Here is a 144,179-nt window from a genome sequence, read left to right on the forward strand (position 1 = left end):
ATGAGTCATCCCTCTAAACGATCGTGTGTGTGCTCACGTATGTGAGAGAAGGGGTGTGTGGAGGCAGCTTATTTCTTATGAGATCACCAAAATTTCTGATCTTGGTTTCTTGAGCAGCAACACTATCGCTCAACCCCCACACCTTCTCCCCGGTACCTCATCGGTCCTGAAAAACACACACACACACACACGTCATCCTATGGAACACGGTCAGTCAGAGGTGCTTGAAGGGTAGGGGGTCTTCCCGTCTCAAATCCGTGTTCTGTCTCTTTAAAAGCATCAGAGGGAGAGAGCACTGGTCAGCGGTACCCAGACTGGAGCTCCCCCACCAGGCCAGAGGAGAAGTGTAACAGGGCAGGGGAAGAGAAAGACAGAGAGAGATGGGTTTGGTGCAAGGACAGAGAAGGCGACTGAGAGAGAAGGAGCGTGCAGGATTTTACAGCTGCTACAGTGGAGAAGGTCTCAGCTCCAGTGAGCCAGACAGACAGCTTAGCAGCTGCAGTGCTGAGGGCAGTCCCGGGCTGTGGGGTGTGATCACTTTAAGGTGTCATCGGCGTTTTTGAACATGAGGATGGCGTTGTAGATCTTGAGTGCTGGGCCCAGTTTGACGCTCATGATCTTGACGATGTCGGCCTGCGTCAGCAGAAGGAACGCCTCCCCGTCAATCATCTGCAGGAGAGAGGGGGGTGGGTCCGGCGTGCGCACCATGCTCACAGGAAATCTGGGCTCCAGAGCATCCCCACCCCCTCCCCTCAGGGCCGTGTGTTCAAACAAGAAGCACGCCCTTCAAAGTGGGGGGGGAGACGCACAGTTGCGGACGTGTGAGCATGGCCAGCAAGGTGGCTCTTGGGATGGATTAGCTAGGGATGCTACAAGCACGGGACATATGATCCTGCCTCCTTCTCAGTGAAAAGCCTAGCTCCCTCCCCAGCCCCATCACACTAGGAGGCTGGTAAGTGGCAATGGAAAATGGTGCCACAGCAGGTAAAAATGCAGGCCATCTACTGGACAGGCTGGGATGCTTCTAGCAACCAAAGCACCCTGAGTCAGCCGGCCCCAGCAGCTCTGAATGAGTGTCCGAGTGATTCTCTCTGCCAACGAGTCCGGGTCAGACGCGCTCTGTGTGGGGGTCAAAATCTTTGCAACCACTGCAACACAGCCTGGGTTTGGGACTCCGGCTAGGCACGTAATCCCCAGTAACAGAGATACAGCAACAGGAACTGGGGGCGGGAGGGGTGTGGACCTGGGACTAAGCAGACCCATCGGCCTTTTGGGAGAAGGCTGCAGCACTGCCTACAGCGCAGCTCTGCTTCTGCTCCCCCACGGACCCCTTGGAGCTCTCCTACCCCAAGCCCCCCACTCACAGGGGACCGGACTTGTCCCATACATGGAGTGTCACCGTATCTATCTTTTGACTATATCTGGATGGATCCATGAGGTGCCTTATGTGCACAATAGACAGACAGACGTCCGAGGTCACTATCAGTGGGTTCTGCTGTCATTGCCACAGGTGCTATCCCAAACAAGTGCTCTCAAGGACTGTTGCTTTAGCAGCAAAAGGGCAGAGTCCCAGAGGCTGGTGGCAGGAAACCATGTAGGCAGCCTGTTCCCCCATCCCCCTCCAACTGCAAATGGGCTTCCTTTGCTCCCCTCACCCATGCACTGAGCCCTATTCCCCCTACCTCATCCTTGAAGAGTTTGGCTTGGTCCTCGCAACCCGTTAGCGTCTGAACAAAGCTGAAGACCTTTGGAAGAGCCAAGAATGGAAACACAGCATCAGGGAATTAGCCTGCCTGAAATCCCACCGCCAGAGCTCCCTTTTCAGGGTCGAAGAGGACATGCCACAGAGCTGGGAGTCTCTGGAATTCTGTATGCCTGGCTGCTCCAGCCAAGATCTGCTGCTTTCTGTATAAGCCATGGGTCGAACGGGATGCAAAGAGCCTTTTATTCTACCATACTTGAGTGCAGATGCCTGCTGTCCAGAAAGGTGACACAGGTCATCAGGTACCTCACAAATACACTCACCAAACAATGGGCCCTGGAGCATTTGTGGCGGAGGCCTTAGATCTCTGACAACAGAGTGCAGTGCGAGGCAGCGTGGCGGGAGTGTCCGAGAGTGGCTGGATGGGGGAGTACAGCAGTGTTTGTCAGAAGCAGCAGGTGTTAATAAGGAGCTCAGATAGAACTGTGGGTAGGGAGGGGTTCGGATTGACTCTTGTCTCTTTCTCTGCTAATTTGAGGTTTACGTTTCAACTTTAAGTTAAGCTACCCACGAAAGTTTATGCCCAAATAAATCTGTTAGTCTTTAAGGTGTCACCAGACTCCTTGTTGTTTTTGTAGATACAGACTAACATGGCTACCCCCTGATACTCAACTTTAAGTTGCCACTTGCCAAAAAAATAAAAAAGAAACGGATTTATTGGAAAATGTGTAATAAAATAAATAAGTAAATAGCTGGCTGCTGGCTATGTCCTTGCACAGCCTCAAGCGACAGTGCCAGCCAAGCTGGAAACTGCTAATCACATGAGAAGAGTGGTACCCCTCAATCAGACCAGTGGCTGGGATGAGTGGGGGCACCGAGACCAAGTCCATGAGATGCGTGGTTCACAGGGAGCAGAGAGCTGGGAGGAATCGGAGAGGCTGTGGAACCTGTACAGCTCCCACTAGCATCCCTCGCTGATTCCCCCTGGGGGAAAGGACACCCTCGCTGTTTCCTAACCCTGACATGAACCACAGCGTGTGAGCATGCCAGGGAGGGCATGTGCACACAATGAGCCACGTGCACTGGGGGATTTGCACATGTGCCTTTGGAAATCTTGTTCTACATTTTTCTCTGCTTTACCAGCCCTCTCTGAAACCCCCTCACCTCATCAATGGTCCACTTGGCCACAGTAGCTGCTGTGATGCCAGCCACCCCTGGCAGGAGTTTGCAGTGTTGCTCCCAGCAGAGGGACAGGGAGCGGTCAGGGTGAGCAGATAAGGCCGACATGAAGAGGGACTGGTGCATATTGTCCGAGGAAATAGCTGGCAAAGAAATTCAAAACGTTACTCAAGGCGGAGGGCCAAGGAAATCCAGTCTCATCCTGAAGGCCCTGCAATGCCTGAAAGAAGGGCTGAGGAGGCATGGGGGCTGAAGGCAGAAGCTGGAGGGGTTTCAGGTATCAGATAGGAACAGTTTGTGCTGTGCTAACTATTGCTAAACAGACGGCATTCTTCTCCAATATTGCGGAACCTCAACTGTGTCAGAATAAAGGGATAAGATCAAGATTTCTATCGTGATGGTGTCTTTCTTATTAGAGAGACAAAGTGGGTGAGGTAATATCTTTTATTGGACCAACTTCTGTTGGTGAAAGAAACACATTTTTGAGCTTACACAGAGCTCTTCTTCAGGGCTCAAAAATGTGTTTCTTTCACCAGCAGAAGTTGGTTCAATAAAAGATATTACCTCACCCACTTTGTCTCTCTAATATCCTGAGACCAGTATGGCTACAGTAACACTGCAAATCTCTTTATCATGACATGATTGACGATATGCTGTATCAGAGAAAAAAAATTGTCTATTAGCAATAGTTAATGCAGAATAAAATGCACTTATTTAACTTGATCGTGTCTCTCTATTACAATAGGTACATATATTTTATAAGTACATATATAAGGACAATTATATATATCTCCTTACTTGGGATACCATAAACTGAGAAGAATTTAAAGATCTGATTTAAGTCTCACTGTTTCTGCTGTTTGTTTACCTTTTGCATTTCATTTACAGTAGATTTAGGCTGTGACACTAGACTGGTCAGTTTCACTTTCTGTTTATAGATGGTATCACTTTCTGCTTCTTTTGCCCTACCCACTGGCTGTTGTGTTGTAGGTTCCCAGTGCTATGAGGCAGGGGCATGTTTACATTCAAAAAGCCTGATTTCATGAATTTTTTTGTTGTTAATTATGAAAACACTTCTGTTCAACAGTCCACCCACCAACTTTCATTTCAAACCAAAGCTGAATTTCAGGCCAAACTCTGTCCCTTTAATTTTTTTACCAAGGCTGGTCTCTTCCGTCACTAAATGAGTTTAGTAAGGACTTTCCTGAGTTCATCATCAGTGATCTCATTTGTTTCACTCATTCAGAATTCTGGAGGAGGGCTCTAGGCATGGCCATTATCAGATCAGCTCTTGCTGTAAAAGCTGCTATTGTCCCCTAGTGGCCACTCAGCCGCTCATTCCGCTCACAGTGATAATGCACAAAGGGGTGGCATGGAATTAGCTTTCAGATTGTGGCATGAAAGATTAAAAACCATTCCAATACATTTGGCTATACTGATCACATGCTGAAGTATCAGCAAACCCTCTGGTGGTAAGAGGGGGGATTGCAGGGCAGAAAGAGGGAAAGAAAAGAGCTGAACTGGGGATATATTCTAGGGTGACCAGATCACACAGGTGAAATATCGGGACGCGGGGAGCGGAGCAAAAGAAAAAAAAGCGGCCGCCGGAGCTCCATGCCCTGCCCCCCGCCCACCAGCTTGCCTCTGCTCCGTCTCCACCTCCCCCCTCCCTCCAGCGCTTGCGCTGCCATACAGCTGATCAGCGCAAGCCTGGGAGGGAGGGGGGAGGAGGAAGAATGTAGCGTGCTTGGGGAAGAGGCGGGGCCAGGGCGGGGATTTGGGGAGGGATCCAATGGGGGAAGAATGGGGCGGGGAGGGCGCGAGCCCCCTCCGGGCTCCGCTCCGCCTGTGAGCAGAGGCAAAATATCGGGACAATTCGCGTCCTGACTGAAGGTAGATCGGGACGCAGGACAAATAAGCAAATATCAGGACAGTCCCAATCAAATCGGGACGTCTGGTCACCCTCATATATTCAAAGATGCCAGTAAGCATTCATGCCAGCCAGCTACAGTGAAGGGGCACCGCTACAGGGTGGGGGGTTGCAGTTTACAATCAGTATATATGCAGCAGGGGGCAGACCCTGCCCCAGCATAGCAGCAGCAGAGAGGAATCTGTTCTGCTGTGAGCTGAGGCATAGCTTGTGGGTCGTGGAGCTCAGCTCTCCAGGGGCTCCCACCCTAGTCGCAGGGCTTTGAGACCAGGGAAGAAACAGGGACAGGGCTGGTGGATCTGCAGAGTGGCCTGGGAGAGGCAGCTCCTCTCCCCTGCAGAGAAGTCCAGCACTAAGTCTTAGCTTGGCGCTGTCTGTAGCACGGCTTTCCCAGAAAGCACACGCTGCACAAGGGACATCTCCTGTGACAGTACACAGCCCAGAATATTAATACTCAAAGCTTCCTTTAGATCCATAAGCTTTAATAACACTCTGCCTTTTATCTAATGGTCTCCAGTTCTGGAGGGTGGGGGGGAAGGGGTATTAAGAAGCCCAATGACAATGTGTAAGGCTGCGAGGCTGTCACGGAGGTCGCGGAAGTCACGGATTCCATGACTTCCTGTGACCTCCGTGATTTCTGCAGCTGCATCGGCCAGTGCAGTTGACCCCAGGGCCACCTGAGCAGCAGTCCCAGGGGTGGCTCCAGAGGCAACGGCCCCATGGGCGGACGGAGGCAATCAGCCTCCGCCGCCAGAGTAGCGGCGCCCCGGGAACCCCCCCAGAGCAGCAGCGCCCTAGGAGCAGGTAAGATTTAGTCAGGGGTATTTTTAGTAAAAGTCATGGACAGGTCAGGGGCCATGCATTTTTGTTTATTGTCCTTGATCACTCCATGACTTTTACTAAAAATGCCCCTGACTAAATCTTAGCCTTAACAATGTGGACCTCAACATTCAAGCTGGGCATTATGTGGGGATGAAAGACAGGCTGAGGACAGGGGTTTTATAGTCAGACCTAAATATTAAACAACTTTAATTGGAAAGATGAAGGAGAGAGAGAAATTACGCAGGCTGGTACTTTAGGGCTGGGAGAGTCACTTCCCATCCCAAACATCCCTGGGGACAAGCTGGCAGCTGTGCACGTTTGACTGGAAGAGTTCACAGCCCAGTCTGCATGTGTCTCACGTGTTTCAGTAAAGCTGGGTCCAGCTTGAGGCCCCAGTGCAGCAAAGCCCGTAAGCGCGTGCACTACAAACGTGTGCTTAAATCCCGCCTGCGTCGGCTCTCGCGGGCGGCGCATGGGGAAGTTATGGTACCTTTAATTTCGGAGGTCAGATAAGACAGTCACAAGGGTCTCTCCTGCCCTTAACGTCTGTGCGTCTCCGAAGCGTGTGCTTACGAGATTTGCTGAGTCAGGGCCTTCATGGGCCCCACTATGGGGAGCCCAGCCTCTGTACAACATCCAGTCACATTACAGGGGCCAGATCCTCCATTGGTGGAAATCAGGGTAGCCCCACTGAAGTCATGGGCAGCTATGTCCATTTACACCTGAGGACCTGGCCCCACATCTTGATCTTCACTTTGGTCTCTATTTCCAATCCCAGGGCAGTTTAGCCAAGGCAGACCAGCAAGGCCACACCCACGGGTTCAGCACAGGATCCTTCCCAGTCTCTCTCCTACTGATTTGGAGTGAACGTACTGCCTGGGCAACAAGCGCCTGGTTGACAGCCCTGCAGAGCGAGGCTTTCTGCATCCGCAGAACAGGGATAGCAGGAGCAGCACCAGTGGCAGCATCTCCAGACTGCTTTGCCAATGTGCCTCGTTCAGCCCTGCCGTCCGGGCTCTAGCCATAAGGATGGCTCATTCTTTGGCCTCTCAGCTGAGATTAAGCGAACTGTACTGGATTTGGTGGTGGTGGTGGTGATGCAACCTGCCCACCAGGAAATAGACCAACGCTCACCAACTCATTGCACAGAGGCCACCAAAGAGCCTTCAGCGTTGGGGCTTGCTGCTGACCTGGGCCAGGTCCAATCTAGTGATATTGGGGTCAAAATCTTTCTATCCCCTTCCCAAGCCCTTGGGCCACCCTGACCCTCCTCCCTCCATGAAAAGACAGCAGCGTGGGGAAAAGGTGCTTACTTTGGAAGTCTTCTTGCTGGATCTTCCGATACTTTGGAGGTCGCCCTCTAGAGAGATGAGAGAGGATTTATTTGCAAGCTGTCCGCTTTACCGTTTCAGAGGTGCTGTAGGAACCAGCATGTTTTCATTAACTGCACCGCCTGTCGGCACAGCGAGGACTGCACTGTCAAATGACCAAGAGAGGTAACAATCCCTTAGCAGGGATTGAACCAAGGACCTCTAAGGCTACGTCTACACTTGTAACACTAATGGTTATATGTGCCTTGTAGTGCCATAACCCCCCTATTGTCCACATCTGAAGCAGGTTCCTGAAGGACAGTGTAGTACAGGAAATCTAATGGGGAGTCTGGGTACATACATGACAGTGCTGTGGCATGGCCCCAGACCTGTTCCACAGCCCATTGTGGACATGGACAAGGGGTGTGTACCAAGTCCACCAGCCCCATTCCCACCATGCATTGATACCTTTACTGCTTCACCCTTACCCAAATCTAAAGTTCCCTAACCCTCCGTTGCCAGCGGTAGTAGCAACCTGCGCTGAGCTCTTACAATCAGTTCTCCCATGAACTGTATTAATCAGCACCGGCAAACATGGCTTATGCTCCAAGAGCTGCTGTATGGTCTGCAGAAGACACGCGGGTGCTGATCAATGTGTGGTCAGAGTACACCGCCCTCCACAACTTCACCCGGATCAGCAGGAACACACACCTCTACCAGGAGTTTCATGGAGGCAGCATTCACCAGACTCCATCCCAGTGCCAGAAGCACATGAAGCCCCTCAGGCTCCTGTACTGAAGGGTGAAGGACTCCAACAATTGCTCTGGGAGAGGCCCTAGCAGCACATGACTCTGCTATGATGAGCCAGACCGGGCGCTATCTGGGTCTGTGAGTAGTGATCCTGAAGTGAATCATGACCCCTCCTCAGCCCTGCTCATCTCATCAGATAACGGGAAGCTGATGAGGGGCAAGGCAACGAGGCAGCAGGGACCATGGGGGAAGACCCAGAGACCTGGAGGAACAGGAGTGTGTGATTCTGCACCTTGACCCCTGAGCAGCCTGTGTGGGACCCCGAGCCATGGTAGGAACCAGAATCTGAGGCTGGTAAGTTACAATAAATCCCCACACTCCCTAGAAATATCCCCTCTTGCTCCAGAAACACATGCCTGAAGGCAGCCCTCCCACCCATCTGCCATGAACCAGTGTAAAGCATGTCAGGGGAGCTATAACAGATTATTAACAAGCAGTCACTGTGCCCCGTGTCTGTGCATTTCTCAGCCAGCACTCTGAACAGCGATAGTCCCTGGGCCACGTGGACTGATGGGGAAGGGAGGGAGGGAACAGAACAGTTTTATGACATTTATGATTACTCAAAGACCCCCAAAACACCCCTTCCCTCCCTCTTTCCTTCTCCTTGCAAACGGGTGCCATGCAGAAGGGGGTAGTTGGTGGCTTGGGTGGTGGCCCGCCTAGGTCCAGGAAGGGAAAAGGAACCATTTGTCTGTCCGAGGAAAGTCAAAGCAGTTCATTCCCTTGTCCACTGCAAATATTTATTACTATTCCCAGTCCCTGCTGCTGGTCTCTCCCTATGCAAAGTCTCTCTGAAGTAGCCAGGAGAAGCATGGGTGCGTGAAACATCTGTTCTGGTGGTTCCACAAACTCAGCACCCTGTCCCTTAGCAGTGGAGAGGCGACTGGCGTGCAGTCTTAATCCTAAAGTTTAGGGAAGAATATACACTTGGGACTGTTTCTTTGCAACTTTCAATGGTGTTTGCTGGACACAGGGGCCGGACTTGCCAGCAAGGTGAGAAGGTTAGGGGTTGGATGGATGTTTTCTGTGGTTCTCTGTTCCTCTTCCATGGGAGCTCAATCTGCTAGCTGAGAATACAGTCAGTCAATTGCCTCCCAGACCTTTAAGCATAATTCAGAAAAATTCTGGTGTAGCAGAAATTCAAGGTGGTTCTTCAGATTTAATGGCAGGACAAATGTGCTTGGTCCACCTTCGTAGCTCACCAGACCCCTACATTCAGCAATATGTAGAGGAGTGACCATTAACAGAAGCATCTCTCAGTCACAGATGGCCAGGTGTCCTCCACTAGAAAGCCACTTCTCTCTTTTCCATTCCAGTGTCTTGAATGCTGCTAAGTTCTCCAGATGATAGTTGCTTATTTCTTCTTTAATGGCTGGCCAAGAACGTAACACCTGAAAGGAACTGAACCCCACCCAGACCAGCCCCTTGTTGCACTGTCAATTTGAACAACAGTACTGCAGGTATCTTACCATTTCTGCCCTCAGCTCCTTCCTCGTGGGCTGCAAACGCTGTCTGATGGAAGGGGGCTGTGACAGTAGCGTTCCTGGGATCCTGACAAGTATCAATATTGTGGCCTTCGGCAGCAGAGTTACATGATGTGGGGGGATTCTGGAGGCTCCTTCGAAAGGAGAAATGAAATGGGACGCTGGCCTTGTCTTCAATGTCCCAGGATTCCATAGGGAACCTGTTCTGGCAGGAAGGCAGGAGCAGCAGAGGAGGACCCTGGAGGACCTGCTCATTGGCACTGACAGAAGGTGTCAGGAGCACTTTGAGTTTTTAGTGCAAGGGAGGAAGAGGGCTCTTAGGCGGGAGGAGGCACTGACAAATCAGTTCATGGAGCGGGAGCAGTGCCCAGGGAGAAGAGGACCACACACTCATGCAGCCACTGGTACAACCGGTGGGGGAAAGCTTTTGGGGCCTGCCTGCCACCATGGCTGCTGCTGGACACGTAACACAACATCCTCCACTGGCACCCAAACCCCCTCACAGAGGAACCCCAAGAGCATGCAGAGGAGGAAACATGAGCCTGCTCCAGTCCCTGTAGCTCAGCCTGTGTTCAGTCCCCCAACCCCATGCAGGAGACATCCCTGTTTGTCCCCCCGCATGATATTCCGCAGCTGTTCCCTCCTTGTCAGGGGGAGGGAAAGGAGACGTCCACAGATGCTGCTGTTTGCCCACTTTCAGGAGATTTTACCTATTTCTGGTTAATTTGTTCCTGTTACAAACTGTTTTAACCCTACATTAGATGTAGGTATGCAAGCAAAAGTTACTGTTCACGTCACTCATGTATGCACCTTGCTTTTCAAGTACGATCAAACATGATATTTCCCACATGTCAGGGATGGGTCAGCAGGATTCACAGCACATGACTCATGACTTCTTTAAATGTGTGGTGCCAAAGACATACAATGAATGCTGTCCCCGCCACTCTCTCCCCACCCCCCCCAGCCATGTATTTTCTAATGTTAAAACAAAACAAAACAAACAACCACAACACGGTTCAAGGGCAATGAGCTAAGCTGTCCAAAGCACCAGAATGAAAACCAGAAGAGAAGTTAACAGCCATAAAAGGTGTTTTAGTTAGTGATTTAATAGACAATGCAAAAGGAAATGAACAGTGAAGATACAGGATACTGAACAGAGCTTTTACCACCCTCCAACAAATCGTCACCACTGGCAGCCATGTGTGTATTCGTGCATAGCACTGGATAAGCACTGTGAAGAAGGAATGTGTGAAGCCCCTCCCGAAACCGCTATAGAACTGTTTTCAAATTACTTTAACAATGCTTAATTACTCCCCATAAAGCACTGGGACATAGAACAAAACATTGCTCAATGATTACACTCTCTGCAGCCAGGGCCGGCTCCAGCATTTCTGCTGCCCCAAGCAAAAAAAAAAAAAAGCCGCGATCGGCAGCGGCAGTTCAGCGGCAGATCCTTCGCTCCTAGAGGGAGTGAGGGACCTGCCGCCCCCGAATTGCCGCAGGTGCCACCCCTCTCCCTTGGCCGCCCCAAGCACCTGCTTGTTAAGCTGGTGCCTGGAGCCGGCCCTGTCTGCAGCACAAAACCAGAGCCAGAAGTGTTAACCTTGAGGGCCCTCACCTGTACAGGCTTTGTAGTCCACTCCCAATAATAGATGAGGAGGTGTCAATTCCAGGAGAGGAAAAGCTGCTTTTGTAATGAGCCAGCCACTCCCAGTCCCTATTCAAGCCCAGATTAATGGTGTTAAATTTACAAATTCCTGATGTTTCTGTGGTGTGAGAAACGCCAACCCAGGAACCAATCCCTGTAGCAAACCTCGTTGCCTACTCTGTCCCCATATCTACTCTGGCGACACCATCATAGGACCCAACCACATCAGCCACACCATCAAGGGCTCATTCACCTGCACATCCACTAATGTTATATATGCCATCATTTGCCAGCAATGCCCCTTTGCCATGTACATTGGCCAAACCGGACAGTCCCTCCGCAAAAGAATAAATGGACACAAATCAGACATCAGGAATGGTAACATACAAAAGCCAGTAAGTGAACATTTCAATCTCCCTGGTCATTCTATTACAGATTTAAAAGTCATTATCATTGAACAAAAAAACTTCAGAAACAGACTTCAAAGAGAAACAGCAGAACTAAAATTCATTTGCAAATTTAACACCATTAATCTGGGCTTGAATAGGGACTGGGAGTGGCTGGCTCATTACAGAAGCAGCTTTTCCTCTCCTGAAATTGACACCTCCTCATAGAATCATAGAATATCAGGGTTTGAAGGGACCTCAGGAGGTCATCTAGTCCAACCCCCTGCTCAAAGCAGGGCAAATCCCCAGACAGATTTTTACCCCAGATCCTGAAATGGCCCCCTCAAGGATTGAACTTACAACCCTGGGTTTAGCAGGCCAATGCTCAAATCACAGAACTATCCCTCCCCCCCTTACCGTGCCATCTATTATTGGGAGTGGACTACATCCACCCTGATTGAATTGGCCCTGTCAACACTGGTTCTCCACTTGCGAAGTAATTCCCTGCTCTCCATGTGTCAGTATATAATGCCTGCATCTGTAACTTTCACTCTATGCATCTGAAGAAGTGAGGTTTTTACCCACGAAAGCTTATGCCCAAATAAATCTGTTAGTCTTTAAGGTGCCACCAGACTCCTTGTTGCTTTTGTAGATACGGACTAACACGGCTACCCCCTGATACTTTGTACAGGCTTTGTAAGCCAGATCTGTCCTGTGTCCACTTGTTCTGGAAGTATTCCCCTTTGGCCTCACATGTTATGCTAGGCACAGCACTCCACAATAATGCAAACTGTGTTGGCTTCATTGGCATCCAGACAGATTTGCAGGCATCGCCAACAAGCTTTCAGCTGCCCAAGGGTGCACTCCACCATCATTCTGCAGCTACTCAGTCTATAGTTGAATTCCCTTTTTCTTGGATTGGCAACGTTGGGGTATAGCTTTCTGAGACACATTAGAAGCAGGTACATGAGGAATGTGGGGAAAGAACCACATTGTTTCAGGAGAATAGAGTCCCTTCTTCTCCCCGTGGTACAATTCCGACCTCCAGAGCATCCTTGTGTCGTGAACCTTTCCTGTGAGTCCAACGTTGGTCTTCCACTAAGCCTTGGAGAATTGTGAATGGTAACCTTTATGGTTCACGTATTCACTGACCCTTTTTGGTGGTCAAAGAATTGGGATGGCTCTTGCACATTTCAGAAACCTCCTCCTCTGAAATCCCACTATAATTTCAGGGACTTTGGTTATGGCAACTGCCTGTGTGTAGATTACAGTATTGCTATCTTGGCAAACCTGTAAAATCACCACCCTGACAGTTGCCTTCCCAACTCCAGACTGTTTTGCAACTGAACGGTAGCTGGCAGATGTCGTCAGCTTACAAAAGGGCAATAGCGACCCGCTTCTCTATTGGTATGGTTTTCCAAAAATGAGAGATCTGGCAGTGGAAGGTGGGTGCGAGCTGCTTATACAACTCTATGAAGCTCTGCCTCTTCATTCAGAAGTTCTGCAGCCACTGGTCAGCTATATGTCTGACAATTTTGTTCTTTATTATAGTTTCAACCAGTTTGCCCAGTACTGAAGTCAAGCTTACTGGCCTGTAATTGCCGGGATCAACTCTGGAGCCCTTTTTAAAAATTGGCATCACATTAGCTATCCTCCAGTCATTTGGTACAGAAGCTGATTTAAATGATAGGTTACAAACAACAGTTAATAGTTCTGAAATTTCACATCTGAGTTCCTTCAGAACTCTTGGGTGAATACCATCTGGTCATGGTGACTTATTACTGGTTAGTTTATCCATTTGTTCCAAAACCTCCTCTAATGACACCTCAATCTGGGACAGTTCCTCAGATTTGTCACCTAAAAAGAACGGCTCAGGTTTGGGAATCTCCTTCACATCCTCAACCGTGAAGACCAATGCAAAGAATTAATTTAGTCTCTCCGTAATGGCTTTATCATCCTTGAGTTCTTCTTTAGCAGCTCGATCGTCCAGTGGCCCCATGGGTTGTTTAGCAGGTTTCCTGCTTCTGATGTACTGAAAAAAAACTTTTTGCTATTACTTTTTGAGTCTTTGGCTAGCTGTTCTTTACAATTTTTTTTGGCCTTCCTAATTATATTTTTACACTTCATCTGAAATTAAATGCTACAGTTTTGGGTCACTGTGGGTGTTTTCCCCGCCACAGGGATGTTAAATTTAATTATATTATGGTCACTATTACCAAACGGTCCAGCTATATTCACGTCTTGGACTTGATCCTGTGCTCCACTTAAGACTAAATCAAGAATTGCCTCTCCTCTTGTGGGTTCCAGGACAAGCTGCTCCAAGAAGCAGTCATTTAAGGTGTCAAGAAACTTTATCTCTGCATCCCATCCTGAGGTGACATGCACCCAGTCAATATGGGGATAGTAGTAATGGGGGATTTCAACTGAGTTTTTTATTTTAATAGCCTCTCTAAATTCCCTGAGCATTTCATAGTCACTATCACCATCCTGGTCAGGTGCTCAGTAATCAGGGGCGGCTCTAGGCACCAGCAAAGCAAGCACGTGCTTGGGGCAGCCCATTTGCAGGGGCAGCAGGGATCCAGCATGGGAGCTGAGAACCAACAGGGGGTCCTGGGAGCTGTAGTTCCTTGGTTAGCTCCCTGCCTATAGGGCCAGCCCCGGAGCAGGGAAAGAACTACATTTCCCAGCATTCCCTTGGAAACAACCAACAGGAAAGAGGGGGAGGAAGTGAGGTAGCTGAGACCTCATGCTCCAGCCTGCTGTGAATGGAGAGCTGCGCTGTGAGTAGGGATACTATATTTTAACATTCAAAAAATAGGACGCTCCACAGGGAGGGAGGGTAGCCCCACCCTGCCCCCATCCACTCCCTCTGACTGCCCCCCACAGAAACCCCAACCCATCCAACCCCCCTGCTCCCTGTCTCCCTCTGCCCCTAACTGCCCCTTGGGACCCCACCCCCTATCTAAGCCTCCCTTCTCCTTGTCCCCAACTGCCCCCTCCTGAGACCGCCCCCCCAACTTCCGCCCTAGGACCCCACCCCCTACCTGTCCCCTGACAAACCCCCGGGACTCCCATGCCTATCCAACCACTGCCTGTCCTCTGACTGCCTCCCCAACCCCCTGACCCATCTAACCCCCCCCTCCCTGTCTGCCCCCCTGAACCTCCACCCCATCCAACCCCGCAGCCCCCTTACCGTGCCACTCAGACCAGTGTGTCTGGCTCTGCGCAGCACCAGACACACTGCTGCGTACATGCTGCTGTGTTTCCCCGCGGAGCCACCCCCCCTCCCCCAGCACCTGCCTTCCAGATTTGAACACCTCAAAATTCAGGAGTGCTCAAGCTCAGTTTGGGTGGCTGTTACTTCATTTCTCCCAGATCAAATATACTGATCCACTGTAACTTGCTGTAGGAAAAGTAGGATAAAATTGAACAAGAAATGCTTCCCAGTGGTTATTAGGACTGGAATTGCTATTTTCAACAGCCATTGCCTTTTTTGTTTGTTTGTTTGTTTGTTTAAAAGGAAGACAGTGATATTGCATTGGCAAATTCCCCATAGAAAGAAAGAGTGAAACAAAAGAATAATAAAGGCACCTCAACTTTTCCTCATTTATGTAGGACAGTCTTATAATATGCATCCAGATATCCTCCAATCACACAAGCTGAAAATTGTTCCACTTTACTGCAGTTCTGTAACCATATGGGAACCAATCCTGTCTGTGTTCTGTGCACATCTAAAATTCCTGCTGAATGACCTGCCGTGGGAGCGAGTTACCAGTGACCCAGGGCTGTGGCGGAAGGAGGGTGCAGTTGGGGGGGGAGAGAGCCCAGGGCTGGGGCGGCAGGAGATGTGTGTGGGGGGCAATGGTGGGGGGGAATGAGGGAGCCCAGAGCTGGGGCGGTGGGGGTGGGGGGAGGGAGAACCCAGGGCTGGAGCAGCAGGGGGGTGCGGCAAGGAGCCCAGGGCTGGGACGGGAGGCAGCCAAAATTTTTTTTTGCTTGGGGCGGCAAAAAACCTAGAGCCGGCCTTGTCAGTAATATATCCCTACTGTTATATTCTTATTATTCGAGCATGGAGTTATTATCCAGAGAGATTCTATGGTACAGTTTGGTTCAGGCAGGTGGTCATTCTCTGTTGGTCAGCCACAGAGCAGGACGAAGTCCCACTAAGTCAGGGCATCACACAGACGCTCCTCTGTGCGAGGCTGTCTGCTCCGCTGGGCCAGGCTTCTTTCCCGCGCTCTCCCTACCTCCCGTGATGTCGGGATTTCTTTCGCTGAGAGAAGCCGATCAGGTTCCTTTTGCGGGCCGAGGCCTCAGTGTCTGAGAGATCGGCCTTCAGCCTCCCCTGGTTCTTCTCTGCCAAGGGGCACCCTGAGAGGCAGTAGTGAGCCGTGAATCTCCCCGTCACATGTCCGGAGCCATCACAGCCTGGTGTTGGGCACTTCCTGGAGAACAGAGGGGAAGCGGAGAGTTACACTCGGAAGAGACACTTTAAATGGGTACCAGCCCTGGAGAGAGATTGGCAGGGGACAAGACAGGAGCCCTGCTGCTGCCCATGCTGCTCATTACCCTATCTCTGCCCCACCAAACAGCCTCAGCCCTGGGCACTCAGAGAGTACTTGATGGATAGGAAGGACAAAGTTCCCTGCACAAATCTCACAGGACTCCAGTCACATGGGCGTGCTGCTTAACCAACAATTCCCCTGTAGCCTGCACAGGCTGAAATACCCCCCATGCCCCATTAACAGCATCACTCTTCCCATGGGAATACCCTGGCACTGCATGGCACTTGCTGAACAGGTCACAGGCACCAGGGGTCATACTATCTCTACTCCCCACTACCCAGATGACTCCTTAGGCCCCAAAGCCCGGGGAGTGACGAGGAGCGAGGTCTCAGGGGATCGGTTAACAGGCTGGGGCTAGAGAAATCCTCAGGGGCCAGAAGATCTGAGTTTCTCATGACTTGTGGCTTTGCAGCATACATCTCCCACTGCTCTGGTTTTATGCTGCAATGCAGGGGCCTGGCTCCTATCATTCCCGATTCAATGTGATCCTCTTAGAAGTCCCAGGAGAATGGGCCAGAAAAGCATTTGGAAGGGCATGGGGAAGTTTATGGCTACATCTCATTAAACCTACAGTGCTTTATAGCGCTCACTGATTTCAGCTTCTAAACAGAGGGCTAAGCTCCCCCAGTGATGCCCTGTCTCATCAGCCATGCCACAGATACGGTATGGTTGCCTGGCAGGGTGCAGGACCATGAGGCTACCACTGGAGGGATTCCTGGTGCACACGGGGCTTTGCCACTGTGCGTGAGCTTCCGGCAGCAGAGGGGGCAGGTCCAGAGCAGGGATTACACACCCAGGGGGGGGCGTTAATTTAGCACATGCTACCCCTGCTCCCTGCAGCTACAGGGTCTCCCTGCTCTCGCTTCTCCGGGCCCGGGGGGAGGAGAGAAGGGGTTGCCTTAGGTGGAAGGAGTCTGAGGGGTCAGGTTGATCTGTGGGCTGGGGTGTGTGAGCCCAGGGGACCCATAGCCAGGTGGGGGCTTCTGAGCGGTGGGAGGCTCCACGGGGCAAAGGTCAGCAGCCGCACAGGACTGGAGAGGCCCCATTTGCTGCCCCCACCACCCACTGCCAACCCAGCTGGGCTGCAGCCTCCTTCAGCAGCAGAACAGGAGGCCTGGACTGACCCCTGCGCTGCCTGTGGGGACTCACCTGTGGTGAAAGCTGTACTTGGAGCCTTTGGTATGAGGGATGCTCTTGCAGCCCAAGGTCGGGCAGCCCCCATGGGCAGAAGCGGCTGGTTCCTTTGGCCCTAGAGCAAATGAGAGATGTGGTCATGGGTTCGGAGCCACAACAACCCACCTGCTACCTCAGGCTAGCAACGAAGCTGCCGGGTGCCGGCACTTCCCACCACAGGTGATTGGTGAACACGCTGATTTTAGAGACTGCTGGCTCTGCAAGTTGGAGTGCTCCTCTGGAACTCCAGTCAGGGCTTTCTCTGCTTCTGGCCACCAGCCTGCTGCTGAGACAGATCCCAGGCCTCACAGCCCCAGTGCTGACAGTACTTTGAACCCCCGTTTGGGCCCAATCCTTCGCTCCCTCCTCTCCTGGAATTCGCGCCGAGCTCAGGGAGCTGTGCCCAGGGTCTGCCCCAGAGCACGCGGGGAGCAGATCTGCTGACTGTGAAGGTGCCATTTCAGCAGAGTCACTTTGCAAACCATCCCACAGCCTAATGCTGGGAATCACCATATACCTGGGATTGCATCAGAAAAGGAAAGCGGAAGCGGTTCCATGGAAGAACCACCAGAGGTTGTTACTGCTACTGGCGGTAAGAATAAAAACCTGCTGGGATCAGCGCAGGGACCAGTACACACCGAGGGCTTGATCCTGCTTCCATTGGAGGTCCAAATTCTGCTCTCACTGACACTGGTATAAAGCTGGAGTAAGTCCATTGACTTCAATGGCAACACTGCAGATTCGGTCCATTGACAAAATGCCCACTGCCGTAACAGGGCAGTGCGGGGCGATGAGATTTGCCGTGTGGAGTGCCGATGCCAGCTCCCATTGAGAGAGGTGCACAGTGGGTGCAGTTGGAGTCTGTTCGGATACCAGCACCGCTCTGTTAGGGAGTGGGTATTCCTGCATGCTCATGGTGTCAGTGTGCTCACTGGCCTGGGGGGCAGTGACAGCACAGGGTTGCTATAGGTTCTAGTACTTACTGGCCAGGTGATGTCAGAGCAAACACTCCCAGGGTGAGGCCTCGGGCACAGCGCTGGCAGGATGGGCCTGCAGTGACAGCACTGGCATTGGCACCGGTACTTACTGAGAGGAGGCTGCAGCGGGTGTCCAGTTTTCGAGCACCATCCCACAGGGTGGATATCCGGATGATCCGCATCGATCCAGAAATCGTAGACGTGACTCCAGCCATCAAAATGGACCTGAGGAGACGAGGTGACAGGTCACTGCTTAACTGTCACAGTCCCCCTCTAATGAGTATTAAACCCACATGGGCTTCTTGGCAGGGTGGGATTAAAACAGAGGCATTGGAGGTCTGTGCTTCGGGCCCCAGCTCCTGGAGTCATGTGAGAATATCAGAATCTCAGCTTTCATTTCTAGCCCCATGGATGATGAAACTGTGACCCAGTGTAACAGATGCACACCAGAGTCTGCAGACAGCCTGAAACAATCACTCCAAGAGGTGTGAACTTCCCCCATTCATCCTAAACTTGCTGCCACACCAAGGAGGGATGGGAGCAGAGTCATAGAGGTCTTCATGTGGCAGTGCCTTAATTTGGGTCTGCTCCTAGGAAGAGAAAAGCCTGAGATTCCCTACGGGGGTGGGCAAGTGGGCTGGCTGGCTGGCACACACACACACGTATTTTGCACTCAAATCTTTCCATCAGTCACTATAAGATGGAGGTAGGCAGGAGGAGCAAGCTACAGGGGCAGTTAAGCAGAAAGCGGGAAACCCACCTTTATCCGGTAATCCTCCACGTCTTCCACACTGGCCACGCGGATGAGGGAGGGAGTCCGCCTGTCCACCGCCTCCAGCTTCATGTTCACCAGAAAGCTGTGGGGCGGCCGCTGGGGCAGAGAATGCAGAGGGTCAGAGGGCAGCCCACAAGCTCCTATTTCCTTCACTATCACTCGGGCAGTAGTCCGAGCAGGTTTTTTTTTTTTGCTTGAGGTGGCAAAAATGGTAGAGCGGCCCTGGGAGCAGGATTAAGCCAATGAGAGGTCCAGATCAATGCTGTGCTGATGCATGATGAAAACACTTTGCTCGGCGTGAGGGGCCTTTTGGGCTGGTTGGATGCTGCTATTGTCTGTCTGAAAGCAGCTTTCAGTGCATTGTGGTTATCTCCCATCACCCCTGGTCCTAACAAACCAGACTGACAATCTGGTTTCCTGGTATCACGCCCCAAAGCCCAGGAGAGAGGAATTCTACACAGCTGCTGTTTCCTTCCCCCACGCAGGGGGTGGCACTGCCCAGCAATGATGGCTAGGGACAATATGTGGCAATGGTTTCTGTGGCTCAACCCACCAGGCAAACCCCGCAAGGCACAGGCAGTTTTCAAATACGAGATCTGGAGCGTGAATTCAAATCCTGTGTCTGCAGGGGGCATGGGCCCAGCACCCCTGCTTTAATGGCCCATGCCAGCCCTGCTGAGACTCTATCTGAGGGAGTAGCTATGTCAGATGCCACTTTAAAGACCCACATGGGAATAGCGGTGTCTCCAGAGGCCCAGTGCTCACCAGCCCGTGACTGCACTGGCAGAGCCAGCGGCAGGGCCAGGCACCGGCACTCACCACTTTAAAGGCCCAAGCTGGCACTGCAGATGCTCCAGTTTCCATCAGGTATTTTTCCCAGTTGAAGCTGTCAGGGTCAGGATAGTCTGGACAGGAAAACAATGGACATATTGAGTGGCTTCTCCTCTGGGGGGTGTCCCACAATTCCCTGCTCCCCCACAGGACTAATGCAGCATTTGATTTGCACTGGGACCGGAGGGAACTCTGGAAACTCCTGGATGTGTATTAATTCCTTCCAGAGCCAGTGCAACCCATTAGGCGACCTAGGCGGTCGCCTAGGACACTAGCATTTGGGGGGGCGGCATTTCGGGTCCTTTGGCGGCGACCGGATCTTTGGCCGCCCCGGGCGTCGTCGGCATTTAGGCGGAGGGAGCTGGGGCAGGGGGGTGCCGGGAGGGCCGCCTGCAGCAAGTAACGGGGGGGGGGGGGGCAGCACGCAGGGGAACTCCCTGCCCCAGCTCACCCCTGCTCTGCCTCCTCCCCTGAGCATACCGCCCCGCTCTGCTTCTCTCCCTCCCAGGTTTGCGGCGCCAAATAGCTGATTGGCGCCGCAAGCCTGGGAGGCGGGAGAAGTGGAGCAGCGACAGCGTGCTCGGGGAGGAGGCAGAGCAGAGGTGAGCTGGGGCGGGGAGCTGCCGCACGGCTCCCCGGGCCAGGGGGAGCTGCCGCGGGGGGGGAGCACCTTAGGGTGGGGGGCGGAGACCTGCCACAGAGCTCGGGGGTGGGGGCGCAAGGTGGAAGTTTCACCTAGGGCGTGAAACATCTTGTACCCACCCTGATTCCTTCTGCGCCCCAAAGTCCACTCCTGGGAGGAGACGTATTAGTGAGTGACACCTGGGCCAGCATCCGACAGTTTGGGCTCTCCCTTAACTCACTGGCTAGCCTGACAGAACCAGCACACTGCACATGGACGACCACAGCTAAATCCAGAGCATCCCCTTCCCCTTAACATTGGCTCCCGCTGGCTGTGGCATGAGAGTAAAACATGGTGTTTTGAGAACACTTTAACCTGTCTGGTCATTCTATGACAGATCTGCGGGTGGCTATCTTAAAACAGAAAAACTTCAAAAACAGACTCCAACGAGAGACTGCTGAGCTGGAATTGATATGCAAACTAGACACAATCAACAAAGGATTGAATAAGGACTGGGAATGGCTGAGCCATTACAAACATTGAATCTATCTCCCCTTGTAAGTATTCTCACACTTGCTTCTTATCAAACTGTCTGTACTGAGCTATCTTGATTATCACTTCAAAAGTTTTTTTCTCTTAATTGGCCTCTCAGAGTTGGTAAGACAACTCCCACCTGTTCATGCTCTCTGTATGTGTGTATATATTTCTCCTCAATATATGTTTCACTCTATATGCATCTGAAGAAGTGGGTTGTAGCCCACGAAAGCTTATGCTCTAATAAATTTGTTAGTCTCTAAGGTGCCACAAGTACTCCTGTTCTTTTTGAGGATACAGACTAACACGGCTGCTACCCTGAAACCTCTAGTGGTAGTTCTCATTATAGTACTTCGGTACAGGAAATGTCTGTTGGACTACACTACCCAGAATCCTTAGCAAGGAACTGGGAGTGTTCTGTGTTAGGAAAGTGAGAAATAACACATGAGGGAGTGCTGGCAACAACCTCAAGGTCTGTCCTTATTTAAAAAAACTCCCATGGGTAAAATCCGGAGTTCCTTATTACTCAAGCAAAACTCCTCCCGCCTTCAGCTAAGTCAGGGTGTTAGCGCATGGTCCCAAGTGTGTTCAATATACCACAGTGGGAGTTCTCTAGGGTTCAGCTCACGGAAGCCAGACTGGGATACCGACTCGGGCTGCGTACTCACCTTGAGGAGGTGTGAGGGGTTTCCCGTGCGCTTGACACCAGCCGACGGGGTGGATGTACGGACTGCTGGGGTCGCACCTGCAGCACACACATACACGTTCATAGGGGATGCAGGTACAGTCACACCCAGGGCATGCACATGATCTCTCCATGGTAGTGCACAGGACCTCAGAGCCAGGGCAGGTGTCCTGCCAAAGGGATGGCACCAGCTGGGACAGCACAGCACATTGGTGGCTGGAGCACAGCCTAATAGCCATGTGCCAACCTAAGCATTCTACAACACAGTCTGTGGCTGCCCTCCTCCTCACCAGAGAGGAGTGGCCCCTGTGACAGCAAGTCCTGGCAGGGTCAGTGCTACAACATGTGGGGCCCCAAATTTCCGAGAGGGAAATCAACTAAGCCCTGAATTTCACAATGGGCCTGTCTGCAAGTCAGATCTCGCTACTCCTATGGACCCACTGCTGGGAGAGGCAAAGGAGTGAATTATTCCCTGCCCCTTTACTACTGGAGAGGAAGACAGGGCCAGCCCGTGAAGTTTCAGAGGGAGGTGATCCATGGGGCTAAGTAGTGTGTGGGGCTTGAGGCCAGTCCTGGATCGTTTACTCAGATCCCCGTGGAGCACAGCACACTGGAACCTACAGTCTCCACAGGTCCCACCTCTGTATTACAGACAAGGGTGGCGGAAATCTATTTCATTGTCTATTCTGTAAGGGCAGCTCCTAGCCCCCTAGAATAGGCCTCAGCTGGACAAAATTTGAGCACTGTTGGCCTGAAGCTCTGCAGAGAAACACAACCCAAACCTTCGAAAAACTGAGTTTTTTAAAATGAAGGACAGCAACCTTTCCTTCTCCCAGAGACAGGGCATGAACAGACTACACCCTTGTTAAAGGGGCCATGCCCTGGACATCTTCTGGATAAGAGAGGAGAGGTGGGCGTAATGGCTGAACATTCCCTCTCAGTGCTTTGAAACAAAGAAATTGGTGTAATCATAAGAACATAAGAATGGCCCTACTGGGTCAGGCCAATAGTCCATCTGGCCCAGTATCCCGTCTTTTGACAGCGATCGGTGCCAGATGCTTCAAAGGGAGTGAACAGAACATGGCAATTATCGATTGATGCGTCCCCTCTCATCCAGTCCCAGCTTCTGGCAGTCAGAGATTTAGGGACACCCAGAGCATGGGGTCATGTCCGTGACCTTCCTGGCTAATAGCTCTTGATGGACCTATCCTCCATGAACTTATCTAGTTCTTTTTTGAACCCTCCTGTGCTTTTTGGCCTTCACAACATCCCCCGGCAATGAGTTCCTCAGATTGACTATGCATTGTGTGAAGAAATACTTCCTTATGTTTGTTTTAAACCTGCTGCCTATTAATTTCCTTTGGTGACCCCTAGTTTGTGTGTTATGAGAAGGAATAAATAACACTTCCTTATTTACTTTCTCCACACCATTTATGATTTTATAGACTTCTATCACATCCCCCCCTTAGTAATCTCTTTTCTAAACTGAAAAGTCCCAGTCTTATTAATCTTTCCTCATGTGGAAGCTGTTCCATACCCCTAATCATTTTAGTTGTCCTTCTCTGTTCCTTTTCCAATTCCAATATATCTTTTTTGAGATGAGGCGACCAGAACTGCACGCAGTATTCAAGGTGTGGGCGTACCATGGATTTATATAGTGGCATCATATTTTCTGTCTTATTATCTATCCCTTTCCTAATGGCTCCTAACATTGTTAGCTTTCCTGAGTTGTAACAGCTGTTTTAGACCCCACCATTTTATATTTATAGTTGGGATTATGTTTTCCAGTGTGCACCGTTTTGTACTTATTAACATTGAATTTCATCTGCCTTTTTTGTTGCCCAGTAACCCAATTTTGTGATTCTTTGCAGTCAGCTTTAGATTTAACTAATTTGGGTAATTTTGTATTGTCCGCACATTTTGCCACCTCACTGTTTACCCCTTTTTTCAGATAATTTATGAATATGTTGAACAGCACTAGTCCCAGTACTGATCTTTGGGGGAACCTGCTATTGACCCCTCTCCACTGTGAAAACTGACCATTTATTCCTACTCTTTGTTTCCTGTCTTTTAACCAGTTATTGACCCATGAAAGGACCTTCCCTCTTATCCCATGACTGCTTACTTTGCTTAAGAGCATTTGGTGTGGGACCTTATTAAAGGCTTTCTGAAAGTCCAAGTATATTATATCCACTGAATCACCCTTGCTCACATGTTTGTTGACTCCCTCAAAGAATTCTAATAGACTGGTGAAGCATGATTTCCCTTTACAAAAGCTATGTTGACTCTTCCCCAGCCTACTGTGTTCATCTATGTGTGTGATAATTCTGTTCTTTCCTATAGATTCAACCAATTTGCCTGGTACTGAAGTTAGACTTATTATCCTAACATTGCCAGGATCGCCTTTTGAGCCTTTTTTTTTTTTTTTTTAATGAGCATTACATTAGCTATCCTCCAGTCATCCGGTACAGAGGCTGATTTAAATGATAGGTTACATACCACAGTTAGTAATTCTGCAATTTCATATTTGAGTTCCTTCAGAACACTTGGATGAATACCATCTGGTCCTGGTGACTCATTAGTGTTTGATTTAATCAATTTGTTCCAAAACTTCCTCTACTGACACCTCAATCTGGGACAATGCCTCAGATTTGTTACCTAAAAGAATGGCTCAGGTATGGGACTCTCCCTCACATCCTCTGCAGTGAAGACGGATGCAAAGAATTCATTTAGCTTCTCCACAATGGCCTTGTCTTCCTTGAGTGCTCCTTTAGCACCTCGATCATCCAGTGGCCCCATTCTTTGTTTGGCAGAGTTCCTGCTTCTGATGTACTTAAAAAAAATTGCTGTTAGTTTTTGTATCTTTTGTTAGTTGCCCTTCAAATTATTTTTTGGCCTTCCTAATTATGTTCGTACACTTGACTTGCCAGAGTTTATGCTCCTTTCTATTTTCCTAAATAGGATTTGACTTCCAATTTTTAAAGGATGTCTTTTTCGTCTCTAACTGCCTCTTCTACTGTGTTGTTTAGCCATGGGGCACTTTTATGGTCCTCGTACTGTTTGTTTGTCTTTTAATTTGGGTATATATTTAGTTGGTGCCTCTAGTATGGTGTTTTTAAATAATTTCATGCCGCTTGCAGGCATTTCACTCATGATTATTTCTTTTAATTAGCTTCCTTCTTTTTGCGTAGTTCCCCTTTTTCAAGTTAAATGCTACTGTGGTTGTATAGGGACTGGGAGTGGCTGGCTCACTACAAAAGCAATTTTCCCTTTCTGGGTATTGACACCTCCTCATCAATTATTGGGAGTGGACCACATCCACCCTGACTGAACTGACCTTGTTCACACTGGTTCTCCACTTGTAAGGTAACTCCCTTCTCTTCATGTGTCAGTATATTTATGCCTGTATCTGTAATTTTCACTCCATGCATCTGAAGAAGTGGGTTTTTTACCCACAATGGCTTATGCCCAAATAAATCTGTTAGTCTTTAAGGTGCCACCGGACTCCTCATTGCTACTGTGGTTGGTTTCTTTGGTATTCTGCCCCTATCAAGGATGTTAAATTTAATTACATTACAGTCACTATTACTGTGTGGTTCCGCTACCTTCACCTCTTGGACCAGATCGTGTGCACCACTTAGGACTAAATCAAGAATTGCCTCTCCCCTTGTGGGTTCCCGGACTAGTTGCTCCAAGAAGCAGTCATTTATGGTGTCTAGAGATTTTATCTCTGCAACCTGTCCTGAGGGGACGTGTATCCAATCAATATGGGATAGTTGAAATCCCCATCATTATTGGGTTTTCTGCTTTGGTAGCCTCTCTAATCTCCCTGAGCATTTCAGTCACAGTCACCACACTGGTCAGATGGTCAGTGATTCCCACTGCTATACGCATTATGTATTTCTATCCATAGAGATTCTATGGGACCGTTTGAATCGTTTAAGATTTTTACTATATGTAACTCTGTGCTTTCACATACAGTGCCACTCCCCCACCAGCGCAACCTACGCTGTTATTCCTATATATTTTGCACATTTCTATACATTTTGAACCCTGGTATTGTTGTGTCCCATAGATATTCATCATTCCACCAAGTTTCTGTGATGCTGCCACTCTCCAGGAGTGTGGTGAGAGGGTTAGAGACTGCTGGTTATGAGGTTGGACTTGGAGATTCTGCATTTGTAGCAGAGTTTAACTGTGCAGAATTAATCCACAAGGGGCCTGAGTTCAGCTGCAAATTTTGGCTCGAGGTGTGAACTTTCTCAAAGTTCAGATGGGCTCAGAACCAGGGTTTGGTTCAGGCCTGTCTTTAGAGTTATTTTAATAAGAGACATAGAATCATGGACTAAAAGGGACTGCAGTGGGGAACGAGAACACTTAGGCCTGCTTGGACCCTTTAAGGTTTGACATTTCCTCATGCTTGCAGGAAGAAATTCACTTCCTCAGGACAGTACCAGACAATTGGCCCAGACAAGTGCATTATCCACATCCCGGGAAGCATCCAGTATCAGTCACTGCAGGAGGCAGCACGGTGAGGCAGTGCTGGAAGGTCATGCCTGTGTTCTTACCAGTAGTCATAAGTATCATCCCAGTTGTCAAAGTGCACCAAAAAACGATTGTCCACCACGTCCGTCACCGTGGCAACGCATATCAAGGAAGGGTTCATGCGGTCCACGGCTTCTAGTTTTGTGCCCACCTGGAATCCCGTGGGAACGGCATTCTGGGGAAAGAAGAGAAACAGGGTAGGTGCGTCTGGGCACCAATCAGTTTGCTCTTATGGCTATGTCCCCACCATGCCCTGAGCAGCTGCTGGCCGGCACCATATGGAACACTTGAGCAGTAACCCTGTGCCCTTCATTTGAGGGGCTCGACGTGCTTTTAACATTAGTGAATTTAGCCTCACAGCACCCCGGGAAGCAGGCACAGGTATGGAAACTGAGGCACAGGACATTTACATGACGTGGCTTAGGTTGCAGGGCAAGTTGCTCACAGATCTGGGAAGATACAGATGAATCAAGACTGCCAGGCCCCTGCTAGATACTGCGGTCCCAGACAAGAACAGCTTCCCTTAGAATTAGGATCTATAATGTCACTTGTTTCCACTGTTGCTTTCCAATCTCTAGCAACAATCTTTATTACTAAGGGTTGACATGAGGAAAGACAGTGGTAGTATTCTCATCCTAAATCTCCCTCACCTGCACTCCCCTCCCACCTGGTCCACAATTCCTGCACTCCCCTCTTATCGCACCCACCTGGTCCGGTCTTCTCAGATATAACATTTACATAAAACCCTGTGTCATAAATACTGCACTGACAGAGCTGAGTGAGAAATCATTGTGATAATCACACACCATTTGTTGGTATTGAATTTATCAGTGAGACAACAATGGATTGTTATTATTTATTGTTTAAGAGCTGATAAGGTTTTTTTCCAAACATTTTGAAAATGTCAAATGTCAAAAAGTATATTTTGTTCAGGGTTCTTTGTAAAAATATTCCAGGTCTCACCCCCCCACACACCTCTTTCTCTCCCTTTTCCGTTCCATTTTGCCTCTGAAAAAAGGAGAGAACATGGAAGAAAGAGGGAGAAAGGAGGATACAGGTGAAAAACGGACCTTTTTTTGGTTTAAAAAAAAAATCTAGAACATTTTCTTTAAAAAAGAAAAATTTTCCTGGAAATATTTTTAAACAAATACTTTTGACCAGCTCTGTCTTGGCTACATCTACATTTATGGCGGCAGATAGAGTACAGGCACTGCATGTCCAGCTAGCATGGGTATAAGTAGCAGTGTAGGCGGTGAGGGACGGATTAGGTGAGTCAAGTGGAGTAAGCGCGCTACATGCCTGAACCCCCTGGTATAAATCCTACACAGTTCTCTACACACTCAGGCAGTGCCTCCCATGTCTACACTGCTGCCTCCTACCCTGCCAGAGCCTTTCCCCACTGCTGGAGCCTTTCACTGCAGCATGTAGCTACACACGTAATGCCTGTACTCCACGCGGCACCTTAAGTGTAGACACAGGCTGTATTAGAGATGGGTCCAAACAAAGCTCCCTTACCTGAACAACCCCCAACATTGGTGACACAGTCACTAACTTACAGTGTTCTTTGTGTGCACGGTGCATGAACAGGCCAATCCTGTTCTCTGTGGGTCGACCCCCATTTCAGGAGCAGCATTACGATTGGGGGGGGATTGGAGGGATGTTGGGAGGAAGGGGCCAAAGCAAATGCATGTGAACGTAGAGGCGTTCGCTTGGAAGGAGGAAGAAGAGGATCTGCCACTCACATTGTTTGGGGTCACAAAGAGGTGCCTGGGAGCTGCCTGAGCCTTCGTTATCCTCAGATAGTTCGTCCAGGTGAACTCCTCCTCCTTGTAACCTAAACACCCTCAGGAAAAGAAAAGACAGAAACAAACGTACAGAGAGAGCAGCAGCTTCTCCACAGGCCAGCAGGACCCGCAAGGACAGGTGTGGTGCCTTTGTGCTGTGCTTCAAAACACTGCATAGGCGTCAGACTGGGGAGCCAACATCTGGCCACTGCCTCCTGCCCAGCATCTACCCTTCTACCATCCTGCAGCCATCCTCACTCCCGAATGGGTGCACATGGCAGTGTAGTGGTTGTGGCACCTCCTATACTCAGAATGGGGAATGCTGCAGTACTGGTACTAGCCACAGGGGCAAAGGGCGACAAGCAGTCTTAACGCCCATTGGTCTGTGTGCTCAGCCCCTCGCCGGGTCAGACCCTACACATCTGCTTTTCAGTGCTGTCCACCATACTCCTGCTTGGGACCGTGACACCTGGGACTGAAAGGCTCAGCACCTGAGCAGGATTCGAACCCAGACCTCCAGAGGGGACAGACGTTCTGTGCCATGCCCTCCCACATGGGAGAATCTGACTCCTCCCCCGGTAGCAACTCTGTCTCCTCTTCTCCCCACAGGCCTCCACCCTTGGCTTGAGCACTGATGAAGACATAACCAGCCTTCTCCTGCTCTCAAGGGTCCCACATGCTCCACGCATCCTGACTGCCAGCACACAAGGGGAAGGCCCATCTGGAGCAGCACCCACAGTCCTGAGGTCACTGACCTCTTACCTTTGGGGGGCTGCAGTTTGTGCCCCGTCTCCTCAGACCAGCCGGCAGGATGAATGTTGGGGGAGTCGGCGTTCAGCCAGAAATCATGGCATTCGGAGTAGCCGTCAAAGTGCAGGCGCATCCGATAACCACACACCTGCAGCGAGGAGGGGAAGGGAACTGAAGGATGAGCACGCCCCCAGCTGCACTGCCCCATGTGGGCTCTAACTCTCTTCAAGCAACATGTGCCTAAGAAGTCTGTCCAGCAGCCCACGCACAAGCACCATCACTTACCTCCTTGATAGCTTGCTGAGAAGGCCGGGGAGCCATATTGACACGCTGGTGTCAGGAATCAGGAAATGCATTTGAAGTCTGGGAGATCTGTGCGTTTAACATAGGAACAGGGCAGGCACTGAGCCACTGGCCCCAGTACTTCTACTCTCAGCAACAGCTACAGAAAGATTCCGACTTTACTGCCGGTCTTTCTTGTCAGGGCACAGGGTGAAACGGTGACGCAGTCAGCCCTGGTGTGGATCCAGGGTTATAAAGACCTCACAGCAGTAGTTTCCCCCACCTCCTTCTCCCAAGCGTTTTGCACGAGGTTGTTGCCCTGGCAAAAATATGCCAGCAGCAAGAAACAAACAAAACGGCTGCTTTGTGGAATTTCTCACCTTGAAGGAGGACTGAGTAGACTTCAACTGCTGGCCCATGAGCACTGTAGGTCACAGACTGTGCACCTTACACGAATGTAGTGCAGATGGAAGGGTCTGGCATGACAGCCTAGAGACTGAAGGCCTCTGTTTATCCACAGAACGGGTGCAGATCGGACAGTGGAAGAACAAGCTCCTACTCACTGCCCCACCAACGTGGCTCAGACTGTCCAAGAGTGATCAAATCAAGGGGCCGTAGAGTACTTCCATCTCCATGGTGTATTCACTCCTGGGTTCCTCTGATGACCGTGCTAACATGGCCGCCAACCGAGATGGTGATTCTGCAACGTGGCCACCTGTCCTCTACCAACCCCCCGACACCCTCAACTCACTTGACCTACACCGCCAAACCACCAGCGCATTTCACAACCAGCAGCTTGGCCAGGCGACGTCTGGGTGACTGCCAGCCAGCCCTGGGTTTGAACGGATAGCCTAATGGTGAGACCCATGAGTGGTCTCCTGAGCCACCTCCTGCACAGCATTTCCTTTCTCCCCCTGGAAACCCCTCACACAACATGGCTGTGAGCACACGTGGGGAAAGGGCAGCGGAGGAGCTGGGAAAGGCAGGCAGGAGCTGTCGGCCTGTAGCTGCAGCTGCACAGGAGGACACAGAATGGCAGTGTCACACTGAAGACCATCAGAGGAGGGAGGTTCTGGAACAGCCTCCCAGTAGGAGGAATGGGGACAAACCACGCAACTAGTGTCAAGTTGGAGCTCGATGTGTTTATCAACAGGATCACGTGACCGGGTTCCCTGCAATAGCAGGAGACTGGACTTGACGAGCCAGGAGGTTCCTTTCAGTCCCACGTCTTACCTCAGCCACAGTCAGGATGAAGTACATCGAAGGGTGCTGGGGATCGATCCCCTCCAGCTTCATCCCCACCTTGAAGCCATTCTTGTGCTGGGCAACTGACTGGTACTGAAAACGAGAGAGAAACAGACCTGCTCCAATCACTCATCACAGCCCGTTGGAGGACAGAGTCCTGGGGTTAACCAGTGGGTTTTTTTGTTTTTTTAAAGCCATTCTCTGTTTTCTGTGGTTTGTTTCTCTCATTGCCGATAGGACAGGAAACATGACAGCACTGGCTTGCCATGCATGCTCCCCTGAGCGCTCTCTATTGCCCAGCCTAGGGATGAGCCTCCCCTAAGTACGGGGGTGTTTGCAGCTGGAATTGTGGGCTCATCTCTTGACCAGACAAGGGCAGGAGAGAGCGGTTCATAGAGTGAATTAGACTCACGTTTTCCCAGCCAGCGGGCAGCTGGCGAAGGTCGGGGTGGGGCAAAATCAAGGGGATGGAGGAGAAGGGCATTGACAGGGCCATCACTCTATAGCAGTGGTTCTCAAACTTTTGTACTGGTGACCCCTTTCACACAGCAAGCCTCTGAGTGCGACCCCCCCCTTATAAATTAAAAACACTTTTTTATATATTTAACACTATTATAAATGCTGGCTGCAAAGCTGGGTTTGGGGTGGAGGTTGACAGCTTGTGACCCCCCATGTAATAACCACACGACCCCCTGAAGGGTCCCGAACACCCAGGTTGAGAACCCCTGATCTATAGGGCATTTACTGAGCAAACAGACTTCAAGTGGGGGGCAAAGGTCACAAAGGGGAGGGCTAGAGCAACGCTGGAGAGCGGCGGAAGAAGACAATTGGTTACCCCAGGACGAAGGATTGGGCATTGCCCACAGCTAGGAAAACAGGAACGAGATGGAGAGGAGATGAGAAGAGAAAAAAAGAAAGGAGAAGAAGAGGAATCGGAAAAGAAAATCCCAACTCACTTCTTGGAACAGATTTAAAGGGGCAGTGATGGCTTTCTGCTCCTCCAGGTAGGATGCCCAGGACCAGCCTTCTTTCTTCTCCTCGCTGGAACCTGAGCTTGGCAGAAACGCACACACAAGCCACTCAGAGATGCGGCTGAAGATCTGGTTAGTTTCCTTTGGAACCGACCCTTGAGCTGGTCCAGGCAAGGAGAAAAGCAGACCAGCTCCCACCACCTCACCCCAGCGTGCAGTGCGCAGGGTCCTTCACCAGCCTCCAACCACTTTCACCCGCGTTCGGAGATGTGGGAAGGCAGAGGTGGGCTGCCCAGTGAGTGATGCACCTTGACGAAAACGGCTGTATCCTGCTCTCCGTGACCTGCTCCCATCCCCAGTGACCTCAGGCACCGCCCTCCAGGTGTAACACTGGGCCAAAGCCCTGTCTGTCCATCTGTTCAGCTGGAAGCCATCTCCCATGCAGACCAGACCCAGGCCAGTATTCTTTCTATCCCTCTACATGGTGTCACTGCCTATAGTGGGGGCCCAGGGTCATGCAATAAAAGAATCCTACTGAATACAGCGCAGAAAACCCTGAGGAGAACCCAGATACATTCTGAGCCAGCCAGCATCGACGGCTGAGACATTCAAAGCCTCCAGTAGGAAAGAAATGCTCAAGTCCCATTCCTTTTAATCCAAGCAAAGGTTCAGGAACAGCTGTAAAAACAAGAGGGAGTCCCCAAAGCAGCCAGAGACAGGCCAGCTCCATTAGCACAGGGACTAACCAATTGACAAGGCTGAGTGTGAGCTGCTGCATTTGTACTGGTATGTACCTATCTGAGATGTTTATCTGGCTCCCCTCACTGTAGAACCTGAGCACCTTGCAATTTTTAACATATTAAAGACCCCTGGGAAGAAGGCAAGTGCTACTAGCCCCATTGCACAATGGGGGAACTGAGGCACAGAAAAACTAATTGACTTGCCCAAGGTCACAGGAAGTCTATGGCAAAAAAGGGATTGAACCCAGGTCTATCTAACCACTGACCCAGCACCCTAACCCCTGGGCCATCCATCCTCTCTTCACCTGGGGAGATCTCTGGTGGGAAAGGGGCTATAGGAACCCAAATCTTAATCCTATCAGTAGATGCATTCAGAGACCGGACACGGGACTAGACGAATCTTGGGTCTGAACCAATCTGGCAGCTCCTATGGCTAATCATCCATGCGATACAAGGTAACATCATTTCATCAGGGGGATTCAGGTGGCATCATGAGCTACAGGAATGCCCCCGTGCCCCTGGGATGTTGTCAGCCGGATGGTGAGCAGGTCACTTAGCTGACTTTTACCCGCCTGTAGCTGCTGCTGCATGGGAAGCAACGACCAGAGCCCTGCCACACCCCTTACCGTGCTGGTTCATGCTCCACTCTTCACTCTCCGTGTTGCTGATGGTGGGGTCTCCCCCCGAGTTCTTTCTCTCTTCCTGCTTCTCCTCCTAACCACGAGAGTACAGAGAACGGATGTCAGTCACTCACCACCCTTGTAATGTCTCAGACCTTCTTTGATTATGATGCCGCTCAAGAATTTTTGGGTACCCAAATCCAAGAAACGGACAGCCAAGAGGATCTGGCTTGTGAGTAGACCGAAGCTGTCGGAGAGGGATTTGGGAGTGGATTTGAAAGGACCTCACTAAAGATGGATTTATTGTGAGCGGTGCCGTCTTATTTTTTCGGCCAGCGGGTGCTTTATGCCCCAGAACGCAGCATCTGGATCACTGAGGCAGATGCGCTCTGGTTTGTAAGTGTAGTTTCTCAGTGTTTCATGCTCACGAGGCCAGGCTTCTCGCAGAGCTCAGGGCTGGGGGTTGAAGTGTTCAGCATCCACCATCGTGGCTCAGTTTTCAAAAGTGCTCAGCACCCAACGTCCATCCAGGCGCTGAGACCTCTGAAAATGTGGCCCAAGACGTCTACAGGACTCGAGGGTCAGTCCCTTTGGATGTCTATTTACCCCTCTCTCTTTCTGCTCTTTGGAGTTAAGTTGTCAGTTTCTGATTAATACTTGGACATATAATGGATATTGCACTGACAATTATAAACAAAAAAGGGGACACACACACACACACACACACACAAGGCCAGGGTACCCTAGCCTCTCCACTGACAAATATCTGTGTGTGATCTTGTCCCGTCCGTGCCGGCCGTCTCCCCTACCATTTGCTCTGATTCATATTCCTCCTCCTCCGAAGGGCTCTGGTAATCCTTTCTTTTCCGTTTTTTCACCTGCTTGAGGATTTCGGTGGCGTTAGTGCTGCCGGCAGAGTTCTCCACTATGACAGACCTGCAGGGGAGAAGGGACCGTAATGCCCATCAGCAGAGAGGAGCCCCACAGCACATTGGCAAGAGATGGGATGTCAGCAAACTTGGTTCGAAGGGGCCTGGCAGGGAGGGAGGTTGTGTGGCCAACACCAGTCTGAAAAGCAACTGCCTTTTCAATCCCTCCTCCAGTGCCTATACACCTGCACACACATGCACAAACATATATGCACACACGCACACACACGCACTGTTCCTCGTGATTAAAATGAGCAATCTGCCAAGAACGTGTGTCTTCATGTGGTCAAAATTAAGAGATGAGCCAAAATCCTGCATCCAAGTATCCTCGAACGCTGGGGTATCTGAAATCCAAATCTGAATCCAGATCCAAATAGACTGATCTTTATAATGGTCTGGACCAAATGCCTGGATCCAAGCAACCCAGAATGACAGGGCACTGGAGATCCAGATCTATATGTGGTGGTCTGCCCTCATCTGTGAGCTGGGAAATCAGATGAGGGAAAACGTGTCCTTTGGGGACCAAGGTGAGGTCGCCTTTTCCTGGGGAAGCTTCTCATAGCGCCAGGCGCAGCCCACTCCTGCACTGAGACCACAAACAATCTGAGTGACAGCTTGGCCCCGCAGAAATCAATAGCAAAACCTGCCCTGACTTCAGTGGGCTCAGGGGCATCCTGCGTGTTTGCTTGAAGAATAACCTGCCCACAGGAAAAAGAGAGGGGTCTCCCAGCCCACGCAGACACACGCCTGTATCCCCCTCTCCTCTAGAGAACAAAGGCTGGTCTGAGAAAGACAAGGTTTGGCTCAGCACATTTCCCCCTGAAGGTGCAGGTTCTTCTTCCCCCACCTGAAGCAGCGTCTCCTTTACCTTTCCTTGAACTGCCGATGACAGTGTTCGCTGCAGAACCCCCTGCCCTCCCGGGCCCCCTCCGACACATGTCTCCGGCCACAGGTATCGCAGTGGCACATGCTCTCTGCTGTCGGCAGCTTGGGCTGCTCAGGCACATCTGCGTCAGGAGAAAGTGAAAGGGACATGAACTCCAACGGGCGAGAGCCGCCGGGGCAGGAGAACAGCACAAGTCAGAAGACACCTGCCTCCCATATGGCTCGAGGGTGGACGTAGGCACCACACACATACCCCAGGGAGGCTGAAGCTCTCTTTCAGCCCTACCTTGGGGCAGGATTGAGGGAGGCACTTTGGAAGCAGGCCCTGTGGTCAGCAGGGTCCAGTGTACAGTTGCTGGGCTGGGCTTGGACAGGATGGACCGTCTCACTCCTTGACAAGAAGATCGTGTGGAGAAAGCCTCATGGAAACTCTGCCTGAAATGATGCATTGGTTCCAGCCGGCCACTGGGGTTTTGGGACAGGGCAACATGTCTGTTGAGCTACTGGCCCTCCAGAAGGAGCCTTCTGGATTTCCCACTAGGGAAAGCCAAACACCCGTCTATAGGGGCAGGAGTGGGGATCTTTCTGGAAGGGTTGGGGAGACAGAGCTGCAGTGGCTCCAGAGCCCATTGTGACTTAGCCCACCCCCACCCTCCCTTTAGGGTCTGAGATCACTTCAGAGGAGAGGCACCAGCAGAAACCCACCCTCCCCATGGCCCAGTGTGACAGAGATATTAACACCACAACTGCCATGAATACCGTTTCCAAATGCTTAAAGACATCGGAGCCAAAGAGAGCCAGTGCAAGCTAGTGGGACTCCCTCGAAAGCTCCCAAGCCCTGGGCGCACCCACCAAGTCACAGGTAAGAGTAAGTGCCGGCTCTTCCCAGCACACTGCAAGTCATGGTGTCCAGTAGGTCGCCTAGAGCCAAAATCGTGCCAAGCTAGCATCCTTACCCTGAGCAGCAGCTGGATTGTCTCTGCTGGTGGGCGCCACCTCCAACTCCCCATCTCTCTCCGCATGACCCTCCTTTAGGGGCTCCACAGGGGGGATCTTATCAGCACTCACCACTTTCAGCGTCCCATATTCATTTATCCGAAACTGGGTTATTAACGTAAACACAAAAGGGAAGAAAGATAAAAGCGTAACCCACTGGGGAGTGTGCGACAGGTCCCCCTTTGGCCCCACCCACAAGGGACAGGAGTCTGGGACAGCCCCACCTAGGAACTCTTAGCTCAAGTTGTAGCAGCTTGTGATTTTTAGATGTGAAGGTTCCTAGTTCAATCCCCGGTGTGTCAGCCAAGTTGGCAGCCATCACAAAAACATAAGGCAAGAAGGACTAATGGACTCAGACATAACATTGTTGACCCGTCTCCCCCATGAAGGTCAACCCTTCCCCTGGTGCTGGACATGCCAGGTCAGCCCTACCAGGTGAGAGAGGGGCAAAGAACAGGATGGGGATATGGGAGCTGTGGGGTCTCCACCCAGCCCTTTAACTGACCCGCTGTTCAATCTCAGGGAAAGCTTTTCACTGCCATGGAGAGGGCAGGGTTTGGCCTGGCGGCTGACATAGCAGGGAGGGGCAGAGTGCTGTCTGGAGGCTGGAACTGCCCGGAGGAGGCAGGGTACTGGATGAGGTAGTGGAGGGGATGGGGTACACTGGTTATTGTAACAGTCTAGGCACCGCAGCTGTGTGTTGTGCATGGATCACTAGCACTAAGCTACCGAGCCAGCCCCAGTGGGTGCTTAGCATAAACACCAGCCGAACTACCTCTAAAGATAGTCCTGATCGGATACGTTTAGGGCCAGCCTTTCAATGGTGGATGCCATGGTTTGGCCTGCAAAAGTGTACATGCACTGGCACCACATCTGTGCTCTGAAAGGCCACTGGGCCATGCAAAGCCACTGAGGTCTGCTCCTTCAGCGCGTGCAGATACCTGTTTGTGGGCACACCTGCAGCATCCTCCATCCAAAGGCTGGCTAGGGAGTTAAAGGGCTCCCTCTCATTCTCTGCTAATGAGGAACAGGCTCAGAAGGTAGAATCCTAATGATGAACCTGGAGGGCAGGAGCCCAAGAAGACGCTCTTACTGCCCTCGTAGGAAAGCAGCTGCATAACCTGCCAGTTCCTAATTCTCCGTGGACGCGCCCAGCCAGGGTTAAGGGTGCTAGTGTACAGGGGTCTGGCTCCCCCCACCCCACTTACTCTTAAGTTGCTGCCAGGCAGAGTGGCCATGCCATCTTTCCACTCCAGTACCCGGACGGTGTTGCAGGTTTGCACCCCGCTGATCTGGGGGATGACGGTCGCCGTGATCGGCTCATTCCCTGCCCCCCTCTCCAGTCTCTCGGCACCTGCGCTTCTCTGCTGCTCCCGGGGAAATCGCTGGATCTCTAAGGTGCTGGCGGGGAGGCTGATGGTGGCGGTGTTTGCTGGAGAAGGGTGAAAAGGTAAAGAGGGACAAACACTTCATATACATGCAGCAGGCACAGGGTGGGGCAGCAGCCAATACAGCACAAGGGGGTGAGGGATGCCAGGCACACGGTCTGCGCTCACTCTGTTCGCACACCCGACTCTTAGGTTTGCGCCAGGGGTTTCCTTGAAAGGTGTCAATCCGCCGGGTCTGACCTGCCTTACAGCAGCAGCTACTTGTTCTGTGTCCTGCAGAATCAAGTCCCAATTCTGAGCTCAATACACCTCAATGGGAGGGGTGGGGGGGAGGGAGCTGCATGCCACCTCTGCAGCCCCCTGTTGAATTCTGGAGGGACACAGGGCAGGAGCTGCAATGGGAGAAGAGCAGAGAGGAGAGGAGGACTGAGGCCAGGTGGGAGAAGGGAGGAGAGGGGCTGAGCACTGAACTGTTCATTGGGTTCCAGTTAGGAATAACTACAGGAATAACAGGGCCTGATTCTCCTTCACACTCACACTCTGGACCTGAATGCGGGTGCCAGTTACAGCTACACCTGGAAAGCCAGCACAGTGTAAAGGGCCACAGTGCAAATGAGAATCAGGCCCAGGACATTTTAAACTTCATCTACACCAGTTAGAACCAGCTGGATGAGCACCGTGCCTCTGTCCCCTCCAGACCTCTGAGTCTGCTCAGCTCCCCCATGAGGGCCAAGGCTGAGGCTGCGCCCCCAGAAAGGTGTCCGACTCCCTGGGCTTTGGAGCTCAATGGGCCCAGGCCTGTGCCTGAACAGCTGCAATGGTTGGGAACAGCAAATTACATCCCTAGCTAGTGACAAAACAGCAGCTGCTCCTCACAGCCAAAGGTCTGGTCATAGCAACCCAGGTTTTGGTTCCTTCATGGCAGGACTGCGGCAATGGAAGCCACCCGGAGGGCCAGATTCCCTGCTCTGCCCCAGCTGCTCTGCATTGCTCAGATGGTGGAAAGTGACCGTATTCAGGCTGGAGGCAGCCAGTGGAGAATTCCTCCTGCGCAGGGTAACCTGTGCAGGTGTAAAGCTGGCAGAAGTGGTGCAGCCACCTCCAGCAAAAGGGGATGGAGGTAGCATGCTGCGGGCCATAGAATCATAGAAATGTAGGACTGAAGGGACCTTGAGCGGTCATCTAGTCCAGGCCCCTGCACTGAGGCAGAACTAAGTATTATCTAGACCATTCGTGACAGGTGCTTGTCTAACCTGCTCTTAAAAACCTCCAATTACAGCGATTCCACAATCTCCCTAGACAATTTGTTCTAGTGCTTAACTACCCTGAGAGTTAGGAAGTTTTCCTAATGTCTAACCTAGATCTCCTTTGCTGCAATTTAAGCCCATTATTTCTTGTGCTGTCCTCAGTGAATAAAGAGCACAATTTATCACCCTCTTCTTTATAACAACTTTTTACATACTTGAAGACTGTTATGTCCCCACTCTGTATTCCATCCTCCAGAAAAAAGAAACCACATTTTTTCAATCTTTCCTCGTAGGTCATGTTTTCTAGCCCTTTACTCATTTTTGTTGCTCTCCTCTAGACTTTTTCCAATTTGTCCACCTTTTTCCTGAAGTGTGTCATGCAGAACTGGACACAAGTGCTGAGTAGAGCAGAAAAATTACTTCTAGTGTCTTACTTCCAACACGCCTGCTAATACATCCCAGAATGATGTTTGCTTTCTTTGCAACAGTGTCACACCTTTGATTCGTATTTAGCTTTCTTTTTTTACATCATTTTGTATAAGTGCAACTGATTGTTCTTTCCTAAGTGGAGTACTTTGCATTTGTCCTTATTGAATTTCATCCTATTTATTTCAGACCATTACTCCAGTTTGTCAAGATCATTTTGAATTCTAATCCTGTCTTTCAAAGTGCTTGCAGCTTGGTATGATCTACAAACTTTATAAGTATTCTCCCTATGCCATTATCCAAATAATTTAGAAAGATATTGAATAGAACTGGACCCAGAACAGATCCTGGAGGGACCTCACTCAATATGGACTGTGAACCTCTGATAACTACTCTCTGAGTACGCTTTTCCAACCAGTTGTGGACCCACCTTATAACCCGTTTGTCTAGGCTACGTTTCCCTAGTCTGTTTATGAGAAGGTCATGTGAGAGACAGTACCAAAAGCCTTACTAAAGACAAGATATATCACATCTACCACTTCTCCTCTATCCACAAGGCTTGTTACCCTGTAAAAGAAGGATGTTATGTTGGTTTGACATGATTTGTTCTTGACAAATCCATGTTGACTGTTAGTTGTTATCACCTTATTATCTTCCAGGTGCTTACAAATTGATTGTTTGATTCTTTGCTCCATTATCTTACTGGGTACTGAAGTTAAGCTGACTGGTCTATAATTCCTTGGGTTGTCCTTATTCCCCTCTTTACAGATAGGAATATATTTGCCCTTTTACAGTCCTCTGGGATCTCTCCCATCCTCCACAAGTTCTCAAAGATAACTGCTAATGGCTCAGCGATCTCTTCAGCCAGTTCCTTAAGTATTCCAGGATTTTGTCAGGTCCTACCGACTTGAAGACATCTAACTGTCCAAGTCATTCTTAACTTGCTCTTTCTCTATTTTAGCACCAAATCCTACCCCGATGTTCATTGTCCAATCACAGCTAACAGTGTTGGTGAAAAACAAACAAAAAAGACATCGAACGCTTTGGCCATTGCGGTATTTTCTGTTATCGCTTTTCCCTCCCTCATTGAGTAATGGGCCTACTGCGTCCTTGGTCTTCCTCTTATTTCTCAGAGGTTTGTGAAATATATTTGTACGGTGGAGCAGAGGTCTCCTGCATCTCTCCTTCACTGGGGTGAGTTAGAGCAAGCCTTCAGCTGCTCTAACATCTACCAGGGCTTCCAGGAGGCTCTTCCCTGCCTCTCCATTTCGTGCAGGCAAAGCTTGGGCTGCACATTCAGCCCAGCAGCTGTAGCTGGCCCAGAATGCAATGGCCCAGCTGCTAAGTCAAAGTCTGTGAGAACGCCCCACTGCTCTGTGCCCCGTCCTGGCTCCCTGGTCCTCATCTTGAAACCCCTCAATAGGCTCCATGCCAGCTTCCTACTAGAAACCCTCACCCGGTCTTTCTGCTCCACTCCAAAGTACTGCAATCAACAGGCATCCGGCTACTACCTGCGCCCAGGACATACATTGACAGGGATGAGCAGAGCTGCCGATCGTCCTGACTGGCTGGTGGGTGTTAGCAGCATGTGGGAACCATGCTGGATCATCCTCCACCAGGTGCTAGTTAACATCTACTTTACCCCTGGGAACTGTGCTGGGAACCACTTTGACGCAGGAGTCCTGGGAGAAGCACCAGCTCTCCAATGGCCGGGAACGTCTCCAAGGAGGCACAAGTCACCCCCTTGGCCAGGAGACAGAGAAAACCTAAGGAAGCACCTCAAAACCCTTCCTAGCAGGGGTCACTCTCAGGGCTTATGCTGCACAGCTGGGTACAGGAAGGACGGAGATGTAGGGGAGGAAGTGAAAGAAAGACGGGATGAGAGTGAGAGTTAAAGGGGAGGGAGAGAGTGTGCGAAGGGGCTGGGGGGGGGGGGGAGGATATGGCCTAGATAACTGAGCTGTAGAATTATGTGCCCCCGTATCCAAGGGCTCTGATCCCCCGTGGTAGCCCTGACAGTGAACCCTAGGTGCTGTTATCCTGCCAGCACCCTGAGATGCGGGGACAGGCCTGGCCTCAGTTTCCCTGGCTTGTGGTGTATCCATTGGATGGATCAACACAAGATCTTAAACAAGACTAACACTTACAGCACAAGCCTGCCCAGAATGCCATCCCGGCCCCAAGCCCTGCTGCATGTTCCATGGGGGAGAATCTGCTATGCAAATATTTCCTACAGTTTACAAGCCTATTATTGTAAGTTGCCTTCCCCTCCCATGGCTGGTCCAATAGAGGATAACAGCCTACTGCTGCTATCTAATGGGGGTGCTCTCGAGGCTCAAGTGATAGAGCTCTGTCCCAGAGGAGGGGATGACTCCATGAATGGAGGAAACATCCCAAGCTATTTGGAGAAAGGAAGGATAGTTCCATGGTTAAGGCACTAGTCTAGGTCTTGGGAGACCTGAGTTCAAGTCCCAGCTCCACCACAGACTTCCTGAGTGGCCTTAGGCAAATCACTTAGTCTCTCTGTGCCACAGCTGCCTTTCTGTGAAATGGGGATAATGGCACTGCCCTGCCTCACAGGAGCGTTGTGAGGATGAACACATTCAAGATCATGAGGTGCTCCAACACTGTGGTGATGGAGGCTGTCTAAGGTACCACTGATAACTACTCAACCGCTGGTGTCTGGAACACATACCTGGGATGATGAAGGCAGTTGCGGGCAGGTGTGCGTTCTGCACTGTGTTCTCATTGGCGACCAGATGGACGCTGACCTCCCCGGTGGTATTCCCCTTGGTGCTTCTCATGACCTCCATTTCCGCTCTGCCATCCATCACCCCCGTTGGGCAGGTGGCATAAACCTGGAATCCAACCAGCAGGCATGGAGGCCAGTTAGAGCCTGAGTGGTATGAACTCAGGGAAGTAACAAAGACAGAAGGAGCTGGAACAGAAGTCAGTCTGACGAACAGCGTGAGAACACTAACTATGGGTGGGTCATAGTGCCACCAGTCCCACTCTCCCCCAGCAGGAGCTCACACGACAGACAACAGCATGAAAGTCATGACTTTTCCTCAACCATCGCTCAATATATTGTAGCCGAGGCCCTGCTGTCAGACCAGGAGAGGACACGGCTTTTCCTGGCATTAGGGACAACTTATTTTAAACAACTTGATTCTTTTAATTAATATTCTTTTGAATGGTTAGGAAGACTGAACTTTGCTACGATGCCTGATTTAAACCAGAGTCCACAAACAGTCCCTAATCCTGGGCTATATTCCCTCTAAGCTGTGGGGACGCGCAGCAGGCTATCACAGGCCACGCAGGCGGGGAGAGGCATTTCTCCTCCGATGTCAGTCCTGGAGCTGCCACAGCCAGGGAGATGCACCTCTCCCCTGGCCCTGGCTCCAGGCTGCTGCAGTGAGAGAGGCCTGGGGGAGTCCTCTCTCCCCACTGTAGCCCTGGGACAGCCTGCATCCCAAACCCCTCATCCCCAGCCCCACCCCAGAGCCCACACTCCCAGCTGGAGCCCTCACCCCCTGCATCCCAACCCTCTGCCCCAGCCCTGAGCCCCCTCTTGCACCCTGAACCCCTCATCCCCAGCTCCATCCCAGAGCCCACGCCCCTAGCCAGAGCCTGAAGCCCCCGAACCTCAACCCTCTGCCCCAGCCCTGAGCCCCCCCCCCCACACTCCAAACCCCTTGACCCCACCCCTGCCACACATCACCTCCATATTGGTGCACATAACAACATTCATTCCGCACATGGATGTAAAAAATTAGAGGGAACATTGGTCCTGGGAGAGAGGCCTGTATTTCAGTGACACTATCAAGTTTCTGACTGGTCCAGCAAGATCAGGCTTATTTAGTTTAAGAATTTCAGAGAGGATGACAGACAGGGAGGGTGATATTAGCCAAAGGCTGCATGCCAGTCAGGTCTCATCTACAAAATGGCGATAATAATAGGCCAGGAGTATGGGGAGGGTAAACTAATTAGTGTAATTAAAGAATGTTCCTATTCAAATGAAAGGTGCAATGGAAATGCGAAGATAAAATAATAAAGAGTAGGAATAGTGTAAGGGAACAGAGATCTGCAACAGGTCATGATCTAGAAAGCAGGGATTCCACAGAGCAGAAGTGTGTCAGAGCAGAAACAGACACGGGTCAGTGGCAACATTTTATTAACATGATGCTCTGTTAACTAAGGCCTTGTCTATCTTACAAAAGGTTTGCCAGTATAGCTATACTGGTATAGCAATACCAGCAAAAAAAACCAAAACAAAACAAAAAACCCTAGTGTAGATAAAGCTTGTACAGGCAAAAGAATTATTTCTTTTGTACAGCTTAAATCAGTTCCGCAAATGGGTGAGGTAACACAGCATCAACACTGGCACTGTACCGATAAAACAGTGCCAGCAGATGGCATATGTCATTAGGGGAGGTGGTTTTCGGCCACTGAGAGGAAAGGTTTTATCGACAGGACTCAAAATTGAGTGTGGACTCATGTAGAGATGTGCCAAAATAAGGCATGTTTACTGGGAACGCTTTCTAGCACACAGCAGACCTGAAAAAGCTAGTCCAGCAAAAGAATTTTTCTGCCAGTATAACCTAGGGAGTATCCCAGCATGGCTATATAAATTAGGGCGGTGATTTTTTCCAAGTTATGCCAGAGAAATTCACTAGTATAGACCAGGCCTAAGAACGGAAAAGATACCCACTGTCGGGTCATCCAACTCATAACGATGACCTGGAAATTGTGCTGAGATTAGGGAACATCAGTTCAGGGATGGGGCACCTGAGAAAGCGAAGACAGGACAAGGCTGCCTGTTTTCACACTTGGTTACCGGGGGTGCTTCAGATTCCCTTAGAAGGCGCGTCAGATCACAGCTGTTCAGAGCTGGACTCAGGAGGACATTTGCACTATATAACAGTTACAACTTCACTGAACTTACCACATCATGAACATCTTCCTCTTTGCCAGTAGAGGATGCTCTTTATATTAACAAACTGTATACACAAACATAAATGGATACATTTATCTCATTACACTGAACTCTCATACCAACTTTCTTCCTATAATGGATTTGAACAATCTCAGTTAACAATATAGCCTTGCCACTATGAGCCAACTTTACTATGGGAGCTCTGGGTTCAGATCCCACCGCTCACACCACATTACATCTACAAAATATGCTATAGAGCTCAAAAGAAGGTGGGGGCTTAATGTAAAAATTATTCAGTGAGGTTCTCTGGCCTATGCCATACAGGAAGTCAGGCCAGATGATCACAACAGAATCTTCCAGCCTTTAAAAAAAAAAAAAATCTATGAACAGCTGAATTCTGGAACCTATTTGCAGAACATAACAACAACTTCACTAACATAAAAGCTTCTGAACAATAATGCATAGTCTTGTGTGCCAGCAGGTGGTTTTTGTATGTTAACTAGCTGTGTATCTTTTATATGCAACAGCAACGCACCTGATTCTTTGCAGAACAAGTGGCCCTTGCAGCAAGGCAATACAGCCAGATGTTGGCAAGTTAACGCCACTGCAGGGCTTGGGATTTTATTTTATCTCGTTTCCCAAGGTTTGAAGGTGTATTTGTGACAGTTGCAAGAAGAATGTAAAAGATAAGACTGGACGGCGCACTCTTTTATCCCTTTAAACTGAAGATTTGCTCTCGGAGTGAGGAAGGAGAATATCCAGCTTCCGATCCTCTGTCCGTTCACGTATCCGGGCAGAGTTCCTCTGGGCGGCGTCCACTGGCTCCCTTGACACCTTTGAGGAGCAGTGGGCGCTGTCCGGGGTTCTCTGCTCGGTGTCCCCGTCCGGTTCCCTTCCCTTCTTTTGACCCTTTGACCGCACTCCTGTCCCTGTTTTTCCATTAGTTGTCCCCCGTAATCATTTGGGTTTTAGGCCCTGTGGGTCCTCCCCTTAGGCTGGGGGGGGGGGATCCTTTAGCAGTGGGCAGGCTTTGCCCACCCACTTCCCGGAACCCAATATGTACAAGGATGCAGCTCAGTTCCTGGATCAAAACATACAGTCCCCACCCAATGGAAGATAAAGCTTCTAAAGACGCTCCTGGAGAAAATATTTAATGGGCACGATCAAGCACCAGGGGCCAGATTTTACAAAAACTCCTAAGTGAGTTAGGCACCCAACTCCCATTGAATGTCAATGGGAGTTAGGCACCTACCTGCTTAGGTGCTTTTGTAAACCCCACTGGGCACCTATCTGCGTCATCAGGCAACTTTGTGAATCTGTCCCCAGATCAGCTACTTAGGTTTTGTGACTGGGATGGGTTTTACAAAACCTAATCCAGATCCACTATTTTTAATGGCTGTGAAAGGTCTGAGGTTTCTTTATTACTATTATTGAAACAATCGCCCTGGAGGAGAGTCGGGTCACCAAACCACAACAAAATCTTATGCTAGTGCAGGAGAAGTCCAAGGGAAAAGGACTACAAACAGAAAGCAAAATAGACCAGTCTAGTTTCAGTATCCATAGGGTGACCAGATGTCCTGATTTTATAGGGACAGTCCCGATATTTGGGTCTTTTTCTTATATAGGCTCCTATTACCCCCCACCCCCATCCCGATTTTTCATACTTGTTGTCTGGTCACCCTAAGTATCCAAGCCAAGCAACATACAGGCCACAGGAGTGCAACTCACCTCACCCCAGTGCAGAGGGCCAGCATGTACATAAAAAAAAAAAAAAAAAGATTTTGTAAGTAATATTATCGTGAGAAATATCTTACAAAACCGTGACGGGCTGCAGTGGGACTGAAGTGATGCATGGACATTGGCTGGCTCGCTGCAGGGGGTGTATTTTGCCCTCAACAAACAGTACTCATTTTGATTAGGAACTCTCATCATTAATATTTTTCCCTTTTAAACACCTAATAATAAATTTAGATTTAGATTTTATTTCCCCCCCAAAAAAATCATTAAAATAGAGTTCAAGTTGTATCAGTCCATGTGTTTCTTGTTATGATGGCAAAATTATAAATAAAAGATACGAAAGTCAGAACACGTGGAGTGAAAGTTCTGCAAACAACCATCCCAACTGTTGCTTTTCCCCCAACCCACGCCACTCGCCTAATAGGGACACAGATCTACAGCAAATGTGCAGCTAAATCTTGAGATTACAAAAAGCTCAGGTGACACTCAACACCTTCCTAGATTTTGGGGGGGTGGGGGGGATATAAAATCCAGGAGGACAGGACAGGATAGGCTGGGAGACAAAGTCACTTCGCACCTAAGAGAGGGTCATTACAGCCAATTTGTAAAACTGGGGTTCAGTGGTTTCTGTAAATCCCCAGTTAATGGAGTCATGTGAATATACAGTAGAACCTCAGAGTTACAAACACCAGAGTTATGAACGGACCAGTTAACCACACACCCCATTTGGAACTGAAAGTATGCAGTCAGGCAGCAGCAAAGACCAAAAAACAAATACTATATAGTACTGTGTTAAACTACAAAAGAAAAAAAAAAGGGAAAGCAGCATTTTTCTTCTGCATAATAAAGCTTCAGAGCTGTATTAAGTCAATGTTCAGTTGCAAACTTTTGACAGAACCACCATAACATTTTGTTAAGAGTTACGAACAACCTCCATTCGTTCCCGAGGTGTTCATAACTCTGAGGCTGTACTGTATGACAATCTCAGCTTTCATTTCAAAATAAAAGTTTCCAACGGTGGTGAAGAAAAGCTGGAAAATCATGGACCCTAAAGGCTCAAAAACCCCTATATTAACTTATTTTTAAATGTCTCCTGATTTCTGAATGCTTGCAAAATTCCGAGCAATGCAGCCTTATCGCTAGCCACATCTCTTCATTTAGCTCAATTGACTGCAAATGAGTTCTCCACACCCACATCACCATGTGGGCCATGAGGGTAAAGAGAACAGGAGTACTTGTGGCACCTTAGAGACTAACAAATTTATTAAAGCATAAGCTTTCGTGGGCTACAGCTACATATATGCATCCGAAGAATAAATTTGTTAGTCTCTAAGGTGCCACAAGTACTCCTGTTCTTTTTGCGCATACAGACTAACACGGCTGCTACTCTGAAACATGAGGGTAAAGGTACGTCTCAGGCCTGTTTCCAATGCATGGGATCTTAATCCCATCTGGAAGGATGGGGGAAGTAGATAATGTGGGGTGTACAGCCGGAACGTAGAAGGCAGATGAAGCAGACAGGTTGCTCAGGCTGCCAGTGCAAGGTGAATGGAAAGAGTGTGTTTTGGTGCTGTATAAATGGTGTGATCTGTCACAAATGGCCTGGAAAGATGGATGGTTGGGCTGATATGAGACCAGTGAGAAATGGCACTTGGATCCAGCTGTATCATATGAGAAGGAAGGATTTGTGGTCTCTACTGGAAATGCACAGGAGGTTATGCCAGGGCTGCAAGTGATCGCCAGGACAACTCTCCATCTTAGCTGTCAGTTTGCATTTTCATACCTGCGTCAAGTGGAGCTGGAAATGTACTTATAGTGCATGAAAGCTGAGATTAGCACTGATGTGCAGTGGGTGACCATCCAAATTCATCAGCGAAGGCCCCACTTCAGCCAGGTATTTAAATACCTGCCTCACTTTGTGTTGCCAACACGTGTGATTTTATTGTGCAATTGGGGCTTTTCTTAGAGACCCGGCTCCTGGAGCCAGGTGACTCCAGGACAGTCTCAGCTTTCGGGTTTTTTTAAAGGGAGTTTCTGGCCTCATGATTGTGAAGAAAATGTGACTCCTAAAGACTCAGATCCTGAAAGGCAAATATAAAGAACCCAGCTTTTTTTTTTTTTTTTTTTTTTTTTTAATAATCTCATGATTTTGGGGGCCTGGATCATGATTTTTGAACACTTGGGGTTGACAAGCCCACTTTAAAAATGTGAGTAGCAGCAATTATTTCAATGGGGTGACTCATGCGTAAAGTTAGACACCTACAAGTCACTTGCTGGTTCAAGGACTAAGCGTGCACGTGGCAGAGTTGTTTTTGTTCAGCGTTTCATAGCAAATAGCTCGATAATAAACCACACAATCCTCCACCCAAAAATAACTGAAGCACCCACATTTGGGCTGAAATCATAGAATCATAGGACTGGCAGGGACCTTGAGAGGTCATCTAGTCCAGTCCCCTGCACTCATGGCAGGTCTAAGTATTATCTAGACCATCCCTGACAGGTGTTTGACAGGCCTCATTGGCTTCAGCAGAGCCAGGATTTCACACTGCATGTGTTTAAACCAAGCCATATTAGATAAAACGTGTCCCCAAATAAGGCAGAAGATGTTTCCAAAACCAAAAGAGCTCTCCCATCTCCATCTCTAATTCAAGGGCCCCAGCTGACTTACATTTAGGTAACAATTTAAATAAACTTTTCTAGAGCCTCAGATAGGGTGTGAAGAGTGAAATATCAGGACACACTGGTGGAGGGGGGAGAGAAGCAGACAGACACACACACACAGGTGCACAGCCCCGACCGGAGCCAGATGCACACTGGTCCGCCTGGCCCTGTGCTACCAGCGTGCCCCTTCCTGTTGAGGGTGGGCCCATGCTGCGCCACACAGCTCCCCTGCCCAGCGCCCCCTGGATCCACTATGCCCAGAGCCCCCCTACAACCCTTCCACCACAAATGCACCGTGCTGTGCACACACACCCTGCCCAGCGCCCCCCTGCCCACAGCTGCCCAGCACCCCACACAGAACCCCCCACTCGCTAGTTTCCCAATACAGACAGATTTCCCCTCCCTCCCTTCCTTCCTCCCTCCCACTGCCCTTCCCCACAGCTCCACCACCACAACTACACAATGCCCCACACTGCGCAGTGCCCTGACTCACACAGATCTCCCCCACTGCCCAGCACCCCGCAACAGGCCCCCACTGTCTAGCACCCCAAAACACACAAACCTCCCCCACTGCCCAGTGCCCTCCACACCCTCACAGCTCAGCGCCCCACACACACACCTCCCAGACACTCACTCCATCACACCCTGCCCCCTTCCCTGGCCACACTAACCAGCCCTGCTGGGAGGTCTGAGGGTGAGAGCGGTGAGGGGAGTCTCCAGAGCGGGGCTTGCAGGCGCCAGCAGCACACAGAACCCCCCCACCCCCACCCTAAGAGCCAGAGGGACCTGCCGGGGCCGAGGTGGGAAGTCCTGGTGGTGCTCACCTGGGACGGCTCCTGTCCCGGGAAGCATCTGGCAGGCTAGTCACTCTGGCTCCTAGGGTCGCGGGGCAGGGTGGGTGTGGGGGCGGAGGGCTCTCTGCCCGCTCCTGGCGCCTGCAAGCCCTACCCCTGCAGCATGTGGCGCTCCTGCCGGCAAGCGGGCGCCAGGAGCTGCCCCAGGAAGCGGTGAGCGGTGGCGCCACGGCTGCGGTCCAGACGGTCCCCGATATTGGGACAAAGGGCGTCCCGACCAATGTAAGGTCGGGACGCGGGACACATCCCCTAAAATCAGGACTGTCCCGATAATATCAGGAGTACTTGTGGCACCTTAGAGACTAACAAATTTATTAGAGCATAAGCTTTCGTGGACTACAGCCCACTTCTTCGGATGCATAGAAGTGGGCTGTAGTCCACGAAAGCTTATGCTCTAATAAATTTGTTAGTCTCTAAGGTGCCACAAGTACTCCTGTTCTTCTTTTTGCGGATACAGACTAACACGGCTGTTACTCTGAAACCGATAATATCAGGATGTCTGGTCACCCTAGCCTCAGAGCAATGGGCATTTCTCCAAATCACCTTTAAAATAGCCCACTGAAGCCAACTGTTTTCAAATACAGGCACTCAGCCCCCTGCAGTGCTAACCCGGCAGCAGGAAGTACCTGCAAAAGTGGAAGTGACTCTAAAGAAATGTGAAAATGACTTTGAGTTTTACTCTCTAAACTGAAATAAATGCAGGAAGCAAACAAACAATTACAAATAAATTAGGTTTTCAAAATTCTTCCCCATTTAGTAACATAAGGACTGGAATTATTAGCGCCATTGGTCACAGTATTGTTTACAAACACACGGTTTTCACAGGGACCGTGACTTTTAATCTCAAAGACTAACACATTTCTCATGACGGATGTTTGTTTGTTTGAGGTGGAAAGTGGCATTCTGAGGAAGGCGGCAGGGCCAGTGGGAACAGCAAGAGGCTTACAGAGGAACGCAAGTGACAACAGAAAGACCCAACCCCATAGAAACACTTACTTTAGTATAATGCTCACTGCTGTTACTCCAATACTCCGCATGGTGTGAAGCCAACAGGACTGTCTGTTCCTGCGAGCAGCTGTGCAATCAGGCCTTTAGGGAACCCATCATGTGTATTAGTCAGGACTAGTGATTCCAAAGGAACTACTTGTGGGTGGCTGGATTGGGGGGAGGGGGAGGATCCTGCTTTCACTGAAGCCAGTGGCAAAACATAAATTAAATGGGTGCAGGATTGGGCCCTAAACCCTTGATTATTATAGAAGTTCCACTTTGATTCAGTACTATTAACCATGATGCGTTGTTGTTACTAAGCTCATTGAGCTGAGGGGATGCGACATATTATAGGCGATTATTTTGCACTGTATTTCTCTGAGGTTTGCACTATAAGATGCACAGAAAATGGAAGGTCTTTTGTTTTTGTTTTTAAACTTTCCACATCATTGCTAAAGCTTTGCACAGAACAGGCAGGGTTTTCAAAAACATGGATTCTTTGTTTCTGACGATCCTACATACAGCACATGCAGGGAGTGCATGAACTCTGGCTCTTTGGATCACACAGGTGGCATTTGCTTTCCCCTCAGGTCAGCCATGGATTTGCTGACCCCACATAGCCCCCATGAAGATTAGAGCTCCCCCAATTGGTACTGAGTGTTTGTCCTCCAAATGTTGTGGGAAAGCACAGACAATCTGACAGACAAACAGAAAGCCAATCCAGGAAGAACCACCAGAATAACAATTAGCACTACACCTCTTAAATCATGGGACTAATGTAAACTACAGGTACTCCTATCTTGACCACTCAAGAGACCAAGAAACCATGGTTGGTGGAATGAGGAAACCTGCTAAGGAACCAGCGTTGGGCCTGATGTTACCATAAGAGTGAGTGAAAGATAGGGGGAAAAATTTCCATGAAAGTTTTCACCTCCAAAGGTTTCCATTTTTCATTAAAAAAAAAAAAAAAGTTGAAATAAATTTTCCACTGAGCTTTAGTTACTCCAGTACCTTGGCCAATTGCTAGCTGCAGGGTTCTCCCAGTAAATATCTGTATTGTTGATACACGGACTGGCCCAAATTCTGTCATAATTCACACACCCCCAGCCACAGTGAAGTCTGGGGAAAATTTGCAATGTACAAATGTATCCATGAAATGTCTTGTTGCTTAGAGCCTTGGGGAGGACGAAGTGAAATAGCCAACCCAGGAGAACAGCAAGTACCGAAGTGCTTTGTGGAAGTGCTAGAAGCAGCCATTTTGCTGAGAAGAAATGCTACTTATGACCCAGCCTGAGACCAAAAATTAATTTCCAATTGGGGTTAATAGTGAATCATCAGGAATAAAGCTCTGCAGAAAGTGTGAACTCTTTGTATAGCTACCACAGTGTCACAGGCATGCCTGCACCCGTTGTGCCCCCTACTGGCCAAGTGGGGCACTGCAGGTACACCTTACCCTAATTTCCTCCTACTAGGTGGGCCCCCTCAACCCCATACAGGTGGGAGCTGGTGGCACGGCTTAGCCCCAGCTAAAAAGTAACCCCTTCCAGGATAACAAGAGTCCTGTTCAGCCCTCTGGGCTCCCTTTACGCCTCTCTACCCTGGGACAGAGTGCTGACCCCCGGTTGCTTCCATCATCCACTTCCTCTGCATCTTCCAGGTCCTGCTTCTGGGCATGACCCAGGTACCCATCTTGCTCCCTGTGGTTCCTCCTGCTAACTTCTCTGCCCTTTGATGAGGCCCAGGTATTTATCCATCTGCCACCTGACCCCAGTTTGTCCTGCCCCCTTAGGCCAGGAGGCAGCTAATTATGGCTGATTGAACAAGCTGGCTAGCCCAAGGCCTCCTCACCCTTGAAGACACAGGCTACCCGGTCCGACAGGGCTATTGCCAGCCCCACACTTTCAAACAAATCAAGAATCTGGCTGCAAAAAAATGATAAGATTGTCTTAGAAATCATGAGGTTTCTTTTCATTTGCCTCCTGATTCCTGAGTCTTGAGGGTGCTCTTTGGTGACATTTTACTCCATAACCATGAGGGCTAGAACCCGCCATTGTTTTAAATGGAAGCTGAGATTATCACATAATCAGTTGCCTCCAGGAGCTGGGGCTTTATGAAAAGCACCAAACAGCATGAGATTCATGATAAAATTGCAAGGATTGGCAACACATGGTTGTTGAGATGGAGCTGGTTAGGAGCTGGTTCACGGTAACTTCCACCGTTTTCCTGCACTGCCACGGCCAGATTGCTGAGGAACAGGGTCCACTCACAAAAATGCACCAGCAGTTGCAGATCCTGCAGCTTCGTATACAAACTGGCAGCTTAGACCTTGAGACACCCCTTTGCATACGCAGATGCCCAATGGCAGTAATTGCATGGTTGTGTGTAATCATGCGAGTGCAGGTGGATCTCTGGCTTCTCTCTGCCCTATCAAATCTGGCCCTGAGTTTCACAAGTGTGGAATTTACTTCCTCTTTGGATCAGACATGGATTTGCTAATCTTGGGGCTCCCACCAAACCCCCTCTGTTTTCCCCAGGCTTTTAGGGAAGGGGAGGGCTGGAGTGTGTTGGGTTTATTTCTGTCGTCCTCGTTATATTTACATCTCAAAGTACTGGACTGTTATTTGCATTGTATATTTTAAATGTATCTAATGGCGGGCCAGAGCACAGGACCCTGTGGAAGACAGACAGGCAGAAAGACGGCTACCTTCAGCACTAGCTTCAGAAGTGCCACTAATGAAACAAATGCATGAACAAAACAAACAAATCCAGTAAATTCTGGGTCAGAAACATTTCTTACCCAGTGGACTTCCTAGCACGACATCTCTGGAAGGGAATTTGGCATCACGGCTTGAACTCAGACTTGTAGCTCTATAGACACAAACTTCTGTACCGTCTGAGCTAAAAGACCCGGCTATGCTAGCTGTAGCAGACTCAATGTGGGTAAGCCACTAACAGGGACAGAGCGCCATGCTGAGCTAGCCTGGGTTACTTCTACATACTCATGAGCTGTGCAAACTGTGGGTTAAGTTTTTAGTGTAACTGATGTAATATTCCAGTGGGTCACCCTGGCCTACTGATCTGGGGTATCCTACAGGGGCACACCCCAGCTTATGAACATCAACAACTCTGTTTTTTACTTTTTAATTGATCTCACCTCTGCCAAGATGCTCACTGTTTGGGGGAATTCTTAACATCCCAGTGCAGGCTGCATGACACAGACAGGGCTGCTGTTTGGCTCATGTGTTTTTCTGACAACAAGCTCATCCACTTGCAATAAGAGTCACTTTAGGGACTGGTCTAAAAGTTGGTTGTAGGGGAGCTCACTGCTACTGCAGTCTCAGCATCTCCCTGCAGGAGTTGCTGTATGGAGCAGGGCAGGAGTACTGGTTGTGAGTAAGCTTGCAGCTACTCCAGATTCAGCCTCTGCCAGCAGGAGGCGCTGTAGCACACAGCACAGGTCACAGTCATTCTGCAGGGTACTTTGCCAAAAAAGTACACATTCCACTGACATGGAATTAAAACATACACCTACTCACTGGGTAGATGCATCAAAGGGGATGGGAAACACGGTCCACAAATATTCCAAAAAATGTTCACATTTTCCAGGGTTCACCCATTATTTTTCTATTAAACAGCTGAGAAATAAATCCAAATTCTGCCCTAAAATCACGGCCCCTTTTCCTGCAGCCTGGGCTATGCCTTCGCAGGATGGATGAAGATGAAGGCTGAACTGGTTTCCTGGATTCCGCGTGGCACTTGTTGTGTCACTTGGACTGTGCAGTGCCACGGCGTTCAAGCACCGTACAGTGGGGTTTCACACAAGATTTGAAAACCGCCAGTAAAGAGGAAAATGGCAACGCTGTACAGCAGCACTGGAGGGACTCTTTGGCCACTCCTGCCTCAGAGCATCCCTGAGGAATCACTACAGGGGCACAGGACACAGGGAAGCTCCCGTTCTGGCCTCTCCCAGCAGCAGTGACTGAAGGGAACAATGCAGGAAGGCAAAGTGTATTGGTTCTCCAGTTCCAGCGTCTTCCTGCAGGAGTCACTATTTGGAATAAGGCAGGAGCATCAATTGACTGTGCAAACTACTACTCCCGTGGTCCCAAAACCCACAACAGAAGTCACCATAGGGAATTGGGGAGAAGCAAGGAGCCCACAATTTCATAGACCCCCCAGCCTCTCCCAGCAGGAGTCACTGTGAGGAACAGTTTGGATACCTGGCAGACTTACATTGCCCATATAACCACAGGAGGAAATGGTGCAGGAGCACTCCCATAACAAACAATACACCCTGACATATGCTTTTTTTTTTTTTTAATGCACTTGTATCATATCCCCCCCATGCTTGGTGTAATGGTTTGTGCAAGAAAAAATACCTTTATTACACATAAATGTCAGTCATAAAATGGTCCAAAGCAAGCTCTATACTCCACCTTCTGATTTACTAGGGGCTCCATGTCTGATATTTTATAATAATAGTTGTGTGATCCACTGTGAAGCACATCTCTGACTCTGTTCTAATCTAGGCTCACTCCTTCAGAAGGAAGGGCTCTCCATTTATTCACAGCAAATGTCTAGCCCACCAGAATCTTCAGTACATACACAGACATATTTCCCCCCCTGCCTTTCACAAATATATAGCCTGCCAGGCACACATTTCCAAGGATGCTAGCACACCAGCCTTTCACCCCGCCCCTCTCCTGCCAGCCAGCTGAGAATCAAAATGTGAGCAAGTGCAACAATCTTTTTACACACTGAACCTGTCCCTCCATATTAACGGCACTTAGACAAAATACCAAGTTGGGGGGTGGGGACCAAAAATGTTATGAATCCTCTGCTACAACAGGGGAGAAAAAAATCCAAGTCTGACTGCCCAGAACTGACCTTTCCCACTCTTGAAAGAGCTTATAGTAACACACCTCCTTCCCAATAAACAACCTTGGGACCTTTCATGAAGGACCTACACACGCTGCTGCTGATCTAGTGCCTGGATGCAGCCACATGCCACCTGATTTGCAGAGTTGTTCCTAGAGAATCTTCACTTCAAGAATCTCCATCAAAAAATAAACAAGGGGGGGTCATTCCTTGCCCCCTCCCCCGTTGCTCAGCCTGGTGCTCTCAGCCTTGCCTGCATTTGCCCCCACATCTAGGCTCTTGGGCTAGCACCAGGGCTGCCCATCAGCCCTTCATTCCGAAAAGCCTTTAATATTTTTTTAAACATCAAAATGGCGGAATTCCCTCTCTCTCTTTTAAAAAAAAATTCTCTTGCACAAACAGAAATTCCTCTAATTTGGGGAGTGAAAATTGCACGAAGGAGAAAGTTTGCAAAAATGACCCATTTTCTCCCCTCCGAGCTCATCGCAAACCTTCCCCTGTCCTCTCTCCCTCCCCCTCCTGCCTCGCTTCCTTTCAAAAACTCTTCAACTCATTCGCCTATTTTGGGGGGAGGGAAGGGGGCTAAAGAGAGAAACCCTCCCTCAGTTTAAACATGGAATAGAAAAAGCATCCCGGGGTTGCAAGCACTTGCATTGTCCCTGCCAACCCCCCTTTGCCTCCTGATTTCCTCTGCTCTTCAGTTGTTCTATTGCTCTGCCCATTGCAAAGGGAAAAATAAAATAAAAATCTAGAGAATTTGGTTCCCAGAAGCTACAGTACCAAAAAATAAACCAAAAGGCTGGTAAGAAGAGCTAGTTGCAAAGGCAGGCAAGTGCAATTTTCAAAGCAATGCGTTGCATGCAAACCGGGCGCACAGGTGGGCAGCGCACGGCGCAGACCCTTTCCGGGGTGCATTTTGATGATTTAAAGAGGTTTATAAATTACTTTCTTATCTGATTCCTTACCTACAATAATCAGCCTGTGGTCACTGAATGCTGAGCCTGCGGGAACCTGGGCTGCTGCGCGCCTGCGCACACGGGGGGGCGGGGCCGCCTGCCCTGCAGAAATGCACTGGCTAAGAAATTGACAAGCAAAGCATATTTAATATACAGCGAGCGAGCGAGAGCGGGGTGGGCTGGGGGGAGGGAGACGTGTGTTATCCACGCTGCAATCCCCGTTTTATATAAATATATAATTAAACCAGCTATTAACCCCTCCGAGGCTGCTGTGCAGCAGGGTTTCTCTGCCAGGGGGGCTGCTGTCCCCTGCACATCCATATTTCAATGGTTTTCTTGTTGGGGTTTTTTAAAGATCAGGGTTAAATTTAGAACTAATTCATGAATTAGTTAATTAGAATTATAAATGCATCAGCTCCATCCCCCCTTCTTCTTTTTTAAGTGAATGTTTCATATAAAAGGTACCCGAGCCTCTGGCTGTTTGCTCTGTGATCGGCAGCGGTGTATTTTGTGATGCTATTGAGCGTGATAGTTTGCAACAAGGAGACAGGAGAGTCAAATATGCTGCCTAAAACGTGCAGGTTTTTATAGCCAGGAGCCTATGTAGCCTGCATTTAACATAACCCCACCCAAACCCATTCTGGATCCATCACAACAGCCCTACTGGGTCAGACCAATGACCCATCTCGCTGATGTCCTGTTTTCTGACAGTGGCCAGTGCTAGACAGATGTTTCAGAGGGCCTGAACAGAACAGGACAATTATCCACTCAGCCATCCCCTGTTGTCCAGTCCCAGCTTCTGGCTTTCAGAGGTTTAGGGATACCCCGAGCATAAAGTTGCATCCCTGACCATCTAGGTTAATTGATCCTACATGAATGTATCTAGTTCTTTTTTGAACCCAGTTATACTTTTGATCTTCAATCTATTTGGTTTCTGATAGACATGGGAGGGCTATCTCATATGGACTGCTCTTCCATGGCAAAGTAGAAAGTACCATCTAGATAAGGGGTGGGCAAACTTTTTGGTCTGAGGGCCACATCTGGGTATGGAAATTGTGTGGCAAGCCCTGAATGCTCATGAAATTGGGGGTTGGGGTGCAGGAGGGGGTGAGGGCTCTGGCTGGGGGTGCAGACTCTGGGGTGGGGCTGGGGATGAGGGATTGGGGGATGCAGGAGGGTGCTCTGGTCTGGGACCGAAGGGTTCTGAGGGTGGGAGGGGGATCAGGGCTGGGGCAGGAAGTTGGGGTGCAGGAGTGGACTGGGGTGCAGGCTCTAGGCAGCACTTACCTCAAGCAGCTCCCGGAAGCAGCGGCATGTCCCCCCTCCGGTTCCTATGCAGAGGTGCAGCCAGGTGGCTCTGCGCACTGCCCTATCTGCAGGTGCCACCCCTGCAGCTCCCATTGGCCCTGGTTCCCCGCCAATGAGAGCTGCAGGGGCAGTGCTTGGGGCAGGGGCAGCATGCGAAGCCCCCTGGCTGCCCCTATGCATAGGAGCCGGAGTGGGGACATGCTGCAGCTTCTGGGAGCTGCACAGAGCCACAGCATGCACGGAGCAGGGCAAACCCCTGACCACGCTCCTTGGCTGGAGCACCAGAGCAGAGCAAGCCCCAGACCTCGTCTGAAGGGCCGGAGGCGGCCCCCGGGCTGTAGTTTGCCTACCCCTGATCTAGATGTATCCAGCAAGCCACCACTTGGTGAACTCCATTATATTAACTAATCTGATGGCAATGGACGGTAGGATTTCTAACTCTTCTAGAACCCTTTGGAAGCTGCAGGGAACTTGTGAGGGGCGCCTGGGTGGTGAGCACCAGCCACAGAGGTTAGCCACTGAAAAAGGGGATTGGGTTTATAAATATTTATCTGCATTTTAAGTGTGACTGACAGTCATACATTGACTGTGCGTATGTGTCTTGTACATCAGGTATCTGGGGGGGTCACGGTTTGCTCTTAGATACACCAGGCAAAGCTCATTGAAGCTAGTGGGGTTAGACTGACATATCTAAGAGCAAAGTTTGGCCCCTTGAATTGGATGGCAAGTGGAGATGACTGTCCAGAATCCCGTCCCATCTTTTGAAAAGAATAAATGTCCAGAGTGGGAAAGTAAACGCTGTCCTGGCTGGCTTCTTGCTCGAGTCCATGCTAGCAGGCAGCAATCCTGGCCCCAGAGGAACATATTAAAAAAAAGCTTGCCTAACTAGTTGATAGGAGCATAGGACATGGGGGGACTTTCTCTCTCTGAGCGAAGTGTGACATGCAGCCAATGTCACATTTGCATCCAGGGCGGTGAGGTCACCACTGAAGTTCTGTTGTTTTCAAAACAATGCCCATGCCGACTCCCCGGGCTGTGAGTGACTGGCCAACAGCCGCCTTGGGTGGAAGGGGAAGAAAGATGTCTCCAATTGTCACAGCGAGTAAAGAGCTCCGACCATTTGAACTGCAAGGATTGCTGCGTTCAAGCATCGCACGCGCTCTGCCCTGACCGTGCCCTCTGTATAACAGCGACCATGCTTATTGGTACATGCTGCAGAATCATCATGGATGGGATCCTGGAGTTCTTGCTAGGAATGGGCTTGGTACAGGGGCGGTGGAGCGTCTGAGAGAGAGAGGCAGCCTCTGGGCTTGACAGGCTTGGCGTCCATCGCACCAAACAGCCCTTCCCTGTGTTCTTCTGCAGTCCCGTCTGCTTCCCCGCCCCTTCGGAAGCAGTGGTAGAGTGAAATGCACGAACCCCTATAGCTTATGTAGGGCAGGAACATCAGGGGCGAGGCTGAAAGGCAGCGATGAAGGAAATGCAAATCCGCAGCTGCCCCCTGCCCGAATCCGGTCTGCACTGAAAGCGGAGTGTAATCAGAATAGCAAGAGGCTAAGTAGGTTTACACGGCAAACGAGAAAGCGATTCGACCGTTAATTTTGCGGCTGGCTTTTCACTAAATAGACTCCGGTGCGGAGGTTAATCTCCATGGCCACGTTAGCAAATTCTCCAGATTTTTCAGATAATTTGGTAGATTTAAATTTAAGCAGGCAGAATTTTAACTCTCCCGGTTGCCATAACAACGCAATACGTTTATTCTTCGACGCGGCCGTGTCAATTTTTAATCACATCACATTATTTTGGAATGTGATTGCATCGGTTTAGAACTTTGGTTGCTATAACAACTGTGCAGATAAAAATACATATGAAATCCAGTTTACATTTGGGTTTGGATCAGGGATTTCCCCCCCCCCCCCCCTTGAACCGAGGTCAGGGGAATATTCGGAAAATTAGAGTGAAATGGCGAGATTATCTCTCCACAGAAACATAACGCACACACACACACACACTAATCACTGGCGATCTCAGACTTTTAACATCCGTTTGAATATTCCAACATGAATGCTTAAGCGGTTGTCCTGTATTAATAATATCCTTTACATACGAATTTAAAAGACACTATTCCCTAATAAGCATGGTTACCGTAAAAAAAAAGCCTGTTAGTTTTACTCATTTAGTGACGTGGTTTGTTTTAAACTGAAGTGGGGGAAACTGGAAGCACTGGGAAAGTGTTTTAAAATCAAATCAACCTGTCAAAAATCATTGACTGTTGTACTCTGCTTGTGTAAGAGAAAATATCAACCTCCTCTCTCAATCTGGAATGGATCTTATTTGGGGTATCTTGGGAACTTAGACAAAGGCAGCAACCAAGATTTTTGTTTTGTTTTTTAGATCTTGTGTTTGGAGAAGGTAGGGGTCTTTAAATAATAGGAATATGTTGCACAGTAGTCGTCAAAAACGGTAAACAAAATGTTAGGGTGCATAAGGAGTGAGATGAAAAATATATGACTGAAAATATTATAATGGTGTATATATAAATCAATGGTGCATCCTTACCTAGAATAATGTGTTCAGTCTTGGGCACCCACTCTAATATTAGATAGATACTCCCATTTTTACACCCCTCCAACACCGTTTGTTTTGAAATTAGTAACAAAGAATCAAATTTTTCAAAATGTTTACATTAATGAAAATGTCAACTAATTCTATTGTTGGTTAAAAAAAATGCATGGTGGGGGCTTTTCACCACAAATTGTCCTAGTGTTTCAGATATTGTAATCAAAATTTTGACATTTTAATTTTTTATTCACACCTAAGAGAAGAATGAGTGGAGACACAATAACAGTCTTCAAATACGTAAAAGGTTGCTAAAAAGAGGACAGCGATCAGTTGTTCTCCATCCACCAATGGTAGGGCAAAAAGCAATTTGCTTAATTTGCAGCAAGGGAGATTTAGGTCAGATATTAGGGAAAACATTCTAACTATAGGGCTAGCTAAGCACTGAAATAGGCTTCCAAGGGAGGTTGTGGAATTCCCGTCATTGTAGATTTTTAAGAACACATTAGATAAACATCTGCCAGGGTTGGTTTGGGCACACTTAATCCTACCTCAGCTTGGGCAGGGATGGACTAAATGACCTCTTAAGGTCTCTTCCAGTCCTAACTTGCTGTGAGGTATTAGGAGTCCAGAAATGGAAGATAACAATTATGAGAGACATGAAGAGACTTTCATATGAAGAAAGACTGAAAAAATAGGGACAGTTTAATGTAGTCAGGAAACAATTAAGAAGGGGCATTATGGAGATATATAGACCAACAAAATGCTAGAGAGAAGGTGAATAAGACACTCCTGTTTACCCTTTCCTATAATACAGGAAGAAGGCAAAGCACATTAAAAATAAAATTTAAAATTGAGGGAAAAAAATACTACACAACACCTAGTTAACCTGTGGAACTCATTGCCACAAGGCATCAAAGCCGAGGATTCTGTGGGATTCACAAAAGGATTAGCTCAAAGCTAGCACATGTACATCTACGTGAGCTGGAAATTACACCTTTATTGCAGAACATAACAGCAAAACTCAGATCCAGTAACCTAGATATATTCATCCACCAAGGGACATCCTAGTGACAGGATCCCTCTGCTAAAAAATTGTCACTGCCTTCATGCTTACCTAAAAGCCATTGGGGAACAGCATTGAGTGGTAAGGACTGTGACCCATTTTTGTACCAAAATGGAATGCAATTAACCAGTTTCCCTGTGTTCTTTAACAATGTGTTACAAAAATATCAAAACCCAGGCTTATGTGCTTTGCTTTTTTTTCCCTTTTGCCCTGTGTGCAATAGCATGGAGAGATTCCCTCTTTCATGTACTTGCACAGACTCCACAGCGGGTCTGCTCTGCCTGCCTTGCTGCTGCTGAAAGACCTGGCTGAAACTGATGTGCTTGAAAGTCACTGTAAAGGACAAGGAACAAACACATCTTCCTAGCTGCCAAGCCATGAAGCTTCTGCATTGATCATGCAGCTCTCTAGTGCTGGACATTTGGTTGGTATAGGTCTCACCTACTTAAGCAAAGCTATATGAAGTAATCACGGAGTTCTGTATGCTTCATACACTGCAAGTGTCCCTGTGACAAATAAAATATTTACTTTTTGAATCTCCTAAGACTCGGGCTCAAATGTGACTTAGTTGAAGAAGTGGGTGGGCAAAAGGGCTTGAAGAACACAATGTTTTCTCTCTAAGTCACCAGTTTAAATCCAGCCCAGGTCACAGTAACTGAAAGTCATTCCTATCTGATGGTGACCTGTGTTGTCAGTGCAGTTCCTCTTGGACAGGTGCATTACAGAAAGCAGCAACTCAAGGGGATAGAGAGTAAGATGGAGACTATCTTATTGCCCTTATATAAATCCATGGTACACCCACATCTTTAATACTGCGTACAGATGTGGTCTCCTCATCTCAAAAAAGATATACTGGCATTAGAAAAGGGTCAGAGAAGGGCAACTAAAATGATTAGGGGTTTGGAACGGGTCCCATTAAAGAGGCTAGGACTTTTCAGCTTAGTCTCCTCTTTTCCAAGGGAGTGGATGATAGAGGTATATAAAATCATGAGTGATGTGGAGAAAGTGAATAAGGAAAAAGTTATTTACTTGTTCCCATAATATAAGAACTAGGGGTCACCAAATGAAATTAATGGGCAGCAGGTTTAAAACAAATAAAAGGAAGTTCTTCACAGAGTGCACAATGTGGAACTTCTTGCCTGAGGAGGTTGTGAAGGCTAGGACTATAACAGGGTATAAAAGAGAACTGGATAAATTCATGGAGGTTAAATCCATTAATGGCTATTAGCCAGGATGGGTAAGGAATGGTGTCCCTAGCCTCTGTCTGTCAGAGGGTGGAGATGGATGGCAGGAGAGAGATCACTTGATCATAACCTGTTAGGTTCACTCCCTCTGGGGCACCTGGCATTGGCCACTGTCAGTAGACAGGATACTGGGCTGGACGGACCTTTGGTCTAACCCAGTAGGGCCATTCTTATGTTCTTTTGTTCATTGGGCACTCAGGTTGGCAGCTGAATGGGAAAAGACGGAATGGGCCATGGACATTGAACTTCAGATGTGGTCACTCCAGGTCTAGGCTGAAGCCAACAGACCATATTGCTTCTGTTTCCTATGCTGGGGCTGTCAAGCTGACATCTTGGAGCAGCTCTCCAATCACTTCAAAATTTTAAAATAAACATACCAAAAAAATCCTGGGGGAGATTGGGTGGGATGAGTCTGTTCAGCTTAACTCCCTCGTGAGAGGAATTTGGGGCTTGACTTGCGAAGTGCTGAGCATGCTGGTCCCGATCCAGCACATGCTTTAACTTCCAGCGCTCGAGCATTATGGGATTGCTCACAGCACTGTGCAGGAGCAAGACCTTGGTTGGTACCATTATAAAACACTGACACCAATTACTTAGGCAGAACTGGACATCCTCCTGGGAAAGACCCCAGACTGGAGTAGTAGGGCCCAAGGCGCTTTGGCAGACCTGTCTGGGAGACCAGGCCTGGCACAGAGACCAGCACTGAAGTGCCTTAGCAGAACAAGAGAGAGGAAGCTTGCACTGTCTTCCCCCATGCTGGGCCAAATCCTGCTCCATTGAAGTTGGTGGCAACATTCCCACTCACTTCAAGGAGAGCAGAACCAAGCCCTTGGCTCTGGTAATCCTGTCAGTCTTGCATCCCCAGGAGCACAGAATCACACAGCTCCTCCTACACACCCCAAACATCTTCATCTGTTCATAAAAAGTACAAGAGACCCAGTTCAGGGATTTTGATGAACTAATCAGAGCTGATCATTGGAGTTGGCTTAATGCACTCAGGGCTTTAAATAGGCTCTTCCTCTTCCTTCCCCCACCCCCCCCTTCTTTCAGTGTCACAGGGGGAAATTATTTGTAGCAATGGCTGTTTGTTCTGCCAGCTTTACTATACTGGGGGATTCATATGTAGCTTCAACTCACGGAGAAAGAGTCGACTCAATCACTTTGAGAGAAGCTGACTCATGGATAGAGACAGAACATTCCACCCTCACTGCTAGCAAGACGTGCAAAAAGCATCATGTTCCTTGAATGCAGTTTACTGTGACCGATCATGATTTCAGACACTTAAGAACAGGAAGCACTGAGGCCTCACTAGGCCTAGTGAATACATCACAGGACCCAGGAGACCTGAGGTCTAGTCCTTGCTCTACCACTGGCCTGCTGGATTACCTTGGCCAAGTTACTTCACCTCGGTAAGTGCTTGTTTCCCCATCTTTAAAATAGAGATAATCATTCTGACCCCCGTGGAAAATGCCTTGAGATTTACTGATCAAAAACAGTATATAAGATTTCTAGGGGCTTTTGCTTGTTTACACACACACACACACACACACACACACACACTCTCTCTCTCTCTCTCTCTCGACCAGTCTGCAAACAGTCAGGGCAATGTTTAGTAAGAATTCCTCTGGGATGGACCATGACATTAACTTCAGTGCTTTCTTCTGTTATTGACATGGATGTAACACAGAATTATAGAGCGTGTTTTAATTTAACATGATGACCCCAAACAGGACCTGAGCCTGCTGACACTGAAGACAAGGGCACAAATTTCATTGACTGAAGTGGGAGTGGGATGGGGCCCTCAGATCCTTCTGAATGGCTAAGGACTGACTGTACAGTAGGGGATATTTTCACAAGACGCAAAACTAAATATAATATTCATATTTACAATTTGGTTGCCCTCCAGCCACCCTCTGAAGAGACAAATTGTTTTCATCCTTATTCCAAGGCTCTGTTTCAATCATATTTCATTTCTCAGCTTACCTGAGCCTTGGAAAACTTCTTAAAATGTTGGTAAATACAACGAAGGTTAGCCTTTTAATGGGTTTTTAAGAACATTGCATTTGCCTCTAGACATTCATATGATAGTCATTGCAGTGTCTAAGCAGCTGTACATAGTGATGTGATCATGGTGGACAGACGTCAGTTATATTTGGGACAGAAGGGCTAAAAAATTGTTGACTAGAGCCACTCAAACATGCTAAGCCTAGTTCTCTCTGGCCTTGTCTCACCAGGAAAACAGGCATGTTCTTACCTCATGCTAGCTAACATGAGATGCTAAAATCCTAGCAAAGACCAGGATGTTGTAGTTTAAACACAAGGAAAACCCTAGACTCCCCCACAGTCCTTATTTCCACCTGCTAACACATGGTAAGAACACACCCTCTCTATGTAGATTGTCCAACTGCTATGGACACAGCCATTGATCTATCAGACACAAAGCTGCTGGTCAGTTACTACCCCAGAGCCACAGAGAGCACTGTGTGGGATAGCTTTCCTTCTTCTCTTCTCTCTGGGGGCAGCAGCATGCCCTGTGCGTTCATTCCTCCCCTCTGGTGGACACTTGTTTGATCACTCCTCCTGTTAGCCACCAAGTCTGGGACTCCATTCCAATCAGCTGCTCACATGTGGTTTCCCTTCTGCCCACAAGCTGCTGGGAGACAGCGGGAGATGTGACCTATGGTGAAATGTTGGTGGCACGGGCAAAGCGTAAAACTGAACATTTCACCTCCCAAGTGTTGGCCTTTGCCATGCTCCCACCCTCTCCCCGCAGCCAGTCACTTCCTCTCTTGCTAGAGAAAGAGGGATGGCATGGAGCTGTACGAGAGGTGAAGCAATGTGATTCTGGTCTGGAGTGGGACTCAAGAGCCCTAGGTTCTATTCCTGGCTCTGCCACTGACTCACTAGGTGACATTTCCCACCAGCTGCCTCAGTTTCCCCAGATGTAAAATGAGGATGATGCTACTGACCTCTACTGGAAAGCACTTTGAGAACTATGGACGAAAAAGCGCTAGCTAAGAGTCAAGTATATTACTGAGTCATCTCACTCTGTACCTCAATTTCCCCATCTGTAAAACAGGGATAACAATACTTCCTTTGCAAAGCACTGAGATATATGAATAAAAAGTTATACACAAGAGACATTACAAAATCTCTTCCCTCTTGGGCATCAATATGGTGGAATATGATGTCCAAAATCTTTACACATTGCAATTACACTGTCAACCCAAGAGGAAGCAGTCTTCCATTACCAACTAACAGATCCAGGCTACATGTTGTATTAGGCTCTTTCAAATTGCTTTGTTCTAAATTTCCTGCATGGGCCGTTGATGTTTCCCTAGTTTAGTTCAGAAGGGGAGCAGTGAGAGCTGGGCAAACACAATACTAGCAGTAACTATCATTATCAGGTAACTATAAATCTGTAAGTCTTTACTCCTGGGGGAATTCTGTGCCACCAGACAGGTGCAGAATTCATGTCCCCCTACAGATTTTTTTTTCATCTGTAGAATATAGATTCTGCAGAAGCACTGCAGTTACACCTTTCACCCACCAGGGGCTGCTGTGGTGCCAGAAGAGAGGGCAACCAGCCAGGTGAGGCACGGGACAGACAGAGCAGGGCACATGGGGCTGCTGGGCGGGTCACAGAGTGGGGTGTGGGCTCCGGAGCTAGTGAGGTGACAGCATTGAGCCAGGGACTGAATGGGAGGTGGGGTGCAGGGTCACATGGGGACAGGGCATAGGGGGGTGCAGGGACATATGGGGAGGGGGAGAGGGGCTGCAGGGACACATGGGGATGGGGCAGATGTGCCTGACTGAATGGGAGAGGCTGGGGTCAGCTAGGGTCTGCATGGGGGAAGCTCCGTAACAGTCCCCCCAATAAAACAACCACCCCTAACCTGTTCCATACTTCTCCCACCCATACCCAAAAACCCTCCAGGTTAATTTCCAAGCTCCTTCCCTCTCCCTCAGCTCCTCTGTTATCCCGACTCCCCCAAGCCTTTGCACTGCTTCTGAAGGGTATGGGAAATTTGCTTCAGTATTAAATGAATTACTGAAAGTTATGTATTAATACACCTAGTAAGGAATCTGTCAAAAAAAATTCCTGAGAGGTTTTTTTTTTGGTCTGTATTGTTACAAACATACTTGCTGACAGGTATTTTGAAATACATTACCAAAATAACTGAAACTGGCATGATTATACTGTGATATTCTGACAAATAAAATATGCAGAATTTCCCATTGAGCACAGAATTTTAATTTGTGGTGCAAAATTCCCCTAGGAGTATGCAAGTGAATATTGCCCCCACACTCATTGAGCAATTTTTCACTGGGTTCATTGCTCAGCACACTTGGGAGTGACTATTTCTCTTCATTTTGACATTACACAGTGTCGTTGATGAGTCTGAAATACGCAGAAGACTGAGGAACACAAATGTAGCACAGAAGATTATGTTGTACTGTTTTTTCACCTTACATCACATCTTTATACAACCACCTCATTTTCAGTAGCAAAAAAACTGCCCGGCTAGGAATTCAATAATGCAAAATTATATCAGAGCACAACTCAACCAGTCTGGTGCAATTATATGTTGTAACTACTACACCAATTGGATGAGACACGATCCTATTGCATTCCTACCTGGTCAATAGTGCGTGCATGCGCACACACAATTCTACTCTCCCTTTCATAGGAGAAATCAGAATTGCATGCATCTGAGGCCAGAATTGGGATACTAATGTGTCTTACTACATTTGCCCCACCCCTCGCCAGAAGTCTTCACTCACCCAGCACACTTACGATCATCTTTTCACTTGCTCAGAATTTTCCAATAACTAATTTTGGGCTGAAATCCTCTGTGCTTGAGTCCTGCCCCAAGGCAAATGTTTGAGAAATGTTTAAGACTATTTCATGAAGTCATTAAAAATTTCCTATTGCAAATAATTATTTACATTACAGTAGCACTTTCCATGAATAGATGATGATGCAGTCCTTGGCCTGAAGAGAGACATACATATAACCGAATAATGGCTGCATTTCAAAACCTTGCGTGTAAGTGGACCGAGTTATGGAGTAGATCCATAAAAGCCATAGACATCTTCATACGTCCATTGTATACACACAACCCATCCACAATGCATCAACCACACGCTACCTTTTGGATAATACATACTGTTCTGATTGCTATGGTTGACTGCCTCTTAGATAGGTCAGTGCACCTAGCTTGTTTACACAAGATTGTTTACAAACAAAAGCAGTGCAAACTGATTTCAGTTTTAAAGGGTATTGTTAGGCTTAACCTCTTATTTTACTGGATTAAGCTAAATCCAAATGAGCCATGCAACTGAAATGAGTGTCCACACACAAACTTGCACCCCTTCAACCTAATCGATTTAAGCAAACATCTTTAGTTAAAACAATGCAAATGTGCGTGTAGACATGGCCTTCTTTAAGAGTTAAGAACTGCTAGCTCTGCTCTGCTCATTTTTATTTATTTCCCTCTCTTCAAATAAAAAGAGAAAAGTTTGTGATTGCAATGTTAACAGGTATAATAAAAAAAAAAAATCACAAGTCAGGCAATGGAAAAGTTCCCACAGCACGATTAACTCATAGCACTACACACAGTAATATTCATCCTCTGGTTTTCCCTCTCAATGTGCAGCTTAATATATTGCTGTTATTAAATATACACCATAAACCAGACAGGAAATGCAACATGGTTAAATTGGCTTTGAAGTGGGAGCCTGACCTTTCGTGATGCTCAATGTATTGTAATTTCAACTGCACCCATGCCATTTTATTACCATAACTTCCCCCCAAGGACATCCTGAATGTAAGGACTTCTGACTTTTGAGTGCTTCTAGACCACTGAGCCAAATTCCCACTTTTTCATCTTTAGCTCTTTGATTTATAAGCATGCAGAGATTTCATGAATGTTGGCAATGCCAGCCCAATAACAATTGGACTTTGGAGAAGCAGAAGCTGGAAACAGTTCAACAAAAAGCTACTCTGTGTATGAAATATTAATTCAAGTAGGTACCTCACACACATCCCGTCTCCATTCGGGATTCAAGGACACTTGCAAGGACTGGGTAACAGCTGACTTCCATTCAGAAATGAAGTCTTCATATGCAAAGTTGGTAGATGGGTCTTTTTTCACAAACCGTTTATATATTTCTGTCCATTAGATTTTCAAGCTACTCCCTGTTCCATTCCAGTTGTAATACCAGAGCTTCATGTTCCCTGTGTGAAATACTTCGATGTATGCAAAATACGAAGCTACAGCAGCATATCTAGATGTTTTTAAAAAAACTGATTTGTAATAAATGTACCAATATGGTAGAGTTATAATGTAAACAGCACTTTAAAACAGTAGACATTTGCTTTAGAGTAGCAGAATTCGCTCTGGCCCAGTACATCTTCCTGCAGAACATCCAACTAGTCATTGTTCAGCTTGGTGGTAACCCAGCAGCACGCTCAGGCCGCCATATGCTTCATAAGTCAATTCACCAGTGTGCGCCTAGAGCAGGATATTATTCAGGCTGGCACAGATCGTTGATCTCTTCCACAGCCTTAATTTGACATACTACCCATCCATCCATAGTGGAACTTTTAGGACTTGTAAATAATTCCAAAACACTCCAATACATTAGGGTGGTACTTGGTTAAGAGGGGCCTTCTTGCAGTAGGCACTGCACACATGTAAAAAAGAAACCCTGCCCCAAAGAGCTTACAAAGCATTTATATTATTCTTACACCCAAAATGACTACAAGTCTTTAATACACAGCTGAAAATCAGGATTGGAAGCTCCCTGTAATGGGGTTGGCTCCTGTCTCTCGGGAGCACACCCTTTCTCTGGTCAATAGTGCCTGCACACACAGTTCTTTTTCACAGGGCGGCACGCACCTCTTGTCGACAGCCCCCTTGTCTCAGTTGGGTGTGAGCTTGCTTTTGTTTTTTGGTCATATATCATAGAATCAAAGAACTGGAAGGGACCTTGAGAGATCATCTAGTCCAGTCCCCTGCACTCAAGACATGACTAAGTATAATCCAGCCCATCTGCGACAGGTGTTTGTTCAACCTGCTCTTAAAAATACCCAATTATGGAGATTCCACAACCATGAGCGCACCCCTCCCCCCAGCTGATGTTCTTTGGCAGGTTTTCAGCAGCTCCGGCTTCCAGCCAAGCCCCCCTCCACTGTCCCTGCTTCTGGTGTATACAGTACAAGTTCTTATTACAGCCCTGGTATGGGGCCATAGCTCTAAGACTTCTCCCAGAGGCACTGCCTTCAAGCACCCAGCTAGGGCCCATCTTGGTAATCGCAGCTGGTGTTATTTCAGCAGGCCTCCCTTGGCTCAGTTTGCAACCAGACCAGCAGGACCTATCTGGGTAGCCTCGCTGGCCTGGCCAGGTTCTGTGCCCAGTCCCTTTGGGCCTCAGCCTGCATGCACTGACCTTCCGCTGGTCCTGCTGCTCTTCCCACCAGCCAGGCACCGGGTTTTCAGCAGACTTCCCTGGGCTTCAGTCCTACTTGCAGTGAGCTCTCCAGTCAGCTGTCCATGGTATTGTGGCTCTTCCCACCAGCCAGTCACCTGGTCTTCACTCCTCAAGCTCCACACAGCAACTGAGCTCCCAGCTCTCCGCTGCTTACCTTATATAGGGCCTTTCTGGACCACATCAATCTCTCCAGCAGCATGACTGGCTGTTCCTCTGCAGCCACTCTAGGCTGCCTGGAGGACTTCTTGCTGCTCTTATTCTGGGTCAGGATGAGGCAGGGCTGTAAGGCCCCCAGCAAAGGGACTCTGGACCTAGTCCACTGTGCCACACTCCCAATCAGGTTTGTGCCTTACTATATACAATTAACTCGTCTTGATTAGAGAGCACTCTAGGACAAGTTTCACCAGTTCGGGAGGGAGGGCAGGGGAAGGAGAGGAGATAGCCTCAGGTGTAGAAACGTAAGGTTGATTTAATGCGTTTCCCCCTCCATGCATTTGCCTGCACCAGCATTATAGCACCTGACAAATAGGGTTTACCCAAAACAACATTCTTTAAAACTCGTGAACTCACATTTATCTTGTTTGGAGGCAAGGTGAAATTTGAGCACTTGCTTAAAATCTGTGCTACCACTATGGTATAGCTCTAGTTATCTTCCCATGAAGATTTCCTGGAAAAGCAAAACGTGTGACAACCTACTGAAGATGGCCCTCAAACAGAATTTATAATTATAAGAATCATTTCTAGGAAAACTCATTTAATTGGGTTACCAGTAATGTTAAAAGCAAGCAGCTTGAAGTATTTTATTTTCTTAACTTTTTTTAGGCAGTTGTAAGCCTTAGAGCCTGAAGAATTCTTCTGTTTATTTACAGAACAAGATACAAAAAGTAGCAGCTTCCCCACTACATTTCCTTCTATCTATCTACATCGTATATGGTAAAATTCAGTCTCTTGAGCTAGGCTCTCTGTAGAGATAAATACAGATGGTGAAGGTAGTGAACAGCCACCTCCATTTTGCACAAGCCACTAAAGAGGCATATGCTGTTGAGAATGGTCAGTAACCAAGGTAAGAAGTGAGAGGTTGGCTGTTTGATCAATTACTAAGACCAAGTTGCAGTGGTCTCAGGCAGACATTCCAAAGAATAATTGCAAGAGCAAACTGCTAACAGCATCTGGCTGGTGCCTATACTAAAACAAGAGATTAAAAATAATATTGCCTTAATACCTAAATGCAATGGACAAAATGTAAAAGGCAGGCTGGTGACATTTTAGCCACTTTTACAATTGACAAAGAAAGCCTGGCTTTTTGTTCGCAAAAAATCAGGAATTTTAAGGCTATTTTGCTGAAGGACATCTTGGCAATACAGAAAGAATATCATGACCCTAACAACCTATGTGAAGGGTCAGAGAAGGAAGTATTCATTCTTTACCAAAGATCTCTCTTCTCCCAAATGCTAAGTACTAAAGTTCTATAGCTAAAAATTTGAATATTCTCCAGTTGCCATAGCGTTGCAAAATAAATGTAATATCACCTTTGAGAAAAAGCCTTTTACAAATGCAACAATTGCTACCTCCAGCACGTGAGAAGCATGGAACTACTACATCCCTCCAGACTTACCCATTAGCATTAACAATGTAATGTTTGTGTTAGGCTTATGTAGCTATTTCAACATGAAGAACCAGTGTTAAACAAGTATCAGGGGGTAGCCGGTGCCACTAGACTCGTTGTCAGTGTTAAACAAGGCTTTCAATATACTCTCAGACAACCCAATTCTACAGGTGAGCTGTGTTTACATAACAAAAATCGAAAGAGCCCTCCCATTTAGCATCTGGATACCCTGGTTATGGGGCAATGGAGGGAGGCAGGAGCTATAGAAATACCTAAATCCAAAGATCACTGAATTTATAGTCTCCCTCAGGTGGCCTGCAATACCAGTAACAACTTAAACAGCAAGCACCATGGGATTTTTTTAAATACTAAAAAGTTCATAGGAAGATAGGACTGGAAGGGACCTCCTCGGTCATCAAGTCCAGGGTCCCTGGCTATTGCAGGCAACCTCAATTGGTTAATCTGGGAGATCTACAATATTTTAAATTCAATTTTGTTTCATTCATGAGGGTTATTCTCTCCTGACTATCCCAACAGAGAAACAGTGGGAGATGATACCATGAGATTTCAACCTAGAAACAGCATATTTCAAGTGTTTGTTAATGAACTGTACTTGCAACTCACGTTTCCTTAGTCGCGTGAATTCCAAATACATCAAAGCTAAGACAACCCTTCAAAAAAAGGGGCATAGATTTCTGCTATTTGATCATCCTCACTAAACTTCTGAAGTCCAAATACACATGAAAAAATCACATCTTTTCTGGCATCTATTAGAGGGGAAAATCTATCCTAATCAGTGACCAAAAACTTGCTCTAAGACTCTAATTACAATACTATAGCACAATTCACATTTAGCTATGAGGTGACAATTTCAGTAGGAATAAGAAATTTCCACTAAGTTAAAATAGAGAAAGGACACCAGCATAACTTTATGCAGTAACATAAGGTCACATATCAAGGCCTTCACAGCATACTGGAACTAAATTCTATGGCAAGGACTCTGGATTCTACACAATTCAGAAGGGAAGTTCCACAGCAGCTTCACGGATATTAAAAAATGGAAAGTTTAACTGAATTAAATATAAATACAGTACTATAGCCTTTGGATTATTCTTTGATATCACATTTAACCTCATGGTTCTCATGCTGTGAGATTTGTGTTCATACTAAGGGTGCATAAGCGGAGTTGAATTTCATGGGAAATTAGGGTTGGCAGCTAGATGGCTGCGGGGGATGTGTGGGAGTGTTTGTGGGACAAGCACATTACGTGGATGTTTCTGCTAAAATATCGAACTGTTAAAGTTCAAGTGTGTGTGTTGTTTTCAGGGTCTACCACGAACACCCAGGTGTCAGGCTGTTGGCAGACAAAGGACTTATGTACACAGACAATCTAAGCAATGTGCTGATAGTCTGAGGGTAGCTGCAGTGGCTAGTGCAATGATAGGAATGCTAGCATACAGCACCCATTAACATTTTTAAGACTTTCTAGTAAAGATGCCCCATCTCTCCAATATTCTCCTTACAACCAAAAGGAGGAAAAACACACGCTCATTACAAGTTGAGATCATGGAACAATTCTGTGAGAGGGATGTGAATGTGGCAGCAAATTCTGCTGTATCCCAAAGTAACTTGGGGTACTGCTTACAGCCAAATTGAACTTAACACTTTTCCCGCAACGTCTGAAATTCCAAAATAATTTAGTACTAAATAATGGGTCAGTAGATGTACCTCTGCCTCAGACTGACTAGTCTGCTACCTCTGCCAAAGGCAACATTATACTAGAACAGGGGTTCTCAATTCCCCCCATCCCCACTTAAATTTGAGTTATGCTCAGCCCCTTACAAAATGAGCCTTTCCAATGTTATCTAGATGGAACTTTGGCCATGGTTTCCACTAAAAGGGCAGTCCTTTGATCCTGCTGTCTAACTGTGCACATAGGCTGACAAGTGTTTCCCAAATGCGGCCCCTAGAGGCTTTTCTTGAGGCCACAGCATCCTGGGCAGCGATTGGGGGGTGGAACTAGCACTCCTCCCCCAGGGCTGCCAGTAGGGGCTGGTCCCTGACCCCTTCTGGAGCCACAAACACTGTAGGAGCAGGCACACAGTATGAGTTCCCCCCTTCCCGGGGGTGGTGGGGCACAGGCTTCATCCCTGGGGTGATGGGCAGCAGGATCCTTCCCCCAGCTGCAGGGCTTTGGGTTCTGGCCCCAAGGATGTGGCCCTTGGCTCACCCCCCACACATCATCCCTGGCCCCCACTGGCTCCCCAGATTGTGAAGTGGAACCCCAGGCTCCAGCCCTGGTCTCACCCACCCCATCTCCTGCTGCTTCCTTTAGCCCATTGTCCCTAGCACGTCTGCTGTGAAACATGATATTAAATATACAAATAGTCACTTTTAACAGTAGCAGACTTACTAACTAGCAAGTCTTAAAAAAGCAACCAAAAAACAAAACATGCAAAGCACCATACTTGTGTTTCTACTCTGTTTTAAGTCCAATAAAGAACAGAGACAAATGTACATTTTTATTACTGAGTCTGCAAAAAAAACCCTACATAAATAAATTACAATGATTTGGACATGTATATGTGCATGTTTGTTTTTCCTAAAGTAAATTAAGTATTTTAGGAAAAACAGTCAGAGCAGCCACCAGGAAGAGTTGGTGGCCACACTGAGGTCACCCAAAAATTTGTTGAGAACACCCATGGGCTAGGAAACCTTTTAAAAGCAAATCCTTAACCAGAAAGGTCCATAGATTTCAGAGCAATCTCTCTCATTTTCAGCAGCAAATAATGCTAGCAAGCACTGCAAACTGATGTTCCTGGTTGCAATACCATTAACTGAAACTTGGTCCAGCCACCCCATCATTGTGACCCTGTGAGCAAGGAGGCTCAACACCCCCTTGAAAGTCTCATGCCTCAGCTGAGACTCAATGTACTAGAAGAAATAATTTGCCTCACTGACATACACTGGTGTCTTACTAAAGAATGGAAATACTATTTCAAGACTGATCAAGCAAATGGTTTTGTTTAAGGGATATACTTTCAACCAGGCTGAAATCCACCTTGTTTGCAGGTGTCGCTTATGCCTACAAAATAAACACCAGGGACAGATACACAGATGCAAGATGCACCCACATAAGGGAAGCTTTCTGAATGCTTATACCTGCCCACAATTAAAATATTCTCAATCAAGGAATTTAGAGACCAAATGTTACACTGGTGTAAGATCAATACTATGTGTAATAAACTAAAGTATTTCCTACCACATCTCATTTGTTTTATCAAGAGACCTGATGAGTTCTCTACACAGCAAGTATCTACCCCAGAAGAAGCCACAATTTGTCATGGAGGTGGATCCAACACAATATAGCCAGAAAAGAATTAAGCTATACTATAATAAAAGCACAAGAGTTTGAGTCACTGATTTAATTTTATACAAGTAAAACTACACATTGTATAAAGATTACAAGGCAGTTCTAATGTTTGCTATTGCATGTTACAAAAATCAATTTAGCTATAAAGGGGGCTTTTGGGATGGATTCTACTCCACAATTTAAGTGAATTGGCAACTCTGGTTTAGCAAAGCCTTCTGTTAAGACTAGAACTCTAGCTCCAATACATTAAGATCCCATAGGTTTAGATTCATACACAAAAGGATTGTGGTTCTCATATTTTGAAGCGAAGTGGGTGTTAAATGAATCATAGGGGAAGGAAGGCAGCTTTACTCAGTTTTACATACCCAATAGGTAAATATTTAGAGGCCTGCAAACAATACAAGACACTAATGACATGGACCACATCCAGAAAGACACCATTGTGTCTGAGAATTGGAGTGTCTCCTGGAATTCAAGCAAACTAAAAAAAGTCACATTACTTCCATTATGTGAACTTGGTTACTTATGATTGTAGGCAATACTGCATCATGTCAAGCTACAAAATAGTAGTACCTTTATTAGCTTTTTAATACAATCATTATGGGAAAGGAGAAAAGAAGAAATTTTTGGCAAGCTGAATTAAGATACAGCACAACTGAAGTGCTCCAAATTGAGTTTATTGCTGGTCTGAAATTTGCCTAGTTTTATGTTAACCATATGTCCAGTTCACATTCTGCTTCCACAAATTAAGATAGCCACATCATCTATACTGACCTGTTCAACAAGGCTGTCTGTCATGCCTCTGGGTAGCAAGCCATAACCCATTAAACTACTAAAGTCCATAATTTTAAAACAGTGAAAAAATTAGGAAAAATAATGTTCTCAAAATGCCTGAACTTAAACCTCATACTCAAGAGTATTTTTAATATAAAAAACCACTTTCCACCCAACAGCAGATAAGTTATTCCTGCTGAAATGCTATAAAATTAAAAGTTTAGCTTAATCTCTACAAAAGGGGGGCTTTTTCCTGCTTTGTACATTACTGTACAACCTCATCTTTTCATCAAATTTGGATACGAATCAAATCTTTATGCCTCATTACTTGGTTCTCAGGCCATTCCCTTCTGCAAGAGAAGAAACCAACTTCTTAAGTACTAACATAAAAGATTAATGGCCTGGCAAGTAGGAAAATGTTCCATAATAGTGTGCAAAGTAAGAGGAGAGTTCTAGTCTTAATCTCTTGAACTAGATCTTGACCGTGAGCGAGATTTTGAGCGAGACCTGGAGCGGGACCTTGATGCAGCTCTTTTGGGCGGTGACTCAGAGCGAGCCTTGGCAGGTGGTTGCTGCTGTGGTGATTTGGAACGAGACCTACTCCTTGACCTGGATTTAGACTTAGCCTCTCCTTTACCATTCTCTTTGGGAGAGCGAGACATGGACCTAGACCTGCTGCGAGACTTCTCAGATTTCTCCTTGGATCTGCTGCGGGAGCCCCGGTCAGACTTGGGTTTAGATTTGCTCTTTGATCTAGACTTCCTGCTTTTAGATCTGGAACGTGAACGATCTTTGCTTCGTGACCTGGATTTAGATCTTTAAAAGAACACAATCTTTATTCAACATGAACTGATAGGTACCCATGACAGTTCTATATACAAACAGTTACCAACTAAAGGTAATAATTGATGGATTAACAAAAAGCACCATTAAACACACAAATTACTCACCGCGAGCGGCTTTTTGAGGCACTACGGGATCTGCTGCGGCTACTCCTACGACTTCTGCTTCGTGACCTTCTTCTAGATCGTGACCTGGTGACATTTCAAAAAGTATCTGTGACATTCTATACCAATTGGAGATTATTTTTTTTTAGCCTGGTATGTCCTGCTCCCCCCTTACTTTAGCACAGCCAAAGTGTCTTACAATGAAGAATTTTTAGCAACAGGAGTGGCCATACCAGAGCAGATCATTGGTCCATCTAGGTCCAGAATACCATCTGTCAGTAGCCTATACTTGATGTTTCAGAGGAAGGTGAAACGTCCTCCCCATAATGCACCTGGTCAACTATGCAATGTTACATCATGGAAAAACATTCCTTCCAGACCCCTGGGAGTCATCTTATCCCTGAAGTATCAACAAATTATAAAGGTAATGATTACTCTTAACGTTAAGAGTACATATAATAGGCCCTCTCTCATTAGAGCTAATAGTCTTTGCCATAAAGCTCAAGAGTTTCAAAGTTACCTTGACCTGCTGCCGGAGTAAGATCGCCTATGGCTTGTCCGTGGCTTGTCTTCAACCAGCCTGATTTTCCTGCCATTTATCTCTGTGCCATCCAATTTGTCCAGAGCACGCTTCATGTCAGAGTAAGACCGGAATTCAATTACCCCTTCATTTGTGCGTTCTTTGTGAGCATCAGCATAGGTTACCTCACCAGCTTGCCTCATGAAATCCTTAGAAAGCAGATGAAGAGTTACATAACCATTTCACGTTTATGCAGTGCAACCAGGACATTGTAAGTCAAATCTGAAGAGATGCAAAGAACTAACAGTGTCAACAGCCACGCCTGAATACATTTCAAAACATTTCTGCTAAATAACAAAGAACATTCAAATTAAAATGAAATCTTGTATTGCTTTCTGCTAGTCGCAAGTGGCTCTATTAAGAGATTTCACATTAATACATACTTTCAAATCCTGCCAACTACAACGACTGGAAAGGTTTTCAACAATCAGTCTGTATTCTGTACGAACAGGTGGTCCATATTTATCTCTTCCTGATTGTCTCCGACTGCTATATCCACCGCCTCCACCACCCCCACCTTTATTGTGCAAAGAAAGAAAGTTAGATTGTCTCATAATGTGAAGGCAGCTAAATGTTCTGAAAAAGTTAGTTAAACACAGATTATATTTACTGCAATAGGACTTTATCTTTCTAAACCTCCAACAAAGATGCAATTTTGCCATGATCTATATTAATGGCAAATCAAACAGACTAAAATCCTACAAGTCTGTGCTCCTAAGATCTGTTAGAGAGTGACTGCTCCTTTATTAGATTTACCTTGCTAAGTTTTATTTTACAGAACATTGTAAAATATAAAACTTAACTGATTACATGCATTTCTACATTTTACAAAAACGTTTACTAGTTACGCTAAGTACTTACATCACAGTATGAGGTTTTTGGTGGTTGGCCACAAAACACGCAAGGTAACAGTCACCTAGTTCAGTTTAACCAGTTTTGTCTAACCCTTGGAATCCTCACCATCACCCTGCGTCTAATGGCAAAAGGCTGCTGTCGTCATGGCTTCCGGTAAGGTCAGCCAAAGGGTCATAGGGCAAGGGTCACACAATGTATGGAAAAGCCATGGCCAATCAGGAAAGGCAGTCATCTTAGCCTCAGTGGACACAGCCTCAGCCCCACTGGTCACTTTTAAATTGAAACATCAAGGACTTGTTAAAAAGTTTGAATTGGACATGCAACAATTTTAAACAACATACATTTGAATTTTTAAAAACTTGTAAAAGACAGACTCCCACCCACCCAATAACACAAGCATCTAGAGCAGTGATACTCAGACTGAGGCTCGGGAGCCACAAGTGGCTCTTAATGTGTCTCTTGCAGCTGTTTGCAGCACATGATATTAAAACACCGTGATTTCATTAGCAGCCAATCTGGATACTTTTTCTATGTTTTAAACGAATTGTAGTTGTTAAAAATAATGATACTTGGTCAGTCACTTTGCTGAGAGAATAATATATATACATAAAAACTAAAGATTTCCCATCATACTATTTAAATATGAATAGTACTATAGTAAATGAAACAATGAATTCACACTACTGTGGCTCTTTTGGGTAATGCTGATCACTAATTTGGCTCCTGAACCACTGAGGTCTGAGTATCACTGATCTAGAGTTTACTCAAAGATGTATCACACTTACTACTCTTAAATTGCAATACCATGCCAATTAAGCTATAGTCAGCTGAATTACTCATGCTGTATAGCAAGAACTACACAAAATGAGTTTTTCCCTTTTTACGATACTTCCCACATTTCCTACAATCTGTCTCAAGTAAACCCTTCCCCTCCCCCACCACTAAGTTCTGTGTATTCAATTGAAAAACATTACAGTTCACAGCTGAGCGCTTCTACCATGCCCAGATACGTAATTTTTCACTTAAAAGCTTCCAAATATTTAAGTTAATAGAACCAATCTCTTCTAATGAAGAGCAGGGAATCCTTACTAGATTAAGACTACACTTAAGCTTTGCAAATAAAATTGTCCCCCTAGTCTGCTTCATATGCAATTACAGGTACCAATGAGTGCAGTTCTATTCTAGGGTATCTAAAGCGCAAGGCGTGTGCTAGCAAAGAGGCTTGTAAAGCAAAGCTTGGCAGGTCACCCTGCAGCCAACGTTGCACAAGGTGTTCCCCTAATAGCCAAGCACACCATGCCTGGTGAGATGGTCAGTGCCATCCCTCCCACACCCCAGGGGACCGGTCCCACGCACCCAACAGCCCTCTGCAGAAGGGATACGCGGCCAATGCAGCAGTGGCTGGCCGAACACCGCCCCCCCGCGCGCCAAGGCTAAGAGCCGGGGCATGGAGCTGTACTCACTGCGGCTGCTGTAGCTGTACCCGTCCCTGTCCCGGCGGGGGCCCCGGGCGTGCTCCACTATCACCCGCTCCCCGCACAGGTCTTTGCCGTTCAGCTCGTAAACGGCATCGTCGGCGTCGCGGGAGTCCTCGAACTCCACGAACCCGTAGCTGCGGGGTCAGAGATCGGCCGTCAGGGAGCGAGGCCCGGTCGCCACGGCGCACCGCCCCCACGGAAACTAACCAGCCCCGGGGCTGCGCGCGGCGGGACAATGGAGCCAGCCCCGCCGCAGCGCCCCCGCTCCCCGCCGCCGCCATTTTGAACGCGGCGCCACGCGGCAGCCGCGGGCCCCACCACCGGCCTCCGAAGGGCCTGGCCATTGCCCCCTCCCCGCCAGGGGCCTGCTCAGGACGGGGCCGCGCTCTGCCCCCAAGCCCTCCCCGCCGACCCGCCTGCCCAGGGCGCCCCCGCCGCCTCACCCGTTCTTGAGATCGACCTCGAGCAGGCGGCCATAGCCGCTAAAGAAGCGCTGGATGTCCTTCTCCCGGACGTGGTAGCTGAGGCGCCCGATGTAGACGCGCGGCATCTCCGCAGGGCAGAGGGGAGGCAGGACGAGGAGAGCTCGCTGCTGTGGGGCCCGCACCGTCCCAGAAGCGCGGCCTGCTCCACAGCACAATGGCGCCCGCCGCCCGCGCACGCTTTTATATCGGGGGCGGGGCGTAGACCACTACGTCACCACGGAAAACGTGCTGTGCGCCGAGGCGCGTCCGGAGGGGGGGAGAAAGGAAGCGCTTTCCCTCTGCACATGCGCCTAGCTCTTGCACATTTTCCATAGCTCGGGGAGCGAGTCTTCTGCGCATCGTTTCCCCGCGCAGACCGAGCGCTGTTCCTATGCGCATGCGCAGAGCTCTTCCCTCAGCCCAGATTGGGGTGGGGCTGCAGTGGCAGTGCCTGTAAAGCGCGCGCCGTTCTCCCTATGACAGGCTGCGTCCGCAACCGCGGGGCGCGCGCCGTTCTCCCTATGACAGGCTGCGTCCGCACTTCAAACGCTACAGCGCTGTAGCTGATGTGCTTCCATGTAGACACTCACTACAGCAATGAGTGGGGTTCTCCCATCCCTGTAAGTAATCCACCTCCCTGGTGCCAGGGCTACACTACAAAGTTAGGTAGATGGAAGCCGCCTTGCATCGACTTAGGGGGGGCACGTGTCCACACTTAAATTTGTCTCCCCTCACTGTAAGTGCCCTGTTATGTCGACATAGTAACATCAGGGCCCTGAGTGGCTTTGAGCCATGGTCAGTGATGGATTGAGGTTGACTAAGCAAAAGTGTAGACACCAGTTATCTATATCTACCCTAACAGTCCTCCGGCAGCTGTCTTCTCACGCATTTTACTCAGCTCCCAAGGCACTGACTGATTCAGATTCCCTGACTCTTTCCTCCCCACTGGGGCATTGCTGCTCTCACTACACTTCCTTAAATAATTTCCTGTGCTCTCCCATTGACCTATAATCCACTGCCCCAACTGATCAATAACCTACCCTCAACTGCACCATAACCAACTACCCATCCCAACTGTCACCCCTGCTACACAGCAGCTGCTTACCCAACCTCAAATGCCTACCCTTAAGTTTCTGAGTCCCAACTGTCATTCTCAACTGCTTGATCTTAATTGTCACTTTTAGCTGCTACAGAAATGGCTGGAATCCCATATTCTGCACCTTCTCGTGTTTATTACATACAGCCCAAAGTTCACTGCTCCAAGTAGCTTATAGAAAAGATGAGAAGATCTTATGCGAAGGCACAAGAGTGCAATTTATGGGAGCTTTTCCCACGCTTTCTGCTGATCTGCTGCGTGGACCATGGGCAAGTCAGCTTTCTGCGTCTTAGTTTCCACATCTAAAATGGTGATGATAATAAATACCTACCTCACAAGGATGTTGTGAGATTAAATACATTAATAGTTGTTATGCCCTGAGCAACTATGGTGATGAGAGCCATAAAACAATCTAGGTAGAAGTACATTTTTTCCTGTGCCCCCCATTATCAGATACAGGAGAAGAGGGTGATTTTTCACTGCATGTGGTACTGGGGTGAACCAAAAATTCTTGTGAGGTTTGAAGGAATCTTCTAGGCTTTCTTTACAGGGACAGCCATTTATTAAAATTGCAAATTCATTAGAGCAGGGACCTCATTTTTAATTTGTCTGTAAAGCACCTACCAGCTCTGGGTGCTATTGGGCTCCTGTTGTGTTAGGTGCTGTACAAACACAAAAGTAGTCATTGTGCCTGCCCCGAAGAACGTAGAGTTATCACATTCCCTCTCCCAATTTCCCCTTATCATCTAGTTGAAATAACAACAACATCCTTCTCCCAATATAATAACCCCAGTACATCAGCCTTCCTTCCTCTTCCCAGCAGTGTTGTCTCATAATACCAAGTGTCACTGTTATTGCCTCATGTCTGTCTGCCTCCGTGTTCCAAAAATTCAATAAAGAAAGAGAAACACATGCCCTTTTTCCAGAAAAATTTAAAATATTGAAAAAACCCACAACCTATTTGCTCCTCTGCTGAGATTTACTAGTTTTATCCACATGAAATGTAAGCCTCATATGCTTCTAATTCTTCCTTATGACTCTCCTGGGAGCATTAACAACACAAATATAACCAACTAGAGGCTCCAACAATTGCCTTCAAATCTTCACAGTGCTCAGTTAATCTGTACCAAACTAATTGCTGAGCTTGTTTTGGAGAGGCAGAAATCTCCAAGACTAAATTTTTCTGATTCAAGAAAGTGCCTGATTAGTATACTCTAATAATGCAGCATCTGAACCATCCCACTCCCACTTAATGGAAAATTTAGCATCGGGAGATTTTATCAATGCTTTGAATATTTTTCACTCTGTTGTAGAAAGATTTGTGACTATGCAGATCTGTCTGTTAGCATAAAGGCTTGTTGTCTTTTTTCATACATTGTCACTTGGAATCATATTTATTTATGGCATAATTTAGCCACCAACCTAGTAGGGGGAGCTGTGCAGTCACTTATAGAGAACTCTGAGAGGCACAATCTATTTCCAGACCATCCAGCACTCAGGGAGACTGCACATGATGCCCTGTGCCATCCTGCAGCCCTTTGAAGTTTAACGAGTTTCATTAGATTACCAAATCAGCCTTAGAATGGACATGTATTTAGATGTCTAGCTGGATCATGTGCTACAGTACTCCACAGCGCTCCTCAAAGTCCTTACATATAGTATTCTACATAATAGTGTGGCTCTTGGGAGAATTCACCCCTGTGCAGCAAACACTATGTATCAGCTTAATTTGCACAAAGTAGCAACCAAGGGACTATGTGGTCTGGCCTTGTGTCAGGTCAGCTCTGCATCCTCAGTACTGCTTTTCCCCTGCCCCCACCACTCGGGTTGCTAGGTGTCCGGTTTTCAACCGAAACGCCTGGTCGAAAAGGGACCCCAGCAGCTCCGATCAGCACTGGTCCATTAAAAGTCTGGTTGGCGTGGGGCTGGCAGGTTCCCTACCTGGCTCTGTGCGGCTCCCTGGAAGTGGTGACAAGTCCCTCAGCTCCTAGACAGAGTGATGGCCATGGAGCTGCCCCCCACCCTGCCCCAAGTGCTGGCTCTGCATCTCCCATTGGCCAGGAACCGCAGCCAATGGGAGCTGTGGGGGTGGCACCTGCGGACTGAGGCAGCACACAGAGCTGCCTGCCATGACTACGCCTTTGTCTAGGAGCAGAGGGACATATCACCACTTGTGGGGTGCCACCTGAGGTGAATGCTGCCCAGAGCCTGAACCCCAAAACCCCTCCCATACCCCAACTCCCTACCCCAGCCCTGAGCCCCCTCCTGCACTCAAACTCCCTCCCGGAGCCCATACCCCCTCTCACGCCCCAACCCCCTGCTCCAAGCCCCCTCCAGCACCCAAACTCCCTCCCACAGCCTGCAACCCTCACCCCAACCCCAGCCCTGAGCCCCCTCCTAAACCCAAACTCTCTCCCGGATCCTGCAACCCAAACTCCCTCCAGCACCCCAACCCTCTTTCCCAGCTTGGAAACCCCTCCTGCACTCCAAACCCCTTGGCCCCAGCCTGGAGCCCCCTCCTGCATCCCAAACCCCTCATATCTGATCCCACCCCAGAGCCCACACCCCCAGCTGATGCCATCACCCCCTCCCACATCTCAACTCCCTGTCCCAGCCCGGTAAAAATAAGCCAGTGAGGGAGGGGGGTGGAGTGAGTGGGGGGGGGGAGCCTCGGAGAAGGAGCAGGGCAGGGGCAGGGCCTTGGGGAAGGGGTGGAGTGGGGTACTGGTGTTTGGCTTTGTGCAATTAGAAAGTTGGCAACCCTATCCCCTGCACACACCCAGAGTAAGTGACCTTCCAGAGCAATTGGAGGGGGACAATTTTAGAAGCGGGCTGGAGGAGGGGAGCACACCAAGGCGAGAAGTGGTATGACCAGAGCAATCGTGTGTTCTGGCAATTCTGCTCCCTGCACTGGCTCATCAGCAGCCCTAAGGGCTTTCCTGGTATAGTTTTGAAAATGAACTGTTCCCCAGCAACCCCAGAATATGGGAGGTGCAAGCTGCCTCCCCTCCCCTACTGCACCATCACAGGGATGTATCTGTCCCTATATATGGAGACGGAGGGGAATGAATACATGAGATCTAGTGGCAGCTGAAGTGGCAGCATCTCCTCACTCATTAGAAGCATGAGAAATGAGGCACGGAGTAGTGGCAGATAATTGTTCAGGAAAATCCTCATTCTAACGTTTATTGGGCAGCACAAATTTGGACCTTGCTCATTTGCAGTAATTGAAGTCTTTAGCAGCTCAGGAAACAAAATAAACAGAAGCTCATCAAAATAACCCAAAACACAAGCTGGCACAGTGGACCTTCTAGGTAGAGCATCTTGTCAGAGGCTCAAATAACCAAAAAGGCAGAGTCCTATTTAAACTTGAATTTTTAAAAAGCATCCATGGACATGTTTGTGATCTCTCTTATACCAATGTAAATAAGGAATAACTGTACTGAAATCAATGGAATTGTGCTGATGTGAGGCCCTGTTACTCTAATGCTGTTACTGCAATAAAGTTCTTTCCAAGTAGTAGATGATTCCCTCCAAGCATGCACAACTAAGGTAATGGAGTTCTCCCACTCTTATCCCCAAGTGTCATGGTCTTTTGTCTTATGTCTGTGCACAGTCATATAGGTATCATGTCTGGACAGCAAGCTATCAAATAATTTCTGTTGGTCAGAAAAGGGAATTGGGCAAAGTATTATTATTACTATTTATTATTTGTACTGTGGTAATAGCTTGTAGGAGCCCCAGACCAGGGACCCATTGTGCTAGGCAACTTATAAAAACAGAACAAAAAGATGGTCCCTGCCCCATAGAGTTTACAGTCTACAGAAATTCTATTTAAGTCATTCATGTTCTCTTTTAGATCTCTACCTTCAGCAAGCAGATCATCATGTATAACAACTATCTGAAGTAAAGGGTGCATTCACACATCAGTTTTAATGAGGTTGTAACCCAACCCATAACATGGTTTCACCTCATAAGATCCATTTCACCAGCTATACCCAATAAGAGGGGATGGCTCACTGGTTTCAACATCTGAATTAAAATTTAGGAATGTTTATCTGAAATTGTCTGTGGCGGTGCCTAGAGCATAGAAAAGGCACATTCTAAAGCTAAAAGGAGACAGTTCAATTAAATACCTCCTGCTGTAGCTTCCATAGGCCCCAGTTCAAGAAAGCACTTAAACATGTACTTAAAGTTAAGCCTTAGAATGGAAAGTTAAGCATTCGCTCAAAGCCTTTCCTGAATGTGAATGCTCTCAGGATCACAGACTCAGATTTTAAAACCAGAAGGGACCCATCATGATCATCTAGTCTGACTTCCTGCATATCGCAGACCACAGAACCTCACCCAGCCATTCCTGTAACAGACCCTTAATCTCTGGCTGAGTTACTGAAATCCTCAATTCTTGATTTAAAGATTAAGTTACAGAAAATCCACCATTTACTCTAGTTCAAACCTTTGGCAAAGGAGGTAAAAAAAAATCACCAGGGTCTCTGCCAATCTGACCTGGGAGAAAATTCCTTCCTGATCCCAAACATGGTGATCAGTTAGACCCTGAGCATGTGGGCAAGATCCACCAGCCAGACACATGAGGAAAATTCTCTGTAGTAACTCAGAGCCCTCTCCACCCATCTAGTGTCTCATCTCTGGCTGTAGGAGATATTTGCTAGTGCCAGTCGCAGATGAGCTATATTCCATTGTAGGCAATCTCATCATGCCATCCACTCCATAAACTTATCAAACTCAGTCTTGAAACAAGTTAGGTTTTTTCCCTCACTACTCCCTTTGGAAGGCTGTTTAAAATCTTCACTTCTCTCATGGCTAGAAACCTTTGTCTAATTTCAAGCCTAAACTTATTGATGACCAGTTTATATCCATTTGTTCTTGTGCCAACAGTGGTCCTTAACTTAAATAACTCCTTTTCCTTCCTGGTGTTTATTCCTCTGATATATTTATAGAGAGCTATCGTATCTCTCCTCAGCCTTCGTTTTGTTAGGTTAAACAAGCCAACCTCTTTGAGTATCCTCTCGTAAGGCAGGTTTTCCATTCCTTGGATCATCCTAGTAGCCCTTCTCTGCACCTGTTCCAGTTTGAATTCATCTGTCTTAAACATGGGAGACCAGAATTGCACACAATATTCCAGATGAGGTCTCACCAGTCTCTTGTATAATGGTAGTAACACCTCCTGTCTCTACTGGAAATACCTCACCTGACGCATTCTACGACTGTATTAGCCTTTTCGCAGCTGCATCACATTGGCAGCTCATAGTCAACCTGTGATTGACCAATACATCCAGGTCTTTCTCCTCCTCTGTCACTTCCAACTGTTTCATCCCCAGCTTATAGCAAAAATTCTTGTTGTTAGACCCTAAGTGCATGACCTTGCACTTTGCACTATTAAATTTCATCCTCTTTCTATTACTCCAGTTTTTAAGGTCATCCAAATCTTCTTGTATGATATTCTGGTCCTCCTCCATATTGGCAATACCTCCCGACTTCATGTCATCTGCAAATTTTATTAGCACACTCCCACTTTTTGTGCCAAGATCATTACTGAATGTGAAAATGTTAAATAAAACTGGTCCCAAGACCAGTCAATGAGGAAATCTACTAGTAATCTCCCTCCATCCTGACAGCACACCTTTCAATATGACCAACTGTAGTCTCTCCTTTAATTAGTTCCCTAACCATCTTTGAATTCTCATATTAATCCCCATCGTCTCCAATTTAACTAATAATTTCCCACATGGAACTGTATCAGATACCTTACTGATATCCAGTAATGCAAGCATGCAAGTATACAGTAATCAATGCAAGGAAATACAAGGTGCATTTCCTTTAGAAAATCAGTTATCTTCTCAAAAAAGAGAGCAGGCTGGTCTGACACGATTTACCTTTTGTAAAACCATGCTGTATTTTATCCCAATTACCATTCAATTTTACATCTTTAACTACTTTCTCTTTCAAAATCTGTCCTAAACCTTTCATACAATTGAGTGCCTAATGGGTTTGTAGTTTCCCAGATCATTTGTTTTCCTTTTTAAATATAGGTACTACATTTGCAAGTCTCGTCTCATAGGGTACAACCCCTGAGTTTACAGAGTCATTAAAAATCCTAATATTGGTGTTGCAAGTCTTGTCTCATAGGGTACAACCCCTGAGTTTACAGAGTCATTAAAAATCCTAATATTGGTGTTGCAATTTCATGTGCCAGTTCTTTTAATATTCTTGGATGAAGATTATCCAGGGCCCTCTCACTTGTTCCCACTAAGATACTTGAATTTGACTTCCTCCTCAGATGTGATGATTTCTACCTTCATATCCTTCTTCCCATTAGCCATCCTGCCACTGTTCACAAGCTCCTCATTACTCTTACTAAAAACTGAGGGAAAGTATTTGTTCAGTTGTTGGGACACACTTAAATTATCTTTAATCTCCACCCCATCCTCAGTATTTAATGGTCCCACATTTTCTTTACCTGTTTTCTTTTTAGTTATATAGCTAAAGAACATGTTACAAGTGGTTTTAAATTTATTTGCAATGTTCAGCTCTGCTTGGCTTTTGCCAGTTCTCACTTTATCCCTACACTTTCTGACCTCCAAGAGGTAGCTTTCCTTGCTGATCCGTCCCATCTTCCATTCCATGTAGACTTTCTGCTTTCTCTTAATAACCTATTTAAGATGCTTGTTCATCCAGTTTGATCTGCAACCCTTCTCTTGTGAATTTTTCCCCTTGCTTGGGATGCAGGCTTCAGATAGTTTCCGCAACTTCAATGTAAAGTCATTCCAAGCCTCCTCCACATTCAGATCTTTGAGTTCTTCAGTCCAGTCCATTTCCCTAATTAATTCCCTTAATTTTTTTTTGAAGTTTCCCCTTTGAAAATTAAGGACCCAACTTATTTTTGTTTATCCTTCCATTTAGCTTAAATTGAATTAACTCATGATCAGAGCAATAATTATCACTCCCCACACTCCCAGACCTGACTGTGATTCCTTTACGGGATTCCTTGCTTTCTTCAGAAAGATCTCTGCAGGCTAGCTACAGGATCTCTGGTGAGTAAGGATGCTCATTTCAGTCTCTGAAGAATTATAAGCCCCTGCCATATAGAATTTCCTTCCAGATTTCCACAAGAAGATGAATTCTGAATGGAAAAGACGCTCTGGCCATGAGCTCTCTGAGCTATCAGCTGCTGTTTATGTCTTCTCTTTCTGGCTTGGTTTTTGGGAGGATGTCCCAGAAGATTCTTTTGAAAGAAAGAAAAAACAATGGTCCATTAAGGTAATGGTCCATAACTGTATTGGCAGTAAGTGAACACAGACAATTACAATACTTTCCAGCCTATTTTTGTGCCCGCAAAAAGGGGCACTGGGTCCTGTGAAATAATATTGGGATATTCAGGACCAGATCCTTGTCTCTGTCAGGACAGTGACAGTTATAACACATCTGGAAGTAAACAAATAAAAGAGAAGAGAGGCCAAGGAGGGAAAAGATAGAGCAAGCAGCAGATCAGTAGTCTTGTTATGCTTGTCTTAAGCATGATAATTTCAATCGGTGGCAAACTAAAGCAGATAAACCGAAGTCACCTCTCCTGTGATATGACTGACAGATTAAACAGATCTCACCACCCAAAGGAGAAGCATTCATGGCCACCAAAAGGAGGATCATAGAGAAGAGGAGAGAAGAGGGAGAGGGAGGGCAGAACAACACGGAAAATGCTTTTTGTGGGTCAGGCTATCAGCTAGGGAAGAACAAGTCGGAGATCAGCACTGATCGAACCTGTCCTGAGCATGGTCTTCAGCCCTCTGGGCTGTTTGTGTGTCCACCCACCCCCATTAGTAATAACCATGCTTTGCTCTCCTTCAGCACCTTCCAGCACGAGATCTCAAGCACTTTGCCACCATCAATAATGAAGCTCAGAGAGGCTGATTGATTTGCTCGAGATCACAGAGCTAGGAATAGAACCGAGAGGCCTCATTCTCAGTTAATATAAGTGCACGTCAGCCAGGGAGGGTTAAGGTGGCTTTAAGCTACCTTTGAACTCCCCTTATTCTGGGGTCATGCCGGAGCCTGCTTGGCCCTCAGCGTTAGAACAGCCTCAGGGCTTCTCTAACATATACTCTGCTTCCTATAGTCCCCTATAGACCCTGGGAAACAGACAGTAGCTGTAGAGCAGTGGATTCTGGCCACATCTCAGACATATCCCTGGTCTGTCCCACTGCTTTTACACCTGTCTCATTCCCTTGACTTTGATGGAGTTACTCCTGGTTTACCCTGGTGCAAGTAAAATTGGAATCAGCCCCCATGAATCAATAGCCCTTTTCCAGGGGGACATGTGTGTCTCCCCGTGGGGAATGCCACAGAGAATTACACCAGCACATTAGTTAGTTATATAACCCTAGCTGCCATTCTGATTCACTGAATTCGCTGCTCTGCCCAACTATAAATTGCAGACCTGTAGTGCAAACCTTTGGTGCATGTCGCATGGGTACTTAAAACTCACAGAGAGAGAAAGATAAGAATTACTGTGTCTGAACACAGTTTGCACATTGGAAGGTAGGAGGAGGATCATAAAAAAAATTACAATCAATCCTTCCTTTCCTCCTTAAGGGTGAAAAGCTCTAATATCTTGCTCTCAGGGCTCAGAAGTCTGTAATAAATCATAATCTGCTAGATACAAAATCAGTGGCCTGGTAACCTTTTATTAGATCCTTTATCGTTAGTCCAATAAAAGATATCACATCATCTAATTTGTCTGTTCTGCTGAGAACTAATATTTGGATACTGATTATTCCTTATAATCTGTTGTCGAAGGAGCCTTCTGTGTGAAATTGATGGTCTTTTCCCAGACCTTGCCAGCAGTGGAAATAACCATATGTGAGTGTCTCATGCAAACAATATAAAATATGCATATCATGCATTTATTATGCACTAGCTGTTTGTAGAGAGACTGGAGTCTCAAGGAGTCATTTGTGCAGCTACAATTAATAGCTGGACAGTATTTCTACTATGCTTCTCCCACACATACGCTTTCCAGTTATGTTTCTACTAAGATCATTACAGAAAGCCAGATTCTGATCCAGCAATTGTCTCAAATATATTACAGGCTGAAACTTAGTATACTAGCTGTCAGGACCTGCTGGTTTGTAATGGTTCCGCAACCATTGTTCAAATGAGTGGCATATGCTATGACATTGTAGAGGTACTTTAGATTAATAGGCAAAATGGAATCAATGACCTAGGCTGGAGATTTTGTCCAGGTCACTGGAGTTGATAGTATCTACCTAGGCGCTTCTCTGGCCCCTGTAACACCTGAGTACATCATCGTCCCTAAAGTATTTATTATCCTCATAGCACCCTGCTGTGATGGGAAAGTGTCAACACCTTCATTTTACACATGGGGAACTGAGAGCCAGTGATCTGAGAGACACAAGGTAACACGGTGAGGCTCTGGCGGACCCTAGCTCTGTCAAGTCCCAGGGTGGGGCCTTAACTACATTGTTAGCCCAACCTTCTTCTCATACCTAGGAGAGTCATCTGTGGTAAGGATCACTTCCTCTGTGGGGGTGGGAGAACAAATGACCCAGCCAAACAATAGCAGTGTTTTAGAAATGGGTTACTGCACATACATATGTTTTAAATTGATTATTTTCTCAGGATTTTTAGTCCAGTGGCCACATGACTCAGTAAAGCACAAAGCTCCAAAAGTTATCTTCATTGAGTCAATGATATACAAACTAAAAACTGTCTCAAAGCAAGCCATGGCGCAATAGACATTAACAGCTCCCAAGTGTTGTTGCCAATGGAACTCATTCGTCTGATGTACTATAACTGTTCCTTTGGAGCCATCACACTCTGTTAGATCAGTGATCTACTAACAAGTGTCTAAAGCCTGGGATTTGGACCAGATCCTGCCCTCCTTACTTATGTGTGAGAAGCTATTGAAGTGAATAGGACTACTATGTGAATAAGATAGATAGGGTATGTCCTTTTCTCCTGGTCTTTTGGGAGTGTGTCATCAAATGCCATGTACATCAAATGGATGTAATCTCAGAGGTCCCCAATTCAAGAACATATTTAAACACATACCTTCATCTCATTGATTTCAGTGGGACTTAACGACATGCTTAAAGTTAAACAGACGTTTGAGTGCTTTCCCAAATACGGATTCAATTTTTCCCTGGGAACACTCCAGCTAAGAGGGAGCATAAAGGTTTCTAGTAGAGATTTGAGTGGCTGCATGTAAGGCTGGGAATTCCAAATATGGTCGGAGGATTCCCTTATCTTGTGACTAAATAAGACAGGAGTGTAAATTCTGAGATCCCAACTTTCTTGTATTGTATAACTCATGGATGATACATATTGACCTGGGTCTATTTCAGTTCATCCCACATAAACACCTTTCCTAAGGTCAATTTAATAGTAAGTTTCACAGCATGCAACTGAGGCATGTAGCTAATACCCATTGCCCAAGATTTTTAAAAAAGAACTGATTAGAGGTGTTTTCATTTTGGACGCCCAACTCAGGCCGCTAGGGAGCGGTGCTTAGTATTTTCTGAAAATCAGGCCCCTGTAAAGCATCTTAAGTTCAGCACTCTATAGCATTAGTAGAGCTGGTCCAAATTTCCCATTCTCCCCCCCCCCCCCCAATTTCTTTTTTGTCAATTTTTAAAATTTCGATCCAACACCTCTCCTCTTCCTGCCCCCACCCAAGATGAATTGTTTGCAAAAAGAGAGCAAATATTTCATTCTATTTTTGACCTTATAGAAAGCTGGTAGAAATTTTCCAAACTTTGACAAAAAGAGACACATTTTCACAAAAATTTCCATGAAAAATATTCCCATTTTTCAACCAGCTCTAATCACTTGTCGCTTTTGAGAATCTTTGCCATCTTGTACAGCATTTTGCTGTTGCTAATCTATTGAGTGCCCAGCAGAGCGTGCTGAAGCCAATACACAGTCCTGCAAGTTCGGTCTCATTTGTCCTGTGACCTGTCATCTCCAGTCAGGCCACCTTATGGCTATTCAGCAGTAAACTCAGACATTCTTCATTTTAGGAGTCATCTTAGCCCCATGAGGGATTCTACCAAATTTCTGTGATCTTCACAAAAGCTACAGGGTTAGGTCCTGAGCCTTCTATGTGCACTTAATGCATCACACATGGCACACACAGCAAGATGTATTCTGTCTTGTGATAGGGAGCTGTTTCATGTTAATGCCATTAGGTGTCAGTATATATAAAAGAAACCAGCCAGACTTCATCCTTGTAGATACTAGGATTTCATCATCAGAACACTAGGTAAGAGATTTGACATGTAAACATCTTCAAACATTCCAGAAGAGCCCAACCATTGCATAGGATCAGCCCACGCTATTCTAGGCAGCTACAAAAAATCCAGGCCAAAGTTATTCCTTTTCCCAGTGACTGATGGAACTGAGAGACAAATCTACCTTGCTGATTGTAACACAAACCAGAGTCGTTAATGCTTGTTACCTGGCAGAAACACAGGAAATTCCAGGCCTGATATTTTTTTGTAGTCCACTTGAAATAGAATTGCCATGTTCCTTCAGTGTCTGGCAGAAAGTGCCAGTTCAGAGCTGGGGAGCCCAAGGTAATTTGGGTGCCAATCCTTGGTGGTCTGGTTCTTTACAATATCTTGCACTTTGTTCTAAACTCCACTGCAGTATTCACCCATCAGTATATCAACCTGGATCCCAAGTCCATAGGACTGGAACACTGTTGTGGGTTTAGGAGTCTGCAAACCAGTTGAATGGCCATGTTGCTTCCCCTGGTTGTTGTCTTCATTGTGTTACCAGTTTGATCATTCTGCCTTTCATGTGGGCTACCTCTCAAATATGCCTTTTTATGAGGGATTCAGGGGCCTTCATTTTAGACCCAAATTTACTTCTGGCCATTTGAGTCCTGCTTTCAGGCCTCTCTGATCATTGTAATTTCTTAAGTCATTGGTTCAAATCCAGTCCAGGACAGTCATGGCTGAAATTTGTTACCAAGTGATGGTTATTTGGAGGACTACGTGAAATGAGCTTATTGGGTCTCAGGCAAGTTCCCAGAGGACAAGTGGACCTAGAGATAACCCTCCCTCCCCCACCATTACACCTGGCACTAAATGACAGTCCCATTGATCACCTCAGCAGAAAGGCCGAGGGTTGAGGGCATGGGGTCTGAGCTTCCAGAGATGCAGATCAGGACTGGGTGATGCTGGCAAGGTGGTGTTGGGAAAGCTTGCACGCATTGTCTGTGAACAGAGGTTGCCAGTGTCTAGTTTGCCTTCAGAACAGTATAGTGGCCAGAGCCCCCGAGTGGGAGCCAAGAGGCCGGGGTACTATTTCTAGCTCTGCCACTTGCCTAGTGGGTGATCTTGGGCAAGCTGCCTCTCAGTTTCCCCATCTATAAAATCAGGATAATGATACCGACCTCCATTGTAAAGTGCCTTGAAATCTATCACTGAAAAGTGGTAAAAGTGCTGGCTAAGAGTTATGCGTTGTTGTCTAGGGCTATCAGCACTGAACAGAAGCATTACTGCCAACCGCAGGCAATCACGAGTCACAACCAAAACAATGAGATTGTCTTAAAAAAAAAATCACCAGATCTTTACACAATACATTTGAGGTCCTTTTACTTCGCTGGCTTTGAGCTTTCAGGTTACGCTCAAGTTCCATTTTCCAGTTTCTTTCCAGAATCAGGTGGCTTTAAACTTCTTCTTTTTTTTTTTTTTTTTGTTTAATGAAAGCTGAAATTCTTATGACTCCCGGAGCTGGAGTTTTCAATAAAGTTGCCAGGGTTGGCAGCACAGCAGAAGAAATGCTGACTCCAACGGACATCCCAGCAAATGCTATTTATATTAAGGCAATTAATCTCAGTTCTTGTTAAGCCTCCTCAGCTTTTGTTTACCTTGCAAAGCTCCTTTTGAATCTTCATTTTCCACGAAGTCCCAGAGCCTCAGGCCCCGTCAGGCTACGTGCTGTGCTCACTGGTATGGGTCACAACTCATTTAGCAATTTTTAAGAAATCCTTAAGTTTTAAGCAGAAAAAAACCCTTCTGGGCTAGAAACACAAGGGAGGCCATCTCCTTGAGAGAGCCAAGCTGCCAGGGGCTCCATCAAACCACAGGGAAGGAACTGTGCTTCCCACAGAGTGGCATTTAATTACAATAGTTCTAGGAGGGAAAGAGCGTTTAGTCCTGTGCAGCTCTCCCCTAGCCTCCTTGTACTGAACCACAACCCCTCCTCCAGTCGCCAGGTCCAGCTTCCCCCTTATCCTTGCAGCTAATAGGGAGATCTGCTGAGATTGTGCCACATGTCACCTTTTGCTCTGATGTAATTTAAGACTTGAGCCACCTCCCTCTGAACTGAATGGGAGTCTTTCCTTTGACTTTAGCAGGGATGATGATGCTTATGCTAGCATCTAGAGGCCCCATATGAGACCAACATCCCATTGTGGCCAGGCACTATAAGAACACAGAGTGAAAGAGTCCCAGCCCCAAATTGCTTACAATTACAATAGGCAAGACAAGCAAAGATGGGAGGGGAAAGAGGCACAGAGAGGCACAAGGCCTTGCCCACCTCAGTGTCAGAGCTAGAAGCAGAGATCAGGTTTCCTGATTCCTAATTTAGTGCCCTTGAGATGGACTGGACCCCAGTGAAGGGAATGTTCACAATAGTTCTTTTCCATTCATTTAATGGTGTAGTGATTCATACACTGCGATTGCATCTGGGTGGCATTTCCATGCAGCCCAGGAACTAGTAGATGGCAACTATCAATATATTCGATTATCCTAAAAGCCAAATGCATAATGAAGGATAAGAGACTTTCCTACGTGTTGCAAGGATGAATACCAAACCATTTATTCTTAGATTGTTACACATGAGCACAACAAGGCTGACTGCCTTACATGGATGATCTTCTGGCTATATCTTTGGACAGAGGTCAGCAATGTTGGCTTTCTTTATCTCTGCCTCAGACTAAAGTGCCCAGATTTCAAAAGTAACCTGGTGAATCCAATGCAACATCACTGGGTTATGCCAAATGTATATAGGGACAAAGAACTGGGAGGGACATCCTGGGTCATCATATCTAGTTGCCTGATATCACAGGAAACCCTCTCATATAATCCCATTAATAAATTTGTCAAGCTCCATCTTAAAAGGAGTTGGGATGTTTGCCCCCACACCTCCGATTGGAAGGCTGTTCCAAAACCTCCCTCCATAGATATAATTATATTTAATACTATGTATGGGCCCAATCCTGCAAACAGATAAACACATGGATGGTTTTGCTTATGGGGATGGGACCCTATATTTGTATTGTGCTTACAGATCTCTAAGTAGAACGTGCTACAGCAATGGGATATATTATACCTCTTAAAAGGCTTTAATAGTTTAACAGAGCTGGTCAAAATATTTTTGCATTTTGACATTTCAACATTTCTAAAATGGTTCCCTTTTAAATGAACATTTTCACTACCTCTCCTTCTCCCCCCATTAGTTTGGGCCATCTACAGAGACCATCAACATTTTTCAATTTTCGACAATTTCTTCTTTTGAAAAAAATTTTTCAATTTTTTTTTGAATTTTCCTTTTTAAAATTTGTGACCATCTCTAGTTTAAAAGAAGGGATTTGTGCCTCAATGGGCCCAAAACAGAGTGGAAGTAAAAGATTCCAGGAGATTCAATTCATAGCTAAACCTTATTTCCAAAAAGACTATTTCTTTTCATTTAAAGTAAGAACTGAAATGCTCCAGCCACTCTTGAATTCACAGAATGATTATGGGTTTGCCACTGTGCATGTGGTTTTTGTCAGCTGGGGATGGTGGCCAATTGCTAGAGCAGACGGAAGTCCTAGCACGTTGGTGGGTGTTATGTAGAATATTAATGAAATTTGGAAGAGTCCCACTCATCCCCCATGGATCCTGCATTGTCTCACATCAGAGACTCCAAGGAGAGCTTCATGGATCAAGGACTGTAGCTTTGGAAGGTGAGTAGGGTAGCCAACCCTCCTGGATTGGCTGGAGTCTACCGGAATCAGCAGCATCGATCTCCTGGTGACTATTGAAAGCAATCCGAGAGATTTTAAGAGATACAGTACAATTAATGACATTACATCATGTTGCAGGGGGGGGGGGGGGGGGGAATCTCCCGGAATAGCTTCAGTCAGAATTGGCAACCTTAGTGCTACCAGGAAGTTGCCTGTCTCTGGCCGGGCCTTGCTGGGTTTTAGCTGGAGGTTACCTATTGCAGATCCTAGGAGTTAATTCTTCAGTCACCAGTATGGCTGTATGATGGGCAGCCTCAGTCATTATCAGAGAGGGGACGTACCCGTCTACAACCTTGATAGACATGGGGATCTGGTAAGGTTCCACCCCCCACTTCTACTGCCCAATCTGCTCCAATTGAACGTCAATGCTATGGGTTCAGTGCCAGCTGGATTGAGCCTTAGGCCACGATTTTCTGAAGTATCTAGTGATTTCAGGTGCTGTGGGTTCTGGGAGCCCAAAATGAAACACTTTTGCGGGGCCTGATTACCAGGGAGCATGTTCTGAAGATCCGGCCCCATGACGGTGTCTCAATTTAAAATTTAGGCCCTTCTAATCGCATGTAACTTTGAAGAACCTGGGTTGCATGCCTCTCATCACAAGAACAGCAAACCTTCCAACATACAGCCTGGTCAATAGGGTTGCCAACTCTCCAGGATTGTCCTGGCGTCTCCAGGAATTAAAGATTAATGTTGTGTGATGAAACCTCCAAGAATACGTCCAACCAAAATTGGCAACCTTAAGCCTGGACAGGTCAGCTATTTTACTGTGGAACATTCCAACTGCTCCCTTCCATCATCAGTAAATGTTTCTATAATGACATGGCATTAGAGACTTTAAAAACGGTACATGTTCCTCGCCCCAAAGAGCGAAGATGGGCCTGATGCAATCTCCACTGGAGTCAATGAAAAGAATCCCATTGATCCAGCCCCAGCCCCAGCCCTGTATACTTCAGTGTCTTGGCATGTATTTTTTTCCCTCAGCTAAATAATTATTTGCCAGTGAATTTGTCTCTTATTTGACCATCTGTATTAATGCCACATATCCCCTAGTTACAGGGTTAGAGATGCAGTGATGGGTATTTCCACAAAGTATTATAAAAATTTTCCTACGAGGTGTCTATACAGGGGGCAAAGTTTGCAAGCATTAGCGCCCTGATTTTTCAGACGGGCTGTGTATACACAGCTCCCATTGACTGCAAATGGAGTAACAGGTGCCCAGAATCTCTAGTCATCTGCCCCAAGGTAATTTTATAGGGGTTTTATCAGCTTTGCCAATAAAGAATGGGACATTTTTTCCAGAAGTCCCACAATTTTCTGTGAAAAATGACCAAAACCTAATTTTCTTTTTAATGTTCTTGTCCCCCACTTTTTCTCCCACTTCCCTCCTTTTCCAGTTGCAGCATGAAAAAGGGCAATAGGAAAAAGGGAAAGGGAGCAACAAATAAAAAGAAATTGAGTTTTGCTTTTTTAATCAAAAACCTGGAAAATTTGTTTCATTTGAAACTTTCCTTGAACATTTTTGTTTAGAACCCCCCCCCCCCCGCCCAATTTTCCATCAAAAGGTCTTTCTGATTGAAAAAAATCGACCATTTCTACTTACCAAAATTGTTAGAGGCTAATTCTGAAGAAATACATATTGGCTGCAGTTTAGCCAAATGCTTAAACAACCTAGTGGCTAGAGTACTGCATGAGCACTTAAAAGAACTGGGTACTATTCCCACTGGCATCTGTGTGACACTGCGCAAGTCACTTTACATTAGTGTGCCTCAATTTCTCCATCTATAAAATAGGGATAATGTTATCTACCTCTTTTGTAAAGCACTTTGAGATCTACTGATGGAAAGTGCTCTATAAAAGTTATTATTAAGCTTGTGTTTAACTTTACTTCAGTGGGTTTTGGGCATCTGGTTAACTGCTTTGGTGAATCAGGGTCAGAATTGGGGTGGGGGGATCATTTAAGGAAAGTGGGGAATTTGGTAGAAAATTGTGCTGCCTGGTTATTTCATGGGATTGCAGTTTCTTTTTTATTTTCTTAAGTCTCTGCCAGAGGCATCTAGCGTGCTCTGAAAGGCGCCTTTGGCTATTTTAGAAATCTAAATAGTTATTGGGAAGTTTGTAAAGTCTGGATGATCATTCACCATCATGGGGATAGCTCTACCAGCCTTTGCCCCTCCAACTTGGTATTCTGAACTGCAGATTCTGCACTGGTTTAGATTTCTAAATTGCAAAAAGGATTGGGTCACACAGCTGGAATGTTTATCAGTGACTATGACAGGGGAAAGAAGTGTGTTTTTTTTCTTTTAGCAAAAAATATGACCGTTCCAATATTTGCTTCCTATGAAGAATCCTTACCTCTCTATTCACATCTCTGAATAAAACTTAAGGCCAGGGGCGGCTCTATGTATTTTGCCACCCCAAGCACGGCAGTCAGGCGGCATTCGGCAGCGCACCCGCGGGAGATCCGGCTGGTAACACGGATTCGGCGGCATGCCTGTGGGAGGTCCGCCGGTCCTGCAGCTTTGGCGTACCCGCTGCCAAATTGCCGCCGAAGCCGCAGGACCGGCAGACCTCCTACAGGCATGCCGTCGAAGGCTCCCTGACTGCCGCCCCCACAGCGACCGGCTTGCCGCCCCAGGCACGCGCTTGGTGCGCTGTTGCCTGGAACCGCCCCTGCTTAAGGCTGTTATGCAACAAAACCATTTATAGGTGTCTTTATTCCATTCTGAAAATAGAACATATTTAGCCTTGTTTTCTCCCCACCCCCCCGCCCCCCATTACTATCTTTGATACACAAATCTATATAACATGAGGCCCTGCTCATCCTTGGGTCTTCCTGTCTCTGTCACTTCTCTCCTCTCTCTGCCTGGCTTTACATGTTGGTTGTTCCCTTTTTTCATCCCTCAGTTTTATCTCTCCCTCTCCCCCCCCCACACACACGTGTGTCTCTCCTCCCCTGTCTCTGAAGTAGAGTCATTCCAGAGAAGAAGGATGGCTCAGCAGTTAAGGTACTAGGCCTGGTATTCAGAAGACCTGATCTACAGCAGCCAAGGTGTCACATCTTAAAGGCATCATGACATTATTTAAAACAATTTCATGATCTCTTTAAACTGCGCTGCAGTGTTGCAAACCCACCCACCCATAGGGAGCAGAAGTCAATGCCTGAGAGCCAGAAAGAGAAACGGAGTCACATGACAATAAGCAACAGTCGCATTAACAGGGCCGAGTAAAGAGTCTTTCAATGGGAATCGTCACAGGGTAAGTGAGGGAGGAAGGGAGGGACATTGTCAGAGTGTGAGGCTAATATGGCCGGTGCCCTTTAACTCTGTCACAGAGTGTACATTGGTAAATAATGGAGCCTGGCTATTTGGCAATGAGCAGCTCAAAGTCCATGCTGTGTGGTAGCTGGGCCAGGCAGTCCACCTTTTACAGCCAATTACATTGTTTTATGCAAATTAACTGTAGAGTGAGAGTGGTGATTGGTTGAGTTACCATGGCTATGAGAGTGGTCTAGGACTCTTGGCATGGCAGAGATACATGCCTTGCTGTAGCTATATGCTGCATGGGTGTGATTCGTAAAGTCTAAATGGCTGAGAACCTAAATACTGTCTGGTAACAAACTGCAAATCCCAGTGCTGATTGAACCTGGTGACATTCTGAACTAAAAGAGCTCTCAACCATGCTTGTAGCTCTTTCCACCACTTCACACTGATCCAGACATTCAAGGCTTCAGAGTGACAGTCCAAGACAAATTGGGCTAACCTCTGGGGTGAGAATGTACCTAAAAATGTCCATAGTGATAATTCCCTTGATGACATGGTGGTAGCTGACATACACTAGCAAAACAAAGAGCTGGCCAAGCTGGGGGACAATGCACCTCAGAACAGCAGTGATATTACTACTCACAATACACGGCACATCTCTAGCGCCATCCACCCGTGGCTCTCAGAGCACTTTGCAAACTTTCATTAAATGAATCTCACAGCACCACCACAAAGTAGGTGTTATTGTGCCCATTTTACAGATGAGGAAACTGAGGCATAGAGTGGTTGGGACACATTTTTACTCTGACACTAAGGCTGTGTAGCTGGGATGAATGCTGGGGGAAGGCTTCCTCTTCTCAAGCTCATAAAGAGGCTGTTTTTGCCCCATGATGGATGAAACCCAGCACAGCCCGAAAGCAGCCCCTCCATGAGCGGTATGACAGAAGGAGCTAGGCACATGTGGATTCTCTAGCCCCAGCCTAGTTCTGCCCATGGCACCTGCCCACACAGCAAGGCCCATGGAGCAGAGCTCTGTGCAGTGTAAGGGCTGTAATCCAGTCTACTCCCTTGTGCAGCAGAACCACAGCATGGGGGCCTCTGCTGTGGTTGAGGCTGCATGTGACCCTATGTGACTCAGTGCCAGGAGTGGAACCCAGAATATGCGACTCCCATACCTTTGCAGTAACCACTAGCCCAAATTGCCTGGGAAAAAAAAAAAGCAGAAGTAATAATGCTGTGAAATAATAAGGCAATGAGCACCATAGAAATGCCCAGGGCACTTTGAAAGTCAAACATTATTAAAAGCCCCATCAAATACGAGCTCTTTACATTTTGATTTGAAAGCTCCAAGAGAAATTTGGCTTTCAACAGCAGCATGGAAGGCTTTTGTCCTAAATGCAGCTTCCACATAGGACAAAGGGTTGGATTAGCAGCTTCAGATCTCAGAAAGTAACTGGGAAAATTAAAAAGTAGGCAAATGTGGGTGGAGGAGGACATGTGGGAGCAGAGTTACTAAGGAGCTCAGGGGAAGCCAAGGTACAAATCAGCACAACCCCTGCAAAGGGATTTTACACCCTGAGTAATATGATCAGTTTTTCTCCCCCCAGTAAGAACTTCAGAAAGTAGCATAAAAATTAAATGCCCAAAACATCATCAGTACAGCGTTAAGGCTGCCCAGAAGCCTTCCAGAATGCGGAGAGTGGCTAAACTGAAAACGGAAAAACCAGAAAGCAAAGCATTAAGGTAATACAAAAGAAAAACTCTAAAAATCAGGAAATATAAAGTTAAGGTACAGGCCAGCTTCACAATGCAACTTTACCTCTGAGTCTTGAACTGGTGGCCATGGCCACTAGGAATGGTTCAGGAAGGGGCATGCCCTAATAAGAAGGATGAGATGTTCTATGAGAACGTGTTTGTGTTGTGCTTCGCAGATCTGTGTCACCGCACTTATCTGCATGCACTCCTGCTGCCTTTCCTGTCTGAGGTGGAGCAGAACAGTGAATTGAATGGTGGAGGGATGAGTTGGCACATCTTGGCAGAGCTGTAACTGCAATCTGAAGAGAGGGGCATGTGTACTTCAAATGATCAGCCTCAAGTTTTGTAGGTTGGGTCTCCAGAAGTGCACGCAGGTATCTGCTTGCCCTGGGGATTGCCAGCAGCCTGGTGGCAGACATGGCTGTGGACTCTGGGGCTTAGGGAGGGTGAGTGAAGACAACGTCTCAGGAGGAATCCTCAAGACAAAGCTGAAGGGGTGGTCCCAGTTAGCAAGTCTGGGGCGGTTTGTGTGGAGCAACTCCTGTTCGCTGTGCCACACCTAAACCTGACTTCAGCCATAGCCAAGAGAAGGTGTTAGACCTTGTCCTGTGGCACTCGTGTGCTCTGTTCCCCAAGTGTTCTGTAGAATCTATAGGGGGGGAGAGCTAGTGTGTGTGTTACTAGTGCACTGGGGCATTGCTCAAAGAGGGCACGACAGCTGCATTGCCAGGGTGGCACGGACCCTAACTGCATTTCCTGGTTTTCAGAGGTTTAAGCGTAGCCACTCTCCACACTGGGAAGGCATGAGGCACCACAGGGCAACCTGAACTTTGCATCAACAGACGTTGGGGGCATTTAATGGAGTTGGTCTTTAAAGAAAAAAACCAAATAAACAATTGTCTCTGGTAGCACTGTGAGGAGTGCGTACCAGCTGGAGGCAGGACAGTGGAGTTGCAGAGTCCTTGGGCCTACTATATGGGGAATGGGATCTACCCATGGCCCATTCCTCCTAAATGAGATGTTCTCAGCTGAATGTGAATGCTGCCTGTAGATGAACACAGCCTGAGACATAGGAACTGCTCCCTTCATTTCAGTGGGTTTACTCATGCCCCCCCCATGTGTCAGTGCTTGGGGGCTTGTGCCGTGCACCAGGCATGCCCATCCTCAACTCCTCACCATGGTCTCAGCATTGTGTGCTTGGTACATGCTCCGAGCAGGCCAGTTCTCAGCTGCCCAGCCAGCGGGGACAGGGCTTCCCCAAATGTTGGTTCACATGGAAAGAGGGGGTTTCAGACACCCCCAGAAGCACAAGATCCACCAGATCCCAACACAAACACAGGGGGACAGATGACAGACAGAGGGGCTCAGATCCCTCCAGAAGGGGTGGGCCCCCAGATCCTGGCACACACATGGGGAATAGGGAGAGGGGCTCAGATCCCTGCATCCCAGCACATGCATGGAGGAGAGAATATGGGGATAACAGGTCCCCTGACAGGCTCCTCCCAGTACCTCTGCCTGCCACCCCAACACATCTCCCCCTCTCTGTTTTCTGCCCTCTCACTCCCACCCTTCTCTCTGGCCTGTGGGCCACACCCCTCTTCCCTTTCCTGCCACCCACCCTCAAATATCCTCCTTCGCTTGCCACAGCCCCAAACTCCTCTCCCTCTATTCCTCCGCTGCTCCCTGCACTCTCTCAACCCCCACTAACACAGCACGGCTCTCACACATCCCACATTCCTCCTTCCTGCTCCAAGCCCCCCACCCCTGGTCCCCATCTCTACACCAAAAAAGGTTATAAGAATCTAAAAATGTTACGAGCAGGAGCCAACTGCTCTTTAGATCACACTGAGCTCCATTGTTCAGGACGGTGATTATTTTATCCAAATCGTCGGTCATCTTCCTCCTAGATAACCCAAACTAATTGATTAGCCAGTGCGAGCACTCTGCTATGATAATCCCCGAGGTGAAAAAGTATCAACATGCCCAGCAGTCCCACTTACATATGGGCACAGACCATGTGTAATTTATTAGCTTTCAGAAAAGAGTTAGAGCCCCTTCTAAATTAGCTGTTCAAATGAGCAGGTCACATTTGCCAAAAAGTACAAAAAACAAAACAAAACCAACAACCCATGATCTGTAGCAACATGTTTACAGATCATTTGCAGCTTTCTGCCAAGGCCAGGGTTCAGACTCAGTGCATGGGCATAGCTTAAGTTCAATGACTTTGTTGTACCCCCTTCAGCCACCCAGCTACTGTGACAATAGGCTGCCAGGAAAAATCCTTGCCTAGGCTTGCTGCACATGTGCATTTCAATCTCTTTGGCTCATGAGGTTTAGCATGAACCATTGTAGAGAGCTAATCTCTTCCTTTAGTAATGCTGTGGGCTGGTTAAAACTCATAGCTGTGAATTGGGTGTAACAATGATCTTTCATGGCAGATAAACATAAAGAAGTGACTGAAACAATAGCACTAGTACCCAAAACACAGGCACATGGAAAAAGCTTAAGTAGAAGCTGAACTTTGTGGCCCAAGGGGTTTCAAATGTAGGGGAAAAGGCTTGGATGAGTAGAACTGTCTTTGTGGGAGAAGCAGCAAAAAAGCCAAGCAGACAATGACAGATGTGCTGCGAATGCAGCCCTAAGAGAAAGCTATTTGGGCACAGAGTACTGCCTGGAAAGGTGGGCGTGGAACAGTGAGCAAAGGACAACAATAACGGTTTCAGTATTGCTTCCCCAAAGGGGCAGCCGGTGCCATGCACTAACTGAGATACATGTTGACCAACTGAGATCAGTAGTGAGACAATTAGAACCAGAGTTTGAGCCCCAGCATAAGAACCAGTTGAGTGTAAAATGCTGGGGTTTTTTGGAGGGGGGGGACCTATATCTCAGGAACCCCTGGCTCAGTTGACCCCATATTTGGACCACTAACATGACTCATACCCCCATGAGGCAGAGCAAATTTCAAGACAATCTGAATAAGCATGGGGATTTTAGTGCACTTAGAAGAGTCAACCTTGAAACAGGAAACACTGAACAACCTCAATACTGTAACTACAGTGGTGCTAGTACTCTACTACAGCGTATCAAGCCCCAAAGAACCAAATAGGATGAACCAATTTCAGTCACTAAAGACAAAGGTAAATTGAGCTTTACCTTGTTACTCTGACATATACAGGCAACTCTGACACAGAGGGCAAAAGCCTGCACCCCCAAGGGCCGAATGGCGCTTGCATTATAAATATTTGTCATTTCAATGAGGATAGTTAAAGTGGTACAACCCCCTACTGCTTATATAATTATATCATTACTTAGGTGCTTTAAACTGATACTGCTATTCACATAAGGGAAGGGGAATAACTACCCCAATATAAGGCACCTTTATACAGGTATAACTATGTCCACGCTAGGGATTGTACTGGTATAACTATATTGGTTAAAAAAAATAATCACACCCCTAACCAACATATTTATACGAATAAAACTTAAGTGTAGACAGCCCAAAATCTGCAATATCTCCACATCCCCAAAATCACTCTCCCAAAGGAGCAAATAAAACAGAGCCATCTCACCCTGCCCTAGTATTGCCAAACCCAAGTATTAACAAAGTCATGAGTCAGGCTGCAAAAATCATGAGATTGGCATAAAAGTCAGGAGATTTACAAAATTAATACATTGAGTGTTTTATTTGCCTTGGGTTTCTCAGACTTTAGGGTGCACTCGGGTCACATTTTCAAGATTTTCTCTGCAACCATAAGGGCTAGAAGTTTACTTTTTCTTTCTAGTGAAAGCTGAAATTCTCCCTTAATCACATGACTCCAGGAGCTGGGACTTTAAGAAACAAACTCAGGACCACAAGACCAATGATAAAATCTCGCGCTGGAAACACTGTATCCCACAAAGTTTTAATTAGTGTGTTTCATTTTTGCACAACCTGAATGTATCAAAGATGCTGCTAGCCCAGGCAGTGCAATTAATCATTCCAGAAGATGAGTCAGAGCCTGAGGAGTCCGCTGAATGTTAGTTTCCACTTTCATTTAAAAAAAAAAAGAAAAAAACAAAACCACTCCTAGGAAAACCAGGGCTCCTCACGCTAACCAGAGCTGGGCTGGTGCACAGAATCTCAGCATGTATCAGAATGCCAATGGGGCACATCAGCTGGCAGCTACAGAACCCGAGCAGCAGCCATGGGAAGACTAGGCCAGGATATTTGAAACCCCAGCCAAACCAACAGCCAGCACGGCAGCACCTAGTCAGAGCCATTTTCTGCAGCTGTGCAGCTTTCTGTAGCTACCCAAGCAAATCACCAAGTTGTACAGTGCACTCAGGAAACGATCGTGCATAGTCATGGCTGGGCAGCAGGGCTGCTTTTTGAGACCTTGAATTCAATATTTTGTTAAAAGCTAAATCCTGGCTTTAACCCCAGCTTGTGGTGGAGGGAAAGCACAGGCAATGTGCTGCAACTGGAGTCCCAGAGAAATTCCAGCTGACTCCAAGAATCGCTCCTGGGGACAGAGGGGTCACAGGGTCACATTTCAGCGAGTGGCACTCCCCATATGCCAGGTTGCAACGCCCACTCTGTTTGGAGGCCCTCTTAAATAGGGGTCTGGTGAAAACTGCCCCTTTTTGCTCCCCCCAAGGCAGCCCTGCCCCAGACAATGTTACACACTGGGTGTCACTGTGTATGGCTGCAAGTGCCACTACTCCTGTGGCCAAAGGAGAGCCCACTGGAAAGGGACTCCTGCTATCCACTGGAAAGGTACAACACACACTCCGCACCATGCTGGCTTGGCTCTGCAAGCTATGGGCCTGCCCTACCTGGGCACTAGCTTAGAGCAGCCTTTGTGTTCAGGGAATATGAGGACCGACTGTGGCTCCTCTTTGTGTACTTCCTCCTTGGGAGCATTTGATGGCTGCCATCTTGGCCAACACACCAAGGACTGAACTGGGGCCTCTAGAGTAAAAAAAAATCCCAGGTCTCTCCAGCCTGAGCGAAAGCTTCAGGCGCTGTAGCTAAGACCTTTAACAGGTTTGCCTACTCTGTGGATTGGGCACAAAGAGGGACACATAACTCAATGGTAAATGTGTGTGTTATACACCCACCTAGGGGCCTGCCACCATCTGGTCTGAACCCTTTCAGGGCAGCTAGAAATACTAGGTGCCTCATTGCATTCCATTCATTTGTATGGTCATCCTGCCAGCAATGAAGAGGTTAATGTTAAATCCAGTTTCATAGGTGTACACTAAACACACCCTTGCTACCGAGAGCTGGAAGCCGAATTAAGTGTGTTTTTGTGATTACTACCCGATTGACAGCAGATCCCCTTGGAGGATATCCTTTGTGGTGTGTTCCTCACAAAAGAGGCAGAATATCAAGTAGTTGGACCAAAGAAGTGTGAATCAGGACTTCGCTGTTCGATTCCCTGCACTGACACGGATTCATAGTGGGAACAAGTCAGTTCATCTCTCTGTGCCTTTCCCCATCTGTGAAACAGGGATAATACACACTTCCCTTCCTCCCAGGGAGGTTATAAAGCTTAATTAATGAATGCATGTAAAGTGCTTTGAGGTCCTCCGACAGAAGATTCTATAGAAGTGCAGTAGGTTATTGCTTTAGAGTCCTGCCGCTGACAAGGAGGGACATTACTGGCTGGGAGAGAATGGCAAATTCTACAACACCCATTTCAAAGCAAAACAGGTGAGGATTTGTTCTGAGGGGGAAAAATGAGCTTCCCACCAGGTACTGCGGGGTGAAATCATCCCTCTTGCCCATACACAGATGCACGTGGAGCTGGCAGACAGGGCAAGCTGGTGCTTGGGGCGGCAGCTTGTAGGAGGCGGCATTCCGCCCAATCCTAGGGCGACACGGCCGCTTTTTTTTTTTTTGGTGGTGGTGGTGGTGTTCCGCTCCGGCTGCCCTGTAGGGGGCGGCGATGTGGAGGACGGGAGTGACCTGCAGCAAGCCCGGCAGGGCAGCCCGCGTCCTTCCCTCCCAGCCGACTGGAGCAGCGCAGAGCCCTCCCGGCAGGCGGCACGGCGGCAGGGCCGCATGGCAGCGCCCTGCTGAAGCCCTGGCCGCCCCCCTTCTCTATCTCTCCCCCCTGCTCCCTCCTCTTCCCCCCCACTAGCCAGGGCACATCTGCAGCGCAGGGAGTCCCCCTGCACCCTGGCTCTGGCCGTGCCGCAGGTTTGTTTTTTTTTTTTTGCTTGGGGCGGCCAAAAAGCCAGAGCCGGCCCTGCTGACAGAGGAATCCTTCACGGTGTGCAGCAGGGAGGGACTCAGACTAAGCCACATGCTGCCCTTTGCATTTGAATTGTGATCATTTTCTTAGGCTCTCACATGCTGTATAAGTGCAAGAGATGGAATAGATGTTAGCCAGGTGAGGGGCACCTGTGAAGCTGCACAGAGGCTGCAGCTACAATCCAGGGACTGCTGCAGCATCCCCTCCCTGCTTGTGCTTCCCTTCTAGGCAGCATACGTGATCCAGGCAGTTGGCTGACTCCCTGGCCTCTCCCCTGCCACTTACCCAGTCCACACATTGGATGCTCAGAGCAGGGGCAGGCAGATAACTTTGGTGGGGCTTTGCTCCCTGATTCACAGGGGGCTGCACAGTCCACAGAAGGCCTGGTCATGCCTATCAATTCTGCTTCAACCTGGTCCTTCCCCACCCCAGCCATCCAGGGGATTCTATCTTAACAGCACTGAAAGCTGAAGTCTTAGACTGATTCACGGGGAGCGTGGTCTGCAGAATCAGCCCTCACAGCCTGATGAGACCCCTTATTCTCATTTGGGTATCACCGCAGGCCTTGTGCTAACTCAACCCTATACATTCCTGCAGCAGAAGTTGCCAGTTCACCCTAATCTTGTCACAGATGTTGGACAATGGGATCACGCACTGGGGCAGTGAAGTGATGCCATTTCATAACAGCCAAAGTCTTGTGGCTTCCCTTTGCAATTTGCCCTTTTCTGTGAGAATTCACATGCTACTTCATGCAAAACACATCCCCCAAGTTCCACACACATTAGTTCCCTTTACAAACATAACAGGACCCCCAACCTCCCCCTCCCCTCCTCAATCCCCGCCCCACACACACATCCAGCCTGTTACCAAAAGGCCACCAAGCTGAACAAGAGGCATTTCCCAGAATACAGCAGCACAATCAAAGCCACTGGACGAAATTCACTCCTGTGCAAAGGACCCAAGTAATTCTCACAACCTCAGTGTACCTTTGTCCCTTCTGTTCTTTCCCTGTGCCACACAGTAGTTTAGTCTCCCAAGGGCTATAGTACATTGGTCTAATCCTGGTTGTTAGGTTTGGCATGGCATGCATGTGGCTGGGTGGCCTGTGATAGACAGCAGGTCAGATCATATGCTCTGATGGGCCCTCAGGCCTTAAACTCTATGACTATGCATCACTTATGTCTCATGTACGCTCTCATGGATGCATAAGCCAGATACCAGTTCTCTGCAGAGGGATGAATTTCACCCACTGGAAATAATTACAGCTGGCACTGACAGAAGACAGTGGATTGGTTATGGGTTGCCTCCAGGGCCGGCTCCAGGCACCAGCGCAGCAAGCTGGTGCTTGGGGCAGCCCATGGAAGGGGGAGGCATGTCCGGGTCTTCGGCGGCAATTCGGTGGCGGATCCCTCAGTCCCTCTCAGAGGGAAGGACTGGCTGCTGAACTGTTGCCGAAGAATGAAGCGGCGTGGTAGAGCAGCCACCGAAGTGCCGCCGATTGTGGCTTTTTTATCCCTTCGCCGCTTGGGGCGGCAAAAAAGCTGGTGCCGGCCCTGGTTGCCTCTCACCATTGGTTCAGAATGTGCCCAGAGAGCTAGTGACTGAACATTCCCACCAGCTGATTGCTATTTGGTGGCCAGTTCCATAGGAGGGAATGTCTCCATCCCGTTCCCGGTGGATGAGTGCCCACATCAACAAGCCAGCCCCTTTCTGGGGGGCTCCACACTGAGATCATGGACTGAGTGGGCTGGGGAGGCTGAACTACTTTACCCGCTCTTTAAGGGAGTACCATCAAGTCAGGACATTGATGATGCAGTGTGGGGCGAATCTTGAGCTGCTGCTGCCCTGTATGGCACCTGCTCTGTGGATAACGGCCTTTAAGCTGTCAGGCTGATACCATTCACCAGGGCTAACATTCAGAGCAGAAGAAAATAAGATCAATGGAGTGTTCCATTAACACCCCACCTGCCAGCACCTGCCAGCACCAATGGGAGCAGTACACATACCATAGACAGATGGACAGACAGATAAAGAGTAGGTTCTCCATATGCTTGTGCTCTTTTGGTGAGATGACAATGGGGGGAGGGGAAGTTTTCCCCATTCATAACCTTGCAAAGGGCTGATATTGATACTGTCACGTCACCAAAATGAGAAAGCAGCCAGAAAGTAATTGAGGTGACTGGTCATCATTTCCTGTGCTGTAAGAAATTTCACAATGTAGTGACAAACATGGGAAACAAAAACAAAAGGCCTGGCCCAGCCCATTGATATATTCACCCCCAGCTGCCACATCTTCAGGCATAGTTTCATGGGCACATTACAATACAGTGAATTCCAGGTCTGTGCTTGAAACAGAGCAGCTCTGCATTTTAATTCTGCTAATTCTGCTAATTCCAGCCTGATGGATCACTGGAGGATTAAGCCTGATTCTGAACTAAATCAAGATCAGTTCATTTCCCTGGGCAGGCTGTGTACTGTGGATTATTAATAGGGATCTGAAGTACCCAATCACCTGAAATATCTGACACTTCACATTTAATAGGCACTTGAGAACACTACTGTGCTAGGTACTGGGAACAGATAAGACCACATGGGTGTAGAAATAGGATATTGACAAGCCATTTTTCAAAAGTCTATTATCTGATCCCTAAATCTACAAAAATATTCATCACACTCTCACTCACCCCAGCCCCCCAACATATATTAAAACAACATTATTAAATTAAGATTGTAAAGTCAAATCTTAATTCAGCCCTTTCTTGCAGTTGCATTATGATCCAAGCTTGGTTACATGATCACATACTATTTTTTTCCATAGGACCTCAGCCTCATTCAGTGTCCAGGCTGGATGGTGCTCATTTAATGAGCTGGTCAATATTTTGCTTTTTATCCATTGGTGAAGGTATGGCCCCAGCCTTCATTTACCACTCAGTATTCCAACCTGCTCCGAATGATTAATTTCCCTGTGTGGGTTTTACTATGGTGCTCATCACTATAGTATCTGAGTGCTTCACACACATCATAAGAATGAATTTATGTTCACAACACCTGAGAGAGGTGAGGGAGGTATTTTCCCATTTTACAGATGGGAAAGTGAGACACAGCGAGATGGTTAGAAGCGTCTATGCTAGTTTTGGATGCCCATCTGGAGACACCTGAGACCTGACTTTCAGAATACTTAGCCATTAGACATTCAAACAGTTCCAATTGACTTCAGTTGCCGCTGTAGGTGTGCTGCATTTCCACAAACCAGACGCTAGGCTCTCAAGTTGGCCACTAATTACATGTTCCCATTTTCTGGGTGCCCAGCTACAAAAATTATAGTTCAAGTGATTCACGCAGCATTACACAGGAACTCTGTGGACCGGGATAGATTCCTTGCTTTCTCTTCCTTTCATCCCTTGCCTCATTTGCTACACACCTTCCAATGTCTGCAACAAATGAAGTAAGAGTCCTACAGCCAACAGCTTTCTTCACTACATAACCCTGATTCATCCTCAGAGCTGGTCCATCCTGTGCATGGAATGGGGCAGGGGGCCTGTGGAAAAATAATATGTGATCATGTAATTAAAGATTGACTCATCACACATATGCACAGCCTCAGCCCCTGCCTGAAAACTGGGGACGATTATATCCCCTCATCTCACAAGGGCGCTGGGAAAATAAACTCAACGTTTGTGAAGCACTCAGCTACTAAAGCAATGAGCATCGTGGTAAAGCCCATGAGTGGAAATTAATCATTCCATCTTCAGAACAGAGTTTGAATTGCAGGTGGTAAATAAAGGCCTGAGGCCACACATTGAACAAGGAGAAAACAAAATACTGAAGAGCTGCCCATCAGGCGACACCATCCATCTTGTGTACTGAATGAGGGGGCAGGCCCAGGGAAGAAAAAAGGATGTGATTATGTTTTATAATGCAGACGCATAAGGGGGCCAAGTTAAGGCTACACTAGCAACCATTACTCTGGCATTTCCTAACTTTTGAGTGCTTGACTTTGCAACTTTAAGAATGCTCTTTTAATGTAATTTTTGTGTGTGTGATTGGTGGGAGAACAATGAATTGTGCTTTTAGCTGTGGGTAGATAGATTTATTAGTACTCTATACCTATAAGAACCATTACTTAACTCCTGTATTTCTCTAACAATGGTATAAGTTTGGAGCGATCACAATGCATTCATTTTATGATAATCAAAATAAACTCCAATCACATTGATTCCAATAAGCAGGTGATCTTGTTACTCTTAAGACAACCAAAGTGCATATCCCAGCTTGCTTACCATATCTTAGTGCTTATAAACTATCTAGACATTCTTTTGGTCCGGAACAATGATGTCAATTACCAGGATCAAATAGGAACACATTCAGTTGTAGCCATCTTCCATCATCAAGGGTCTTCCTCAGGACCTTTCTGCTTCTCTCTCATTCAGAATTCCAGCCCTTCCTTAGGATCTGATACTGTAAGGTGCTGATCACCTCCCGAGAAGGATAGAGTGCCCTCAAGACCCATTTAAGCTCAGTGCCATCAGTTTTCATTAACCCACTGCATGATTGGCTGTCAGGTATTGACAGTCAGTTTTCCTCTAGGTAGGGATTAAATTAGTCAATAAGACCTGTACAAAGTGATCAAAATAATGGATGGAAGTTGTATTATTTTGCACCGAGACTTTTTGCTGCTTTTGTGGCTGTCACTATGATCACTCATATCAACCAAATATTTGTTTCCATAGTAACTAATGTACTTCATAAGGTAAGAATAAGAGAGACAAATAAAGAAAAAAGTCCAAACCCATAAAACAAAGAAGCACATAAAAAAACAAATTATGCTATAGCACAGCAGGTCAGAAAGGTTTTATTGTCCCTTCCACTTGTCTGAGGAAATGTTCTGCTCAATTAGCATTGGGTATGGGGGAGTGTAGTTGATATCTGAGAACACTAGAGGGAGTGTTGGGAAGGAGTCAGTATGGGAAGCAAGGCTAAAAAGAAGTTGGGCACTATTTGTTTATATATGAAGTGTAAAACATTGTCTCAGTCCCCCCCCCCCCCCAGTATCTCAGGGACTTCATACTCAAACAACCCCAAATTTGCACCACTAATCCTACTCCAGACCCCGATGAAACACAGCAATTTCCAAGATCATTCAAGTCAGCATGTAGTTTTTAGAAGTGCTTAGAAAAATAGCATATTTCTAGAGCAGATCTACTGCTCCACTGTAACACTACATACCAGATTTCCTGAATAGCAGATCTACTGACTGCTTGCATGTGCCTGCACTTTCTCTCTGCCATGCAACGAGTCCTCAGCGACTCAGTCCTCCAGGTGAGTCACACACAGTCTCTGGGCTTGTCCTGGTTGAGTCCCAGCAGCTCCTTCTTGCCCCCCCTTACTCCCAATCCCTTCCAGCAACTGCTCTATGCAAGGTCCTTCAGCCAGCCAGGAGCACCAGCTTCACTCCTCCGGCTCTAGGCAGCAACTGCTCTCTGCTTTGCACTACAGCTTCTTTTATATGGGCCTGCTGGGCCCAGATTGACTGCTCCCTGCGGTCCTGCTCTGATTGGCTGCATCCCACACAGCCTCTCTAGGCTTCTTGGAGGACTTATTTCCACTGTTCCTTTCTGGGACAGCGTGTGCTAGGACCCTGAGGCCTCCAGCAGGAGGCCTCAAAGGGCCCGGCACACCCTATCACACACCTCCCTTCTCCGGTCAGAGACTGCTGGGGCTTGGGAGAGAGAGCCCTGATTAAAAAGGGGAGACAGAGACTACTCCTACCAGCCTTCCAGACAGAAATGTCTGGGAGGGAGAAAGCCCTGCTAAACCAGGGCAAAAGACTTGGGAAGGAGGGACATCCCCTGCAGTAGAACCACCACCTGCCTGAGGTAATTTGTGACTTCGCTTAACAGAGTCGGTTCACCACAGCAGGGCCGGGGGTGATGAATGCAACATCCAGATGGACTTTATCAGCCATCAAAGTGCCTAAGTAGGCAGCTAAAGGAATGGGGATTTATATAACTCAAAAGGTCATTTAACCTTCCTCCAAAGGCCAAATGCTCCAGCCAACAATATTCTTAAATTAAACGTTGGGGCCCTTTAAAATTGCTGAATAAAGGTGCTCTGCAGATCTTTCATAGCGGGTTAAAGGGTACAGCAGGGCCAACAACACCCCCACTCTACACCTGCAGAGTTCTCCCTGTGCAAGCTCTGCAGGTTTGGGCTTGACAAAGGGTGACCAGATCACAACACTAAAATATCAGGACACACTGGGGTGCTGTCAATCCCGCCCATAGTCCACCCCCGCTCCTCCGAGGCTCCACCCCCACTCTGCCCCAGATCCTGCCCCCTCCCCGCCCCCTTCCTCATCCCCCCCAGCCCCCTGCTGGCTTGCTGCATCCCTCCTCAGTCCCCCACCCACCACTTGCCTCTTCACCCCCCCTGCCCGCCACTCACCCCTACGGCGCCAACTTCCCCTCTGCCGGTTGGTGCTTGCCCACCCCCCGCCTCTTCCCACCCAAGCATCCACCCTTGCTCCGCCCCCTTTCCAGCCTCTTCCCCCAACTCCCCGCCCCTGCCTTGCCTCTTCTCCATCTCCTCCCCTGAGCGCGCCGCGTCCCCTCTCTTCCCCTCTTCCTCCTGGAAAATGCTAAGCATCGCCAAACAGCTGTTAGGCGGCGGGAAGTGCTGGGATGGGGGAGGAGCGGGGACACGGCGTGCTGGAGGAAGGAGAGGAGAAAAAGGCAAGGAGTGGGGAGCTTAGCTGTAATTTTTCCCCGTGGGTGCTCCAACCCTGGAGCACCCACAGAGTCGGCGTTTCCCTCCCGCTCGCCTCCTTACCTGAATATCGGGACAAATGGCATCCCGATCATACATTGATAGGGACGTGGGGCAAAGGGTTAAATATCGGGACAGTCCTGATTTTATCGGGACATCTGGTCACCCTAGCTCAACACGGGAGCCAGGCAGAGCAGGCAAGCAGCAGCACATAGGAAACGACACTGTGCTGCGTCTTTCCCCAGCACCCGATGGGGATGTCTCTGCTTGCCCCTGAGCAGCAGATCAAACAAATGCCTGCTCCAGTTAGTCACTGAATGGTCCCTCCACCCCCCAGGATGCTGGGGAGACCAGTCGTCTCCTAAGGGAACCAATCTGCCAGATTCCATGATACGCTCAGGACACGCAATGCAGAGGCACTGGGCCTCTAGATCCCTGCAGAGCTGGAGACAGACATAGGTTTCTGGGGCCACAGGCACCGACTTTTAAAACTGCCGGGGGGTGCTCGACCCCTGGCTCTGCCCCAGGCCCCGCCCCCCACTCCAGCCCTTTCCCCAAGGCCCCACCCACACATCGCCTCTTCCCGCCCCTGCTCCATCCCTGCCCCACCTCTTCCCATCCAGTTCTGCCCCCTCCCCCGAGTGCACTGCGTCCCTCCCCACTACCTCCCAGCACGTCGCGAAACAGCTGATTGCGGTGGGCGGGGGATGGTGGAGGACGTTATAACAGAATATTGCGCAACTTTAAACAAGCATGTTTTCTAGTAGAACGGTGACTTAATAACTAAACAGCTTTAATCGGGACAACTTTAAATGAGGAGGTACTGTACAACGGAGCATTACGCTGCCTCACAGGGCTGTGGTGAGATTAAATACATCAATGACTACTGTGTGGTGCCCACATAGTACGGTGATGGGGGGCCATATAGGTACCATAGATAGAAACTGCAAAGTTCAGCTTAAGCCCTCAAAAGAGAACTCTTAGTAGGGTTTCAATGGTGCACAGGACCGTGCTGGCCCTCTGCACAGGGGCGCGTTTCACGCAAGCTGCACTAGCACACACGGATCAGCTCTACCACCATCTAGTTTGTGTGCACATATGCCGCTTGCCTGCATGTAGCTGAGGTGTGGAAGTGGGCCACCCAGCATCCCCAGTGTCCGAGCGGGCATGTGAAACTCTTGAGAGAGAAAGGATGATCCAGCAGTTGTTAGGACACTCACATGGGCCCCAGGAGATCTTGAGTCAATCTCTTGCTCAACCACAGACTCCCTCATGACCTTGGGCAAATCCCTTAGGCCCAAGTGAGCAGCCTAAATACCTTTGTGGATCCGGGCCTACATTCCCCACCTGTAAAACAGGGATGACAGCATTTCTCTACCTCACAAGGGATGTGGTGAGGCTAAATACATTAATAATTGTAGGGTGCTCAGATTCAGTGGCGATGGGAGCCACATAATTAACATTGACAGAATCTGCAAGTTCTTTTGCTCCGCTGCCTTCTGCTCGGCACAATGTAATTTGTAGGCGTTTTGACCCTTGAGCGATCAGTCATTAGCTCAGACTTATTTAGATTTTTATAAAGCTCTTCTCCAAAGGCTGAGGCCTACGTAAAAATCATTTGTAAAACACATGCAAATCTCCAATCAGCTCATTGCTGGTTTGAACGATCCTTCCCTCTCTATCAGCCCAGGTCGGCCCAATAGGTCACAGTCTGTAGCACTTCACTTCACCACAGTTCTGACTTTAATGGGACCACCTGTGGAGCAAGGTGCTACTCAGTGTGAGTCAGGGTGGGAGAATTTGGCCCAGTGTCATTATTCTTGAAGTAAAAGATGATTAATATAAATTGGCAAAATTTGCCAACATATGCCCCTAATTTATGCCTGCAGATTATGTACAGAAGGTGCATACAGGTGATTACACGCATGTAACACCCAGGGTCCTGTATTGTCTTGTACAGAGCAGGACCCTGGAAAATACTAAAGATTGCCATTGTTGTAGGTTGGGTTAAACTTCATTGAAACTGGTGGATGTAATCTTTGCTCTTCATTTAAGATAGTTGTAAGAAGCCATTAGCTCCTTTTTGGAACCAGAAAACTGAAACAATAGCAGATTCCACCCAAAACACAGGCACATGCAAGACACATGTGGACAAAAGGGTTTTACGGGAGTGTGTTTGAGAGAGAGAAGCAGTGAGAAAAGATCACAGAAACAGACTGAAAGATTAATAGATTCATAGATTCTAGGACTGGAAGGGACCTCGAGAGGTCATCGAGTCCAGTCCCCTGCCCACATGGCAGGACCAAATACTGTCTAGACCATCCCTGATAGACATTTATCTAACCTACTCTTAAATATCTCCAGAGATGGAGATTCCACAACCTCCCTAGGCAATTTATTCCAGTGTTTAACCACCCTGACAGTTAGAAACTTTTTCCTAATGTCCAACCTAGACCTCCCTTGCTGCAGCTTAAGCCCATTGCTTCTTGTTCTATCCTTAGAGGCTAAGGTGAACAAGTTTTCTCCCTCCTCCTTATGACACCCTTTTAGATACCTGAAAAAGAGAAGGAACAAAAAGCCAAGGACACGGTCAGAGCAAGAACTGGGAGCGTGAACCTGAGAAAGAGCCTAGAGAGAGCTTTTGTGGTTGACTGCTGGCTGAAAGAGACTTGGAACTATGATAAAGAAACTATCTCCTGTTGTTCCATCCCTGTGTGTTCAGGAAAACAGGACTTTGTACATTCTTTGTAAATTATCAGGATTGCATCAAAGATACCTGGCTCCATCCTCAAGTTCCCTTCCCAACCGAAACAATCCACAGGACCTTGAATATTGGCTATAACCTGCAGGACTCTGAATTTTGAGTTCAGATCAAAAAAGGGAACAGTAGGCTATTCTATGGGGCTCATCCCCTTATTAGACAGTGTCTCACAAATTTCCATGCATTGAGCCTCTCAAAGGCCCAAGGAAGTGTTATTATGCCCATCTGACAGATGGGGAACTGAGACTCAGAGATCAATTATAGGTGCTGAGCTCTGAAAATCTGGCCCTAAGTCAGTTACCCAGGGTCACCTGAGGAATCTGTGGCAGAGCTTGAGGGCAGAAGTCAGCTCTTCTAAAGTCCATTCCAGTGCCTTAACCTGAGCACAGGACTAGCTTGTCACCAATAAAGCCAGCAAGTGGACTATACAGTTCCCCTGGGGTGTTAACATCTGCCCTTTTCCCAGTGGCAGTCGGGTGCCTCTGACTGGGCTGGTGCTCTTCCATAACTGCCAGGAGACAGTCTAAGATGCCAGATGTTTTCTCTCTCCCCCTTTGAAGGGTCTCCAGGTGCCTGTTCATCTTGTCCCCAGCTACCAAGAGCTGAACTAGCTACTACACCCCCACTTAACTCACTGGAACGATAAAGCCACATTTACAAAAACAGGCTTCCAAAGGTTTTTTACTTTCATATCTCCCTGCGTCTCTAAATCTGACAGAGCCTTGCCAGTCCCTTCAGTATGCTTTCTGAAGTGTGCTGTGCTCTCACTTCAGCGACCCCCAACCGATGTCACAGACTTTGTTCCGACTTCGGCTTGTTCCTGTATCATTTCCATTTTCTTTAATTTCTTCACTTCGCTGCTCTTTCCCTCCCTGATCCTCGCTGATAAAGGAGAGAAATGAAATATTGATTCCCATGCAGAGCTCATAACATTTCTAAGGGGAGGCCCTCTCCGATTCCTTACAACTAGCAGAAGTAATCAGGCTTAAATGATGTGATTGACAATGAGCATGTGGGGCACGTCTGGAACTGAACGGGGATCATTTAGGCTGAGCAGCAGTTTCCCCAATCATGCTTGTTTGAGTCTGTTCTGTAGTCCGAGTCCGTATATTCATTCCAGAATCTGGAAGTGTGCTAAACTACTCCAATGAGAATTAGGGAACTCAAGGGAGGCAAGAACAGTCAAACAACTTGTCCAAAATCTATGCTTTAACCATTAGACAAAACGCCCTCTGTTGCCCTTTTGCCAAAATCTTTCCAATTTGTCAGTATCTTCCAAAAAGTGTGGTACCCAAAAATGAATCCAATGCTCTAGGGACCCAATCCAGAACCCTTGGGAGTCTTTCCTCTGACTTCATTGGGCTTTGGGTCAGGCATTAGGAATGGTCTCAGTGAGGCTGTATAGAAAGAAACCTCGTTGCTCCATGATGTGGTGCCTCTCCATACCCATTCCCCAAATTGCATTAGCTATTTACTCCCACATTACATTGCAGACATGTATAATTTGCTCTCCACTGTGACCCAAAATGTTGGCACCTCTGCTTGCCGCATTCCTCACTCCCATAGATTATCTGGTTGAGACGTTCAAAGCCATGCAGAGAATTTGGCCACATCTCTTCTCTCTTCTGTCACAGGGTAGCCAGCCCCTTTTGAAATCCAGATGCAGTGTTTGACTCAGTGACCTCCTGCTGTAGGGAGTTCCACAGGTTGACTCTATGCTGTGCAAAGAAGCATTTCCCTTGATTGTTTCTGTGTTTCCCAGCCATTAGTTTCACATAGTGCCAGTCTCCCCATCTTTGTTCTTGTAGTATGAGACAGGGTCTCCCTCCATGAACACTGCTGGTTCATCCCTCACTCAAATCTCTTCCCTTCCCCATCGGTTATTCTCCAGCTAAAGTGTTTTTTTCCTTCTCACCAAGACAAGCTCTGTCCAGACAGTTGCCCACTTAATAAATAGCCTATAATTTCTGTGTCAAAAATAACTATAATGCAGAGGCATGAAGGTGATGTGTCTGTCTCTGGGACCCTGACTATCAGCACTTTGTTAATGGCACAGCCTCACGCAGTGGGGCAGCTGGCATGACTGAGTGATGCAGGAGGGAATTAGGGGCCTCTCAGTGCACTTTGGGGCATGTTTAAGATTCCCATTGGCAAACTGAGAGGAGAAAGCTCAGCTCCCCCGAGTCTTCACTTGCACCCTGCTCCCATTAAGATGAATGTAGGGATCCAGCCTGGGTCAGCAGTCACCAGACATACTACTCTTGCCACCGGGCTGGCAGCTGCTGTTAGCCGAGATGGTGCTTTGGTGACATGGGCAGAGGTGCAATAGGAAGCAGGAGGCCACCCACTTATTTCCCATGGGCCACTGAAGAGCCACAGGATTGGAACAATGCTAATGTAGAGGTGAAGGACTTGATCTCCCGTCCCCAGTTCTGGGATCCTCACCCACACGAAGGGCTGCCCTTTGCCTACCCTACACAGACCCCACAGCATCACCCCACTGTCCTTTTGCGATGGGGAGGCATTGCTCCTGCCTGTACTGTACAGGAGAATTTGTCTTACAGTTTAACCCTACAGAGTGTGTGGGACCACAGCTCACTTGAAAGGAACAGGAGAATTGTCTTGGGACTGCAATGGGGGACTGGGACTCAGGACTCCTGGGTTCTCACTCCTGCCCCTGCCAGCTTCGGTAAGGAAGTCATTTTACCTTCCCTGTGCCCCATTTTGCCCAGTTGTTAAATGAGGATAATAGTGCTGACCTGTGGGACCTCCTTGGGGGTTGTGAGGCTATGTTCGCTCTGCCATAAGAACATAGAAACAGCCATACTCGGTCAGACTAATGGTCCATGTAGCCCAATATCCATCAGTGGCCAGTGTGAGGTGCTTTAGAGGGAATGAACAGAACAGGCAATCATCAAGTGATCCATCCCCTGTGCAGTCTGAGTTCCAAGGTCCACAGTGCTTGGAGATTCTCAGAGGATGGAGTCAGAGGAGCAGTTTTCTCTTTATGGGCTGAGGCTGGGAAGCCACAGTAAATACCTTCCATTATCTTCACCCTTTTCTAGCTGCTGCCCGAGTCGCTGTATTCAGCTGTACATTCAAGTTTCCATTGGCTCTCGCTTAATTTGCTTGTGTGATGATTTATAATTTTTGTTAAGTTCTTTTCATTTTCTCTGCGTAATTAGGCAGAGGAGCGGCCTTTGTTCTGCAGTCAAAAAGCATTTAGCTGGGCTTTTTGCCTCATGGTGGTTGTTTAATTAGTGCTTTGTTGCTGGCTTTTGTCTTCCACAGAAAACAGAGTAGGGACCGAGCTATGTGCGGCACCTGACACCGAGCTGCTTAGGAATGAGACCAAAGGCCCCGCATTTTCTCCCTCATTCCACCTTGTGCGGAAGCACCCCTGGCTGCAGCTGCCACGTCCCATTGGGATCCCTGGTCCCTGCGGATACTCTGGTTCCCAGGTGTACCTTGTCTAGGGTTACCATATTCAAACATTTAAAAAAGAGGACATTCCACGGGGCCCCGGTCCCGCCCCCGGCCCTGCCCCAACTCCGCCCTTGGCCCTGCCCCAACCCCACCCCTTCTCCAACCCCTTCCCCAAAGTCCCTGCCCCAACTCTGCCCCCTCCTCTGAGCACCCTGCATTCCCCCTCCTCCCTCCCGCTCTGATCTTGGTTGGGGGTTGCTAAGTGCTTCCCTGCTCCCCACTTGCCCTGCAGTCCCTGCACCCCCCTGCCCCTGCAGCCTCTATGCCCCTGCCTGCCCTGCTCCTCCTCGCCCTGCAGCCTCTGCACCCCCCGCCTGCCCTGCCCCTGCAGCCTCTATGCCCCTGCCTGCCCTGCTCCTCCTTGCCCTGCAGCCTCTGCACCCCCCCATTCCTGCAGCCTCTGTGCCCCCTGCTCCCCACTCACCCTGCAGCCCCTGCACCCCCCCACCCCTGCAGCCTCTGTGCCCCCTGCTCCCCACTCACCCTGCAGCCTCTGCGCCCCCTGCCTGCCCTGCTCCTCCTCGCCCTGCAGCCACTGCACCCCCTGCCTGCCCCTACACCCCCGTGCAGCCTCTATGCCCCTGCCTGCCCTGATCCTCCTCGCCCTGCAGCCTCTGCTCCCCCACTCACCCAGCAGAGGGAGAGCTGCGGGCTCCACGTGGACTCAAACACTGTTCTGTGCTGCTCTGCGGGGGAGGAGGGAGCGGGGAGGGGGAGGGACTCTGGCTGCTAGAGGCCCCAGTGGCTGTGAGCGGCTTTCAATCAGGTCCTGCCATCCAATCAGCTGCGCTGCACTCTGCATGAGGGGAAGGGGGAAATCCCGGACATTTCTACTTGATTAGAAATCCCCCCCGGACGGCCATTTAACGCTGAAAAAGCCGGACATGTCCGGGGAAACCCGGACGGATGGTAACCCTAACCTTGTCAATGGTGCCACATTCCGTATCTTGCATTGATACACAGAGCCCCTTCTGGAACCTCTGCCCTGCAGAGTTCTGGGGCCTTTCGCACCCAACCTATTTTAAAGGCGACTTCCAAAAGCTTTAAAAAATTGGGTTGCACCCTGCTTTGCTTCCTTAGGATAGATTTAAAAAGACCTGAAAAAGGGTTTTATTCCTTCAAAAACAGTTTGGGGTTTTTTTAACTTACAAGTATCAGCAATACCAAGTCTCTTTTTTTTAATGGACGTCGCCTTGGCGACCAAAGAAGTGGATGGGGAGATTTCTCAGCCCATCGCTGAAGGTGGGGGTACTGCCTCTTTAACAAAAAGACCTTTCTTTTCCATTGTTTCTCGGGTGTTTGAGTTAAGTAAGTGTTAATGAAAACAAAGAGCTTTAAAGAGACTGACTATGTCTAGATTATGGACTTTACAGCAGCACAGCTGTGTCACTGTAAGGTCTCCTGTGTAGCCGCTCTAAGCCAGCAAGATAGAGCTTTCCCACTGGCATAATTAAACCACCCTCAACGAGCGGTAGTAGCTATTTTGGTGAGAGACGCTCTCCTGCCAACGTAGTGCTGTCCACACCGGCGCTTTTGTCGGTGAAATTTATGTTGCTCGGGGTGTGTTTTTTTTCACACCCCTGAGTGACATAAGTTTTGCTGACCAAAGTGCTAGTATAGACAAAGCCTAAAAATCTCCTCCTTCTCCCAGCTGCTTAGGTTTCTTTTCTTTGGTATGTGCGATGTCATAGCCCTAGCAGTTCTCCAAGGAGTCTTGCTGGAGGCATGAGGCAGACATGAATTTCTAATGTAAAAAATAGGCAGAGAATACACCTTTTTAAAATACAAAATCTTCAGGCCTTTTTATCCCTCATAAAGCAGCCAAAAAAAGAAGAAAAAAAAAAGGCACAATTCCAATATTCTTTGCTTGTAAGTCACTTTTAAGGTCCTTTCTACATCGGGGAAATTTGCACTGATGTAACTACCACACTTATGCAAGCCCAAAATTAACCCCTATGATCTCCTGCACCAAAGTAAAGTATGGCTTACTCTAGCAAGTTACTGGATTGTACTTACATTGGTGCAGATTGTCACCCTTCTCCTAACGTGCCTGGTGGCCAAGTGCTTGGACTGTCCATTCTCCAGAACTGGAGTTAGAACTACTGCTGCAAATCCCAGCTGTCTCAATGCATCCTTTCTTCATAACTAGAGCTCAATTCAACTGTTTGGGGTAGCGCTCTTGTCAAGATTTTAAAAAGCAAATATCTCTTGTCTGTGCATATTAAGGGCCAAACTCTTAAAGAAAAAGTCAGCCTGAAGACTCTGCGTGCCTATATTCGCACAAGCACTTACTGTGTGTGCATGTGCAGTTTGGGCGATTATACACACAGATGGGTAATGAGGCAGCCAGTCTGTGGGTGAGTTTACAGTAGCTAAGTACTCAAATCAGGGTACATCATTCTGCATCGGATCTCAGGCCTTCTTTTTGACAGTCTGCTCCAATTCCCATTCAAGTCCATGGCAGCTCCCATTGACTTCAATGGAGATGGAGCAGGCCCTAAAACATTTGGCCCTCAGGATCTCATGACACTTTCCCTACGAGTAGAGATCTGCAGTGTCAATATTTTCCCTCTGCCCCACAGCTGCGTAATATCTCTGTGTGCCAGCTGCTGCTCTCCTATCCCAGTGGTGTGTGCACAGATTCCTTTGTACAGACAGCATGCACACACCTCTTTGGGTGAGCGGGGGAAGTCGTTATAGAAATGCAGAATGTTATTAGGTAACTTATCAAGACAGCAAAAAATTGCTGCAAAATCCCATCACTTTCAAAGCTGGTTATTAATATGGAAGCAAATGTGCATCCCAAACTGAGATGGAAAGGAAGCAAATGCAGCCATGGCATTCAGAAAAAAGCGTTGACTAGCCCTCCCCATTGTAATTAAAGGCTGAGAGACTAGCTGCTCTGACTGCCATAGAAAAACTGCTCTAATGCAGGATTAATTTCACAATGAGAAATGGAAACGGAGAACCCTACCATCATTGGCATTAGACAAAGTGCTCTGATACACTTGCAAAGAAAGTAATTACTCCAGCCAGCCAGCAGGCTCAGGCATCAGAGCTGCTGCGCTGAGACTAACCTATTTTCTATTTCTCTGTTGAATACATGGGTTTATAGCAAATATTAGGCAGAGACGGATGAAGCACACTGCATGTCATCCCAGTCCCTGGTGGATTAATCCGTAAAACAGAATGAAAGGATCACTGCTGGGACACACAACCTGCGTGCAAAACAAGTGAGATTTTTTAAAAACGGATCTTGTGTGAATGAATTGTCCTCATTCAGCATGTTTGGAAATGCTGATGATGCAGGGGAAGGTGTAGGAGTTGATAAACCGAAATCCCTCATCCGCTTTGCTTTCAGACCAGTGGCTCAGTGGAGGATGGGGACCGGGGTAGGTTTGGATGGGGACTGGGCTAGAGAACCTTTTACCCCTAGCTCACAAGTTTCCATCTGCCCCACGTCAGTTGTTACTGCAGATGGCTGCTTGTTAAAGTTGTGAAATAAATCTGTGGTCTCAGTCTAGTGGATAGTTGTTCATTTCACAAAACACACACCACCCTAACTGGTCCCATTGTTAGCACTCCCAGAAAACAGCCCAAGATTCTAACCGGCTTTACAGAATGATCTACTCTGTCTTGCCCCTAGAGATGGTATCCCTATGTCAGGGGTTGTGGTAGAGTAGCTTGGTGGGGGGCAGGGTGAGGAATACTTGCCCTGTTGCTGCCCAAGCGCCAACTGTCAGGGCCAGCTCTTGGTTCTATGGGACCTGTAGGAAAGAAAACATCTATATGCCCTTGTTGACAAATTGTATAGTCAATTGCTCGACCACACTTTGGTTTGTTACAAAACATACTCAAGAGACCAAATAACCAATGTCAGTCCGGTATACTGCTATAACCCAATAATAATGTAGTACAGGAGAAAGGTTCTATACAGTACCAGTCTCTGGCAAGCTGTCTTATGCTCTGATGTCACATCCACCTTATGCAGGAGGTATGTTCCCAAAGTTACACCCTTAAAGCCAGCTGTTTATAAGTACAAGATACTGTGTACATCATCTGAAACTACACTTCCACCAAGGTAGAAAGCTGATTGGTTGTTTTCTGATGCCATGGTGTACCCCTTATCTCTTTGTTCTGAACACCTGCATTCCAGGTACCCAAAGGCATGAAGACCCCTCCTAGTTTTGTACTAGGGTAAAACAGTCATATGTCCTGTCCTCTTCCTTTGAGACATTCCAGTGCCGGCCTGTGAGAATAACAGCATACCTGCTGCTATGGTAAAATAATCATAAGGAAGGTTGACAGGATCAATCTATTGAAGCCAAAGCTTACCTCAGCTAATGCAAGGTGTAATGGGATACTTAGCATGTGTGATCAGGATTAGAGTAAAGGTATAGGCCAATTTAGGCAATATAACAGCTGTACTTTTTGTGCTTAATGCCTATTAATATACGTATGGTGTGGATAATACACATTATTTTATATATATGCTAGCCAGCAATTATTGGTCAACACCCTGCCTCACACATTTAGGTATGAAAGGTTTGACAGCAAGATGAGTGACTAAGTGAGAGCTGCTTGTCCTTACAGCAGGGGAGGGTTCTAGTAACTGGAGAAGGGGGCGTATGGATCGCACTATTATTGAGAGGCAGCGGGTTCCATCAGAGGGAGAGGGCAGGTGAGGCTAGGTAACTGGGAGGAGGTTGGGCCTGCATCTGCCCCAGCTGGTTTTGCAAGGCTGGGCTGCTGAGTGGAGTTGTCCTAGCAAGAGCATTGTGTGTGCCCAGGTGTGTGTATGAGGTGGGAGGGGTTGCTGCGGAAGCAGAGCCATGTGTGACCATGCATTTCACATTAGGGCTTAACAGGGAGCAGAATTTGGTCGCACCTACAACGTCACAACATTGCAGTCTTTCTGCTGGTTTTTCTTTTCTCTAAATTCCAACTGCCCACATCCCCATAGTGCACCTGGAGTTTGGCTGTATCTAACCTGAGTGGCTGAGTGATGAGCAAATATACTCCCCCTGCCCCTTAAAAATGCAATCTACAAATGTTTATTCCAATCCCAAACTGCCAAGTTTGTTCAGAATGCTAATGTGTGATCTAATATTCATGTTGGCCATCTTAGTGGTTGCCTAGGGTTGGCCCTACCTGGCCTGGGGGGAGGAGAGGGGGATGGGTTGGATTCTGGTCTCCACTAGCGTTGTCCTTTGTATGCAAGTTCAGATCACATCTACTGCATACAGAAGGGGTGAATATTTCCCTTATCTCTCTGGTTCCCTTGTTTTGACCTGTACCTTCCCCACCATAGTCAGATAAATTCTATGTTCCATGGCTCCTCCCTCATCTAAGAGAGTTCTGGTGGGCTCCATCCATCATTGCCTGAGTTTAAACAGGCTGGCACCTTTCCTTAGCACTGAAGTGACTTAAAAGAAAAGAAGATGAGTAGGTCCATGGTCCTATTTCTCCATGTAAGGGCAAAAGCAGCTCCCGGGATGGCTGTGAGGATTAATGCTCGGGATGCTCTTTGAAAATGGACAGAACTAGATAAGCGTGAGATTGTGGCATTCTTGTATCACAGAGCATATGCATTCTGGTCAGTAACACAGGTTGCTGTGTAAAACCAGGCTGCTTGGTCCCGGGCTTCTATGTTTCAGAGATGTTAAAGTCATTCAGTCTCTTGCCATATTTTCTTTTGGGATACTGGGAAGATTAAGGTTGATTCCACATATACCCTTCCTAGAACTAGGCTCCTGCAAATACACCTCTACCCCGATATAACGCTGTCCTCGGGAGCCAAAAAATTTTACCGCGTTATAGGTGAAACCGCGTTATATCAAACTTGCTTTGATCCGCCAGAGTGCGCAGCCCCGCCCCCCCGGAGCGCTGCTTTACCGCATTATATCCGAATTCGTGTTATATCGGGTCGCGTTATATCGGGGTAGAGGTGTATGGGGCCTTATCCTGTTTCTTTGACCTCATCTGTAACCTTTTGTTATCTTTATGCTGAAATGTTCCCAATTAATATTAAGTTGTTAAAGATAAGGGTGCAATGAAACCCAATTTAGTTTTCAGGTTCGAGCCTCTAGGTCAGTTACAGAAAAATATATTTAGTAGACGACCACTAGGTGACACTTTGCATAATACAACCAAATTTTAGTTAAGCAAACACACATGCAATTATCCCTTACACAATACTACAATTATACTTACACTCAAAGATGAAATAGAATATCAAAGGGTGATCAGTCCACTGACTACAGAATGAAGTACAGCCTTATAATCCTGGAACCTAACGGTACCCTTTAGATGTTAATAGCTCTCTCCTTAGCAAGGCTACTCCTTTTATACTCCATTGTAATACTACTTAACATTAAACTGCCCTTTGCCATAGTTGTATTTCTATCTCCTCTGATTGGCCCTTTACATTACACATTATTTAAATTAACATCTGCAACAAATGTCCTTCCCCTATTACTACAGATAGAATTTTAATAAAATATTCCAAAATTCTCAAAACACTTAACCTTGCTCAGACCAGTTATAACCAAAACAGCCGAACAGAATCTTGTGTCATGTCCTCGCTAACTTCAATTTTCCCCCATCTTACTGTCTAACTTTTCTCTAACTTTTCTCACACTAACACCTTCAGTTTCCCAGACTCCTCTACACTTAGATTACAGGCCTAAGTCAGTCTACCTTCTACATATTTCTTAACCTAAACCATCCTATAGGCTACACAGTGGAGTTACTCCTGATTTACACCAGGGCAGATGAGATCAGAATCAGGCCTATTATCTGGATTTCACTCTGCATTTTGCCTTAACCCGTTTGTGTTCCCATCCAGCTAGTTAGAGAGAGGTGACAGGCTCTGGGAGTCCTGCAGGGGGTTGGAGCAAGATGTCCTTAGAAAATTCTCACAGCCAGGTAGGTAGTCAGGGATTAGTAAAATGAGCAGCAGAAATGTTGATATGTGTCAGGGTGAAGTTTCCAGCTCCTTTCCCATGTCTCACCCACCCTGCAAGGTAAGCAACACTTGCTCTGTTCACCAGGCTGGGAGGTGATTATGCCAGCACCAGTCTGGGTTGTATGATCCCTTCCTAACAGACATGTCTTCAGAGTCAGTACCTGAATTGCATGAAATATTCACTGTAGGTTACTCCTTCTTAATCCACCTCTATACAAAGGCCACCTTACTTTTGCATGAGAGTGTCCATGGAGGGGTTCAAAGGCACTTTATCTTCATAGCTTTCGTTAACTCCCATTAACTAAGTGTCCCCTTGCAGGCAAGCCCTCAGTTGCAAAAAGGCCCCATTTCCTCTGGGCCTAGATTGACCTTTGTCAATCCAACCCAAAGCCTTTAAACCCTCTGGCTTGTAGACAATGGGAGTTTGGCTGCACAAGACTTCCACCTGAACCCATTAGGAGTTTTGAATAAGGAGGGCAGTATTTGTCCTAAGTAACACAGACCCTCTGATATGTCCGCTTATGGTGCATAAAGCTGTGACACTGACTCTTTTCACTGTCATCACCAGCATTGTGGTGCATCCCAACGGGACGTAGTCTCCTCGCAGATGGACCACCACCCAGATCAATCTCGAACTAGGTCTGTAAGACTGGCTGGCTGTTCAGTCTATGTCCATCACTGGCGGTCTTATTGCACCACTGAAGCATGGGCAATTCATGGGAGAGACACAAAGGGGGGCACCAGCCAAAGGGGGGCATGTGCCTTCCCCCACATAACCCATCACATGACCCCCCACATGACTCCTCCCCGTCGTGCCCCCAGCCTGGGCCCCCGCACTCTCCCCGTCCCCATCCCATGTTACCTGGGGTGGGGGGGGGCACTCTGTCCTCCTGTTGTGCTAGGAACTGCAGCGGCGAAAGGAGCCCCGAGCTCCTCCCTAGCCTTGTTCTCCAGTGGTGCTGTACAGACCCCCGGAGACGCAGCTGTGTGGAAGGGCTGGGGCCAGGGCTGGGGCAGTACAGCCACGCCGGAGGAGCTGCCGGTGTGGGGCCACCCTCCCCTCTGTGCATCTGGGGAGGGTCATGTGACCCTTCTAGACACCCCCCTCTCCCCCCCGCCCAGGCGCCGCCTTTGCACCAAAGTGTCTGGTGACCACATGATAGCCGGCCAGCTAGCAGCATTCCTTGGTAAACATGCCTCATTGATCTCTTTTCAGTGCACTCTTAAACAATAATAGGAACACCTAGCTTTTCATCAGTAGATCTCTAGATGCTTTCCAGAGGAGAAAGTAGTGCAATTGGTGTTTCAGAGAGGGCCCATACCATCAGGTACAAATACCTGTGATGGTATGGGCCCTCTCTGAAACACCAATTGCACTATTTCCAGAGGAGGTTAGTCTCATTATCCCCATTTTACAGCTATACAAGTACTCGGTCTGCATACAGGCAGAGCTGCCATTTTGTTCTCAGAGTTGCCACAGCCTTGCAGTGGCACTGGAACCCTTTAAATAGTGGGGGTGCTGAAAGCCACCCCCTTTGCCTCTGTCCACGCCCTCACAGCTGGGGCTGGGAGCAGTGCTGTGTCTCTGGGAGGAGGTGGCCAGAGAGGGGTAATGGGGCAAAGGCTGGGGGTGGGCGCGGGGCCAGGAGTAGAGCCACGTAGCCGGGACCTTGCATGCAGGGCCAGTAGCAAAGCCCTGGGCGTGGGGCCAGCGGCTGGGACCCTGGGAGCAGGACCCTGGGCACAAGGCCCCAGGTGCGGGGCCAGCGGCTGGGAAGCGGGGCCAGCAGCTGGGACCCGAACCCAGGTGGAGGACCAGGGAGCAGAGTCCCGGGCACGGGGTCCCGGGAGTGGGACCCTGGTGTGGAGTCCCAGGCACAGGGCCAGCAGCTGGGGAGCAGGGCCGATGGCCAGGACTCAAGCCCCAGGCTGAGGAGTGGAGGCCTGGGTGCGGGGCCAGTGGCCCTGTGTAAAATCTGGTGGTGCTGCAGCACCCCCCACACCCCTGGTTCCTGCACCTATGCAGCCTTGTTACAAAAGACACACATGCTCACACAGCTCTTCTCCTAGACACCCCCCCTTTTGTTCTCATTGCTGATTTATTTCATCTGCAATAAAAGTCCTTCAGTCTGAAAGCTCTTGGAGTACAGAATGACATAACCCAGCTCTACCTTTTTCCCTCTGTGTTTAATTTTCCCCCGACACACACAGAGAATGGGGGTTGTCATGTATGTCAAGAGCTATGTGATTGTCCTACTAATTTAAACTCTCTTGTCCAAAAACTGGGTAGGCCTCTATATTTCCCCGTAAGGGACACTGTCAAAAGCTGTTAGGCAGGCCTAAAAATAGGAGATGTCACGCATATATTGATTTGTTTATCGTGAGTTGCATACTAAATCAGGTACTTCCTGGGCTAGTTATGGTTGGAGATGCAAAATAATGACATGTTTGGAATCCTTTAAGAAAATATCTTTAACGTGAGACAGCTGTCAAGGTGGATTGGAACAGAGGCCAAACAACCATGGCAATACCCCTTTAATCACTAGCTTGGGATATATGAAGCTGACAAGCTCTGAATACAGTACAAGGTGCAGTCTGCTTGGAGTTACCCTCCTTGCCTTGTTAATGGGCGTCTCATTTGATCCAACCAGCCTACACAATATTAGAAATATGACAGTTTCATAGCCCCATAGGGCCAGATGCTGGCTGCAGACAAGTCATGTCAGGAATATTTGGATGACAAACCTTTCATCTGCCCTCTAGCTTTTTTTTTTTTCTTTTTTTGAGATTTGGTCAGATAGTGGATAAAATTATTAGTGGAATTACATTCATTATTTGTATTACTGTAGCACCTGGTCATGGACCAGAACCCCAGTGTGCTAGGCATGGGAGGTGATTATGCCAGCACCCATCTGGGTTGTATGATCCCTGCCTAACAGACATGTCTTCCAAGGCGATACCTAAATATTCACTGTAGGTTACTCCTTCCTAATCCGCCTCTGTACAAAGGAACAAAACCCAAGGTGTCTGCCCCAGGGAGCTTGCAATCTAACAATAAGACTGATGTTTTGGGGATCAGTCAGACCAGTAAGGGGTTGTCATCACCTGCCTTGTAACCCTGAGGTGCCTTAATGCCGTGCTGCTATGGCTCAGAGCCCTGACACCAGCAGCCTACCCACAAGCTCAAGGTCTCACCTCGGCTCTCAGCACCAGCTCAGTTACTCTTTGCAGGGTGACCCCAACAGCCCTTCCAGTCCCAAATCTCCCCAACACTTGGCTTGGGAGGTGCCTCTTCTGGTCTGATTGCTCACTGTCTTGCTGTGAGCCAAAGCATTATGAGCACACTTCTCTAGATACCCACTGTAACCATGCCTCAGTGGGGGGGGGGTCACAACTGAGAATGCCAAATTCAGGACAAACTGCTGAGAAATAGGGCAGATACACCCCAAGACTGGTGGCTAATCCTCCATAGGTTATACCCAACCAGCAACAAAAGTAAACTTCTGTTTCACCACACTGGCTAACAAGAAGACATAAAGATAGTTTCCTCAGGCATTCCAGTTCTTATATCACTACCAAAAACTCTGGATTCAGAGATAAGTGGTTCTTTACAACCAGTCTCATCAAATAATAGATTCGTCTGATCCCAAAGAGCCAGCCACACACCCAGGTCAATAAATAACTTAGATCTTACCCAAAAATCATGCTGATGTCAATCCTTTAGTATCTAAAATCTAAAGGTTTATTCATAAAAAGAAAGAAAGAAAGGTGAGAGTTAAAATTGGTTAAAGGAATAAAATACATACAGTAATTGCAAAGTTCTTGGTTCCCGCTTGTAGCAGTGATGGAATAAACTGCTGGCTTGATAAGTCTCTGGCTGCTTCCAAATCATTGGAAGATCCTCAATTCCTTGGTTAGAATGCTTCCATTGGTGTAAGACCATAGTCCAGAGGCTTGGGCAAGAAAGAGGCTGGAGCAGGATAGAGGCAAAATGGAAGAGTTTCCAGGGCCTTTTATATCCTCTGTCATGTGGAAGGAAACCCAGTGTTCTTACTGTGGAAAATGACAGCAACAAGATGGAGAGAGGAGTCACCTGGGCAAGTCACATGTCCATGCATTTCACCTAGTCATTGCAGGAAGCCATTACCTACACTCCAGACAGCACGTTTACATAACAGTCCACTCAGAGTAGATGGGCATCTCCCATGGTCCATTGTCAACCAAGTGTTTCTTGATGAGCTATTTAATTTGAATAGTCCCTCTGAGATGTGCTGGCTAACTACCTTCTGGACGGTACCGCAGGAGCAAACATTTGAAATACTTATAACTTCAAATACAAAAGTGATACATGCATACAGATAGCATATTCATAACCAGCAAATCATAACCTTTTCATAGACACCTCACTTGACAACCTTTGTACAATATTTGCTGCAAATATATAACAGTGGTTGCAACAATGATCTATATATTCATATTTTAGTCAGATAACATCACACACACTTTTTATTGTGACGGGTTCAGTCAAAGAGACTCCTTTGGGACTGTTACCTGCCATGCTGGAATTACCTCTGAGCCCATTTTCCCTGCCAGCTTGGGACTCCAGAACCCTGCCTTGTTGAGCCAGAAATGCTAGCCTGCTGCAACACAGACCCAGGTCTGGTCCACGCCCCCAAAGCTGCAGACTTTAACCAAAAACTGCTCAGCAGGTCACCTATCTCCAGCACCCAGACTTACTCTGGGTTTATCAATAAACAAAAGTGTTTTTATTAAGTATAAAAAGTAGGATTTAAGTGGTTCCAAGTAATAACACACAGAACAAAGTAAGTTACCAAGCAAAATAAAACAAAACATGCAAGTCTAAGCCTAATACATTAAGATACTGTTTACAGGTAAATCTCACCCTCAGAGATGTTCCAATAAGCTTCTTTCACAGACTAGACTCCTTCCTAGTCTGGGCCCAATCCTTTCTCCTTTCCCTCACTCCTCCTTCTAAATGGAAAAATACCAGATTTAAGATGAATTCCAGTATCATGTGACATGGTCACATGTCCTGTGAGACTCCCCAAGCCTCGATTCTTCCTGGGCTGGCCAACACATATACAGGAAGGTTTGCAAGTAAACAGAGCCATTTACAGGTGATTGATTCTGAAGCACCCTTAATGGCTTCCACTTAACATGTTTACATCAGTAATACAAGTTTATATCTTATTCTCCTAACTCCAGACATAGAAATAATACATGCAAACAAATGGGATGAACACACTCAGTAGATCATAAACTTTGTAATGATACCTTATAAGAGACCTTTTGCATAAAGTATATCTCAGTTACATCATATTTACACTCAGAAGCATATTTTCATAAAACATTATGGGGTGCAACATTACATTTATACTTAACAAAATCACTTTTGTTTATTGATAAACCCAGAGTAAGTGATTAACACCCCGGGGAGCAAACAGCTGTGCATATCTCTCTATCAGTGTTATACAGGGCGGACAATTTATGAGTTTACACTGTTAAATCTGCTTTACTCAGTATAAAGCTTAATTTGGGGTTTGGATCCCCTTGGGAACTAAGTGCTAGAGATAGGTAACCTGCTGAGTGGTTTTCAGTTAAAGCCTGCGGGTTTGGGGGCGTGGACCAGACCCTGAGTCTATGTTGCAGCAGGCTAGCATGTCTGGCTCAACGAGGCAGGGTTCTGAAGTCCCAAGTTATCAGGGAAAACGGTCTCAGAGGTAATTTCAGCACATCAGGTGACAAGGGGGTCTCTGTGACTGAACCACGTCACAAGATGGATATAGACAGAAGAGGGAGTGCAAGTAAACACTCACACGATATAGGTCAGCATGGTAGGCAGCGGTATCACCGCACTAGCAGCAAATAATAGATTTGATGTTATAATGATGTGGTATTAGACGGAGATTATTTGAGCACCCATATAACAGGGAAAGTAATGCGAAGAATCATTTGTTGACTAAGCTCTTTGGAGAATAATAGCATTATTAATGAGGATGACATTCACCCCTGTGTAGATAGCCAATGCAAGGCCCATCTACCATTTATAATCCCATAGAAGCCATCAGCTAGGGTTTAAGTGTGATTTAAGTGGGGCCTAGGCTTTCTGCCAGTCCTCTCTGCACAGGGAATTTAATCATGAATACATTATTCAGCAAATGGTATCTGATCAGCTCTTTGCTTCACATGGCCATACAAATGATTCCCTTTGGAAATTAAATTAATCTTTACGCTGTATTTACTGTCCCAGTATTGCCACCCCCAAGCTTTCAGAAATCATGAGTCAGGACTCCAAAAACAGGAAATTGGCTTAAAAATCATGAGATTTTAAAAAGGATAATACATTTGGGGCTCGTTTTATTTCAGAAAATCATCAAATATCCAAATCTCACAATAAAAATCACAATAGTTGGCAGCATTGTTGCCTGTTATTTTCCCTTCCTTCCATCCTTTTTTTTTTTAATAAATGGTGGAAACCACTATATCAGTGCTATGTACTATTAAACTCAGAATGAAGAAAGAGAAATAAAAATAAAGCCACCTTTAATTCTCCTGATCCATTGATACTTGCAGTTTGTGAATGTGGTGGAATTTCTTCCCCATTTTTCTCTTCTAGACAGATCAGAGCACAAATATGATGCAATCTGCTCTGACCTGTCTCTTGGTCTATTAGCATTTCTCAAGTGCCAATAATTATAGTAACTAAGCCCAGTTCTGAAGCCCACACTTAGACGTATGTGTTTGCAGTGAAGTTGAAATTCATCCCTCTGCAATGGGCTATGTTTCCCTTTGACTGACTGGATGGGCTCTGCTCTGTCTCCATTATCTCCGAAGGTACCACATGCCATTATGAACAGTGGGCTAAGCCCTGCCCTACGCTTTGCTGGATATTTGCAGCCAGGTCCCTGCATCAGAATAAAGAAGCTACATTCTTCTCATCTGGCTCAGATGGGAAAAAAATGATCTTGGCACAGCCCCAACTTGAGCAACCTAGGGTCTCATAACCCCCCTCTATTGTGCATTTGTTTTACAAACAGCAGCTGCTCCCCTCAGAGCACCACCTCTTCCAATGGCTCCCCCAAATTTCTCTCTGCCTCATCTGGAGTAAGTCACAGCAGTCGTACACAGTCTGCCAGACACTGGGCTAGTCTTTGCATGCTCCAGCTGGGTCAGGTGCCATGGAAACAGAGCTGGGTGCAATCAGCAGACTGCATCCCCTTAGGCCGAAGCAGCTAGCCAGTATTCAGGGCCCGGCAGGATTGGGTGAGTAACCGATGGTAGAAGTGAGGACAGTTCTTGGTGTACACATTTTGTAAGTCCCATTTCCCTAAACAGTAGAAACAAATGGCAGCAGGCAGTTTCCTTGCTCAGAAATCCCCAAGTGCCGCTCCGGTGAGCTCTGTGCCCAAGAACCTATGTCACTGCTGCCTCTCAGGGTCATGCTTCCATCTCTTTGTTCCGGCTTCCTACCTCCAAGGAAGGTGCTGTGGTGAAGGGTTGGGGGGAAGGCTGCTAAAGGTTGGACCCAACATTGGTGGGGCCCATGAAGAGATTGGAGAGGAAACTGAGCAGGGAATTGTTTCCCCTTCAGTCCTACTGCTGGAGGCAGGGATTGAGGTTAGGCTAACTCCAGTAGGCTTTGGATCAGTGCCTGAGTCAGGAATTGTCTCTGTGTCTGCAAGTTCCTAGCACAATGGGGCTCCAACCTTGACTGCAACATCTAGGAACTATGGTAACATCAATATTAAATAATGAAGGAAAAGAAAAGGCCCTGAATCATGAATGGCTGTCCTGCCATACAGATCCCCCAGGCTACATCTTCATAATGCTGCCCACCATTTGCACACAAGATGCTGCGTTTTCTTCCAGGCTAACATTTTGGCCGGGCCTCAAGTTCTGCGGGTGTAATTTGCTCCCATAAATTTTGCACCCTTAAGTCTGAAAAATGAATCGAGGGTATAAATGAGAACACCCTGCAATCAGATAATTATGGATGAAAATACTCATGCTGTTCCCGTAAGTGAAGGCATTACCCACACAAGAAATCGTCACTGCTTTAACTATACCAGTATTGCTAAAATGGTGCAACGCCACCTGTGAACATGGTTATAGTGGTATAAAGGTGCTTTACCAGTGTTGCAAGTGCAGCCTGGCCCAATACCCTTCTGTTCAGTCACCAGTCTGTTGAGAGTGGACTCAGTTGCTGGATCCCATGTGCTTCCATGTCAAATGGATCTAGGCAGAGTCTAGTCTGTTTGTAGCTCTGGGTCTGTAGGGCGCACTTCCTGGCTCAGACTACTGTCTGAGCCCTTCCTTGGGATGTGGGCTCAGTTATCCGCCACTCTAGATCTCAAAAATCTCTCTGAGATCCCCGCAAAGCCACTGCCAGTCATTTACATATGCTCCCCCAGAGCTCTGCCTAGGCTGTGTGTGCTCTGTGCTTCTAATTTAATCCTTTGGTGGCCTCTGTGATAGGAAGGCAAGGGACACAAGATCAAAGGAATTTCTTAACCAGTCTCTTTACTCTTAAAGCTCTCAGGAGTTACAGCGCTTTGAAGACAACAAAAATCCCAAGATGCCCCCTCCCCATGTCAGATCTCACCCCTTCTGTGAGTCTAAAGTTCAGCAGCATTGCAAGCTGGACAGACTCCCTCCTGCCCTCTCTTTCTCTTCTGCATGTGGTGATGGTTGCCCCACCTTGCACAGAGCAGATGCCTGCTCTTAAATAGGGTCTCTCCTCTCTGCCATGTACTCAATCCCTATGATGCTCACTCACACACTACTCCAGGACCCTGTGTAGAAAGACCATTTTCCATGGGGGTGGACCAGCAGTTGATACAAAGCTGAATGTCTCAGACCGCAGTCTTGATGGCTTCTTTGTGATCCTCCTTCAACAAGGGGTCAAGGCAGCTGTCTTAAAGACAGTACAATGGGCTGTCCTCAGGCAAGTTTAAACTTGTGTTCAACACATAATACAAACTGGTGTTCATAAATGGATACTAGCATGCCCCACTCTGTTACAACCACTATAGCTATTCCTGTATAGGCAGGGGAATAACTACACTATATATAGTGTATATATGGTGCCCTATACCAGTATATATATACTGGTATAGGGCACCTTTATACTGGTATGACTGTGTCCACACTAGGGGTTGTGCCAGTCTATATTGATATAAAATAACATCCCTAACCAATATTAGGGTTACCATATTTTGTGCCTCCAAATGGAGGACACTCCACGGGGCCCCGCCCCCGCCCCCCGCCCCAACTCCGCCCCTTCCCCAAAGTCTCCGCCCCCTCCCCTGCTTCCCGCGAACATTTGATTCGCGGGAAGCCTGAAGCAGGTAAGGGGGGTGTGGGGGGACGAGGCGCGGCCCAGGCTGGCCCCCCTGGCGGCACCAGCCTGGGTCGGCTCGGGCCCTGGGGTAACGGCCCCGGCCCCCGGCCGACGACCCCCGGCCCGCCCAGCACTGCCGGCCCCCGGGCCCCCAGCCGAGCACCCCCGGCCCGGCCCCCGGGTCCCCGGCCAAGCACCCCCGGCCCACCCAGCACCCCCGGTCCCCGGCCCGCCCAGCACCCTCGGTCCCCGGCCCGCCCAGCACCCTCGGTCCCCGGCCCGCCCAGCACTGCCGGTGCACCCCCCGGCGGCCCGGCGCACCGCCCGGCACCGCCGGCCTCCGGCGGCCCGGCGCACCCCCCGGCGGCCCAGCACCGCCGGCCCCCCGGCGCACCGCCTGGCACCGCTGGTCCCCGGCGGCCCGGCGCACCCCCTGGCGGCCCGGCGCACCACCCAGCACTGCCTGCCCCCGGCGGCCCGGCGCACCCCCCTGGCCGCCCAGCACCGGCGGCCCGGTGCACCCCCCGGCCGCCCAGCACCGCCGGCCCCGGGCCAGCCCCCGGCCTAGCGGCGCCAGATTTTCCCGGACATGTTCGGCTTTTTGGGATTTCCCCCCGGACGGGGATTTGAGTCCCAAAAAGCCGGACATGTCCGGGAAAATCCGGACGTATGGTAACCCTACCAATATAGTTATGCTGGTAAAAGTTTTAAGTGTAGACCAGGCCTAAAAATGGGTGCAGTCTAAGTACTTGTGTCTGCAAACACCTGAGTGCAGGTGCAAACAGGATAGAGAAAAAAATATTCTGATTTGAACTGTCAATTTATTACAGCCACAAATTTTTGGGTGCAAAAAATAGACAAGTCTGCACAACTTACCCTTCCACATTGCTCAGAATTGGTTAGAAATGGAGTGGAACTAGAATTTGTGAGTCAAGTTTCATAGAAAAAAAAATAAGCTTCCATTCCAACTAATTCCTGTCTGGATCTCAGAGGATCAGACTGTTATGTTCATAGCTTACAACAAAGACGTTAAGGTATTTTATGGGGGTTTTATTCTTTCTGGGAGATTATTGCAATATAATGCTACTTTATTTCTTATAATCTAGAAAACCAACATACAAGAACCAAAACCAGAGAGAGCCAAAGCAGACTGCTCCCAAAGGCAGCCAGGAACAACTCAACCTACTGTGTTCTAGGCTAGCTCTTTGCATACTCACTGCAGGGGTTCCAGTTTTCATGCTACCCACAGAGAGCCCCTACCCTGCAAGCAGGACCAGGAAACTCCTTAGGCTTTAAAGTGACAGATTATAGTTTATTTTTTTTTACTACAGTTTTCAATACACCACTCAAACCAATTTCATTCTTGGCATGAACATATGGTGCAAATGATAATATCAATATCCTTTTCAACAGCAGGTTTGCTGAATTTACCATTAACTTAGATAAGCTATTGTAAATCTGTCAGTAGGTCTGCTTCCACCTAGCTGCAATAGCAAGCCACGTATGCTATTTATCAGGCTTCTTATCCAGAAGCTGTAGATGGAGCCACAGCTGGCTCCATTTACAAATAAATCATGCAGAGGTTATGAAATTTTTATTCCTTAAAAATTATATGATTTTAAATGTCAGGCTTAGGATGGTGTGGGCGGGATGCCTGCAGTTTCTCAGCCAGAGTAAAACTGTGTTAGTGAGGAGCTCTCTGAAGACAGACAAGCTGAAAACATGGGTTTTTTTAAACAATATACTAGAGGATTACAGTCTGTCATATGCATTTAATTGGCTGTTATTGTATGTGCGTGTTGATATACTCCACATTTCTGCCTCATCACTCGTCCCTACTGCCAATGTTTTAGCCCTAACCTGCAGCTCCCCGGTATACAGCAGCACTTAAAGACCACAAGTGCTAGGAGCTGTGCAAACATATAATGAAAAACAGTCCCTGCGCTGAAGAGCTCACAGTCTAGACAAGACACACAAGGGAGGGGAGAGGGCACAGAGGGTATGGCTATGCTGCAGTTAGGGCAGGGTGATTTGCAGCCTGTGTAGACATGCCCACACTAGCTGTACTGTAACTAGCTCATTAAAAATAGCAGCACAGGCTGCACACGTGAATACATACCCGGGGGATCAGATGTGTCCTGGAGCTGGCATAGCCTCACATCTATTTTTAGTGAGCTAGCCAGAGTACAGCTGGTACAAGTATAGCTACACAAGCTGCAAATCACACGCTCAGCCGCAGTGCAGACATACCCAGAAAGGGGAAGCAACTCACCCAGGATAATCACACAGTCAGGCATAGAACCCAGCCCTCCAGCACAGGGGCCTAGCCACTCAACTTACACCATATGCTCTGAGGGCAGGAACCAAGCTGGGTCTGTGCTGGAAATCAGCCGGGAGCCCAAATCACTGTGGGGCCACATGGGTAGGAAACGGAGAGCAGTCCTATCTGTTTCCCCAAATCATTAGATATACCCCCCGCTGGAATCCTCCCTGACGTGTGATTTCAGACTGTGTTCCTGTGCTCTCCCTTTCCAAGGTACCCTCGATTTTCTATTGGGTCAGTATATTATTGTTAATACAGCGCTAGTTATGACTCTCTGTCACTGTAACAATTAAGCCGGGAACCTGCATGGATGCCAAGTGAGTGCTAATGATTTCAACAAGAAAGCCAGAGAGGAAGAACGGCTTAGGTCAGTGATACTCAGACAGAGGCTCATGAGGGGCAAGTGGCTCTTTATTGTGTCTCCTGTGGCTCGTTGCGGCACATGATATTAAAACACTGATTTAATTATTAACCAATCAGGATGCTTTTACTATGTTATTAACCAATTGTAGTTGATAAAATAATACTTGGTCAGTCATTTTGCTGTGAGAATTATACCTAAAAAAATGTTTTCCCAGTCACACCATTTAAATATGACTAGATAGTACTATAGTAAATGAAAATGAATGTACACTACTCTGGCTCTTTTGGGTAATGTTGAGCAGTGATTCAGGAGCCAAATTAATGAAGTCTGAATATCACTGGCTTAGGTGTTAAAGCTCTGGACTGAGACTCAGGCAACTGCTGTTTAATGCATGGATGGTGAGTATAATCGCCTTCCCTGCTACAGCCACCCCACCGCCAGACACCTGGGCCGTGGTAGCCCAACCTCTTCCCCAGGCCCCCATTGCCTGCTGCTGCTGCCTGCCAGTGCCCAGTAAGTTTCCTCCACTCCCCTCTCCCTTCTAAGGATGTCCCGACTGCTTGCAGTGTCCCTCCCCCCCTGCGGGGTGGGGGAGTGAGGAGGGACAGAGCAAGCCGGTGGCAGGGGGGTACCTGGCGGGGGAGTGAGGAGGAAGCGGCAGATGTGCAGGAGTTTTGCGGTGGGTGGGGGGGGGGCGAGGAGGTGACAGGGTCTCAGAGTGGGTGGGGGGGAGGGAGGCGGGACGTGGCAAATAGCAGGTTGGGGGGGGTCTCACAGCGGGGAAGGGGTGAGGAGGGATGCGGCAGATGGGGAGGGTTTCACCACGGTTGGGGGGAAGTGAGGAGGGTCAAGCAGGGAGGAAGCCAAGCGGGGCCTGGGCAGGGGTGGAGTGGAGGGCAGAAAAGGCGGGACAGGAAGCTAGCCTCCCCTAGGGGAAGCTTCATCCGCTGCCCATGGTTTAATGCCCGGGTTGGCCATAGGCTGCTTGACTTGCCCAAGGTCACGCAGTTACCCTCTGTGTCTTGTTTCCCGCTCTGTAAATAGCACTGCCTTTCCTCAAAGGGGCTCTAAACCTGCAGAGCCTCATTCTTCCCAGCCTGGCACACGGGACAGTCACTTACACACATGCTGAGTGAGTGCAGTAGCATCCTGACTAGGGAGGTTGTGTTTTGCATGTACTTTGCACAGATCCAGGTGACTATGTAAGGGAAAGGCAGTGGCGAATCAGGCCCAGTGTTAACTTCTGAGACCTCCAGACCCAAATGTGTAGCAGTTCCTGACCTTCCCAGACCTCTACGTCAAACTGCAACATTTCTATTTAGACACTATTCGAAGTGCAGCTATACCTGTGTGTGGTGCCTTTCCCAATGAACTCCCAAACACAATCTACACTGTGTAAAATCCAAACTCAGCCCCTTGCTGGAGTTTGGCTTTATCAACAATAATAGAATATAAAGTTCAGCTCAAACTTTCTCCCCAGACCTGGCTGCTCCTAAGGCTTCTCCATCAGGACTGCTCCGCCCACACCCTAGAGCCCCGCCCCTCCCCTCCAGAGAACCCTTCCTACTGCTCTAACAGCCAGGTGGGCTGATGGGCCACCCATCTCAGTGATCATGTCTTCACTTCACAGTTAAGCCAGGTGATCAGCACCCAAGTCACTCTAGCACGGACGTCGGCATCCCCACTGCAAAGCTCTACCCATGTTACTGTGTCCTTACTGTTTCTGCACTTACCGGGGTGTGCATCCCATGGTTGTGTGTGTTGAGACGTTCTAGGATTCTTTCCCAGTCAATTGTCCATTGCAGGAGAACTTGTCTGCCCCTCAGGAGGAACTGTAGGAAGGGCACTGGAGGACGATCAGCAGATCGTGATTTAGCCTATGCCCTCACTGCAGAGTGGGTGGGTTCCAGTCTGAGTTAAAGCAGAGCCTCGGTTCTAACCTTACAGCCCATCCCCAGCTGGGGTCAGCCAGCCTGGGCTCAAAGCCCCTCCAAACCTGGCTCAGTGCTTCATCTGCATGGACAGTGTGGGGATGAAGGGCTAAAGTCTGGGTAAGATCCCAGATCAACTGTGCAGTATCAACATACCCAGTGAGTCAGCAGAAGCCACTTAGCAGGTGTTTGATCCTGCTGGGAAAGGGCTAACTGGGTGGAGATTTTCAGGTGAAGACCATCAGTCTGTTATATACTCAAACAGCCTTGACTCCACCTGTCCTCAGCCACCCTTCCACTCAGCTATTCTTTTCCTAATGGTCCATCATATCGCACAGGCTGCTGCATTGTATCATGTCAAAATGGTTTCTTACCATTAACTCCTGCCCATTTCAAGGCTGGGTGTAAAGTCTGAAGAAGCTTCTCCAGTGTCATTTTTCAATATCCGCTCAGTCAGTTTTCTGGAAAATGAAGTGCTAGCCAGTTTTCCTCTCATTCTGATGCCCTCCTAGGATACAGCAGCACTGCCAAAGGGAGAGCATACCCGAAACAAGCTTGGTTTCAGCTAACGTGGTGGAGTAGCCAAATGCCCAGAGCATTAGGTAATTGCCTGTGGCCTTGCATTGACACAAAACATAAAAGGGGGGATTCTGTTCTTTTCTCCGTCCCCCCTCACCGCCCATCCATGGACAAAGTTATATGCCCTTTCACTTCCTTGCCAGGAGCTTCCATCTCTGCTGGACCGAGACAGGCACCTAGCACTCTTGGAGAGAGGACTGTCAACCCAGTGTGGGGAAGGAAAAGGTTAAGGGATGATCTGTTGCATGAAATGCATAGAGACTTGGTGTGCAAAGCAGGCCAATACCTGCACTATCAGACAAGGAGGGAGGAGCGGGATGTGGAGAGGGAGAAAGTAGAGAGGGAGGACCAAAGGATCAAACAATACCCAGACCACGACCAGAGGCTGAGGGAACAGGACCAAGAGCAGCAGGAGGAGTTGTGAGTGGTTGTTCATGCTCAAGACCCCAGCTCCAACACCATCATCAGTACCTGGACTCTCCTCTATGCTGCCACATCCTGCAGCCAACACAGCCACTGGAGAATTGTGGGGTGGAGTGAGCTATGAACCACACCCCAGGCTGGAATGGGCAGATGTTTCCTGTTCACGCCAACCCATTCAACTGGGGCAAGGAGAACAGATACACTTCTGACATCCACTTCCACGACCAGTGAGTGTGTCATGCTTGCATGTTAGCAGGGCCGGCTCTAGGCACCAGCAAAACAAGCTCGTGCTTGGGGCGGCACATTTTTAGGGGCGGCATGGCCGGCGCCAGAATGCCACCCCTAAAAATGTGCCCCGGCCGCCCTAGCTCACCTCCGCTGCTGCTGCCACGGCGCGCGAAACAGCTGATTCGTGCGCCGCTACTCGCCCTCCCTCCCAGGCTCTTAAGCCTGGGAGGGAGGGGGAGCAGCGGCACGCAAATCAGCTGTTTCGTGCGCCGCGGCAGCTCGGGGTCTCCCCCTCCCTCCCAGGCTCTCAAACCTGGGAGGGAGGGGGAGATCCCGAACGGCCGTTTCACGCGGCCCTGCTCCCCCTCTGTCCCACGCTTGAGAGCCTGGGAGGGAGGGGGAGAAGCGGCGCCTGCGCCGCGGCCACTCGGAGTCTCCCCCTCCCTCCCAGGCTCTCAAACCTGGGAGGGAGGGGGAGATCCCGAGCGGACGCTGCTCCCCCTCCCTCCCAGACTTGAGAGCCTGGGGGGAGGAGGCAGGGCTGGGGATTTGGGGAAGGGGCAGAGTTGAGGCGGGGCCGGGGGTGGGGTAATTAAAGAAGGGGGGGGGCAAAATTGTTTTTGCTTTGGGCGGCAAAAATCCTAGAGCCGGCCCTGCATGTTAGATAAGGACACACTTTTGCACCCCTTCGAACTTGTGCACTTTCCTGCATTTTTAAAAATGGTTGTGTGGTTGCAGATAGCGGAGATGCCAACAATGTTTTTTCAAGTCACGGTTATTTTAATATTATTTGTGAATAAATGGGTTTGGTTGTACAATAGTTTGGCATGTGAGCACCTGGGAAAGACGCTGGCATCAGGAATCAGGGGGTAGCCGTGTTAGTCTGTATCTACAAAAACAACAAGAAGTCTGGTGGCACCTTGGGCCCGCTGGGCGGGGGTGCCTCCAGTCCTCATGGCGGGGCCCCCGCTCCTCCTTTCCGGAGCGCTGGCATCAGGAAGTTATTTAATAAAGTCTTAACCTCTCTTATAGAGACAAAAACAATGGCAAGTAAATGGGTCTGTAGATTACAATACTACACAGCATAACCGGCCCCCATCGCAGCATCACGTCTCCTCATCCACATCACTGTCAGGTTGCCTGTATCAGACCTGCAAACCAGCAGTGTCTTGAGCCCACTCCTAGGGAAAAGCTCTCGTCCTTATCCTGGCAGATGTTGTACAGGGTGCTGGAGGCCTCAACATCACAAATGGCATTGGTCACACTGGCATTCAAGCGGGTTTTATAGGCAGTGTCCTCTTGCCTTCAGTCAGCCGAATAGACACTCCACCACTATCCTGGAGTTGCTCTGCCTGTAATTAAACCTTCTTCTGCCAGGTGCTCTCAAATCAGGGTAGGGCTTCATGAGCCAGGGCAGTAAGGCTGAATCTCCTAAAAGAGTGCTCACAGACACCCCATTGGTATCCATATTATGGACCGGGAATAACGTCCCTCCCTTCTTGTCCCTACTGGTATATGCCAGATCTCCTCAGCCCCTGGTGTCATGCACCCTGCCAGTGCATCCCATGTCAGTGTTCATGAATCTGCCTTTGTCGTCACTCAAAGCCTGTGGAAGGATGGAGTATTACCCTCTCCGTTGATATTCATGTGCTCCTTGTGGCAGGCACATGAGTGCCATTGATGGCTCCAGAGTAGTTTGGGAAGTCCATTATCTCAAAGTTAGGACATTAACAATGCCGAGCACCTGTGGGTGATCACAGTCTCACAAACCTTCACTCCCAGAGCACCGAGAACTGGCTTGACCACAGCAGTTTGTCACTGACCTGTAGTCATCTGGGGTATCCAGCTTTCAGCTGGCAACAGCAACCCACTGCTGGATTGGCATGGCCTCCCATGTCTGTGTTTCCTGGTACTGGAGGGTTGGGGCAAGCTCCTCACACAGCTCCATGAAAGTCTGCTTCATCATGGAGCCACTGCAGGTAATCCCAGATCCACATGATGATGTGGTCTCACCATATGGTGCTATTTGGCCTGCACCAGAGGGACTGGTCTACATGTGGAGAATCTGCAGCAATTGCAAATGCAACAAGTGTTTCCACAATCTGCCAGGTCAGCATCCAGTTGCTGTGTGGTCTGCTGCATGCTGGTAAACAGCTGCCGTGTTTCAGCAGTGGATGACATGATAACATACACTCTGTGCAGGTATTTTGTTTATTCGGGAGTGTATGTTATTATTTGTTTATACAAGATTATCGTCAATAATGAATTGCCTTTCCATTGGGTATTTCATCGAGGAAATAACGGTTCTCTATGATTATTACAGACTCAACACCCCTGTGACATAGGTAGACGTTCCTCTCCCCCTTTGACGGTGTAGGGAACTGAGCCACAGAGCATTCTGCACCAGTGCAGTTAAGTGACTTGCCCTGGGTCACACGAGTCAGATGGTGCAGCTGGGGAACAAGGCCAGCAGCCGCTGCAGCCCTGAGTCGCAGTCCCCATCTCTAGCCTTTAAGCTTTGCTGCTTCTCTTATGTTAAAGAGAATAGACAGGGGTGACTGGCCTTTGTAGAGTAAGGTGGCTTGGTT

General features: G+C 47.8%; 2 protein-coding genes across 2 annotated transcripts; both read right to left on the reverse strand.

Annotated features, from left to right (window-relative positions):
• Window positions 1-208: 208 nt before the first annotated feature.
• Window positions 209-55,301, reverse strand: L3MBTL1 (L3MBTL histone methyl-lysine binding protein 1). The gene is made up of 22 exons (XM_054044958.1): window positions 55,260-55,301; window positions 40,937-41,099; window positions 36,389-36,612; window positions 35,141-35,285; window positions 34,168-34,306; window positions 33,180-33,306; window positions 32,377-32,464; window positions 30,996-31,087; window positions 30,028-30,132; window positions 28,525-28,660; window positions 27,721-27,821; window positions 26,002-26,153; window positions 21,417-21,493; window positions 19,581-19,666; window positions 18,747-18,857; window positions 18,097-18,211; window positions 16,986-17,085; window positions 15,519-15,716; window positions 6,947-6,993; window positions 2,867-3,024; window positions 1,683-1,745; window positions 209-669 (listed from the first exon to the last, which is right to left on the reverse strand). The coding sequence occupies exons 2-22, from the start codon at window positions 41,070-41,072 to the stop codon at window positions 535-537; spliced, it is 2,535 nt and encodes an 844-aa protein (XP_053900933.1). The 5' UTR covers window positions 41,073-41,099; window positions 55,260-55,301; the 3' UTR covers window positions 209-534.
• Window positions 55,302-73,940: 18,639 nt separating this feature from the next.
• On the reverse strand, window positions 73,941-79,206 carry SRSF6 (serine and arginine rich splicing factor 6). Its single transcript, XM_054045469.1, has 6 exons — window positions 78,981-79,206; window positions 78,523-78,671; window positions 76,588-76,721; window positions 76,145-76,353; window positions 75,628-75,711; window positions 73,941-75,493 (listed from the first exon to the last, which is right to left on the reverse strand). Exons 1-6 carry the CDS (start codon window positions 79,085-79,087, stop codon window positions 75,136-75,138), a joined length of 1,041 nt encoding a protein of 346 aa, XP_053901444.1. The 5' UTR covers window positions 79,088-79,206; the 3' UTR covers window positions 73,941-75,135.
• Between the last annotated feature and the right edge of the window lie 64,973 nt (window positions 79,207-144,179).

The sequence above is a fragment of the Malaclemys terrapin genome, chromosome 12 (genome assembly GCF_027887155.1).
Source record: "Malaclemys terrapin pileata isolate rMalTer1 chromosome 12, rMalTer1.hap1, whole genome shotgun sequence".
Lineage (NCBI taxonomy): Eukaryota > Metazoa > Chordata > Testudines > Emydidae > Malaclemys > Malaclemys terrapin.

Coding starts and splice junctions, on each gene's coding strand:
- L3MBTL1 (XM_054044958.1), bottom strand. CDS start 41,072: ATGGATGGCAGAGCGGAAATGGAGGTCATGAGAAGCACCAAGGGGAAT. Junction 30,133..30,995: donor CTTTAAATCTGTTCCAAGAA/GTGAGTTGGGAT, acceptor TCTCGTTTTCAG/TACCAGTCAGTTGCCCAGCA. Junction 19,667..21,416: donor ACCCCTCACACCTCCTCAAG/GTGAGTACGCAG, acceptor TTTCCTGTCCAG/ACTATCCTGACCCTGACAGC.
- SRSF6 (XM_054045469.1), bottom strand. CDS start 79,087: ATGCCGCGCGTCTACATCGGGCGCCTCAGCTACCACGTCCGGGAGAAG. Junction 76,722..78,522: donor GTACAGCTACAGCAGCCGCA/GTGAGTACAGCT, acceptor TGCACAATAAAG/GTGGGGGTGGTGGAGGCGGT. Junction 75,494..75,627: donor GCCTCAAAAAGCCGCTCGCG/GTGAGTAATTTG, acceptor GTTCTTTTAAAG/ATCTAAATCCAGGTCACGAA.